General features: G+C 48.3%; 1 protein-coding gene and 1 long non-coding RNA gene across 4 annotated transcripts; one reads left to right on the forward strand and one right to left on the reverse strand.

Annotated features, from left to right (window-relative positions):
- Positions 1–11,071: 11,071 nt before the first annotated feature.
- On the reverse strand, positions 11,072–102,205 carry LOC125740425 (cadherin-24). 3 transcript variants are annotated; one of them, XM_049011512.1, is made up of 14 exons: positions 101,936–102,205; positions 67,456–69,056; positions 56,601–56,895; positions 55,381–55,500; positions 52,297–52,464; positions 31,182–31,363; positions 21,671–21,927; positions 20,836–20,972; positions 20,094–20,215; positions 19,263–19,380; positions 16,828–17,136; positions 16,307–16,511; positions 15,867–16,221; positions 11,072–15,413 (listed from the first exon to the last, which is right to left on the reverse strand). In XM_049011512.1, exons 2-14 carry the CDS (start codon positions 68,893–68,895, stop codon positions 14,502–14,504), a joined length of 4,620 nt encoding a protein of 1,539 aa, XP_048867469.1. In that variant the 5' UTR covers positions 68,896–69,056; positions 101,936–102,205; the 3' UTR covers positions 11,072–14,501. The 3 variants fall into 3 exon arrangements, with proteins under 3 accessions (XP_048867469.1, XP_048867470.1, XP_048867471.1); XM_049011513.1 differs by lacking the exon at positions 101,936–102,205 and adding an exon at positions 101,119–101,307; XM_049011514.1 differs by lacking the exon at positions 11,072–15,413 and adding an exon at positions 15,423–15,700.
- Positions 22,765–27,526, forward strand: LOC125740530 (uncharacterized). Its single transcript, XR_007397648.1, has 3 exons — positions 22,765–23,031; positions 23,309–23,418; positions 27,477–27,526. It is a non-coding gene; the product is annotated as an uncharacterized LOC125740530 (long non-coding RNA).
- Positions 102,206–111,872: the final 9,667 nt, after the last annotated feature.

Here is a 111,872-nt window from a genome sequence, read left to right on the forward strand (position 1 = left end):
AACTGATAGTGTCTTACACAAATGTGGACCTGTGAAATCTCACCGAAAGTGATGTGACTAACTTATTCTCTACAAATAAACGCCAAAAAACATTGCGAACTGTTAATGATGATAAATAGGCGGTTTAAATAAGACCATGATTAATGGCCATGAAGGGAGCTCCCTCTCTGACCGTACCGCTGGCATTCTGCACCCAAGAGCGTCTGCTTGGGACAGATGGGAGCTCCGGTTCTGCCCCCCAAAGCATATCCCTGTGCCCCAGCAGGCCGCTCGTCCACCGGCAGGCAGCGCCGGCAGCGCGGCTCCTCTGACCGCGCAGCGCTTCCTCCTGCTGGCCGCCGGCCCGCACCTTCCTGAGTGGCTACGACTAGAGATAACGTTATACCGCATTCATGACATTTACAGTAAAGAGTCCTGTTAGTTTTCTGCCTGGTTAATTTCTTAAGATCAGTTTAAATTTATCCTGAAGACCCAAATCCTTTTCTCCCTCCTTTCAAACGAAACATAGGATTGAAAGAAGCGCGTTTGCACCTGGTACACAGTATAGGCCCACTTTATTCAATTATATTTATTAAAAGCTTTAAAAACTGAAAAGACAGTGATTATGTGACGAGCGTTTAAACATTTGTATGCTATATGTAAAGCTTGCAGCCGCTCGGATTAAAACGAACCTAATTATACATATATCATAATATATCATAATACTCAATTATGAGTACCCGGGTTCTCGTTTGCGGATTATTTCCACGATTTTCAAAATACAATTTGACTTCTGTTAAAGTTTCTTCGACTGCTTACCTCTTCTAATCCTGCATAGTCTTGCGGGTCTTTTACTGTTTTTTATTATTAATTTAGCTTTCATTAATTATTTTGTTTTTCGTGAAGTAGCCTACTTGTATAAAAGTAAAAAAATAAACTAAATGTTGTTTAAGAATAGTTAATTTGCTCATAATTATTTTAATTGGCTAATGGTTTACAATCAATTAGGGAACCAAATTACGCTTTAATCTAAATTGAATACTAATTTGTACTAATGTTATTCGAGTTGTAGAAATGAGCCGGATCGAATTAGGGGAAAGGAAATTAAATTTTAATAAGCAAAACAAAATCTTTTTCACGTTTCTTGATGGATCTGGGAAATGCAAAAGCTAACTGACACCGTATCTAGAGAGGTATTTTGAAATGGAATTCTGTATGCTGCGTGCAAGTCAATGAGGTCGACTGCAGAGAACAAAGAAATGCAGTTTATGGACGATAAAGGTCAGTGAAATTGCGTGCCCTGCCGTCTTCCGTCGTTTTCACACCTCCGTGTTTGCCAGCTGTGCCCGCAGCTGACACTTCAGCGACACCCCGTGGCGCATGAGGGATTTGGCTTCTCATACCTGCTACAGCGAGATGCGCTAAGTCTGCGGTCTTAGTATCTCATAGCATTGTTCACACAGAAATATCGCTTAAAAACAAGTGCGATCATTAACTCACTTACAGCAGTTCAGTGATCTAAAACTAAAATGACTTGAACGAATCTTTAATGCAATTATGCATTCTAATTTGTTTTCACGATAAACTGATCTTTTTCCAACAAGGAAAAATAAGTCTTTCTCGCTGCTTGTCTATTAAACCACGTCATCTGCTTTACCCCCGCTTTGAATGAAATGAGGTACACAGATTTGCCCCACCATATGTGGACACACACTGATGGCTCACGTCACTCCAACCGTGTTACTGAGGTCGTGGACTGTAATGAACGCGGTGGGACAAACCTGGATTCTGCTGCCTCCATCCTGTAGCCCATGGTACTACAACCACAAGTCTACCAGATACAGGCAAAGGCTCTAGCTTCCTCACGACAAAAAGATAAATTATATAGCATAGCAAACCCCTTTTAATGTCGCACATAATCACACACACAGGGCAAATCTGGACACGAAGTGGTCAGGGTTAGACCCCATGAAACACACAACATATACAAACACATACTGGCAGGGTTGGACCGGCCATCTGGCAAACTGGGAATTTTCCCAGTGGGCCGTTGGGAAAGTGGGTTGGCAGGGAGACCCCGTACCCAGTCAGCAACATGTATATTGTGGCTATATGTAACTTATAGGTTTCTATAACAATTCAGCTTGGGCCGGGCCACATTTGGTTCAGGGTGACCGGCCTGGTGACCTCTGTCTTTAGGGTACTTCACTAGGAAATGCGGGTACATGTGGTGACACTAAAACAACTATAATATTGTTTGTTTAAATTGGCTATATATATTCACGATATATAATGTCATTATTAAACAGTCAAGTGGGTCTTTGATAACATCAGTCACGGTCAATAGCTCATACACGCGCACACACACACACACACACACATATGTATATCCCTGTGTTTGTGTGTGAGTGTGTGTGTGCCCTGACATTTCTAAAATCTGCTCTAGACATCATTATTGGTGGCCCATAGAGTCAGCTCTGTATATTTAATGCTTTAAACAGTTTATATTATTTCCACTAGGAGATATTGCAATGAAAATCGGAATGTAAGTAATTCCTATATCCAACAAAACGATGTTCATCTCAGTAACGATGGGAAAAATGACACAGTTTGTTTGATTCGATTCACCTAAATGATTCGTTCTGGGGTGCATTTATTTCCCAAAAGTGAAGAAACTTGGCAAATAACGAAAAAAATAACGAGTGATGTAGGTAAAGAACGAGTGAGATCCGCAAGTGTTTCCCAAAATCTTCGTTATTCCAGAATTAACGAACAAAGCTTATGTAGTACTTTGTTGGCTCCTCCCCATCCACTGCATAAAAAAAGTTCTGTCGATAACAGGAACATCGATTTCATGTACTTCAGTGGTGAAATATGGTATATGACTGTCACACCGGGGTGGCATGGTGGTGCAGTGGTTAGCACTATTGCCTCACACCTCTGGGACCCGGGTTCGAGTCTCCGCCTGGGTTACATGTGTGTGGAGTTTGCATGTTCTCCCGATGTCGTTGTGGGGTTTCCTCCGGGTACTCCGGTTTCCCCCCACAGTCCAAAGACATGCTGAGGCTAATTGGAGTTGCTAAATTGCCCGTAGGAGTGCATGTGTGAGTGAATGGTGTGTGAGTGTGTCCTGCGATGGGCTGGCCCCCCATCCTCGGTTGTTCCCAGGATTGCCTCCGGTATAGGCTCCAGACCCCCCGCGACCCAGTAGGATAAGCGGTTTGGAAAATGGATGGATGGATGGACTGTCACACCAGAATATAGAAATGCAAGAAAAACTAATTAGAATATCAATAAAACACACCAAAGCACCCAAAATTACGATCAAAATAAACTAACCGATTTTTTGAAAATATAAGAATGGGTTCAAAATGTGATGTTGCTTCCTTGTAAAAAAATGCAACTGTGAGCAACCCTTCTCAAAAAAAGCTTTAAAACAACTTATTGAGAAGGTGCCCAAAAATATATTTTAATAAAACAGTTACTGCAATGTTGTGCAGTATATTACACGCAACAAGAACATCACGGCAGCATTCGGGGGAAATCTTAGAGCTCCCAAGGACTTGTGTAGGCACTAGAATCACATCCTCCACATGCCCAAAGCACGCTCTACAGCAGTGAGTGTTCTTTGGTGTGTGGTGTTATACCTCCCCTCAGCCACGGTTTGGGGATAAACACTGGAGTCAGTAGATATTTGCTAAGAGGATGCCGGCTGTCTCCCAATAACCAGCCACCACAAAAAACACCATCGTTTGCCATCTGACACACTCCAAAGCTGGACCAGATATAAGCATCATGTGTAACTCCCAGGCCACTTGGCAATAATATCTGTAAAATGCCATTGATGGTTGCACATCACCTGGACATTTAGGCCTAGTGCCAAGAACCCTTTTCGACATGTGCAGATGGGAACCAAGAGGCTGCGAGTATGAATTTAGTTGAGCGTTCCATCCACTGCACTTACAATGCCACGTATAGTATGTCTGATATGGCATGAAAACCAATTTTAGTTTCATGCAAGGCCTCCCCTTCTGCTGGATATTATATGTAGTTGTGTGCATGGTGCTACTGAAATGCGATCACTGCATGCACATATGCAGGACACAGCAGCCTCGCTGAGGCCATGTGCATCACTAATGGTCCGCATGAACCCACCAGTGGTATAGAAGCAGAGATCTGTCAGGAGCTGCACGATGCACTGAGGGCAAAATTCCAGTGTGTTCCTCTTTTTGATTTATCCTGCACCAGACAAAGGAGGCTCATTAATTCATCCCAGGCCAGCCTGTAATTTTCTAAAAATTATTACTGAGAAATTAGATAAAAAATGAGAGGGTCTACGGGGTACATTGCCACCCACAAAAGAGCATTTAGACAAGCGACTTGTTTTCCTGGACAGTGCTGTCTCAAACTCTCTTCGGTTGGCTAGCACAATTCTCTTCCATTGCTGATCATGAGAGGGGATTCAACTTCTCAGTTCAAAGGATGTGACCGAATACATAGCAAGTTTGATTAGTTAGTTCATTATTTAGCCAAGGTGGTTCACGCCCTGTACTCCGGTTTTCCCCCACAGTCCAAAAACATGCTGAGGCTAATTGGAGTTACTAAAATTGGCCGTAGGTGTGCATGTGTGAGTGGATGGTGTGTGAGTGTGCCCTGCGATGGGCTGGCCCCCCATCCTGGGTTGTTCTCTGCCTCGTGCCCATTTCTTCCGGGATAGGCCTCGGACCCCCCCCGCAACCCAGTAGGATAAGCGGTTTGGAAAATGGATGGATGGATGGATTCACGCCCTGTAAGATGTTCACTTGGAATGACAGTAAGAAGAATTTAACTCATTTCAATTAAAAGCAATTCAATGCAATCATACAACGCAGGAATGTGATTTAATCTATAAAAACACAAATAATTACATAATAGATTTACTTTCATGATGGTAGATGTACAGTATATATTGACCATATATATATATATATACTTCTTTGTACGTATTACTGAGTGAAGTGATCTTCCATGTATGACCCGCTGCCTTACCTCTGGTTGCCTGGCGATTGGAAGAAGACTCGGCATCGGCATTGGCTTGTCATCTTCCTTGCTCTCCAGTTATTTCCCAGATCTTATGATTGGGACAATGTGACTTGGCCCATCTCTGGCACTTAACCATCTCTCTATTTGACTCTCCCTGCCGGCCCCTGGAGGTTTGGGCTCCCCCTTTGAGTCTGGTCCCTCCCAAGGTTTCTTCCTTCTTGGGAGTTTTTCCTTGCCACTGTCGCCTCTGACTTACTCACTGGGGGCTTTGGGTGCGGATGCTGTAAAGCGCTTTGAGACGATGTAATGTTGTGATAATGCACTATACAAAAATAAATTTGTTGTTGTTGTTGTTGTTGAAGTGAGCTTTATATTTGCATGATCGTAAGATAATAGTGTAACTGTTTTAGCCTATATTCTAACGATATGCATTTGGTTTACATCAGCCATCAAAGTCCTTTTCCATCTGCATACATCTATTGCTTTTGCATATTTAACTGTTTATGTGTGGTACCGTTTGTGAGGAATCTGCAGTAGCTTTCCTTGTGAGTGTCGCTGGGTTTCCAGTTGGACGGGGTTGTGACAGGGTTACCTGTTTGACTGCGGGAAGCGTTCTTCCACCATGGTACACAAAATTGCACTTAAATTATTCATGCTATACGCGACACTTGTGGCATTCATTCATTCTGAATAACAGTGACACGTACAGACTTTTCAGGCAGGTGCTCCATCAGGGGGACATGGCCGATTGGTACTTTTTGCTGCCATAAATATTCGTAATTGGAACGGGGTAAGGGGTGAGATTCCGTGTACGCTGTTTATGTTAACATGCTGTGTAATTCATATTGAAATATTAAGCGGTATTGTTACAGCTGCACCTACACTATATACACGTAGGCCTATATGAATTTATGTGAAATGAATTTTATTTTAATTCTACTTCCTTATATTCAAATTCGAATTGCGATTCTGCACCCTGTTTTCAACCAATTTTATGAATTTGATTTTCAAGGTCATTCTCAAGTCAGTTCTGAATGGTGCGCAACCCTATGTTGTACTCAAATGGAATATAGGTGTTACAACAACGAACCCCATTTGCGTTAATTTATAGTCTACGTTATAGTTTTATATTACAATACTAAACTCCTATTATATCATCAGCATTATTACGTTGTCCAAAAAAGGAACGCCGTTGTGTTTTTGTCATCCGTGTTGAATGACCTCTGTGTTTCGTTAACAGGACAGCAGGCAAAAGTTCAAATACAAAACGAAACCGAAAAACGACGAGTGGGTAAGAGCGCTGGTGAATCTGCGAACAAAATGATTCGAGAAACACTTGTGTTCCGATGTGTCAAAAATAGCCTATTATTTAGGATAGATAGTGCTAAGGAGAGAGAAAAATTATATTTGTTATTGAATTATAATCCAAGTCTCTCAACATTGTACTAAGGCTATCCATATTTGTTAAAAATGCACACCTAGCACATCACACACGCTAAAGAATCCAAACGCTAATTAACCAACCTTAAAATAATTTTCAATCGTGAAAAAGTTGCATCTCTAAAATCCAGTTGCAGCATCCGGGAAGTCACTGCACATGTAGACTATATACTACACCAGCAGATGGTGTATTTCAGTCATGACCGAGGTACGGCTCTCTGGTTCAGTAGCCTATCTAGGTCTCTCTTCACCGACTGGTTCCTTCCTTCAAGTCTCTCGTTCGGAACTAAACTAGAGACTCTCGGTCGTTCGTTCACTGTATGTATATACGTTCAATCCCATGTTTGGTTTCCAACCAATCACATGCTCGGTTATAGCACACCCTTACATGTCTGACTGCCTCTCATAGGCCACAGTCGAGGAGGGAAGCAGCACTGACATCATATTTATGAGGACAAGTGGAAGAACGAAAAGAATGAATCTTTGCACGTAAGTGGAATGTGAGTGTATGGTTCGTGTGAGGGACTTGTTTCCTGCAAACAAATCATTCGCGAATGGCACACCATGATGGCTCAGTAATTACAAATTTAATGATTAAGATATACAAAATCTCTGGGTGTCTCATGTGACCAGCTCAGCGATTTGACACTAACAGTGCTGAATTACAGTAAGCAGTGTCCACATTTGACAGCAATGGCAACATGGAAAGAAATACATCTTTCATAGTCTCAAAGCTAGTATTTCAGTGTAATGCTTAAATACGATGGGTCACTAAAGAGGATTGACTCCAAGAAAAATTGTAAATAGATGAATCTTCGGTCTGGGTTACAGACTAGTACCTGTTCAGCCCTGCTGGATATTCCAATGCAGAAGAGGATAGAATCTGACACTCAGGAAGGAAGACATGACCCTCGGCTACCGCTAAACCCTGGTGTTCATTCCCGTTACATCTCCCATATATTTATTTGACAGCCATTCTGCTGAAACCCCTGGCAGGAATTGCTTTGCAGGACAGCAGTGACCTTACAGGTGATCATGAATAGACGGGGCGATTCTAGGATTTGACACTTGAAGGAATACGTGCAATCCCCCGCCCAGCTCAAATGATTAAATTTGCTGAGAGGAGGGGGTTTCCCATGATAAAGTCAGCAGTACTGGGGATATTAAATGTCGGCTACAGTAAAATCCGTGACAAATCAATAAATGGTTTTGGAAAGACTATTTTTCAGGGAGGCCGAAGCCCTAAATAGGGTCTATAACCGCCTATGTGGCCCTTTTGAATGTAAGCAATGCCTCTGTTCTAAGCGCCCTGTTTTCGATGACCAACGATCACGCAGAATTTACCTCTCCCACAGTGAAAATTTGTAGAAGCCCTCCACGATTGCAAAAATGGACCGAGGTGGACCAGCGACACAAAAATACTGGTTGGCCGTGAACCCCTGTTTGAGCACCTACCCCTAGAAACGTCAATACTGACATGCAGTCACCACCAGTGACCTCAGATCCAAAGACAACAGTCAGACAACAGGAGTGACCTGTCACTTTAAAGGGGCTTAAATTCAGCCGTGCTCTAAATGCCCATTACAGATCTGGAGAGAAAGGCTGCAGGCGAAATTGCAGTCGTCCATGCATAGCATGCGTGCTTGTATAGTGAGATTCACAGGGAAAAGGACAGGAGAAAATTCATATGAGACCACACAACAAGAACGTGAGATTTTTAACAGCATCTAATCGAATTCAAATAAACTCCTTAACAAAGGCATCCATCATGGTGGAATACGACCAATTGGATGTTGCTGTGAACATTTACCACTAGATGGAAGTATTTACCAAACTAATATTGCATCATAAATTTAGAATACACTTCATTCATCCCTTCATACTTGTGAAAGCAAGCCTGGGGGGGGGGGGTCACAGTACAGGGTCAGTGCCCCTAAAAGTGGGGGGTAAAGGGCCTTCCACAGGCATCCAACTGCAGCACCAGATTGCAGGCCCAGGGATTCGAAACAGTGACCTTCTGATCACAGGGGCACGTCCTAACCCTCATACGTTTGCGATTGTTATAACCATCAATAACTGAATTTGAATGAATCGTTTTCCTCCTTGTACAGAACTTTACTATAGTAGTTTTTATTCATTTTATTAGTTTTTATCCATTTCACATATATATTTTTTTCTCCATATAGTTTATTGAGTTACCGTATTATCGAGGATATTATTTTATTATATCAAATATTTCATTTATTATGATTCCACACAGAAGATAAATTTATAATGAGAAACTTGCCATGAATTACTGATTCTGCGGTAGATTAAGTTCCTTCTCTCGGGAAGAGACACAACATGATTTCTTTGCGATGCCCAAAGGTGCAGACTGCAGCAGCAGCAGCAGAGTCGTCATCTCCGGAATGCGAGAGCAGACGTTAAATCCGTCCCGGATTTAAGCGACCAGCCGCCCGCGATTAGTGGAGACGGCCGCTTTCCCCCTGTCTCTGTGGGGGCCATCTGCTCTCCATTTTCACCTGTTCTTTTTCATCTCCTCATTTACATTAGACGCTTAGCTGACACGTTCATCAAAATCGTTGTTTTCTTTTTTTACCCATTTATGGTATTATTTTATCTATTTATCCGGGGGGATATACTGGAACAGATTGATGATATCATGTTCAAGCGGGGTTACAGCAGAGAACATCAAGGGACTTAAACTGGCAATTTTCAGGTTACAAATCTGTCGTTAATCACCTTAGCCATGCTCTTAACCACTACACTATCACTAGGCATTTATAGCATTTAATATTTCTTTTTGCATTTTCTGAGCATAAATTTGGCTACTCTAAATATTTAAAATAACTATTAACATAAAATCCATATTTTTGGCTTTCCATACATTTTCCATTATCCTCATAACTTTCGGCTCCTGGCTACAAAATACTGCAGCCATCAAGCCCTCGGCTCCTCTCAGCCTTCTTACTCTCCCCATCGCTTCTTTGCATCACTTCGAAGATCCCTTGTTGACGCGAACCGCTAATGAAGATTTAATTTTCAGCGTCAAGTATATGCCGGAAATCAGGATGGAGCCCAGGAGAAAGGCAGCAGTCCCGGGGAAATTGAGGGGCATACGGCGGGAAGGAAACCCACAGTGGTACAGAAGGAATGAATGAAAATTAAAAAGCGAGTGAAGACCGGTCGGCTCACGTGGACCCGCACGTGCGCTGTCGTGGAAACTTGTGGTCGTTGTCGTTACGCGCGGTAGCCGGCAAGGGGGTTTAAGTGTCAGTCGTGATCTTAGGAAATCAAGCATTTCAGCCAAAACTGAGGCATCCCTCTGTGCCACCGCGGCTTCCCGCAGCACTGGGTAAAAATAGCGGCGTCCGCTAGGCTTGGCGGGTACAGGCTGCCGCTCCCGCCGCTTCCCTGCTTGCGCAATTTGCTGTAACCGCCTGCCTGCCTGCCTTTCAGTGCACGCTTGCGGAGCTCGTTAATTAAAGCCGTTCCACTTTCATTAGTATTCTCTCAGCTGGCTGTAGCTTCTGTGGTTCTGGTATGTTGGTACCATAAAGCTGTGGGTTCAAGACCTCTATGTTCAAGCATTGCAGAAGGGCAACGTGGTTAATATTGTCCTGTACAGGAATTTCACATCCTTCCTGGGAATTGCATTTACATGAGTGTTGCCTTCCAGCCAGGCGTGTGGCTGCTGTGTTCCTGGGGGGGGGGGGGTACTGGGTTCCAGTACTCCCATACACCCAACAGTAATGCTGTTCATTTCCTGCATTCCATTTAATCGGCCCACCTGCTTCCAGCAGGCAATAAGCTTCTCCTGTGTGAAGGAAACATCTCTCACATGGATCATATCTTTTAAATCCAAAAAATGATGCATGTTAAGACATTTCTGTTTAGACTTTATTTACTAAGTACCTCCCACCCCAAACCGGGTTAAGTGCATTAATGTATCATCCCTTAAACATCACCAAAGCAACATCACAGGCAAGGAGGAACTGCACAGCTGGCCTGTGATGTGGGGGCGGACTTGTTTTCATCGCCATTTGAGAATGCTGCAAACCCATTTCGAGGTTTACACACCGGCAATCTCAAAGCTAGCTCTGGCCCCTTCGGATGAACATGGTTTATGGGCCCGCCCCCCCCCCCATCTCACATCATCAACCCCGCCCCCACCGGGTGCAATTAATTCAACACAGCAGTGCCTGCTGGTAAGCCAGATATTCATCAAGTGGATAAATAATGAATTAATCCGGCTCTAAAATGAGCCGAAAGTGCTGTAGTTTTGTTTGCCTCCATTTATGGACTTGAGTGTTTGCGTCTAATCCAAGAAAACATGCACACACATGGACATCTAGTAAAGACACTGCACACTTACCAAACTCGTCCTAATGCACACAGATGACCCTGTTATCCTCCAGGTCCTTGTGCCTGACAGATATCTGTGCGACTGACTGTGTGCATGTTTGATATGCCAGCTATCTGTGTGTCTAGTTCACTGTACTAGAACAATCATAGTTCAACCAACCTAATTTTCCTGACATCCCAAAATCTAACGGTAAAGAGAAACCTGTTACCTCTGCTCGTGAAGTGTTTTGTACATCATCGTGCAAAAAGTCAGCGGACAGAAAGGGAGCATTAATGTCAATGTGTCTTTAATTTGTTTCATCACGCGGCCCGCGCCTGCATCTCTGCAGTGGTCACATTCTCTGGGGACGCGTTTTGCACTAATACACAGACCAACAGTGACCCACAAATGGCATCTGGTGAACCAATGGGATTTTTACCACCACGGCAAGCCAACTCCGCCCCCCCCCACCCCCAAGCTCTATCTAGGAATGCATCCACTGTAAGAAATGACAATGTCTCAGGCCTGGGGGGTGGGGGCTTGAGGGAGACCGCTCCCCAGAACAAATCATCTTTAATCAAACTTTAATCAAAAAAAGAGGAAACGAAAAACAGTGAACTGCTTGACGGAGCGGCGAGATTCTCCAGATCGAGTCCTTGGGATCCGCCTAGGTGCTTGTGCACCGGTACAGTGGTCACGGTCAGGATATGGTCAGGTCACACGCAGGGGCACAGTGCAGCCCAGGGAACAGTGCTATCCCGGGCCTGGGTCTCAAACCGTGGTGTGACCCGGTTGGCGTGAGCAGAGATATGCCCATAGATTCACAATGTCCATGAGGTGGACCAGGCTGAAGATGTTCTATCTACACACAACTTGTTGAACACAGGTGTAAAAGTGGTTCTTTTACAGATAAGCTAAGACACTGACCTAAACAAAATCTCTCTTGACATCTAAAACAAAATTCTTCTTTCCGGTACATGATGCTCAACTATATTGCCTGCGATTACTGACTGGGAAAGTCCAGTGGTTCACACAGTCCAGAGCTCAGTACCAGCCACCAACCTCAATGCTTGGCTCTAGGTTTCATCAGGATGGAGAAACTCTGAATCAGTCCAGATTCGGTACGCTCCAATTTGGTCAAGACCCCAGAAGTTCTTTTCTTGTCAATGACAAAAGTTACCTTCACCTTACAAATAATAAAAAAAAAAACTTGTTTTCTTCCAGATTGGACATGAAAGATATTTACATTTGTAATGTGCATATATACACACAAATCATCATTTAAAAATAAAATTCTTCATCATCGTTACCACCTTCATCGACATTCCAAATAGCGGACTCCTCTGGATACGAGACCATGGCATGATTCCATTTAGGTTGGAAGACCTGCTGAGAACATGGTCTTCAGACAGCCACAAAAAAAGGTAGATGTACACTGTTATATTGTTATAACAGATCGCATTTTTGAACCATGTTATTTCACACAGGGGGACTTAATAACTGTTCCATCGAATCACACCCAGAAAATCGCTCCTCCTGTCCACCAAAAATGACACAAATCAATATGAAAGCTTTGGTAAATCAAATAACTGCTATTACCATGACTTTCACCCATTTTCCACCCATGGAGATGCAGTACGTAATCGAAGGACTCCGTAATTGAGCTGTCTGCTGCAATCTTCTTAATCAGTGAAAACTGGCATTTATGATGACTGAAATTCCCCACTGATCTTCTCCAAACCTTACTCCAGCCACCGCCTGATTGATTGATCAGTTTGTATGTCTGCCATGACGTGGAACATAGCCTCTCGGGCTGCTGTACCCATCTCTGAGTGAGGGTACGTATGCTTTGATATGTGTATTTGTGTGGGTCAAATGTCCTGCTCATTTTTAGCATTTCATGCAAAGGACATGTGAGGATCATCCAAGCGACTGCTAAGGTGATGTAAACCAGAGATACTAAGCATATTGGAAACAGGTGCTCCCAGGCAGTTGGGCTTCCTGAGTTAATTAAGCAATTAACATTCCATTATGCTTATTATAATGCTACCATAGCTAGAAGAGGAGACCTCAGCAACTCTGATTGAGGGCCGGTTCTTGGTCCACGTTTGGCAAGAGCTTCAGGGATGAAGACTGCTCAACCTGCTAGTGTTTCACGGTAACTGGTTGTCATGAGAGACGTCATCAGCATGAGTTGAGTTGATGGAGAATGGAAGTACCTTCTGCTTGACTGTGATGCACGTGTGTGGAATTGAGATGGCGAAGACGATGTGTAGTGGGTTAGGAATCCATATCCAGTTGTGGGTGTCAAGTCCCATGACTGGAACAATAATCATACCACTGTTTGGCTCTTGAATGAGGCCCTTAAACTCAATCACTCTCAAGGCCAGGCCAACTCTTCTCTCTCATCCTCACTTGTATGTCACATTTGACAAAAACTCCAGCTAAATAAATATAAAGTAATGAGATGCTTTGCAAATTAGACCAGCAACAGTTGAATGCAAATGTTAATCTATGATTGTGAGCAGGCAGTTACAGCAGAGTCTGTATAGGGCTTCATAAAAAAGGGGGATTCTGTGGTCATGTTGCAGTACATAAATATCTTATTACAGCTCAAAATGAATTTTGCGAGTGAAGTGGTGTGGCGTAAAGAAGAAAGGCCTTGGTCTATTGGGCAGTGGAAAAAAAGTAAAAGGAGTCATGCTTCAGCCAGGACTTAATGAGCAGAAGAGTAGAAGCCAGTGTTTGCATCCCACAGGGAAGGTTTCTGGCTGTTCTTTTATGGCATGGAATGTGTTTCATGGTTTAGGTCTAACCCTTCGTGCTTTCAAGGTGAATGCCAAATTCAAGGTCATCCCGAACGATCAACATTAACATATGGTGAAGCATATCTATCCTGACAGAAGTGGAGCCTTCCAGAAACACAAAGGGCCCTGCAACAAGGCACGACTGGTGGCAGGATGATTTTATGACCATGAAGACGGCAAAAAAACCACATCGGAGTTAGCGGCTCTCTATCCATTCCGGAGATTCGGCAGCAGCACCTGTCACGACGTTCCAAACCGGCATCAACAAAGCACAGAATCACAGGAAATTTCATAGAAGACCGTTGCAGTTTCCTTCCACTTTAGTGCCAGACCCGAGGCGTAACGAAGCTGCTCCAGTGTTTCCTGGGCCCTGACGCCCGATTACGACGCTTTATGTTTGATTTATTCGAGCGGTTACCTGTAAAGCTCTAGGACAGAAACCGATATTCAGAAATGAAACCTTCACTTACAAAGATGTCCGCCAGATACATGATTAACCCCCTTTGTCAAACAGGACGTGTGGAAGGAACAGCTCCTTCTGTTCTGCTCGTTTGCTTACCCCTCCTGCCTTCTTTTCTCTCTCTAACTCTCACGAGTGCCTCTCGCGTCTCTGACCTGGGATTTTGTTTTGCCGGATCCGCGTATCTGAGGGCTGGTTTGGAATGATAAGCATAGGGGAGTGAATAGCACTCATATGGCTGCCGCTCTGAACAGTAAATAGGGGATGTTCGGTGTTCTCTCTGTAGGGCTTTTGATCACTTATTGCTTTAAATTATACCAATCACATCCTCCATTTCCCCTTCTCGTATTCACCTCTTCATTTTTGTGCCTTGCTGTTCCTCCATGTCCTTCCTGCCCTCCCTCTCTCTCTCATTTCTCGACCACGCACCCTCCTCTCTGCCCATTTCTCATTGCCCCTCGCTCCTCGAACCTCCAGCCTTCTGTCCCCTTTCTCCCTCCTCCTTCCTGCCCAGTTCTTCATCTTCCGGCTCCCTCTCTTCCTCTCTCTCTTGCTCCCTCTCCCGGAAGAGCTCAGCCAGCCTCTGGAAGGGAGGCCCCCACTCCTCCAAAGCTCCGCCCCACTCGGGCTCCGGCTCCTTTTCCTCCTCCTCGCTCTCCAAGGAGCTGAGCGAGCCTGCCTGGGAGCCCTCCCCCTCCAGACCGTACACTTGCACCGAGTCATAGGGCGGCTGCCCGGGGTCAAAGGTCACCTGAGCTAAGCGCAGCTTCAGGAACTCACCCACCCTAACCGCCAGGGAGCTGGACCCTCCCACCCCCACCTCCGTGCCCCACCCACCTCTGTAAGCCATCTGCCCCACCATGCCCCTGTTTTGCCCTGGGACTGGCAGCAACTGAGGTATCATATCCTTCCTCCCAAGGACGTAGCCTGCCATGTTGCGCCAGTCTGGTATGTATCCTACCCCTTCGCGGAGTATCCCAGGAGCAGTTCCGCCCAGAGGCACACTCCCTTCCATAGGGGGCCTGGCCACCACGAAACTGTTTCCTGTCTCCAGCCCACCCTTGCCCAGACTGCTGGGGTAGTCCCTGTGTAGCTCCCCCTGCAGGATGCTTCCAGAACTGCGGCTTAAGCCATCGCTGCAGTCCTTTCCGTTGGAGGGGGTGGAGGCGAGGGAGTCGGGGGTGCCCGGAGGCCCGGTGCCGACCTGCTTCGGGGACGGGCTGGCCTGCCTGGCGCGGTGGCCCGTCAGCACACCTGTGTCACATGCCCAGGCACCAGACAGCCTCTTTGAGGCCACTGCCGCTAAGCCGGACCGAGTCACAACCAGAGTCTGGTCCGTGGGGAGGGATTCAGACTGGACCTGCAGGGGGAGGGGCAGGACCGGGGTCAACTTGGGTCAAACTCAGCTGGCGGGTGTTAAATGGGATGGCGAGGCACCATTGCAGTGTACAGAAAAGCGGACAGTGGAAAGACAGACGGAGTTCAAACAGAAGGAGGTCTGTTGGTCTGTGTGGACACCAGGGAGAAAGTAAAGATGGAAGCAGAGATGCAGAAGGAAGAGAACAGGTACGAGAGAACAGGTGAGATAAAGGTGAACAGACGGCGAGGACGCGTGCTGACTGGACACTAGAATGAGCTCATGAAGCACTGCAATGGACGTGGAGGAGAGAGGAGGGCAGAGAGAGGCAGAATGGTTACATCTCCTCATCACCTTTCCCTCCGTCTCCATTAGAGGCCTGTCAGGCGGTTAAACAGTAGGAGGGGGCCGGTTCAGGGGGGCAGGCTGGAAAAGCCGGGGATCGGGGATCCTCACCCAGTCCAGATTCTGGCTGCGGTTCTGCTGGGGGGCACAGGGGTCCCTCACAGAGCCCTCGCCTGCCCTGTCCTTTCCGTCGGCCTCGCGATCCTGCGCGCCGCCCATGACTCCTTGGTTCTGGATGACCAGGGAGTGGTCCAGCGGGCCAGTGGGGTAGCGGCACGCCAGTTCGGTGAGGCCCAGGCCCGTCTCGAAGACGCTGCGGGAGTGGCGCAGGGCGGGCAGCGTGTGGCTGCTGTAGCAGAGGCGTCCGTACACTGGGGCAGCACCACTGGGGTACTGTGACTCCAGGCCCGCCTTCGAGGCCCAGCGGTACCCTGGGGCCTTGTCCTGGGCCTGCTGGGTGTAACGTCTGCAGAGACAGAGGGGATGATCAAACTCCCCCGCAAGCCGATAAAAAAGGAGGGATTTCCTGAAAAATCCCCAAGCACACTCACATGTTCCTGCTGTCCAGCGTGCGATATCCCCGGCACGAGCTGTGGGGGGCGCTCTGCAGCGCGGCGATGTCGAAGGCCGCTGTGTCGGCCTCCCCGCCGCCCTCGTCGTCGTACGTGATGATGTTCTCTCGCACATCGTCCTCCTCCAGGGGCGACAGTGAGTCACGCTTCTGCTTGCGCAGGGACAGCGAGAGTGCGCTGACCGCTACAAGATACGGAGAGAGGAGAAGAAAGGGCGAGATTATTGGGGGGAGAGCAGGAACACTGAACACGCGTCTCCACTGAGGAGAGTAATGAACCCGAATTTAGCTTGCATTTAAATGTTTCTGAATTTTAAACTTTATTTTTCTTTCTTTTTTTTTTTTAATAAGGTTACAACCTTACGATAAATAAATTAGAACCATATTCCCTGAAGAAAGGCATTGGGTTGAATAAAAATTATTTTCCCGCCTGAAGCTGAACCATTAATATTAATTTTTGCAGAGCGGAAATGTGCAGACATGCAGAAAGGCAAGCCTTACCCAGTAGTGTAGCAACGCAGGCGAGGATGGCCAGCAGGGCGGCGGTACTGAGCCCAGGTGATGAAGAGGAGGACGCCATTGGCAGACACACTGTCTCTCTCTCCCACTCACCCTCTGTCTGACCTTCTTTCTCACCAGCCTTGGCACCCCCCCTCAGGCAAGGGCAAATGGACACGGTGACTGTCCCAGTACTGGTCAGACCCGAGAAACTGTCTTTCAGGACCAGGGGCACTTGCAGCGTGAATGGGGAAGATGACGAGCGAGACAGGGGCATCAGTGGGGAGAGGAGCACGAGGCTGGCAGTGGGGCCTAAAAGACAAAGGGCAAGTTTGAGAGAAAATTGCTTTCAAAGGATTAAAAGAGAACATCCACAAGAGCTGAAGTTTTATCAATATGTTAATGTGCCCCTATACAATAATCCATCCATCCATCTTCCATGACTGCTCATACAGTTCAGGGTCACTGTGAGCCAGGACCCCCTCTCAGGAAACACATCGCAAGAGGCAGGACAGGAAGACAGAGCACACACATTACGGGTGAACAAAACACCAGTTCACCCAGGGGCAATTCTAGGGTTTTTTTAAGGTGGGCGGCAGTACGGGGGGGGCAACCTTATCTCAAATTAATAATATGTTTTGATTTTAGTGAGTGACAGTTGAGGGAGCCCTCTGGGGACCAATCAGCTTTTAGCTTGTGGCCCCGCCCCTGTACAAACACCTCTGAGTTCACCTAACAACTCTGGGAGAACAGGCAAACTCCATGGGATCCTATGAAGACCAGTGGAGTGTTTCCCAAAAGCAGAGCGGCTAACTATGTTAGAAACTTACATAGTTGGAACCATGCAACTGAATGGGTCCAGCTATGCGAGTTGGTAACAGGACTTTTTGGGAAACTCAGCTCAGAGCATCACACCACAAAACTCTCTAGAATAATAGAGAGTCTTCGGCACTATGCAGAGGGCCAAGGTGGGTCCTGCAAAGACTGGAGCGGCTTCAGCACCACAGAACTCTCTGGAATAACAGAGAGCCTTCAGCAGCACGGAGAGAGCCGAGGACGATCCGGCGAAGATTGGAGTGGCTTCAATAGCACGGAACTCTCCAGCATAGCGGAGCATCTTCACCATCACAGCAGTGGAGCTCCTCTTTTCATTTCTGTAGTGTTGCTCGGAGACGTCTGCCCTGGAGGTCCTGACATTTTGACTGGTGCCGGTAAGTTGTCATTCGTTGCTGCCACATTTTTAGCAATAAAGGAAAGTTAACGCTCTGGGGTCGAGTGGGTCGTCGACGATACAGCGTACTTTTCGCATCTATTTCAGTTTATATCTCGCTGAAATCTTAATTGTAGAATCATGAAAATCCTACTAAATCGGACTAAATCCGTAATCTGTCTTCTTTTCAAAACGCCAATTATCGGAAGTATTAACGTTTTTAAAATTAGATTAAATTGGCAAAAAGGTAAACCATGTCACCTTTATTTGTTTTACCTGCATGGGGGGCGTGTAGCGCCGCCCTCACCTGAAGATCGCTATTTGCATTCTGAATAGCCGCATTTCCGCGTATTCAAATCGCATTCGCGTGGTAATTAGATGAACAACGCAACAGTGAAACGTGATCCAGATACATCCCCATCAGCGCCATAAAGGGGGGGGGGGGTGTGTGGGCAGGTGTGAATGGCTCATACACATGAAAGTTGCTACATATTCAATGAAAGGTCGTCAGAAATAGTGACATGAGTTAGGTTTTTCTTATTTATTTATCCAACTGAATGTTGCAACTACACTTTACATTTAGTCATCTTCATGTAGCCAAGACTGTGGTGATCAGATATCTGGGATCAAAACAAACTGCCACCATTTTCTACTATGTACTTTTATAATGTTTCTGCAGGTGTTCCAAACTGCATTTTGCAATGTCTATACTCTGATGTCAAATTACAAACGTCACATAAATCTGACATATCTACAATATACATCAAAATAAAGATGAGTGTAATGGTAAAACAAATATATAAAAAAAAATTATTTGCCATGCATTTAGTTTGTGATATTTGAAGAAACGTGTGACCATGCCCCAGTCAGTGAAAGTGTGTTCCCTACCCCTAGACCCCAGAGGGTTAAGCAGCACATCCTGCCTCTGAGGAAGACCTGAGAAACAGTGCGTCTCACAGTAGCTTTCGCAAACCTTCCCAACCGCCGACCCCCCTACTCCGCCCCGCAGGTGGGCTTCTTCAGATCCTGACTGTCTCAGGGTTTGCATCAGTCTATGTTTCCTGCCAATTTGTCCAGTCTGAAGGTGATTACCGCCAGCTTAGGCTTTGTGTTGAGAAAATATTCCTCTTCTGTGACCCCCGAGGTCCGGTCGTAAGGAAAATGATGAGATAGGCTGATGCAGGGGCGGGCACAAGCACACACACGGGAGGAGATGAAAGGCACGTACCACCACTCTCCCTGACGGAAAAGTTCAGGGCTGCGCCGGACTCAGGAGCGATGCTAAAGTGAACAGCGGTGTCGTTCCCTCCTTTGTCTTTATCGATCGCGCGTAGTACCTGAACCACCTGAGAGTAAACAAAAAAAGGGGGGGGGGGGAGAGAAGACAGAGAAGGGCAGGAACAAAGTCATTCAAAAGACAGAAAGATGCTAGCAAGAAATGTGAAGCACAGAAGATAAGAACCCCTTTGTATGATGCCCCGGTACCAAACCCTGAGGAACCTCGGCCCTGTATCCTCATACAGCTATAGTGAAGCCTAGCCAAGAATCGATAATAATATAATTAATACACTTGATGAAAAAGGGGAAAATGCAATTCCTGATAAAGTAACACCGTTCGAAGATTGAATTTTATCTCTCTGAGCTATTCTTTAATTTCCAGGCAGATTTAGGTCTTCAGCAAATGAATAAAATGTTGCTCAGGATCTCAGTGTTCAGCAGAAGCGGTTCGTAAGTTTTACGGGGCAGGCAGGCGTGTCAGAGAGTCGCTGTGAATCACGCGTTTTTATTCCATCGCCGTTAGAGAAGAAGCTGACGCGCCACAGAAAGTTGAGGACACCTGAAGATGGCTTCCTGTGTAATATTATATGACAAATGAACCTACAAGCAACATAAAAGCTTCATCAACTGCTCATCAACTGCTAAATGTGTAAGCAGGTAATAGGCTAAAGGGGCTGATGTGGTATATGAGGTACACAGAGTGGGCAGCAAGCATGCAGGCACACACAAGCCTGTGGACACAAAACAGAGCGCAGGGCACCGGGCGCCGGTCCTCGCTGACCTGGCCCACAGCGGCGGAGTCGCACAGCGCCGTGGTGTACTGTCGGTCCAGCTCGGGGGCGTTGTCGTTCACGTCCAAGGTCTCTATGGCAACTACCACCCTGGATACCTGGGTGGGGCTGTCTGGGATGAGCAACAACAGCCGTGTCACAGGGGCAAAACCTCAGCAAGGACCGAGGTCTCCCATGTAATCGGGATTCCCGATGCAGGACTGAAGGCCTCACACCCGTGTCCTACGCAGACTGGCAGAAACATGACCTTTTAATTAAATGCACATAAAGTATTATAGAGAATATTATTTTGCAAAATACTGTCATATCATAACTATGAGTTTTACTAACACTACAAAATTACTGGTATGAAAATACTGTACTACTACTAAACTTGTACTAATTCTGTGTATCGTACTACCCCTAAACCTGTGCTAATTCAGAAGTGCTGTACTATCACTATACCTGCACTCTGAAGTATGGCCCTACTACTAAATGTGTACTAATATGAGTAGTATATGAGTATTGCATTAACACGATACCTGCACTAATTCTGAGTACTGTGCTATCACTAAACCAGTATCAATTCTAAGTATGGTACTATTACTAAACCTGTACTAATTTTAAAGTACTGTTTTGCCACTACTGTCCTACTACTACAAGTGGTAGCAGATCCCTCACACATGGGGCTGAAAATTCAGGGCAGAGCGACAGGGCGAGAGGCATCATGCTGCTGCCGAGGTGACCTCTGACCTCTCTGCGTGGCGATGATGGTGATGTTATGCCATTGCTCGTGCTCCCGGTCCAGCTCCATCGCCGTGGTGATGAGTCCGCTGTCGGGGGCGATGCGGAACAGGGCCTCAGGGTCCGACTGGGGGTCGATAGAATACCTAATAAAAATGGAAGGACACGGTTATTATTATCATCATCATTATTATTGCTCTTGTTCTGTGGACAATGTTTTTACCCGAAGCCACTCAAGGAACTGTGCATCGCTCACCGCTTTCTCAGGCTGATATTTCACCGAAGCGATTCAAAGAGGCATTTTAAAGCACACACTAGGCAACCCAATGATCATTCACATTCAGAGTTTCCCCCCGTTCCAGCTGAACACCATTGTTCACAATAATAACATCGCCCTGAATGCACCTACGGCTTACTCGCTTCCTGCCTCCCTGTTTGTATTATTGGCTGTCTGCATTGTCACTGGCCAATGGCCACACTTTCATTCTTTATAAAGTGACAAAAACAAAATAATTCCACCTGCATGGGAGGTCAAGGGTGGGGGTGCGGGGAGGGGAGGGGGGGATACCAACACTAATAGAGAAAAAAATATAGAAATCAGAGACTGGGAGCAGAACAGAAGATGCAATATTCAGCTCCTCTTCAGGACAAAAGAAATCTATCAGGGAACTGAAAGCAAACTGCAGCCAAACTGTCATTGTCACCAAACTGCACATCCATCAGCTTGTCAACTGTGCGAGACCCAAACAGGCCTGTCTGGTTTCTGCAAGAAGAATCAGCACCACCCAAAACCCTCCTATACCTCCACCACTAAGCCCCGCCCCGGTGAAGGACCACACTACACCTGATGTTGCTGCTCAGCCCTGTGTCAGGATCCACAGCGCTGACCCGGCCCACGGTGCAAGAGGACGGGCAATTTTCTGACACATCCAGGCGGTAGCGGGTCCGAGAGAAGCGGGGAGGCTCATCGGCATCCAGCACCACCACTCTCACTGACGCCCGGTCCTTGAAGGGCCCCCGCCGTAGGAAGCGGGGATCCACGGTAGGGTTTAGCACCTCCACAGAGAAGGAGTAGGAGCTGCGGCTCTCGTAGTCCACGGCCTGAGAGTGGGAGGAGGAGGGAGCGGTAAGTGGGTCTCATACACACTGGCTAAGGAGAAGAGAGAACCAAAATGTGAGTGCCTGCATATACGGGGTTATATGGTTATACATCCACCAATATCCATCTTGCAATTACTTGGACAGTGTAGCAGGCCGCTGGAATCTATTCCAGGCAGCACTGGGAACAAGTATATATATATATATATATATATATATATATTCTGAACATATGGTGCATTCGGAAGGTATGTTCGGAAGGTTGCTGGTTCAAATCCCATCCTCAACAGAATAGTCACACCTCCTTTGGACACATGAGCAAGGAGCTAAATCCCGCCCCCCAAAAAAAAAAATTAAATAAAAAATGCTTCAGAAATGCCAGATAAATGGCCTATGATCTCACCCCAAGATTTGCTCTCAACTTTCAAAGGGCAGCAAAATGGAATACGTGAAAATCTACACAATTCCAATGTACTTGTGCAAATGGTAAAAAAAAACCATCAATTCATTATGTGTCCAGCTAAAGATGCCTGAGAAACTCCCAACATTGTACAGCTCATATACATCTAACATAAAAGTGCCCACAGCTTGTTCTGTGTTTCAAAACCATTATTGTTATATCACGGGAAAAATACTACCAAGCTAATAATATTGAGGTGTGCAGACAGGAACCTACACAGGATCCTCGGAATTATGGTTTTTCCACACAAAAACATTTTCAAGCAAAAACAGAACGTCATAGAAACACCTGTATATTCTACAAGATGTAATGTAGGCCTACTTATGGGGAGAGTGGCAGATTGGAGTGGAGATTGCATTCGCAACGTCTGCTGAGTTTCATTAGAAAATTCCAGTCATCCTAAACAGGATGACAGCGGACAAAGGCGGATGTCAGCTGCAGGAATCTGTTGATCCCGCACCGAGTCGGATCTGTCCTCCCGGCTGCCAGAAGCAGCGACTTAAACAGACGCCAGTGATCACAAGGGCGTCTGTGCGGGCTGTCAGCCGGCTGTTCGAGGGACACCGCGTCATGGCTCCTTCGCGCCTTCCTCTATCGGTACAGCGGCAAATAGAAAAACAACAAAACGGCTAAATAAATAAAGTTAGGTTAGTGACTTTATTTGAAAGACGTCCACAAAAAAAATTACAAAAGCAAGAAAAAGTACAAACCGATTTAACATTGTTAAACTGAAAACAATATCCATAACACGTATAGGAAATATTTATTTAATGTAACTTTAATTACCGTAACCTTAATAAGCTCCGCTAGCTGCGACACAAAATCAAAGTTAACCTGGTTTTGAAACAGAACAATGGGAAATCCTTATTTCAGCACTTGACCAGTTTAAATATTAACCACATTAACGATATTAATAATAAACAGGAGGAAAGCGACCGTCACCGACTCCTAAGGCAGTCAGTCTTTCCTGAGAGGGCGAGGTGTGCGGACGACCGGACGCCCCGAAGTGGAGGGTCCCTGACGCGGGTAGGCGGGTAGGTATGGGAATAAATTAATGTTTTATTGGGCTCTGAATATTTCAGAGTTCCTTAAACAACATGATTTTAGAACTTCCCCTTGCCTCTTTATATGTTAAAACTGTTAAACAGCCCGTCCTCAGACTACTTTAGGAGGTTGGTTACAGTACAATCGACCGCGAGTCATTGTGCACTATGTATATATATATATACCTTTTTAATGGCTTCATATTTTCTCAGTACCAATATCATCATTATTTGCTGTCTGCTGCTTCATTTTACTCTTAGCTATCATTCATCCCTCTCCCAGCCGTTTATCGCGGGGTGACATGTGTGTGTGTTTGTGTGTGTGTATATATATAATGTGTGGGAAAAAATGACAAAATTCATATGGGGAAAATGCAGCAAACGTTGATTTACCATAAATGACGCAATACTAATAAACGTAAGCCGATCTGAGAGAGAGACAGTGACAGAGAGAGAGAGAGAGAGAGAGAGAGAGAGTGAAAAAGGAGAGAGATACAGCTTTATAGACAGAACGAGGCAGAAAGGTTCCTTCTAACAGGATCCCATTAGAGGCAGAGAGAGACAATCTGTCTGCGGAGCAGAAATGTCACTTACACTGCCGGCACACACTCATCAGCCTCTCTCTCCATGCCTGCCCCTGGGTCACCCCCCCCCCAGAGGATTACACACATCCACAGGCACTCACCGGTGCCTCACTCTTCACCTTCCCATTCTCGCTCCCCCCAAACCCCCCTCCCCGTGAGTCACCCCCGCTGCGAGGCACGAAGCCGCTGTCGCGTTATAAGCCCTGCATGCGCTCCTGCGTTAATTTCCTGTTATTGACACAAGGGTTCTAAAATATGGACAAAAGAGCGGATTTTACGCTTCTAGTGTGGTCGTCTGGTGAATGCTCTGTGGTAATTTGTATAAAATTACCCCTTTCAGAGAAATCCGGCAAATAACCTAAAATCTGAAACCTCAACCTGATTACTTAATAAAACTGTATTTATAACTGAGGGTGCATAAAAATGTTGCACGTAAGCTGTTTTCCATAAAACACTGAAATGAATGAGGAGTATCTGGGGAAAAAAATGGCCTCGAGAAGAAGGTGAATCGCCTAGGTCACAGTGCAAGAAGGTTACCTTGCCCCCCAACCCCCCCACAGAGCTGACAGCCATGGCCTGAACTGCCCAGGCCTCTCAGCACTCTGGGAATGCCATTTCCACAGGAGGCGGACTTGCAGACAGCTTTCCCTGGCTCTTTGGGTACTGTGCAACGTGATCCAAGCAGCACTCCACCTTGCCAACTGACGTGTCGCTGTGGACAGGTTTCATCGCGCCGTGAGGTCCTTCCAAGGGCCACCCCTCTCTGCTGGCTGTGTGTGACATCATGTCACTCTGATCTTAGAGTGCTGCTCCCCCCAGAGGGCCCCAATGGTCATTATCACCAGCCTAGAGACGGCCTTACACAGAGCTCATCTCTCCAAACATGGATAGGTCCTGTCATAACAGTGATGGGTGCCAGCTGAAACATTCTCTAGAGTTAATTGGCCAATTTAGCTTCGTGACAAACAATGGGCTTCGGAAGAGCGAGTTCAGCTCCAAATTCATTGTCTGATATTTCCCCTGGTGCTCACGGTACTACTTGACAAATCTCTGTGGGCTGTGGTCTTGCATTTCAATTTGGGCCGGCCCTACCTGGTACATCGGCCGGCTCCCCTACACCCCCTCCAATCCGCTCCTACATCCCGAGACTGACCATACCAGGCGTTCCTGCATCAGCTCGTCTCAATATGCGTTCCCCAAATCACATTCCTCCTAAAATGGAACCTGTTGATATTTATGAGTCTGTAATTTCAAAGTGTGTCCCCTTGCCCCTTCTGGAATAATAATAAAAAGACGATTGCTTAAGCAGAGTGATTGCCTTCGTCTGACTTGCAGACAGGGCAACCTTTTCTGCCGACGACCTCGGCAAGGGTCCGAACCTCAGGGCCGGGCTTGTACCGCGAATCAAAAAAAATAATTACCAGTCTGGGCTGAGCGAGACGAGGGAAGGGGCAGGTCACAAAAACCCCCCAATGTTGAGGCGACCTTGTAGAGGAAAAGTACGTCGTCATCCTGAGCTCACGGTGCAGCTTGATCCGGCGTGACCAACAGAACTGCTCCCTCCTGGACTTTCATAGCACTTATATCTGCTCGTCTCCTCCCGCAGGTCCAAAATGGCTGGGATGTGAGAGTTTGACTCCGTAAAACAGCCCGATTACTTTCATCGGTCCAATTGGCTAATATGTGGGTTTTAGCCGTTTTGAATGTAAATACGGACGCTCCGGCCGTTCTGGATCATCGTTTTATAAACACTGCAGATAGCAGTAAGCATTCCCCCGCAGCCCCAGCGGTCCGCATCCTGTTTAAAAGCTAATGCATGCGTTTCGGTTTCCCAGGTTACCGCTCGCACAGCTGAGCCCCCACGGTCGGCGTGGTTAAATGAGCCTTTTTGCCGAATCCTCGGACTCAGCGGCGCTTGACGCTAGACGCCCGAGGGGGGGGGGGGGGGGGGATGCAATCCAACTCTGAGGTGGATGGTGCAATGAGACATGGTTTATTAGACCTCACAGTGCAGCATGTGACTGGGAGTTCTTGTGGGTCGGGCCACGGGCTCAGGCACACCTCAGGGGTCTCTGCACACCCGACGCTTTATAAACATTTGCATGCTTCCATATGGCGCCGAGATTTAATGTATGAACAAATCCAAAGTCGGCGAGAAGAGTAATCTGTCTCTCCATCGCCCCAGAGAGAACAGCACCCCGCATCCCCTTCAAGATGTTTGTAAACACTACAACCGATGATGGAAAACAAGCAGCCAGACAGTGGCCTGGGGTCCCCGGAGGGAGACCAAGAGGGGCGGGCCAGCGGAGAGGGAAACGTGATGCAGCCGATTAGGTAATGTCAGACACGTAACCTGAAGGTCGTCGGGTCACATCTGGAAAGGACCCCCTGGTGTTTAACCCGTTCGGCTCCAGCGCCACGCACAGCTGTGTAAATGGATCAGACACGGAGTGGCACTGAGGTGGATGACATGGAGGCGCGGACAGAGGAGAGCAGTAATCAGAACCCCGTGGTGGGGGGTTCACTAGAGCTTCCTTCTTCGCCTTCCCACTCATGTGCTCGACCCATTTCCCCCCCCCTCCTCCCCCGGCTCCCATAAATGATCCCTGGTACGAGCCGCGAAACGAGCAAATGCAGGCACGGAGGTCACAATTAAAGCAGCGTGGTTGCATTCTGTCACTCTGCTGGCATGCGACACCGTGTTCATTTTCTCTTATTGACACCACAGTTCAAAAATATGGATGAAAGCGCTGATTTTAATATACGATAAATAAACTCTGCATGGTGGTTGTTTGCGGTGCTTTTCTGGGACAATATCCAACAGTTTGTTGTACTGGTGCCTTTTTAAGGATTCTTTTCAGTTCTTTTCCATCTTTTAAAACTTTTTGAGTGTTTTATGTAGGACGCTTGTAATAGCATAGACCTTTCTTGGGACTCTGTCATATACAAAGTCTTTTTAGTTCTTAGTGAAAGTGCACTGACGCAGCATCCCGAGCACAGGGAGGTCTTAGCATACTGAAACCTTTCACTTTCCAAAAAAATCTGTTTTTTTCTTGCTTGACATAAAACACTGGATCGAAAATATTGGCCAGGAAGAAAACAATATGATTACTTCCTGAGCTCAACAAGCGGCAGTAAAAGACTGCGCCTGGAGAGGAGAGCAGAGCTGATAGTCTAAAACGTCCAGCCTCACACTGATTAGTTCATTACCGGGACGCTACGTAAATATTGTATAAGCTGTATATAACCCGGCTGGAATGTAACCCTGAGCAGAATATAGCCTCCGATGAGCTAAAAAACCCCAGAGAGGTTAAAGCCAGGAGTGCCGGGAACAGAGCTAATCCCACAGATCTTTGCACCTGACCGCGATGACATCACCAGCCCCTTGCTGAGAATGCTCCGATGCCCCCTTTTTTTTTTTCAAAAAAAAAAAACGTGATTAATGGCTTTGTGGTTTCATTCCAGCTTCGACAAAGCCCCCACCGCCTGCAGCCTAAAGCTCATCACATTATCCCATCCATAATAAGGCCTGGGAAGCAAAAGCACTGCCTGCGCTGCCTGAGGGCCACCACTGGGTGGCAGCATCACAGAGGCCTGTGGATCAGCAGCAGTAGCATAGCAGCTAGCCGTCAGAGATGAGGCAGAGGTGAGTATAATACGAACTGCACTGACTACTAGTGGCTAATACCGTGACCTTTAACCTGTAGGCAGGACAAAGGGTGCCCAGGGATGTGAAAAGGCTCTTGGTACCAGTGCTAATTAATAGCACAACCTCAAGAGAGCTGTATGCCATAGGAAGTGTATACCTGAGGAGCCACACACCCCCCCACCACCAGCGAGTCCCAAATCGACAGAGCGTCGTGAAACACCATGTCTCTTCCTCCCTGGTGTCATGGCCAACCACCCCCCCCCCTCCCACTCTGTTACTTATTTAAAATGGCCCAGATAGTCACACTGCATCCATTAGTCAAGAACAGGTGGTGAGTGTAGGGATGAGGGGGGGTTCTGGACACAAAGAGCGGAGAGCTGGGTCTGTGCTCAGCAGAGGCTTCACCACCCCCCCCCCCACCAAAACCACTAACATCACCAGCACCTCCACCCACCCGCACATCGGAGCCGTGTGGTCAGAGACGACTTGACAGCATCATGGGAGAGATAAGATTAGCCGACCTGCTAGGGCGCTTCTCTCTCCGGGTGAGCGGAGTCGATTACTGGCTGCTCGGTCGCACAGCCCGGCTGCCCCCACCAAAAACCCTCCACCTGTCACCCAAACAGCAATGACAGGGGCTCCTCTCTGTGCCTAGAGCTGCCCCCCCCCCCCCCCCCCAGCCTGTGAACGTCAGGTGAGGCCGCTGCTCCCCCTTCCAGAGGTCTGGAGCTTTTCTCCGCCTCACATGCGGCCCATTATGTCTGAGTGGAAATTTCGGAGGCAACTCGGAAATCTAGCGTCAGAATTAATCTTTTTTCTTTTTTTTTTGGCGTGTAGAAAGTGCAGCCTTCGGTTACGAAAGTGCTAATAGGCTTGTGGAGGGGATTTACACTGACAACGAGCACTTTCACTGCAAATATGTCTATTCTCCCGCCGCCATGCCGCCTGTCTTTAAATGCTTTTTTATTTCTGAACTAATCAGTCCAATGAGAAGAACACCGAGCCTCTGAGACATCAGAGTGCATCGCAGCATAAAGAAATACCACACAGCGATTTCTAAAATGTACATATTCATAAAATGCAGAAACAAAGGCAGAAGTTTGCTGCTAATTTCCAGTTTTTATTTCAATTCCATTAGAGCGACGTCTTTTGTGTCTTCAGTTAGTTGCTCCAGGGTTCCCTGCACGTGAAATCCGTCAGCCCCCCCCCCCCCCAACCCAGAAGCGTACCGCATATGACATCCACGTAGGCTCTGCACCGCGCGATAATTGCGGACAAACGTGGGTACCGTAGAGGGGTCCCCAGCAGCAAGGCGCTGTGGTACATCCATACGGGCGCTCAGATAATGGTCCTTGCCGTTTTTTTTTTTGTTATTGTGAAATGTTTGCTTTTGTGAAACTGCATTGGATTTAAATTTTTAATTAGGGACGAGTGTTCTTTTGAGCTAATGTGGTCATGTACACGGCATACCAACAAAGCAGACACGGTGTGCGGCTCATTCATTTGGGGGAAATTTTCGTTTGTTTTCCTTCCAACTCATTCGGTGCATTTTGTCCGTCCTCCCCATTATCTCTCTCTTTCTCTCCCTCCTCCCCCTCTCCCGCACTCTTTCTCTCTCTCAAACTGATGCTCTCTCGCTTAATTCCTGATTCAACTTCATATGACATTCATGGGCAGGACATAAACAAGTGCAAATTATGCTAATACATAATGTAGATCGTATGTATAATTGACGTACAAGAGACAAATACTAAATAACAAATAAACACTTCGCTCTCCGTGACTTTATCACTATCCCTCACTCCCTCAGTCTGGCCATTTCTGATTCTCCCCTCAGAGCCCAAGTCCTGCTCTAACCCCCCCCCCCCCCCTACATCACAGCCTCCTCCATCAATCCCTCACCTTGGCAGTGCCTTCTTTGCCTTCAGCCAAATCTTGTTTAAACACTCTTCACCACCCTGGCTGGGCTGTCAGGGCAAAGGGGATGGCATGTGGACGGGCAGGTGCACACACACACCCCCCCCCCCCCCCCCACACACACACACACACACAGCAGAAGCGGCTGGTACAGAGAGGTGCAGCAGGTAGCACCTCCTCTATTTTTGAGATTAAATGATCAAATAAACAAGTCACCGCAAAAATTTCATTGCCATTTACAAGCACATTTTCTCTCGTTTTCGGAGAAATTCGCTATTGTAATGTTGCATAATGTTTTATCTTCTTAGCTGCTCAATATTTTTAGCCGGCAGTCTCCACTGCTGCACAGACATGCAGATCCTCCTGCAGACTGGCTGGACGAGCCTCAGACAGTCTATCCCCCACCACCCCCATCTCCCAAACTCCATCCCGCCTGCAAATGCCAACTGGGCTCGCAAGGGATAAATTAATCTTTTTTTTTTCCTGACAGGATTCAGGACTCTTTTTTTTTTTTTACAGCTTCAGGGGTTGCATCTTTTTCGTGTTTTCTCAAAAAAGGTCGGGCGCCTGCTTATTTTGGCCTGCTGTCCTCTGTCGTTACCACGCTGCATCCTCTTTAGGCTGTATGCGACGCCGGCATGCTAAACAACCCATGATGGAGGGGGCATCAGCTCTAAGCAACAGTCACATTAAAGGTGTTACTCGGATGCTGGGGGAAAAAGGGGGGGGGGCTTTCGTTTTACATCTGTCACGAGAGGCGTACTTCAGGAGTTTTCCACAGACGCGTGTAAAAAATTCCCAGCTCCACCCGCCGCCTCGTCGAAATCAGCGTTTACCCCGTGGCGTGGTGACTTTCTCCCATGAGACGTCTGACAGCCTCTGATATGTGTCTCCCCAGCATAACCATGGCGAATACCTATCAGTTCCCCCCTCCCACCTAGTCTACCTCCCACAGACCCTCTGGGTACCCCCCCCCCCCTTCCTGCTCCGAGTGAGTCCTCCATCTCTGAACCTCGAAATTCCGCCCGCACCTTGGGAGCGCCTGTCTACGAGAGACAGAAAGCGAGGTTGAAACACACCCACCCCCCCCCCCCCCCCTTACCCCACCAATACCTCTGAGGGGTCGTCTGTTGTCTTTTCATTTCTAACTGATTTACTCTGAACACCGTGATGCCTGTGTACATTTCTGAGCAAACGCTATTGACTGTTATTATTAATTTTCTGAATTTAATTTTTTTGTCCAAATTACAGGCTCACAATTTTAGACTGTATCTATTTATACAGTGGGATATTTACTGCTGAAATCCAGGTTAAGGTCCTCCTCAAGGGCACCACGGAACACTTCTTGATTTATGTTGTGAATCTATGTGTAAATCTATTATCTTGCAGATTCTGTTGATTATAAATATAGTAGTGCCCTACCCTTTTTATATAAAGACAACTGGGTTGAAATTCCACTCCCCTTTTCCAGTTATCCATGTTCCAGTTGCCCTTCTTTTGCATCTCATTTCCTATTATTAGCACACACACACACACACACACACACACACACACACACACACACAGAGTCATATTCAGTCACATATAAACACAGGGCGTCTCACCTTGTTCAGGAGGATCACAGCCTCTTGGTCCTGCCCGGTGATGTTGAAGGTGTCCCCCGTCTCTCCTTCTAAGATGGTATATTCTAGCTTGGCATTGTCCCCGAGGTCAGCATCTGTTGCTGAGATGCGGCCCACTTCGGCACCCGGGATGGCCAGCTCAGACACCGAAAATGCCCATATACCTGACAGAGAGAGAGGGAGAGAGAGAGACACACATCAGTGACACCCCCACAGAAAACCATGAGAACATCAGCTCTCTGGTCTTCTCTATTCTCCAACCCGGATAAAAAATCCTCAGTTCATTGGCCAATCAATCACTAAGTCAATCTCCAGCCTCGAAACAAATTGCCGGAAATTAGCATCACGACTGGAACCCATAGCAACCCACTGGTTCCAGCCTCGGTCACCCGAAAGGCAGCCCACTCCTTGGCAGCCCCACATGTTGATGGCCCCATCTGACGGAGGTCCCAAACTGCACATTGGCAATGGCCTTTCTCAGGCCACCCGTTGTGTCACTCCTCCTCAGCAGGGGGCAATATGCAATTAGCGGTTCGCATTTCCAGTATGCATTAACCAAACCGACAGTCACCATCAAAGCTATTTGTTGGGAAAACAAGCCAAAATGTGATTAACTTATTTGACAAGTCACTTTTGGACTGGTTATGTGAACATGTGTGTGATGTGAACGTGGGTGTGTGATGTGAATGTGTGTGTAATGTCAACATATGCGTGATGTGAATGTGTGTGATGTCAACATACATGTGATGTGAATGTGTGCGTAATGTCAACATATGCGCGATGTGAACTTCTCTGTGATGTGGATGTGTGTGATGTCAACAAACGCATGATGTGAATATGCATGTCATGTGAACTTCTCTGTGATGTGAATGTGTACTTGATGTCAACATATGCGTGATGTGAATGTGAACTCTGTGATGTGAATGTGTGCGTGATGTAAACATACGCGTGATGTGAATGTGCATGTGATGTGAACTTGTCCGTGATGTGAATGTGTGTAATGTGAGTGAAGCTTTACAACACCCCTGGAGGTCTGGCTGGAAGGTGGATTAACGAGTGTGAATTCAGAGACGGCGAACAGTGGAGGTAAAACCAGGGGGTGGGCAGCTTATTACAGGTTTACCAAAGCTAGAGCTCTGCAGTGTGATGCTGCCATGACACAGAGATGGACTGAAGGACAGATTAATGGGGGGGGGGCACGTTTGTGTGCGGGGCGGAGGGGGGAAGTAGTCATCATGCGAGACAGATCAATTTGTCAGTCTGTTGTGAAAGGTTTTTATGTAATTACTGCTCTGATCATGACATTAATTAATCTGTGTAGGACTGCAGCTATGCGACTGGAAACACCCTCAACCTGACGCCGCTTTAACAGTGATCCTGATGCTGTTTTAACACAGTGATCCTAACACTTTTTATCACAGTCATGCAGATGCCTTTTTAACAGAATCATCCTGACGCTGTTTCCTCACAGTCACCCTGACGCCATTTTATCAGTCACTCTGACTCCATTTAAACATAGTCACCATGATGGCATTTTAACACGGTCATCCTGATGCTGTTCTGACACAGTCACCAAGACACCATTTTAACACATTCACCCTGACTCCATTCATACATAGTCACCCCGATGCTGTTCTGACACAGTCACCCTGGTGCCAGTTTAATCCTTCCTACATAAACGCTGTTTCTCACAGTCATCATGATGCTTTTTTAACACAGTTACCCTGACGCTGTTTTAACATATCCACCCTGATGCTGATTTAACGGTTACCCCGACTCCGTTTTGACACAATCACCCAGATGCTGTTTTGACACAGTTATGCTGTTTTAACATATCCACCCTGATGTTGTTTTGACACAGTTACCCTGACATCGTTTTGACACAATCACCCAGATGCTGTTTTGACACAGTTACCCTGACTCCGTTTTGACAAAATCAACCTGATGCTGTTTTGACACAGTTACCCTGACTCCGTTTTGACACAATCAACCTGATGCTGTTTTGACACAGTTACCCTGACTCCGTTTTGAGACAATCACCCTGCTGCTGTTTTGACACAGTTACCCTAATGCTTTTTTAACACAGTTACCCTGATACTGTTTTAACACAGTTACACTGATGCTGTTTTGATACAATCACCCTGCTGCTGTTTTAACACAGTTATGCTGTTTTAACATAAACACCCTGAAGTTGTTTTGACACAGTTACCCTGACATCGTTTTGAGACAATCGCCCAGGTGCTGTTTTAACACAGTCATGCTGATGACATTTAAACTGTCACCCTGATGCTATTCAGACATACCCTGATACACAAATTAATTTGCGTAAAAGACTTTCAGTTATCGTTGTGCACTTTTTAAAAAACTTCAAATTCATGCTCATCAAAATAAAAAGTCACCAAATAATTACTAATTTCATAGAGATCCCATTCAAAACAAATTGTGCTATTAGATATCTAAATGTAGGAAGGATTAAATTATGTATGAAGAATATTATTGTTTTACTTTGTTCATTATCCTAAACTGTCATTCATTCATCACACTGTAACATGAAGGCTTCGCTCTCTGGGGTGTCCGCCTCCCCCCTCCATGCCCCGATGCCTTCTGCGATGCGGGGTGCAGCTGGTGTGTGCGCATTCAATTCACACCCCCACCAGGGGTCACTCTGAGTCACGGCGCCTGGACTCAAGGACGGAGAGAATGGCTCCAATTAAGCTGCCTGGCATGGCAGAACTCCCGGAGACTTCCAACGGAGGACGGAGCTCGGTTTTGATCGGCTGACTGAGCTGCCAGACATGGTCTGTGCCACAGCAGGGCTTGCCTGCTGATGCCCTCGCTGGTGCCCCCTAACTCTACCATTTACAGTTTTTCACCAAACAGACGTGTCTCAGTACTTGGCAGATAAACACCAGCACAGACCTGGCAGATAAACTCCAGCACAGACCTGGCAGTTACACACCAGCACAGAACTGACAGATACACACCAGCACAGAACTGGCAGATAAACACCAGCACAGACCTGGCAGATAAACACCAGCACAGAACTGACAGATAAACACCAGCACAGACCTGGCAGATAAACACCAGCACAGAACTGGCAGATAAACACCAGCACAGACCTGGCAGATAAACACCAGCACAGACCTGGCAGATAAACACCAGCACAGACCTGGCAGATAAACACCAGCACAGACCTGGCAGATAAACACCAGCACAGACCTGGCAGATAAACACCAGCACAGAACTGGCAGATAAACACCAGCACAGAACTGGCAGATAAACACCAGCACAGAACTGGCAGATAAAAACCAGCACAGACCTGGCAGTTACACACCAGAACAGACCTGGCAGATAAACACCAGCACAGACCTGGCAGTTACACACCAGCACAGACCTGGCAGATAAACACCAGCACAGACCTGGCAGATAAACACCAGCACAGAACTGGCAGATAAACACCAGCACAGACCAGGCAGTTACACACCGGCACAGACCTGGCAGATAAACACCAGCACAGAACTGGCAGATAAACACCAGCACAGACCTGGCAGATAAACACCAGCACAGACCTGGCAGATAAACACCAGCACAGACCTGGCAGATAAACACCAGCACAGAACTGACAGATAAACACCAGCACAGACCTGGCAGATACACACCAGCACAGACCTGGCAGATAAACACCAGCACAGACCTGGCAGATAAACACCAGCACAGAACTGGCAGATAAACACCAGCATAGACCTGGCAGATACACACCAGCACAGACCTGGCAGATAAACACCAGCAAAGACCTGGCAGATAAACACCAGACATAACTGACATACATCAATGCAGCCATGAGAGAAGTACACGCATCAACACATCAGTGCAGACGTGTCTAAGCCACACACGTCAAAACAGATTTAACTCATGCACACTAACACTGACCTAACAGAAACACATCAAGGCAGAAACACACCAATACGAAAGGTACAAGAAACATAAACAGATAACCAGTGTAGAAGGGATGGAAACTCACAGAAGGATACATATGATGGAGAAACATAGTGCAGATGGGATGGAGACTCACAGCAAGACAGATAAGTGGAGAAACATGGTGTAGATTTGATGGAGACACACTCACCAGAAGGCAGATATGATGGAGACTCACTCACAGGAGGGTAAGTGTGATGGACACTCACTCACAGGAGGGTAAATGTGATGGAGACTCACAAGAGGGTAGACGTGATGAAGGCTCACAGGAATGTAGATAAGATGGAGACTCAGTCACAGGAGGGTAAATGTGATGAAGATTCACTCACAGCAGGGTAGATGTGATGGAGATCTACAATTGGGTAGCTGTGATGAAGAAACATAGTATAGATGTGATCGAGACTCGCAGGAGGGTCGGTGTAATGGATAAACTTGGTGTAGATGTGGTAGAGTCTCACAGTGGGGTAGAAATGATGGAGAAACAGTGCATAGATGTGATGGAAACACCCAGCAGGGTGGATGTGACAGTCAAGCATCTGCAGCATGTAAAGACAGCGCAGTGAAACCATAGCGACAGTGAAGTGACATCAAAGCGCTGCTCTCCCTGTATGTTAATGACTCATTGGGCCGAGATAATAACTCGTACAAACTGACATAATTAAGCCATTCATGTGATACAAGTCATGCTCGCAGCGCGCCGGCTTGTACACACAAGAGGAGGCGAGATACGGAAATCAGAGTCCCGCCTCCTCCTTCCCCACTCAGCGCCGGAAGGAGGCCCAGCTTTCAGACGCAAGCAGAGCGACGAATTTGCGGCTGCTTATTTTCAGAAAGCTGAGCTATTTTTTTTTTGCCAACAGTGGCACTAATGCCAGGCGGGCCCTGGGCCCAAAGCCCGGCTCACAGTGAGCTGATCGCTTAGTGTCTGCTGTAGCATGGCTAAATTAAAAAAAAACCAAGCCCTGAATATCTTTAAAATAAGCGGAAGAGTCGGAAGCCGGGATTCCGTATGCACAGAATTTAAGTTGGGGATCACTGACATTAAATATAAATGACACAAAACACGTGTGCAGCTGAAAGTGCAGCCGTGCCTCCGATCTCCACTGGAGTCGACTTTACAGATTATTCACGGTTTGTAATAATTTTACGTGGTGCATGGTGGGATAAAGGCAATGGATGACTACAAGGAATTTCTCATTCGAACCGGAGCAAAACATATGAAGGGGGAGACAGCAGAGGCAGAGAGAGAGAGGATGGGGACAGGGGTGCAGGGGGGGATGTGAGTGTGATAAGGTGGCCTCCCGTGTCCTTAGCTACAATGCAGCAATCACGCTTTCAGAAGCAGAACAAGGGCGAGGGGCATGGAGCGTACCAAGATGGAGTGTAGGGTGGGGGGGGGCTTATCTCCGGTCCCTTTCTTTGCTCTTCTTTACAGGGGGAAGCTGTTGAGTTGGAGGGTCATTAAAATCAGCCTTTCCTGGCTGGAGAGGGCCGTCCTGAATGAGCAGGCCATTAAAACCCGCAGCAGCTCGCTCTTAAGCGTGCATCGAGAAGCTGGCGCCGTGGCGAAGGCCTAATTCACAGCCCGCACGTGGCATGTCAGCACCGCTTAATGTGATACTTAAACTCCACGGCCCGCCGCACCCCGCGGCACGTTTAGGCGGCACTGATTGGCAGAGTGATTTTGGGAGCGCTTGGCGGGGGCGTACGCAGGATGGGTACAGGGCGCCCAGCGTAGCGCAGGGTCGGGGTTCGAAGACACGACCTGGGACCTTAACCACATAAATGCGCATGCATAGGGAAGACAGATCCCCCCCTATAACTGAAACTGTGTATCAGCAAACTTTATTGTCTTGTCATACATAACAAAACAATTCACCTTCCCTGGGGAGTACTTAAGACAAACCACCGCCCACAGTAGCTCTGCCCCACAGAAACAGAAGTCACTAGAGATCAGGAGTTCAATTCTGCTGCCCCCCCCCCCCCCCCCCCCGTCATACAATTTATTTGCCTGAACTGCCTTTGTCTTTTATTTATTTAGGTTTTTTTTTTTTTTTTTTTTACATATGAAGGCTTCTTTATGTGAGGAGCAAATATAAACAGAATTGCAATTCAGGGAAATGGGGAGTTTAGAGCAGAATACGACTGAGTTTTGACAGTAAGGAGATCGAGAGATGAAGAATAGAAAAAGTAAGGGAGAGAGAGAAAGAGAGAGAGAGACGTCTGAAAGCAATATCTCCAGCAGCGATTTTACTGTCCATTGAAGCAGAAATGGCTGAACCTTACATGAAATATTAATATAGGAAAGGAAGGAGGTGAAAATAATGGAGCACAAAGATAATCATTTTGACTCTTACTATTTTGTTAATTGAATTTTTTTTGATTATCCTAATTACAATTATATTCATAATTATGAGTGTATCTTCATTGTTTTTGTTATTACTGCCATTGTGGGAAGGGATTGAAACTACATTGGCTGAAGCAGGCTGTGAAATCAACAGCTCTTTTGCCAGAGCATCTGAAATGCAGGACCGTCAAAAGACCTCTTAACATCACGATGCCCCGAGTGGGAAAGGGCAGGGAGTTAGCTCTGTTCGTTAGATACCTCATTAGGAAATGTGATTTTTAGAAATTGGTCGGGGGAATTGAGAGGGGAATGCATTTTTGTGCTTCACATGGCAGCAAAGCCAGAGAGAATATAAATTATACTGCCCATTTATTTAGCATCCTTCTCTACTGGAGATGCCGGGAGTAAGGTGTCACACAGATGACTGGGCACAGAGGCGCAGACGCAGAAAAGCAGCCGTGATTTCTGAGAGACTGGAGGCAGCTCACACCTCTGGCCACCCGCGCGGTCAGAGTCCGAGTGCGTCCGTCCCCAGCAAACCACTCTGAGCCCATGTTTGTCAATGAGGCACGGGGACACAATCTCATTTTCTTCCTGTGTTTCACCATGTGGTAGGGGAAAAAAAAATGTAAAATCCCATTTGGTTGTGTGAAATGGTACCGGCCCACCTGAGTGGCTGTTCTCACCAAGTCAGGTGTAAAATGGTAGAATGTCACTCAGCGCCTGCCTTAGCGGACTCACAGATGTGAGTGCTGGAGTTCTCACCGCTGGGATCCAGTGAATACAGCGGGATGCAAAGCATGAGAGACAGGCCCCTCCCAAGAGTGTCTGAGCCAATGGGGAATGAGGGGATGGGCGGAACTCCACTGACCACTCCCACCAGCACCAAGTGCCAGAATATAGCATCATTCCCTAGTTTCTGCTCAGCAGAGCATGGCAAAGCGAAAGTGGCTTCCTAGGGAACACACACAAAAACCCCGCCGGCGCCGTAACTGACCCCCCCCCCCCCCAAAAAAAAACCACCTCTCCACTGTGCCTATTCAGTGTCTTGCCAATGGACAAAATAAAACTCACATCGCTGTCATGTCCACATCACACATCAGCATGCATCAGCATTGTGTACAGTCAGCTCAATGAATTTTCAGGATGTCACAGGCTCACAGGGATGGCCTTATAAACACACCAGAATGGTGATGCTATCACATAGTGCAACAGACATTCCCATAGCTAATGTTGATCATAGTCCTGCTGACTAAACTGCATGTGTAATAAATGGAGCATCACTTCACTGAGAAATCACAAGAAATGGGAGACATTTCGGAAATTATCTGGCACCAGGAGAACAACTGTAATTTGATTAATGTGGGGGTAGGCATGTGGCCTATTTAGGAACAAGGAGTGTGAGCAGTTTGGGGTGGGGTCTATTTAAGAGGAATACGAACAGTATGGGTGGGGACTATTTAGGGAATAGGAACACAAGCAATAGAGTTGGGGTCTATAAAGGACGAGGAACATGAGCAGTTGGGTGCGGTCTATTTAGGGAAGAGGAGCGTGAGCATTTGGGGTTGGGTCTACTTAGGGAAGAGGAACATGACTATAAGAGGTGGGGTCTATTTAGAGAACAGGAACATGAGCAGTAGGAGTGGGGTCTATTTAGGAAAGAGGACCGTGAACAGTAGGGGTGGAGTCTATTTAGAGAAGAGGAACGTGAGCAGTAGGGGTGGGGTCTATTTAGCGAAGAGGAACGTAAGAATTTGGGGTGGGGTCTATTTAGGGAAGAGGAACATGAGTATAAGAGGTAGGGTCTATTTAGGGAAGATGAACATGAGCAGTAGGGGTGGGGTCTATTTAGAAAAGAAGAACATGAGCAGTAGGGGTGGGGTCTATTTAGGGAACAGGAACATGAGCATAAGAGGTGGGGTCTAATTTGGGAAGAGGAACATGAGCATAAGAGGTAGGGTCTATTTAGGGAAGAAGAACATGAGCAGTAGGGGTGGGGTCTATTTAGGGAAGAGGAACATGAGCATAAGAGGTGGGGTCTATTTTGGGAAGAGGAACATGAGCATAAGAGGTGGGGTCTATTTTGGGAAGAGGAACATGAGCAGTAGGAACAGGGTCCATTTAGGAAAGAGGAACGTGAGCAGTAAGGGTGGGGTCTATTTAGGGAAGAGGAATGTGAACAGTAGGGGTGGGGTCTATTTAGGGAACAGGAACATGAGCATAAGAGGTAGGGTCTATTTAGGGAAGAAGAACATGAGCAGTAGGGGTGGGGTCTATTTAGGGAAGAGGAACATGAGCATAAGAGGTGGGGTCTATTTTGGGAAGAGGAACATGAGCATAAGAGGTGGGGTCTATTTCGGGAAGATGAACACGAGCAGTAGGAACAGGGTCCATTTAGGAAAGAGAAACGTGAGCAGTAGGGGTGGGGTCTATTTAGGGAAGAGGAATGTGAACAGTAGGGGTGGGGTCTATTTAGGAAAGAGGAACATGAGCAGTAGGAGAGTAAGCAGAGGAACTTGGCATGGATTTCGTCAGGGAAATGTTTGAAGGCGCCATTAATGCAGCTGTTGTGCGTCTGTGCTGGTGTGACGACCTGCGACAACACTGCAGCCCTGATGAAGATAAACTGCCTGTGCTTCTCCAAGTGTCACACCGTCTCTGGAGCAAAACCTCATGGCTGGTGTCTCAGGTCGCCAGAGGATGATTTTATTACCACGTTTCAGATGTCCTGTTAGCAACCGCATCCTCTGACCAGTATAACGGGGGAGTGGGGAATATTCAAGTAATATTCAGTAAAACAAGGGAAGAGTTCGCTCAAGGGTAAGATTAAGGAGAATGAGGTGCCACCAAAATAGCGAAAACTAGGCCTACTTAATGTGTGTAAATAAGACTGCCGGTGATTCCTAAGCTGAACTAATGGTAATTACTGTGAAATGATTTGCATGACTAATTAGGGGGAATTGCAATGTGGTGGTTTACGACACAGATTTAATAATGCAGATCGCTTGCATCTGTTGCTTATGTCTGCATAATACAGTTGGACTTGGGTGCAGAACCACACGGCAGTACGTCTGCACCCATATGCTCCACAGGGTGTGGTTGGGAGTGTGGATGTGTAACCCTACACACACTACAAATCCTGGATTGTATGTGGTCTTTCTCGAATTGTACTTCCCAGTTTACGGCTTTTAACAACAAATATATAGTGAAGAGAACAGAAAACCCCATTAAAGTAGAGTACACACCAGTATGCTACAGTAATTAGCAGCCTTTTGCTAACAGAAGGGTATTACTCACACAGTCCCGCGATTTGAGTCATTCATCTTGCAGCGCCATAGAGAAACATCTTGTTACCCTCCCACCATGAATGAAAAATGGCACATTATAATAAGCCCAAGGATTCGGTCGAAATACACAATGACGCCGCAGAATTCATTCAGTGTGGGAAGCAGGATGGGACATTTTGGGAAATGTTACAAGCAATGGCGTTCCATTAATAAAAATGATTCAGTTACATTAGCAAGTACAGCGTGTAACAGTGCGATATCCATCTGTCCCCAGCGCCGAGCCTTAGCCATTACCGGTAAAATGAAGCAGGCTTTTCATGTTATGGACAGCTTGATTAAATTCGCCAGCACTTACGTTGGACCATAAGCAATTGCTGAATTAATGTTCAGTTAATTGGTCGACAGAACTCGGACTGGAGACACGCGCTCCAGAAATATTATTTTTAAACAGCAGTTTAGTTTTAATTACCGCAGTATGAATGAGCCTTTGATAAATCCCATTAGTTCTTCATTTCAGATACGCCCACCGGTCTTTCTCCTCAGTTGAGTCCACTATAATTGTGCAAGCAGTAATACAATTTGCTTACAGTAAATCGTGAATGAACACGCAGAGTAAGAAAAATCTATTCTTTCACTTGTGAACTAATTGTACTATAGGTAAACAATACACGAAAAAAACATCCGTCATCGGATTTGACGCAAAGCTAGCCATCTAACCACTGGTGAATCTGCTTCTAAAAATGTAAACTGTTTACTTTGAGATTAATTAAAGAAAAAATACGATCAATGTTAATATGGGAGACTTGTTTTTACGCGCCAGTCACGGTAACGGGATATATGGAAACGGCACTTTCATTTCGAGCCGGCAGCCGAAACTGGGGGCGAGGGAGGGGGCAAATCGCAGGATCCCAAAGCAAACAGCGAGACTGGCTTTGAGAGCCGCAAACCGACGTCCAGAGTCAGGTTTCCTGCAAGTGGATTTCATTACTGCACGCTCATTCTGTCACTGCCCATGTGTTGCTTCGTCGAAATGATGAAGTGTAATTACTGCAAGCCAGCTGGGGCGGGGGGAGCGAGCGCCGTTTTTTAAAAAGTAAAAGCTCGTTTGAGGATCGATACAGCATTACCTTTGTGAGTTACCGGTCGGCTTGCTTTCGGGGTGGAAATTAACACTAGAACTGCCAAATCTACGCAAATTTGCGTAAATTCCCTGGGCCTAACACCTACTAGCATCCCTGCTGAGAGTTTCTTGGGCCATTGTCCTCCTGCTTTTGTTGTGCAAACACACCCATTACCTGTGAGGCCTGGCACATTTGCATTTTTTTACTCAGAGCAGCTAAAATCCAAGGCAGGCTAAACCTCTGTGTGTGACATGGAAACCTTCACAAAAGTCTGCCATATCTATACCAAATATCCCACATGCTGACTGACCTGCAAATATGAAAGACACACATTCACAAAATATATGGAAGCACAAGTCTGTTTTATTTATAAAAAGAATTGAGTGTTTCAAACTTTGCAGTGTTTGCAGACCCAGTGACCATCATCCCTGCATTTGGCGCAAGTGAATTTGTAACACTTTGCACTGGTAAACCTGCTGCGGTTTCTGTTGCAGTTCTCCTGTACCTGACACTGAGTTGTCCATACAAGTCCTGGCACAGCAGCAGCCTTCCTCTGTCCCCATAGCCTTTTGTGGCATAAATTGGCAATGGAGTTCCTTGGCTAGATGACTCAAAAATAATCTTCTTTTGCCTTCCCACCCTGTACATGCCTTGTACAGAACGTAGGAATTTGCCACCACCAGGTCCAGCATGTTGTAAAATACAGCTACTGGCCACCTGCATGTTGCTGCTCTTACGGAATACATGCGCGCCATTTGGTCCAACACATTTACACCACACTATAACAGCAGAGAGAGAGAGAGTCATGAGTGTATTTGCTTTTTTTCTACCTTCTTTCTATATAGGCCTGTATAGTACATATCAGAAAACATTGTAGCACTGATGTAAAATTATACACACATTCACATACCTTCATGTGGTTATAGTCTGTTATCGTGTTGGGTTTCCTCTTTCTGCCTTCACAGATCGCCACATCTTGGTCCAAGGAACTCAGAACACACACAATCTTGTTTTTTTAGGTGCATAAATTGTCAAGGAGACACTGCCACTTCTAAGCACTGACGCGGAGAATTCCTCTTGCTGTGCAGTGTCCTTTGAAATTGGAGGAAGTTCATACCAAACTTTATTCCCTGTGCTCAGTAGTGTTGTTTTGCGCTGAAGCAGTCTGTGTGACAGTGCCAGTGAGGTGAAGAAATTGTCCGTTGTGACATTTCTCCCGTCATCCAGAAATGGCTCCATCAGACTCATGACCATGTTCTCTGCCAGCCTCTCCCTTTTCTGGTGACTGGGGTCCTTTCCCAAGTTAGGGGACACGTTGCAGACGTATTTGGTCTCCAAATCCGTGGCCATCCAGAACTTGATCCCAAATTTGTCCGGCTTGGATGCGATATACCAAGTGACATGGAATGGATCCACATCTACTCCACGTTGTCTTTCCACCGGTGTCCCTCAGGGCTCGGTTCTTGGCCCTCTCCTATTCTCCCTCTACACTAAATCTCTTGGCGAAGTTATATCCTCACATGGCTTCTCCTACCACTGCTATGCCGATGACACTCAACTCATCCTCTCCTTCCCTCCCTCAGACACTCATGTCTCCACTAAGATCTCTACATGCTTGGCAGACATCTCATCTTGGATGACCACTCACCAGCTAAAACTCAAAACTAGTAAAACTGAGTTGCTTTACATCCCGGCTGACTCATCCCCCCTCCAGGACCTTGCGATCTCCTTTGACAACTCCCTGATCCGTCCTTCGGTTTCTGCTAGAAACCTTGGAGTTACCATAGATGATCGGTTGTCATTTTCCTCACATATCACCAGTCTTTCTCGCTCTTGTCGGTTTCTCCTCTTTAACATCAGGAGGATACGTCCATTTCTTTCCACCCAGGCTACCCAGATACTCGTCCAGTCCCTCGTCATCTCACGCCTTGACTACTGCAACTCGCTTCTAGCGGGTTTACCACTGAGCGCCATCCGTCCCCTCCAACTGATTCAGAATGCAGCTGCTCGTCTTGTTTTCATCCTTCCCAAGTTCTCCCACACCACTCCTTTGCTGCGCTCCCTCCACTGGCTTCCTGTAGCTGCACGCATCAGATTCAAAACACTGATGCTCGCATACAAAGCCAAAAATTCTCTGGCACCATCCTACCTAAAGGACCTCATCACACCCCGCTCTGCACCACGATCTCTCCGATCCTCCAGCACTGCTCGACTGGTCCCACCTCCCCTCAAGGCACAAGGAAGACACGCATCTCGGTTCTTCTCTGTCCTGGCACCTAATTGATGGAATGAACTCCCCCTAGATGTCCGAACAGCTGAATCCTTGAATGTCTTCAAGCGACGACTCAAAACTTTTCTTTTTCAGAAATACCTGACGTAGAACTTCTATATTCTTACTCGACTCTTTTTCTGGTGTGTGTTTTAAAAAAATAAAATAAAATAAAAATTCTGCACTACTCAATGGCGTTCTCAGAGATAGTATTCGTAGCTGGGGTCCTTATTGAGCTAGCATCGGAAATTCATTGCAGAGTCTCAAAGCACTTATGTAAGTCGCTCTGGCTAAGGGCGTCTGCCAAATCCTGTAAATGTAAATGTAAATATACTGCATGGACAATGAACCTTGGTCGAGAACAGCTGTACATCTATGTTCATGTGTTCTCCTGGAGTGAAACTTTCAGCACAGTTCTTGGTGAAGGCTGGCAGAGAACGTGGTCATGAGTCTGATGGAGTCATTTCTGGATGACGGGAGAAATGTCACAATGGACAATTTCTTCACCTCACTGTCACTGTCACACAGACTGCTTCACTTTACTGGGCATGGTGAATAACGTTTGCCGTGAACTTCCTCCATTGGCAAAGGACACTGCACAGGGAGAGGAATTCTCCACGTCAGTGTTTAGAATGGCGCGCATGTATTCAGTACGAGCAGCAACAAGCAAGTGGCCAGTAGCTGTGTTTTACAACATGCTGGACTTGGTGGCGGTGAATGCCTACGTTCTGTACAAAGCATCTACAGGGTGGAAAGGAAAAAGAAGATTGTTTCCGATTCTTCTAGCCAAGGAACTCCATTGCCAAATACAGGGATGATGGTCACTGGGTTTTCAAACGCTGCAAACACAGACTTTGAAAGATAGACAGACTGTGTGGGACAGTAACCACTGAGACAAAAGGCAGAAAGATGACGAAGAGATGAACCTGGAACTGAGGCACGGATACATCAATTTTTACATGAACAGCCAAACATGCAAAGCTGGAGAGATCACACAAAAACAAAATTCACTTTTGGTGTTATAATTCAGTGATGGCCAATGAAAATGAAATGACATTTTATTCTGTATGTGTATGAGCATGTCAAAAACCATGGACCATGACTTCACTCAGCTTATGACATTTATATACAAACATGCATTGGAGACTGAAGTGTTAGCATGTTTTCATTTTATTCATTTCATTCTATTAGCAACTTTTCATTCTATTTTCACTCAATTTGTTTTATAAATAACACAGACTTGTGTTTCCATATATTTTGTGAATGTGCGTCTTTCATATTTGCAGGTCAGTCAGCGTGTGGGATATTTGGTATAGATATGGCAGACTTTTGTGAAGGTTTCCATGTCACACACAGAGGTTTAGCCTGCCTTGGATTTGAGCTACTCTGAGTAAAAAATGCAAATGCGCCAGGCCTCACAGGTAATGGGTGTGTTTGCACAACAAAAGCAGGAGGAGGATGGGGCTGAAGACCTGCGAAAATCACAGCAGGGGTGACAAACACCTTGGGACTCTCAGCAGAGAATAAAAACTCGGTAAATCTAGTGTTAAAGGGTGGAGTTAAGATTACCAAGCCTCGCAACCACCCGATAAACCCCACTCCGGAACAATTCATCGACACGGTTTCCGTAGCGTTAAATCCTGTAGTCTCACCTTAACTGATAAAATTTTACAACCGCCCAACTGCATTAAAAACAGATTCCATTAAAACAGTATTATGAAAAGAACTAATTTGTCAAACTTTTGTCTGTAATTCTGAGGCATTACTGTAGCATAGACTTCAACAAGCTTTTGCAGTGACTCAATTATTAATATCTCCGCTTCCCAGTAGGCTGTGAGTGAATAAAATGGGCTTTTGCAGGTAACTGGGCAGGGCTACTCATGACAGATGTATTAATGGCTTCAGCAAATGAAGAAGATTAAAACCCAAAAAGGACATGTAAGGCGCATGCAATATAATTTAATATATTTTAAAGTAAAAAATAAACGCATGCTGAATGAAATAATCATTTCTTGGAATTTTAATAAAGACATTTTTGAAACTCAGTGACTGGTAATAAGGAAAAAAAACACAATTAGATAAGCTTTAGACTTTTCATTTTTGTATCGTTCGTCTACCTCCCCTACTATTTAACACCGAAAACGTCCTTTTCAGCGTCATAGTCAGAATGAACGTCATTAGAAAGAGACGGAGACAAACAGAACGAGTGTGATGTGAAAGAGCGCCGTGCTGGGGAGCTACTGGCCTGGTTGCCCATTTAGAACCTAAACGTTGGATCGAAAGTTTAAAAGCCACTGAACACAAGGCACAGTTGTTGAGTTTCTTTTTGCATATGCTGCGCTCAGAGGTATCAAGAAAGTTGTGCCGTATTATTGAAAGAGCCCCTTGGCTTGCAGATGGGTAAATTGCCTTTGTGGAGCTGGGAAAATCTACCGGCACAGGAGTGGAACATTTAGGGCATAAGCCGGTTTGGATTTATTCTCCCATTCATTTTCAGTAATGGATCATCTGAGTAGGGTCACTGGGGTCCAGGCCCCAGGAAGTGTGGGGTGTGGAACAGGGCGCAGGCTGGATTGGACGGTTGTGCAGTGGGGAGTGTTCACTCACACAAAAGCACAGGTACACGATTAGGCTGAGTCAGTGACATGCTGGGGAGAAAGGGTAAACTGCACACCTGTTGGGATGCAGTGGGACTCAAACCCATGAACCATCGGCACAACTTAGGCTGAAACCCCGCCCCCACTCATGAGCACATAATCCATGAAATGAAATCAGTCGACATCATAAAACCACAACCATTCATATGGCTTAATTAGCCATGCAGAAGTTAGAAATAAAGTAACTGAAAACGTAATAATAAACAGTCAGCTTTTAAATAATTTGAATATAAAACTTAATAATACAGAACCGTCTTGATGCAAGCGCTGTGGCCGACAGAAACGATGGTAAGAATGTGCAGACAAATGGAACACAAAAAAAAACGGAGTGAATCGCATTAAGGGGAACGAGGACGGAAATCCATTCGTCATTTAATGCCGTGAGCCAAAGTGAGTGTGATTCTGAGGTGCAAAAAGCTTCCCATTAGCGGAGCCCTTCCTCTGGGCGCAGAGCTCTCGGCGTGGCGAGCTTGGGGGTGACGTCAGGCACAGCGTTTACATGTGTGTGTGTGGTGGTGGGAGTGATTGACGGCGACCTTTCTTGTAGGGTCCGGTGGCGACTTTGTCCGGTGGTGTTTGTTAGAATGAAGAAAAAAAAAAATCAAAGCTGTTTATTTCATCTAAGGTGACACACAGTGGCAAAAGCTTTTAACTTTTCTCCTGTGGACTGAAATATAGCCGTAACAGAAAGCCACCCACCCATCCCCAGACTCCACCCCTTAGGCTCCACCCCCAGGCTACACCCCTCAAATTCCCACAATCTTTAATCTCCATCTCACCCCAGGCTTATTGGCTTCGAATAAGACGGATCTGTCTGCCATCTAGAAGGCGTGAACGTCACCCTCCGGGCCTCGACCACAGAGCCGTTTGTGGGGTAGGGGCGCCGGTGGGCATCTGTCAATGATGAGACGGTACCAGGCTGAATCAGAACTCAACTACAGTATGGTGTGCGGTACACCGCAGCAGCAACGCATTCTGGTACTAGGATTTGCCAGGATCTGTACTTTCATTAACGCTTCTTAACGGGGTGCCTATTTAGCATAAACTGAAGACTTTTTTAAATTACCCATAATCACTGTTGCGCGGGTCTTATCACATTGCTAATCACCGCTCAGTAATCATACGTGTTGTATATATGGACTCTGTTCCTAGACAAACAGCGCGGTCTTTAAGCAGGAGTGTCCGCAATTTATTCGGCTCCCCACACATGCAGCCCTGACGACGGACCTGTACAGCTGCTTTTTATTAAAATGGAAAACCATAAGCTGGCCTTTGTGACCCAGGGGTGTTAAAGACATTACAGGCGGAGAGAGAGCGAGCGGAGAGAGAGTGAGCGGAGGGCTGTGGATCCAGCCCGCTGTGGCTGGACGCTCGTTCGGCACCATGGACAGCGGTCAGCCTCTTCCGGGACACGCCGCTGTTCTTCATCTTCCCGGTTGCCCCAGGGGCATTACAGACAAGGCGGAAAAACCCAGGTGTAGCTGACTGCATCACTACTCAGGCGTGCAGAAAATACAGAAATAAAGTGTCTCTTCTTCTCTCTTTTTAAGGGGGATTTTCTTGTTTTTCCCCATAAGAGAGATAAGGAAACTCCCAGGTCTGTAAGCCATGCCCATGCCTGTAAGCTACGGACATGCTTGTGAGCCATGCTTCTCTATATGAAGCACGCCCCTGCCTATGATCTAGGCCCCGGCTTATACATCATGTCCCCTACTTGTGAGCCATGCCACTTTTTATAAGCCATGCTCTTGCTTGTAAATCCCAATGGTGCTTGAGACACAACCCAGCTTGTAAATCAGACCTCTGCTTGAGAGCCACGCCCCATTTATAAGAACCACGCCCCCACCTGTGAGCCACTCCCCTGCTTGTAAACCAGACCTCTGCTTGAGAGCCACGCCCCTTGTATATGAACCACGCCCCCATCTGTGAGCCACTCCCCTGCTTGTAAATCAGACCTCTGCTTGAGAGCCACACCCCTTTTATATGAACCAAGCCCCCACCTGTGAGCCACTCCCCTGCTTGCAAACCAGACCTCTGCTTGAGAGCCACGCCCCTTGTATATGAACCACGCCCCCATCTGTGAGCCACTCCCCTGCTTGTAAATCAGACCTCTGCTTGAGAGCCACACCCCTTTTATATGAACCAAGCCCCCACCTGTGAGCCACTCCCCTGCTTGTAAACCAGACCTCTGCTTGAGAGCCACACCCCTTTTATATGAACCACGCCCCCACCTGTGAGCCACTCCCCTGCTTGTAAACAGACCTCTGCTTGAGAGCCACGCCCCTTTTATATGAACCACGCCTCCACCTGTGAGCCACTCCCCTGCTTGTAAACCAGACCTCTGCTTGAGAGCCACGCCCCTTTTATATGAACCAAGCCCCCACCTGTGAGCCACTCCCCTGCTTGTAAATCAGCATCATCATGCAACATCCCCATATATCACTCCTCGGCCGCTGCACCATACCCCCACACTCCCATCTCTGTGCCTGACTTGGGGCCACTGCCCCCCCTCTATGCCACACCGCTTCCTTTGAAATATACAAACAGGACGGCAAAGTGCTGTATGCCCTAATGAAAGGTTTTAGGGCTGGGTTCTTTTTCGTTTAAGAAATGATTTACTGTTCCATTCATAGTCTTTATGTTTTAAAAATAAGTCATATTTCAGCTGCAGTGTTGGTGTTCCTGCCAGGCTGGGATTCCGGCACTTGAATCGCCTGACCAATCCAGTGGCCCGCTCTGGCATGCGAGGGGTGTGGCAAGGTGCCAGATCGCTGAAGAAACTCATCAGCGCCAAGCGGCTTGGCTGAGTGACACCCCACACCTCGCGCAGACCCAGCGGACAGCCCGCGGGGGGAGGGGGCAGGTTCAAGGCTAATTGCACATATTGGCTTTCCAAACCAAGCGTGTCGCTGTCAGTTTCAGAGATCGTTTATGCATAATTGACAACTGGAGCCTTGGGGACTGAGGAATGGGTGGTGGGGGGGAGGGGCGGGGGGTCCACACTAGTGCATTGTCACATGATGTCATGCAAATAGGAGCCAAAAGTATTACTGATCAGTCGAATAGTGTCCCTGTCGGTTTATTCCCCGGTTCCACAGGCTGTGCTTCTAATATAACCTTTCCTACAGTATGCGGGATTGCAGGGATTGGAACCTATTCTGGAAAATACAGCTGCAAGGCGGGAAGTAACCAAGGATGGGGCGCCAACCCATCGCAGGGCACACTCACACATGCACCATTCATACACGCATGCACACCTATAGTCAAAATGGTAACTCCGATTAGTCTCAGCATGTTTTTGGACCGTGGGGGAAAACCGGAGTACCCGGAGGAAACGTTGCAATGACACAGGGGGAGCATGCAAACATTGCACTGGGGTGGAGACTCGAACCCTGATCTCCAGAGGTGTGAGGCGTCCGTGCTAATCACTGCATGACCCTGAACCAGGCCTTTACATCCTTTCCCATTCCGCCATCTCGCCACGCTCCCCGACCATCACTGACTGCTTTTTACATCTCCGGGGCCTACGTTCAAACCCAAGCCCCGATCTCACGGCGGCCGGGCCGCCACCCGCCGGCACGCTGACTCAGACTCCCCGCCACACGATCCTCAGAACGCACCTATCATTCAGATCCACGACAGCCGAACGTGAGTCACGGCTTCATACGATTCGATCCGAGGGACGAGGAGCGGCACAGAGCGGTGGGCAGAACATCCTGAAATAACACCTGGAAAGGCGTAACGGCAGCAGGCGAGAGAAATACCATTTTCTATAAAACACACAAAGGAAGAATATCACAACTGTAAATTGCCCTGCTTTGCCTGTGAGAGTTTATGGCGTCAGTCATAAACTGCCGCAACCTGCTCTTATGAAATCTATATTGCGTCGTTATAACTGTTTTGACATTCGAAACCACAAAGTAAATTTCGGGAGATAAAAACTAGTTCCATTAAATGACGAGAAAGGTCAAACCTTCCTCTGTACTCACAGAGTTCGCTGTAGTCGCTTGTCTGCTAATAACGGCTTATAATCACAGCGGTATCCAGCAGCATATACCGATACTTGTACATATCACAGAGCTTCTTTGCCAACCAGTCGAAAGGATGCGTGAACAAGAGGCCATCCTTTACTTCGTGACGGTGTTCACGACATTTACAACATCAAGACCGCGAGGACTTGTTCTAGTGTTTGGTTTTCAACGCTGGCCAGACGCAGCCATTTGCCTGTCTCGTGGGGAGTAGCGGATTGAGATCTTAACTGCGACGGCCACTTTTCCTGGGGGCCTAATTGCACAGTGCTGTCCGATAAGAATGCCCGACACCCACGTGGGGGCTGTGGAGAGCCTCAGAGATGCAGCGATCGCTGTGTAATAGCGAAACCTGTCTTACGTTTGCCTTTGTGAACGTCGGGGTCGTCCGCATGCATGCCAGGAGCTTGAAGCAGCACCGTTCGCTCTAACATCTCCACTCGACACACTTCGGCTCCTCCCTGCTTTTACTCCTCCACTTCCTCTTAAGACAAATGGCCGTGTTTATCATTCTGACTGCCCCCCCCCTTCTCCATCCCACCCCCCTACATTCCTGTCACTCCCGTTCTCTCCTATTCAAAGGGCAAATTATATAATAGGCCGAGCAAGATTACTCCCTGGGCTTCCAGGCAGCCCCTGAATGCCCCACGGGAAAATAAATGAGTAAAATTTATTATGGAACAGTCGCTGAATCCGTCCACGGCCCCCAAACCCCCCCCCCCCCCCCCCCCGCCGGGCCATGTAGTTGAACAAAAACACACAGATCTGACAAGCGGACCCGTTAAGGCCGTCATCCAGCACATTCATCAGCTGCCGCTGACACACAGATACCGAGCGGATGTCGTGGCTTTTAAAAATTCATACAGCGCGTCATGGATATTTGCGGGCCCACGCAGAGCACCCCCCCCCCAGTGCCCACGCCCCCCCCCACCCATTCCCCCAGTGCCTGTCATCAAGCAAGACTCTAAACCTGTAATCAAACAGCCAAGAGATGCCAAATCCAGCCCCTTTCACTCCTGATGTGGAACTTTTACAGTTCCTCTGACTCCCAGGGGGAACGGTGGTGGGGAGGGAGCTGATTTTGTTTGTGTTTTAGGCTCGGCAAACGATGTGTGTAATGGATCGGAATGGGGATGAATGAAGCCGAGATGCCAGCGAGTGCAGCGTTTTGGGCCAAAGGAGAGGAACAGGCAGGTGGGACCTGATTGTAAGGTAAACACTTCAGGAGGAGAAAGGAGTTTAATCGGAAGCAGCAGAGGCAGCGATGAATGAGATAAATTAAGAGTCATTAGCAGTTTGTGTGCAGTAGGCAATAAGGCAGCTGTGTGTGTGTGTGTGTGAGACAGTTAGAGGTGTCAGTGGTGTTAATGGGGGTGTGCGAGTCAGGGAGGGGTGAGCGAGGCGGACACTGACTCTGCGTGAAGCGGGGTGGGTTGTCGTTGACGTCGCTCAGCCGCACGGTGACCGTAGTGGTGCCGGACAGACCCCCGAGATGACCGCCCATGTCCTTGGCCTGCAGAACCACCAGGTACTGATCCTGCCTCTCCCGGTCCAAATCCGGCACTGCTGTACGGAGGATACCTGGGCAGGAGGATGTTACGGTACAAATGAACAGGAGATGTGACACTGTGTGTCCACGCCTGTCCCAGGCAGCACAGGGCACATGGGACAGGCTGGGAGGGATGCCAGCCCATAGCAGGGCGGGCACAGACACACACCTGCACACAAACACACACACACATATACATGCACATGTAGGGTATACCTATCCTTATGGGGCCTGCTCATTCACTTCTATGGGAAAAATGCTAACGCTAACTATGACAACCTTAACCCCCACCCTGCCCTAACCATAACCATAAGTAACCAAGCAAAATACAAGAGTTTTTGCATTTTTAGTTTTTTCATAGGCTTGAGAGAGAGATAGAGGAAACTGGTCCCCATAAGGGAAAAAACGGATATTTATCACATTATGGGGACACTGTGTGCCCATAAGGATAGGTATACCCGCTCTCTCTCACACACACACACACACACACACACCATCACAACGACTGGTGCAAAACAGAATACAATCGCATATCCTTCTAAACCTGCAAAACGTACCGACAGGCATGAAATGCAAGTTCAAAAATATGGTGAGAATATTTCATCCAGAGAATATAAATGCTTAATTAATAATGGATTAAATCAATTCTTCTTGTCTTTTATAAATACATCCAACTTTCCAGCAGAGAGGGTATTGTTCTTTACTTATTAATAGTTTTCTTCCTATCGTTCATCTTCCGTAAGCGCTGACCCGACGCAGGAGGGCCGTGGGCCTGGAGGCTGTTCCAGGAAACACAGGCAGGCTGGACAGGGATCCCAGATACCGCAGGGCACGGGCGATTCACAGCCATTCCTGGAGCAAACCTACCCCACACACAGAGCTGGGAACGGGGGTCAAACTGCTGGGGGTGTGAAGCTGGAGTGCCAGCCGCTAATCCCCCCAAAGCTTCAGAACCACAGTTTTTGTCCACATACATCTTTCTTCGGAGTGAACCTGCCCCAGATCTTCCATCCCTGCCAACAGACCTGGAGGTTCACTTGTGTAGGAGAGCTTAGAGAGGGAGGGGTAAAGCAGCCAGCACAAACCAGCTGTCCCCCCCCAGAGGACTCGAGCTCCTCACCCCGCAGCCAGCGGGGGGCGACGTCACACAGGCAGAGCGTTACTTTGTCTCAAAATGTGACATCTTCTATATATATAGAAACAACAGAAAAGCCTATTTTTTTATTCGATGATTATCTAAATTCACCCAACTCCAAAACATTTTGACACAGGAAAATCTCACATGGCATTGGTCAGTACATCACAAGGACTATCAATAAATGGATTTCATATTCTACATCATAATACGTGATTATATAAAAATTCTGCAGTGGACTATCCCCTGCCTTGTGCCCTCTGCTTCCTGGGATTGATTTGAGGCTTACTGTGACTCTACACTGGAAAAGCGATATAGAAAATGGATGGATAGATTATACAGAATTATTAGACTCTGTCAATAAATACTGGGCACTGTGAATTGAATTACACTGAACAACAGTGTACTAAGTCCTTAATAAATATTTCCTCATGCATTGATGGATATTATTACCTTTAAAGGTAAATGTAAAAATATACCCCCCCTTAGACGCAGTATATCCTCTTTATTTTGCGCAATATTTTTTAGGCGTTGAAGTGCTTTGGCAGGGTAAATGGTTTGCCATGCCAATAAAGGCGGTTGAAAAGAAAATTGAATTAAACTAGTCAACTGGGATAGAGGGGGGGGGGCTGGAGGACAGTAGCCTGTAACCCTATACACACACAGCTACTTAAATCCCCTGACTTTGTGCAGGTGACCTATCACCCTGGGGAGCCAGCCCCCTCCCCCCACCACCAAAAAAACCCACCCCTTGCCAAAGGACAATGCAGTCAGTTCCCAGCTAGAAAATTAAACTGCCAACCCAGTAGCCAGAGTTGCTCAGTACAGGGGTTTAACCTGGCAATTAATTAACTTGCAAAGAAAGCAACCAGAACAGCTTATTAATATTAATACTCCACAGTAATATTAGAATGTAGCTGACTAATTACATTATATGGATATGAAGTATGGGGGTCACAGTCTGAGACTTCTCTTAATGGGAAAAAATACATTAGGAATCTCACATGCAGAGATGCTGACAAGAAGTGTCCCGCACACACACCTGGCGGAATCCGGCTGAGATGCACTATAACCTAAAATATATATTGTTTTATTTAGTAGCTTTTATCCAAAGCGATGCACATTTTCGGGAGAGCAGGGTCAGCCGGTCCCTGGAGAAATTAGGGTTTAAGGGCCCTCGCTCAGGGCCCTAATAGTGAAGTTTACTCAGCCAACACTGGGATTTGAACCGACGACCTTCTGATCACAGCCATGCTGCCCCCCTGCAGAGAATTAGCTCTGAGATGATTTTAGATCTTTATGTATTTAGCAGACGCCTTTATCCAAAATATACAGAGATAAACACAAAGAGATAAACTGGGATTTATCCACAGAGCACGGATACCAGCTGGAGGAGCTGAGAATGGCCATGCCTGCAGAAAGAGTCCATGTGACCCTACACCACACAGCCAGAAGGGGGTGCCGAGCCTAACAGTTGATTCATTGTCAGCGACACGTCCACATCGTGTTCGCGCAGACGTTCAGCTTCCTGGGAAATATAACGGGCGCGCGGTTTCCATGCTACGATGGCGTGCATCTCCAGGGAGGTGGTAAGGACATGGGTATCCGTGTCGGACCTGCGCGGAAACTCAAGACGTGATCGAATTACAGGAGCGAGTCATGAAATGCGGAGCGACAGAGAGGCAGGGATGAAAAACGGAGAGGTGGAAATTGCGATTAAAAAGCCGACATGCCGGGGACGGCGGGAATTGGGGGCAGGGTGGGAACTCTGGGAGGGAAATTAAACTTGCAGAGAGGTGAATTTAAAACTGACCGGTTTGGGGGTCCACAGAAAAATACTGCTGTCCCTGGGTCAGTGTGTACACCAGCTTGGCGCTGTTTCCGTAGGTGGGGTCGTCCGCGTCTGTCGCGGTAACCTGGATTATGGACGTACCTGGTGGAGACAAGGAGAGAGAGAGAGAGCGAGAGAGAGAAGGTTAATAGGGGTTTGAATTCTACAGTAAATTAACACTAAATGGGAGTGCATTAACCCCGGTGTGCAGGAGGCTGGGTTTACAGAGTTTATGATCGACACGAAAGTGCTCTATGGGCCCAAGAGAGTGCAGACGGGCTAAGCGGTTCGCAGAGCTGAAAGGAAATCGCCGGCGAGGTTAACAGGGAAGTGTGTACTCCGCTGCTTGCCAGGCCAGCTACATGTTCAAAGCGCGAGATCCAAACCGCTGCAATAACCCGTGGCAACTTCTCCGCTCAAAAATACACGTGGTGCCGAGGGCTTCCCTGTGGTCCTGCTATTTCGCTCCTATCCACTTCATCTCTCTCACTGCAATGTAAAAATAATTTGTCCTTTTCTCTCTCGCTCCCTGCCTGCCTGTGTATTTCATTATCCCCCATATTCTCTCTCTCATTCTTTCTCTATTTGTCATGGGCTCCCTCCCACTGTGCTCTCCTTCTCTAATAACTCCCCTCTGTCCTAAAACGCTTCTCTAAGGCACTATCGGCGCCCTGAACAAATCAAAGACTATCAGCTTTATTTAAAAATTAACACAGATAAAAAAGAGATATGGAATCAGAAAAAAGAACTACGTTTCCCATGGGCCACTGCCTGACAAGCTCTCGGGGAAGAGGGGAATTGTGGGAGCAGCTGTTGCTGTTTTTGACATCAAAGCGTTGACAGTGTCACAGAGCAAGGGAGCAGGGGGAACGAGGCTGGGTAAGGAAGACTGCTGCCCAAAGCTGACCCTAAGCACTGATCCGTCAAAGAAAAAGAAAAAAAAGAAGAGAGATGGAACATTACTCAGACAGAAAATGCGGGGAAAACAGACAAAGTAGACTCAAACGTAAAATCTGAAGAATTTAAATAGGCCGACGACAGCATTAAATACATACACATATTTAATGCAGCACATGTATTTTTCTTGCTTTGATAATTTTATGAATATATACGAGCTTCTCTGGAAGCGCTGAAAAAGACATGTTTGCAAGAACTGAGACCACATGAGGCTTAGGCTCATTAACGTTCTTCGCATGCAGTACCTATGTTGGCCATCTCGGGTACGGTGGCGCTGTAGGGGCCGTCCTGAAAGACGGGCGGGTTGTCGTTGATGTCCTGCACCCGGATGATGAACTGGGAGGAGGGCTCTAGGGCGCGGTCCGTCTGGCGGTCGGTTGCCGTGGCGATGAGCCGGTACTCATCCTTCTCCTCCCTGTCCAGTGGCTTGGTGACATGGATGTTCCCGGTCTTCTCGTCGATCACGAACACGGAGCCCGCACCCTCCCCCCGCAGTATGTATTTGGTACGGCCGTCACCCCTGTCCATGTCCGTGTGCAGCTGGCCAAAACAAAACAAAAAAAGGCATGAGATTGGGATATGCATTTAAGTTTTAATCAAAAATACTGAATGCGCATTATAATCAGGATACAGACCCCCCCCCCCCCCCAAAAAAAAAATAAAAAATTAAAAACAAACAAATAAGTTCAGCCCACGCTGGCCCAGCACGCACTGGAGGTGACCCACCTGAACTTTATGTCAGAATTCAGCTCTGAACTTACAACAACTTTATTTTGACCTGTGGAGTTTCATATGGTAAATAAAAACACAAAGACAGGCTGACATTTGTGACATCAAACAAAGGTTGCCTGTTCTTATCAGGCGACGTTAAGCCAAGAGATTGCCTGACATTAACCTAACACGTATCTGACGTAGGCCTACCCTCGCTTTGGGCTGGGGCGCGCCGCAGAATTTCACTTTAATCCCGAGGGCACTTTCTCCCAGAAGGCACCATTAAAAAAAACAAGCCTTCCTTAGGTGCAAACAAAATATATCGCAGACTTCCCTCGTACAATCTGGCAACCCTCCAACCTGCCAATCCATCCGTAAGGCAAGAAATATTTTTCACAATACTGGTGAGACAGTAGACAGCGTGGCTGCACGTCTCACAACAGCCGGTGCTGGGGGGGAGGGGGGGGCGGTGGATCAGGTGTGGTGGTTGATGGGGCGGAGGCGGCGGGGGAGGGGGTCTCATCTCTGCACTGCATCACCGGGCAAAGAGGAATCAATTTCGGTGCATTATCGGGTCTGGAACTTTCATCCGATGTGCTCTCAAGCAGGGCGCCCGATGGGGAGAGATTTTTCCACTGCTGTCCCTACGCTGCGCTGGGCCCCCTCCGGAACAGACGTGGAATATTAACACTCCTTTTTGTTACAGCTCAGGTCAGGGAGGTGGGGAGGGGGTGATTGGGCGGGGGGGCTGGCTGGCTTGCAGGAAACATGACAGGAGGTGACACACGGTAAAAACAAGGTAAGAACAAGGCGGGTACAACCCAGAACCTTCACATGCACAGCAGATTTGCTACTGCATGTACCAGGCCACAAAACACAGCTTATTTCATTTAAGCAGCTTAGACGCAATTACAAAAAAAACGGTCCCTGATATTCAGAGAACGTCACCTTGAATTTCAAGAAACAGATTCAATGTAACACCAGACTTATCCAGTACACTATATATCTATGACCTAGATCCATATTCCCATTAAGCCCAGAAGGGTACAACAAATCTACTAATTCTAGCTCTATAACAGTCTGAAGCTTAACAATCTATGTGCCTGAATAAACAGGCAAAAAAAGTGCCTGTCAGACTCCCCTCATGATTAAAATCTGCTGGGTGGTTCAACGGATCTTAAACTGGATTTAGCACAGTGTGACATTTCAAATTCACAGCCAAAGACTACGTTTGATGGATGGAAGCAAAACACTCGGAAGAATTTTTACACATATTTTTGTTTTATAATTTAAAATTGGTCACAGCCCAAGCAGATCCTTTTCTCCCGTGATTCGGCACGTGCGCCAAGGCATCGTGATCCTCAGTCTTGGGGACGATTCAGAGGAAGCCATAGATCTGGAGGCAAACACAGAAACTCAGGTGTCTTGACCTCTTTTTCAGCGCTTGACGCCCCCAAACCCCCCATCCTACTGCTATCATTGCCAGATGCTGTGCTAATGCAATCCCCAGGAGGAAACACTGTCATGGTTACGGAGCAGGGTCTTTGTCAGCGCGAGGCCAACTTTGGTACTGTCCTTCATCCCATGTGCAGCATGGGATGTCCAGGGTTGCCAGGGGTGATGACGCGACCCGCACCGTGTGTCTGAGGGGCTGTCGGCCTTTGATGGGATCGGCTGGCAAAGGCCACGGTGCTCGAACGACCGGCTTAATAACGATGGCCCGTAATGATGCCTTTTAATGATGCCAGCCGCCTCGTTACCGCAGTAACGATCTGAGGAGAGGATGCGAAGAAGGACCAGCTTTGTGGCTGAGAGGTGGGCTGGGGGGGGGGGGGGACTCTGCAATGCTTCTCGATTTTCTCCTGCTTGCGGCTCTATCGGAACGTTCTTCATCTCGATGTTATACAAGCAGGGCGCTACACATGCAGCACCCGCTCCAGGAACAAAGGCCCAGCAAGCTCTAATGAGACCCCGCATATGCGTTGGCTCTAAGCTTTCATCACACCCCCATGCAAAACCTATATAGGTTCAGCGGAAGAACCCTAAACGTACTGAAGAAAGTGTACCATACGTTATGTAGTACACAGGAAGAATCAGCTACGAGGCCTCTTCATAATTCATCTTCCATAATCTGTGACCCAATGTAGCACTGGGGGCCTAGAACCTATCTCAGGATATACATGGCATATAGCGAGAGACACCCTGAATTGGATGCTAGTCTATCACAGGGTGTACAATCAGAAATACCATGCAAACTCTACAGAGAAAGACATAAGTGGGATTCAAACCCACAACCACCTGTTACATGCAAACTCGACACAGAAAAATAATGGTGGGATTCAAATCACTGACCATCCATTATATGGAAACCTCACATAAAAAGGGGATGGGATTCAAACCCACAACCACTTGTTACCTGGAAATGGCGCACAGAAAGGTGAAAGTGCGATCCAAATCCACAAGCGCTTGTCCCATGCAAACTCCACACAGAAAGATGGAGGTAGATTTCAAGCCAACAACCATCTATTACATGCAAAAATCATGGAAGATAAGTTGCATAAATGTATGCAGTGTACAATGTATTCTGCTGTGGAGAGCTGGGCTTCCACCGTAAAGCATGAGTTATCATTCACTTAACCCCAAATTACCTGTTTTTAATAAAATTACAAGCTGTTAATTTGCAGTAATTAAACCATGCATTAGCAGTGCCCGAGATTAGTGAATGTGACATGCTCCTCTTAATGCTGCACAGGGTAACACATAATATGAGGGCTTGCGTTAAACGGCACCGTGTGCACTGGAGTTCCCTCAATTGTGTCGAATCTGCAGCATTTAGGGGATCACAGATTTATCACATGTTAAGGTGAGTGCGTCAGTGGAGTCAAGAGCAGCGGATATTAGAGGTAAATGCAGAAACACTGCAGTGCTTCACCATGGCCTCGGACACCACATTCCACTGCAGAACATAGCGCAGTAGACCGCTACTTATGTACGTCATCAATACGCGCTCATCCAGTGCAGAGTCACAGTGAGTCTGGAGCCTGTTAGACGAAGCAGAGGCAGGAGACCAGAGCCACCCGGAAACTGGTGGCAATCCATCACGGGGCACACAAACACAGCCTTCAAACTGCAGGCAATTTAGAGATGTCAACTCTCCGAGACTCACAGAGAGAGAGAGCTGGAGAACCGGAAGAGGAACACCACAGTGCCACTGATCCACCGCCCCACACTATGAAGCACAATTGCTGTCATCTGCAGGACATTCTGCTAGACCTTCAGACCCCCTATCTTTTTTCATCCTCCCCGGAAAAAAAAAATCTAGGGCCATTTAGCAATCTGTCCCATGTTTCTGTGTACATTCAGGGTTGCCACTCTCACACACTCACACATCTGTTACCCACTATATTATTCCTTTAGAAACCTAAAATTAGCTACAAAAAAAGTGTTTGGGTAGTTTGAAAACCCTACTTACTATTTACAAGGCAATAAACTTATTTCATACATGTGAGTGTATGTGCATTTGTGTGCAGACTTAATTGAAAATCTCACTCCAACCCTGCAGATTTCGTACCCCCCTTTGGGGAAACTTGGGGAAGAAATGGTTCTTTTTTGTGTCTTAGTCAAATCCTGGAATCTCCCCTGGTCCATGTTATATTGCTTATTTTAATGTTTTTATATGATAAGGACCGCCCGGCCTTCTCCAGCCTGTTTTCTTGACATTTGACTATAGATCCACTGACCCTGTGTGTTTTTAAGTAGCATCTGTGCCGCTTGGGTTGGGAACGTTACATATCGAACCTGAGATTCTTGCTGTGCTCGGTCTGCGATTCAGCCTCTAAATCACCTGAATACCACACACTCATACACTCAATTCCACATTTTGGGGCGACACCATAAATCACAAAGCGGGGGGAAAAAAATACATTTGGCGTCGGCCTGAGAATCTCTTCCATGATTCGCATTTCATATACTCGGTGAGACCATCGATCATAAATCAAGGGGGGGGGTGGCGTATTTCGCCAGCGCTCTAGCCTAAATGAAGGACGGAGCCAGCAGCTTTTCGGGCATGTCGTCTGACTTCTTAACCGCCGCTCCTGAGTGGCTGATTCACCACGGGGGCGGGGAGACTCCATGTGGGGTCTATTTGGGCTCTCCTGTTTAACTTCTCCCCCTCCCAAAGGCCACTGTTGGTCTGGGCCCCCAGGTTCTGCATGGTCCTTCCTTACCCCCCACACATTCCTGGTAATGACACTACTGCCCCCAGCCCCATGATAATTTTGGCTCAGGCTATAAAATTTGGTCCACCACCAACACTGCCCCCCACCTGACAGGAATAACACAAGATTGGAAGACCAACACCTTGCGGGCTTTGGAGATTGGTGTGACGAACGTCTGCCATCAAGTGGGGAGCCATGGGCCCTGACCAAGCTGAGTCCCGTGGGACAGCAGCCGCGGCATCACAGCGGGTTAGCGTGGGGGGAGGGGGGTTATATGCATTTAAAGGAATCCCATTTGGGGCACGGTGACAATGTGCTGGGAGGGTATTCATTCGTGTGGAGGATCACGGAGTGTGGATGATGGACTCATGGTGGGGGGGGGGGGGGGGGGGGGTAAGTCACCTGTCAGAAGGGGGGAGAGGGAGGAAGGGAGGGAGTTGGGGAAGTTAAGGGCAACGTTTGAAGCCTGGGGACACGGATCATATGCAATGTGATTATAACTCCAGCAGCAGGAGAACCACTCCACACAGTCACCAGCCCTGAGGCTCCCTCAGAACCCTCACAGAAAAGCCAAAACCACACTACCTGCACCAGGCCGCAGGTAACCCACTAGCCTGTGCCACAGACCCCCGCAGAATCGTAGAAAAAACAAATTTAATTCCGTAAAGCCGAAAGGGATCTAATACAAAAACCACAATCTGGACTGGGTTCTACTGCAACACGATGCATCAGAGCCATTATGAAGACCTGATCCAATTTGACTGGATCAGAGCTAATTACAACTGCAATGGAAACTCCCTGCAATACTAATCTCTGCAGTGCAGTCGATGTGTCTGCCTGTACCACAGTTGCTCGGTAACCGGCATCTGCCTGTATCAATGCCACAATCCATTGGGTAACCAGCATCTGCCTGTATTTGTATAGAATTCTGCTCAGTAACCAACATCTGCCTGTATTTGTATAGAAGTCTGCTCAGTAACCAACATCTGCCTGTATCTGTAGGACAATCTGCTAGGTATCCAGCATCTGCCTGTATCTGTGCCAAAATCTGCTCAGTAACCAACATCTACCTGTACAGTATGTGTACTACAGTCTGCTAGGTAACCAGCATCTGCCTGTATCTGTGCCAAAATCTGCTCAGTAACCAACATCTACCTGTACAGTATGTGTACTACAGTCTGCTAGGTAACCAGCATCTGCCTGTATCTGTGCCAAAATCTGCTCAGTAACCAACATCTACCTGTATGTGTACTACAATCTGCTAGGTAACCAGCATCTGCCTGTATCTGTACCACAATCTGCTAGGTAACCACCATCTGCCTGTATGTGTACTACAGTCTGCTTGGTAACCAGCATCTGCCTGTGTCTGTACCACAATCTGCTAGGTAACCAGCATCTGCCTGTATGTGTACCACAATCTGCTAGGTAACCAGCATCTGCCTGTATCTGTATCACAATCTGCTAGGTAACCAGCATCTGCCTGTATCTGTACCCATTTCCAGGTGCCCCTTTGTAGCCTCTTGAAGAACCACACCACCCAAAAATCGATGCATGTCACAAGTCATAAGTTTGGCGACCTCCTCGACCCACACTGAGTCCACCGCCATGGCCTGCAAAGTCCAGCTGCATTTACCAATCACACCGTGCCCCTTGCCCACTAGAGGTGAATCTTCGTTTTTTCTCTCTGCTGACCCTCAGCAACTGGGATCTGATGCCATCGGATCCCTTGAGCTCAAATCCCAAAGCCCCACTAGTCACAGAGAAGCCCGCTAACATTCATTATTCATTTTTACCATTAGTCATTATCATGATGAACTGTTTCATATTTGCTCTTATTATGCAAAGTCATTATTATGCATTATTTATGAGACCACAGCTCTGCCCCAAAAATGTAAATCCTTGTTGTTGATTATCACACAGCGTGATGTGTGAAGTGGGGGGTCTGCTGGCATTTCCCCTCGCTGCCACTGTCACAGACGAGCGGCGTGGCCCTTTAAGAACCGCGGCCTTGGCGGTGGGAAAGGGCAGAGCTGGCTTCACCGTCGGCAGGACGTTTGAAAGGGCAAGGGGGGGTTTGGCTGCTTCACTGTGTCAGGGGGGATACTGTGTACCCACAGCTCTCATGTGGAATGCTTCAGCTCCCTGTGGAATCTGGGTGGGTGGGAAACGCTAGCCACCACCAAAGTTTTAAATATTGAGGGAGCCTGCAAGAGCCCAGCTCCACCTCCTTATGTCCAAACTGGATCATGCCGGAGCCCAGCTCCACCTCCTTATGTCCAAACTGGATCATGCCGGAGCCCAGCTCCACCTCCTTATGTCCAAAATGGACCATGCCGGAGCCCAGCTCCACCTCCTTATGTCCAAACTGGATCATGCCGGAGCCCAGCTCCACCTCCTTATGTCCAAACTGGATCATGCCGGAGCCCAGCTCCACCTCCTTATGTCCAAACTGGATCATGCCGGAGCCCAGCTCCACCTCCTTATGTCCAAACTGGATCATGCCGGAGTCCAGCTCCACCTCCTTATGTCCAAACTGGATCATGCCGGAGCCCAGCTCCACCTCCTTATGTCCAAACTGGATCATGCCGGAGCCCAGCTCCACCTCCTTATGTCCAAACTGGATCATGCCGGAGCCCAGCTCCACCTCCTTATGTCCAAACTGGACCATGCCGGAGCCCAGCTCCACCTCCTTATGTCCAAACTGGACCATGCCGGAGCCGAGCTCCACCTCCTTATGTCCAAACTGGACCATGCCGGAGCCCAGCTCCACCTCCTTATGTCCAAACTGGACCATGCCGGAGCCCAGCTCCACCTCCTTATGTCCAAACTGGACCATGCCGGAGCCCAGCTCCACCTCCTTATGTCCAAACTGGATCATGCCGGAGCCCAGCTCCACCTCCATATGTCCAAACAGGACCATGCCGGAGTCCAGCTCCACCTCCTTATGTCCAAACTGGACCATGCCGGAGTCCAGCTCCACCTCCTTATGTCCAAACTGGACCATGCCGGAGCCCAGCTCCACCTCCATATGTCCAAACTGGACCATGCCGGAGCCCAGCTCCATCTCCATATGTCCAAACTGGACCATGCCGGAGTCCAGCTCCACCTCCTTATGTCCAAACTGGACCATGCCGGAGTCCAGCTCCACCTCCTTATGTCCAAATTGGACCATGCCGGAGCCCAGCTCCACCTCCTTATGTCCAAATTGGACCATGCCGGAGCCCAGCTCCACCTCCTTATGTCCAAATTGGACCATGCCGGAGCCCAGCTCCACCTCCTTATGTCCAAATTGGACCATGCCGGAGTCCAGCTCCACCTCCTTATGTCCAAACTGGACCATGCCGGAGCCCAGCTCCACCTCCTTATGTCCAAATTGGACCATGCCGGAGCCCAGCTCCACCTCCTTATGTCCAAACTGGACCATGCCGGAGTCCAGCTCCACCTCCATATGTCCAAATCATACTGTGCTGAAGTAAAAAAAATTTAGTAAAAAATTCAAAGTGAACAGATTAATAAAACAGTTTTGCGCTAAAATTACATTCTTTTCTTCAGCTTCAGCAAATTTCTCTGATACCTCTGAATAGACATTCAGTCCCATGTTTTTGGATTTCGAATTATTTTGCTTAAATTTCTGCTGGCAAAACTTCACTTTAGCTAGACTCTGCTAACGGTTTGATGTGTGTAAGAAGCAATTAATGAATAACTGTACAGGGAGATTACAAATGAATAAGAAGTTTACTTGTAGTAATTGTAGTTTGATGCATTTCTAAGTTTCATTTACATGTTATGTTAAAAAACATTATTACTTAAAGTGTTACTTAACCACACGATGTGTGCAATACCCATTTATACCTTTACCTTTGGATTGACAGGAATTGAATGTAATATGGGGGGCCACTGTGGGGCATTTTACACAGGTTGTTTTCTCTTCGCATTTAGAAGGGGGGTATTTTACGTTGTTATCCACGGAAGGGGGGGGGGGTTTATGGTCGCGTGCGCGGTGACCGCAGATGAGGCCTGAGCACAGACTTTAGGTACGTGTGACTGCTGGGTTCATCAACCACCCAAAATGACTACATACAAGAGGTGGCATGGGGGGGCATGGAGAGAGCTTTGGTGGGGGGTGGGTTGCTCTCTATATATATCGCTCAGCTATTCAGCTCCCACACTAAACACAAAAGCATTGAATTTCCTTTCCTCGGGGGTTTGTAATAAAATGGCATTTGACCAAACGCTCCCTCTTGTTCACTCTCTCCCCCATCCTCCTGCTCTCTCTCTCTCTCTCTCTCTCTCTCTCTCTCTCTCTCTCTCCCCACTTCCAGAGTAATATTGACGGCTTTGCTTGGTCGGTCCCAGGCCTCTCACGCTAGGCCTATCCTCTTCCTCTCTCTGTTACCGGCTCCCCTTGTTCTGATTCCCATCTGTATGGCACCCACATATATCCCACATCTCCCCCCCCCCCCTCCCACCCACTCCCACCGTCCCCAGCAACTAAGCTGTTCGTGCTGTTTATAACACTCTCCACCGCGAGACAGGAAGAGCCACTCTGTTGCGGAAACAGAACCATTTGAGAAACCCCGCAATCAGGCCTGAGAATCCCTGCCTCAGCAGGTGTGGGCTACTCTGCTGTCTGCCGTACGCTGCCTCCTGCCAAGCATTGTTGTCTTTTGGTTATTTTTCACCCGGCACTTGCTCTCATCTTTTCCCGTGACCCCTTTATTTTAATCTCCATCTTGTCAGCCGTTTCCTCGCTCTTTCTTTGACGTGCCTCCTCTCCCCCTCTCTCCTCCTCGTATTTGATTTTCCCCCCATTCGCTTTCTCTGATTGCGATATGTATCTGCTCTTCTCTTGCTCTATTCTCCTCGTCTGTCTGTCTCCCTTTGTCGTTCTCTCTCTCTCCCTCTCTCTCTCTCCACTCTGTCACCCCCCCCCCCCCCCCAGCAACAATGTTTTGAAGACTGTTCTGTGGGTGTGTGTGTATATCTACGTGTTTCAGCATGTACGCAAACATACGTGTGCGCCCGTCTCCCTGTGACAGGATACTGGGACTTCCCCAAGACCCTGTCATCCTGTCTCGAGGCTTCAGAGTAACCCCCACCCCCTCCCCACTCCCTGCACCCCGTGCCAATCAAGTTTTGGCAAAACACCCAGTCAGAACCTCTGTCAGGGACATCTGTCGCCTGTTCACCTGTTACGCGAGCACAGAGGCGTTAAAACAGCAGCAGCGACCCGCGACCGAGTCGACGGGGTCACTGGAGCCACACGGCGTCCGTCTGGAGCGGACCGGGCCCTGCCGTGATGGAACCCAGGTGACCCAGTTGGCGTAGCGTGAAGTATCTTGACGCCGCTCGCAAAGACGTCACCTCCAGCCTGTCTCTGAGACGGGAAGCAGGGACCCTGGGCCCGGCAGTGTAGCCCCCACCCCAGCTCTCTCGCTCCCTGCCGACTGCCGTAGCTGGCTCTGCCGTGAGCCGTCTGGCCAAACGCTCTCTAGGCAAGGTCACCGTGCTGCCCTCTACGTGCGCTGAGTACCAGTAGGTGTGAGGTTACTGCTGGCGTGATCTCTGACAGGTTTATATGGCTGCTGGCTCGATCCCCCAGCCTTCAGTCAGTCCCCTCTCCCCATCACTTTCCCACCGGCACCCCCCGGGGCTCATGCCTGAGAGCGTGGCCCGAGGCTGGGGTACACGCAACACTTTTTTTTCTTTCCATGCTCTCTGTCGCAGGATCCGTCCACGCTAATCCTCCACTGCGTGAGGGTGCACTCCTGCTACCTAAGGTACAGCCCGAGGTCAGGCCTTTTACCCAGAAATGGATGTGTTTTTGAAAACACTGGGTATATTTTCCATTAATGTGGAACAATTACATTAGCGCAGCAGTGGATCTGTGCTGGGCAAAAGATGTCAGGCTAAGCAAATATAGGGTTTAAGGTTTTATTTACAGCAGCCCCCCCACCCAGTATGAGTATTACTAAGAAATACAACATAGATCAAAATATATCAGTATAAATATTTCTTAAAGCACTACACTTAAAAATAGAATTTCCTTTGTACTGTAGCCTGCAGGTGGGCTTGGAGCTGACGCCGCATTAATAATTAGGAGTAATTAGTCAGCAGTGACAGATTGTGGTCACATGACCACTTCCCATATTTATAAAGAGGAATTACTCACTCGTCCAATGAGCACAGGTTCAGGGCCGCTGTACTCCTCGATTACGAAGAACTGATTCCAGATCCAGCTACGTCTGCTCCGTGACCGGGTCTCCTCCACCTCCTGGCTCCTTGCCTCAGACTCCGCCTCCTGGAACACCAAGCCGCCCTCATCGTCGCCGGGCCCAGAATCAGATGGGACCCCGCTGTGTGCCTTCTCCCCATAGACCGACTGGTCTGGGATGGGATCCGGTCGGAGTTTTAGGATGTGGCTGATGTCTGGTAGTACCCCTTGGTTTGTGAATTCTGCAGTAGAGGCTGCTTCTTGTCCGTCTGTGTGAACGTCACTAGTGCTGCTTCTCTGACTCAGATATTTCTCTGCTCTTGGTTCCGAAGATAATCCTGACTGAAGAGTGGCTCCCATATGGAATAGGTTGGACTTGCCATCTTGGATAATGGAATCTAAGTTTTCAATAAACGGGCTTCTCTCGTTATCAGGAACCCCCCGGGTTTGGCCCATTAGCGTGGTGCGAACAGTAAAATGCTTGTCATGCCATGCTGCCCCAGCGTCGACACCCTTATCGAGATTCGCAACTAGGCTAGGTGGGCGTGCAGTTTGATCTCTCACACTGGGCAAACCTGGAGAGGCAGGTCTTTCTTGAGCTTTCCCTGAAGAAACGCTGGCTGCTAATTGGCTGCGATTTGTACCAACCAGATCCAGCTTCCTGCTCCTCAGGATCCTTCCAAAAGGGACCACACCCTCGACGCTCCCTTTCTGCAGCTGTGTGATTGAAATCGGCTCCGAGTTCACTTTCAGCCCAGGTTTCTGAGGACCGCGGGTCGGTGGCAGGTTTGATATCCTGGCTGAATTCAACAAAACTCCTCTTCCCTGAGCTACCTGAACCTCTGGATCTGCTTTCGGCCTCGATTTAACGAGTGGCTTGAGCCTGGTTTTATTGGATAGAAGACTAAGGTCCACTCTGCGATGTAACACATGGCTTTTCTCTACTCTCTCTTCTTTGGTTTTTAACTCGGGACTTTTTGTGTTGTTCGTTTCTTTTGAGCTCAAATTAGATCCAACTTCCATGGACACGGCGGCGGTTAAATTAGGGTTACAAACCAGCCTCCCCTCCCATTTCGAAACAGATTTAGACGTATCTGTATGAGTCTGGATTTCTTTTCCACCTGACACTGGAGTCACGGAGTTGCTCTGAGTTGTTCTTGGATGAGAAGCCAACTTAGTATCAACGCCAAGATCATGCGGAAGGAAACCCATGAGCTTCGCCAGTGGAGGCGTCGTCTTGTCAAAACCTGAATCCCACTGACTAACTGCCAACTTTTCTCCAATGGCTGCAGTATAAGCACCCAACCCTCTTCTCCTGATCACCTTGGCGGAGACCTCTCCCCTAAGGACCGCCCACACGCAGAGGGAAGCCAATAGGAGCATGACTCGGTTTCCCATGACGACTGGCAGGGGCTTTCGTTTGAAAAGTTAGTTAAAATGACAGATGTGGTGAGACTCACAATCAAGGCAAAATATTTGTTTTCTTGATTTCTTCATTCTCCCGTCCTGTCTTGTTGTTCCTCGCTTCTCCGTTACTCCCCCACCGGGGACTGAACAGCCTGCGAGAACAGAAGAAAAACACAATTAGTACAACTTTCACTGCAAATCCTTAATTAAATGAGCAGCAATGGTGCAAGATATGCAGGGAGATCCTGAGACATTCATCAACAGATTGGACCACAAAATCCAATGAGGGGCTGCCGGATCCAACAGCAGTAATTTTTCATTTGAATCCCAGAGTAAGTCATGCCATCAGTGGTAACTTCTGTAGGAAAGTTTCTCCTCTGCTTTCATCCTCATAGTGTTCCTGGTTTTGGGGTATGGAACTGTGCCGAGTCAGTCAGTTGGACCCTTATTGTGGGTGTCTTGTGTGGATTCAACTGGAAGCTCACAGGAACTGTAGTGTTTGCGTGCGTCTGTAGTATATAGGTTGACTGTAAGTGGGCTATGGTGGACAACCACATCCAGCAGGTAACTAGCCCGTAGCTGGTGTTGAGTGTGTTGAGTTTAGCACCCCAGAAATGTTTAAAGGTTTTGATTCTTCAGTGCCCACCATGTCGAGCCTTGTCCAGCTTCTCAGTACACCAGCATCACGTAGACATTCATATATGTGTTCTAGAAGGCCGTCTAGGCCCTACTGTGGACCAGTGACTGGTGTGGGGATGTTCTGTCTGAGGAGGTGTCATGCAAAGACCTGAGAGCTGCTGCAGCGACAGTGTAGCAGAGAGAAAAACTTGACTCACTCAAGCGTGCCGAAGGCCTGAATACTCCCGGTGGACGTCCTCTCTCTCTCTCTCACTATCTCAGTTCCCTGACCCTTTGCTCTGCCTCTGCCAACTGCATCACCTATCCCCATCTCTCTCTCACCTGTCCCTGTTACTCTCTCACCTGTCAATGTCTCTCTGGCTTGTCCTCATCTCTCACCAACCCCTGTCTCCCTCACCAGCCTGTCTCACTAACCAGCTCACCTGTCATCGTCTCTCTCACTTGTTCCCATCTCTCTCACAAGCCCCCATTCCTCTTGCCGGCCTCCCTCTCTCCTGTCTGCCCCCATCCCATCACATGACCTTGTCTCTCTCGCCTGTCCCCACCTCTCTTGCCTGCATCTATCTCTCTGGCTTGTCATCATCTCTCTTATTTATCCACATCTCTCTCGCCAGCCTCCCTCTTTCACCTGCCCCATTTCTTTCTCCTGTCCCCATCTCTGTTGTCAGCCTATGTCTCTCACCTATCTATGTCTTTTTCTCATATCCTTGCCTCTCTCTTTAGTCCCCGCCTGTCTCTCTCTCCTGTCCGTGCCTCCCTCCTTAGTCCCTATCTCTTTCGCCTGTTCCTTGCCTCTCTCTTGCCAGCCCGTCTCTCTCTCCTGTCCGTGCCTCTCTCTTCAGTCCCTATCTCTCTCGCCTGTTTCTTCCCTGTAGTCTCAACCTCCTTCTTTTTTTCTCATATCTATTCTCTCCTCTTCAAGCACTTGTACTGGCAATATTGTTGTATTTTTAAAATGGGTCCTCAACTGTCCTCCACTCCTTCTGCTCTACCACTTAGCTAAAGGGACTGGATGGGGGGGGGGGGGGGGGTAAACGGCTTTGCTCCCCCTGTTACCTTGACCCCCTCCTGTGCAACACTCTTTGAACAACAATTTGGCAATCAATTTGGACACTCTCCCAACACAAGATGGGTAATCAGTTGAGGGGATGTTAGGGAACCCAACTAAACCCACGGCTGTTGAGTCTCAGTTGACCAAAAACCTACATGGCAGGAGTTCTTCTGTTGTGCCACAGTTTGATTCGCATTGATGTTACACAAATTCAAATGTGCTGAAAACATTTCAACCTTCTACACTGTCATTCGGCTGTTTGCCCCCCCAGAGGAGATTCTAGGATATTTTTTGAGGGGGGGCATAGGAAGGGAAATAATTTAAACAGGGAGGCCTTATGATTAGCCAATGACACTTTTTTATTCAATTAGTGACAGGGGAGGGGGCACTATGAGGGCCAATCAGGTTTTAGTTGGGGTCAGTGCCCCTGTGGCCCCGCCCCTCTATATATCCCTGACCCCCATGAAATGAAACAGTTACTTCTGTACTGTTCTGTTTGTCTTGCTGGTGTTTAGGATACATTTCTTGTACCTGACAGCAAGCTCTTCAGTGTCCAGACACTCTCAGAAATTACCAAGGTAATTTCCTCCAAGTAGAATCTTAAGAACGTGAGTCAACGAGAAGAGAATAACACCCACGAGTATAATGGTGAGCGTGGGTGTAGGCAAAGTGATGTGGAAGAGAGCAGCCTTTAGGGTGGATGCTGAGGATCTGTGTCCAATCAACTGCCATTCCAACTGAAGGAATGAGCATCTCCATGACGGAAACCAAACATTTTCACGTTTTGTCTGCAGTGAGTTGACAGATGCTGAAAGTTTCTTACTGAACTGATTAATTGGAGGCATAAATATCTTAATTAATTTTTGTCTTCCTGGCTGGGACCCAAACGATTTGGTTCGTTAGCATTTGAGGCCGATCTCCGCCATCGATCTAAGAGCCCAAAGCGTTGAGGGCTGTCACCCAACCTAACGAGACTGAAAATTTTAATTACGCTCACTCATCCCTCACTTCTCTACTTTTCCATTCTTCCTTCCTTGCGGACGTGCTATTTCCCACTACCGTACGAAACTTTCTTTTTACTTCTTTGCATTCTGTCTTCACCCTCTCAAAAGCGTAAACGATGCCTTCGGAGTGAAGGGCAAATCAGCAAAAATCAACGCAGGGGGAGGGAATTGTTTTAAGGACCGCGGGAGGGAGTGGAAGAGCAGGAAGTTGGCGCAGGCAGCCAGAATCTCCCGCAGTGCTCGACTCCATAAAAAAATAAAACTGAATGCCGTCTCCCAAATCTAAGATTTCATACACAGCAATGTGGAACTAAAAATGCAAAATTGAGGCATTTGAAATTTAGTGACTGGACTGTGACTTTGGGCTTTATCAATTCCCCACCCTAAAAATAGCCTAGTTTTATAAAGGTATAAATATTTCTGAAATTTCCTGCTCTTTACACATTTGCATGTTTGTCTTCGCCACATAATCTTCACTGTCTCCTCCATCATCTCACGCGTTTAACTGATGCGAGGCGAAGATCTGGTTGGAGACCGAGCAGCTACTGGAATCCCGCCAGCGAATCCCCTGGTTTTGGATAATGAGCAAAGTGGCTTGTGATACATTGTGGGTTTTTATAACACAGCGGCATCTAAATTTAGTAAATAAGTCTTACTGTTCCAGCCTTATAGTTTAAAAAAAAAAAAAAACTTTATTTTCTAGGAAATCTACAGCATATTTATAATACTTATTGCTGGGATGGGATTTTAGAGATTGATATTACGATATCTAGGGGAAAAAAAAAAATCACATATGATTTCGGTAACCTAAATATGTATTAATTGCAGTTAACTAATCTTCGCAGCTTGTGCCTGTACATAGCAAACAGAAACAGAAGATGCTTTACAATCGGCAGCCTTTTCTCGGATTTGTAGCCTCCGTGGGGACCTGAGGCCGGCGGCTAACTAGAAGACCAAATTTTCCACTTTTCACGATGGCAGCATAAAACCAGCAAGCCGTACCAGGGCCTTCTTTTTGGAACATGTCCATTTAAACGTTGAGTGGCAATTCTCAGCACATTATTAGCATAATGCTAATAGCCCCTTACATGTTCAAGCATTTAATAATTAGTTAAACGTATACCCGCGACAAGTCGTGCGGTAATTTAGCGCTGCGCTATTCCATGCTACCGTCTCGAGGGAAAGGCATTACTGTGTTACGATACAAGGTGGTCTGATCTCTGTCCTCGCAAGCGCACGCACACTTCTCTCCTGCTCGCTCGCACCTTGTGCTCGAGCACTCCGGAAAACACCCCTTCATTTGCATACACAAGCTAACCTCCCCAACCTCCACTCTGCAGCTAACCTCCGAAGCCGGCGGGTCCTCATCTGATCAAAGACTGCCTGCGATCAGACACAGGGGTGTTTATGCAAAGGCCCAAGTGCATTGACGTCGGAATGAAACAGCCAGAGGTAACTCTTGCCATTTTCTTCCCCTGTCTATGTTTCAAGGGCATTCGAGCAGCGGGTGAAACCTGCCCAACAAGATGCTAATACCTCATAATAAAACCGTACATGAACCGCGGAGGCCAGCCCTGACGTTTGCTAACATTTCAAAGGATTTTAGCCGAGACATTTAGACACAAACTTTGTGGTAATAGCTGAAAGAGAACCTTTCTGTTGACTTTTCCTCAGTTATATGATATTTATTGCTTATACTTAAACATCCCAAACAGCCCTAACCTTCCCAAGATCATGCCCCTCCCACCTCTGTGAGCACACGCTGGGCTGACCTCTCCCATCACCCAAACCACGCAGGGTAACTTCTTTAGAGTCGGGCCTAAATCGAGTTACCTGGCTGCTCATCTCGTAAAGCTATCAAGCTCGGGCGAACAGGCGATTTGGAACAGCCGATTTGGAACAGCCAATCAAATTAAGAGGGACGTCTTTGGGATTCGCGGGGAAAAATATGGCCGCCTCAGCAGAAACCGGCGCCCTCCTCAGGGGCTGCCGATAACGAGAAAAAGTTCCGCGGGGTAATTACCCGCATGTCTCGTCTCACCAGGTCGGCCGATGAACTTTGGCGGAGGGACTGTTCTGCATTTATTTAGCCGTCTGTCAGACACAGCATAGCAGTGCTGTGTTTTCCGGCGGACTGAGATCCATCTGATGAGATATTATTTCCTTAATTGCACTGTAAGTATCACTTCCTGGACATTTCATGCGGGCGGCTTCTTAGCATTCAGGTTGCTGCTAGTCTTGTGTGAAGCAGCACAACGTACTTGTGTTATCCTGACGCATCATCAGTATCGATGTTGTCGTAACTAATTCGCCCTTTTCACAGGCAGACTTATAGGGCTGCTGGACACTGCTCATTTTTTCATGACCTCCCCCTTCAGCAAAGCACGCCGCCCCCCCCCAGCCCATTTCATTTATTAACAGCTGCTTCTATCCAAAGTGACTTGGATAGGGACAGAACAGGGCCCGCCAACCCATAGAGCACTCAGCTAACATGACTCAGCTAACCTTGGGATTTGAACCCATGACCTTCCGATCACAGACACGGCATCCAAACCTGCTGAGCCACACCGTTCCCCCGCAACACCTGCAGGAGTGTAGCTAGTGCCTCAAGCGCAACTGAATTTCAAACGGGGCATTAAGGGAGACGTGCTCTGCTCAAGGGCAGAGGAGGAGTGTCAGATCCAGAGTGCGGGTGCTTAAAATCCTGCAGCGATGTTAGCTCTGAGAGGGCGGGAGTCCTGATCCACATTCCTCACAAGCAGGGCCACTTACACCTCCCCTAGGCGACCTCACCCAATCCGTCAGCTTGTTCTATTCCACCTCGACCCTTCTGCTAATAAAGGGTATGATGATTGGTTAATTGCCTTTACACACAGATAATTACTTGAATCAGGCTTAATTCGAACATGTGAAATATAATCTATTCCCTGTTTTAGACGATGCCTCTCTACTTTACTGGTTATAGGTTCTTACTTCTTTACTGGCCACCAGTTCTCTGCTCTAATCACTGTACTAGTTCCCTATTGCACAGTGGACACAGGTGCTTGGTTACACCTGTTTGACTGAGCAGGGATCCTTTATACCAGACGTAGGTAATTCCAGGCTCTGTGGACTGGAGGGAATACTGGTTTCCATCCCCCAGAGCTCTTAATTAGAGTTCATTAGCTGTTGGCTGAATAAATTTGCACAATTTATCTGCACGCGAGTTAGCACGGTTTTAAAAAGATCTTTATTAATCTTTATACTGTTAGACACACTCCTCAACCATAAATACTAATAAAAATATACAGCTTTTGTTAAGACCATTTTAATCTGATTTAAACGTGACAATTAATTTAGCTGACAGCTCAATCAAGGCTGATTTATTTCAGTGCTCATCAGGAACAAAACGTAGCACAGCCTGTGGCCCACAAGGGCAACAACTAAGCATGTCTGCTCTACACACTAGTTCTCTGTTCCATTAGTCACTGGTTCTCTGTTTTACTGGTCTGAGATCCTCCGTTTCACTGGCCACGGGGTGCCTGTTCCATTGGTCACTGGTTCTGTTTTACTGGCCTGAGATCCTCCTTTTCACTGGCCACGGGGTGCCTGTTCCATTGGTCACTGGTTCTCTGTTTTACTGGCCTGAGATCCTCCTTTTCACTGGCCACGGGGTGCCTGTTCCATTGGTCACTGGTTATCTGTTTTACTGGTCTGAGATCCTCCTTTTCACTGGCCACGGGGTGCCTGTTCCATTGGTCACTGGTTCTGTTTTACTGGCCTGAGATCCTCCTTTTCACTGGCCACGGGGTGCCTGTTCCATTGGTCACTGGTTCTCTGTTTTACTGGCCTGAGATCCTCCTTTTCACTGGCCACGGGGTGCCCATCCCATTGGTCACTGGTTCTCTGTTTTACATATCTGAGATCCTCAGTTTCACTGGTCATGGAGTGTCTGTTCTATTAGTCACTGGTTCACTGTTCTTTTAGGCTCAGCTCCTCCATTTCCTCAGTCACCTGGTCTCTGATCCCCTGATCTAAGGACTTTCCTTTCCATTTGTCACTAGCTCTCTGTTCTCCTGGTCTTAGACCCTGTTCATATCTGGTATTAACATGCATCCCGGGAGATCCGATCACAAATGCGTCCATTCACACCCGGCCTTAACATGTCTCCGAATGCATCTCCATCGACTGCTTGTAACCGGATGCATTGTTGTTTACAATGCAGTTTACTACACAGTGGGCCACTGCACTGACAGAGGTTCTGACATAAATCATATGTGAAATACCGCTTGTGCATTTAATGCGAGTGTACGTTCTTCCGCTCACACGGGGACGTCGGCTGAATAGGCGGTCCTTCAATGCGTCCCCCTCCAAATGTGATTTGAGCGATCGGATCCGGTTTGGGTGCATTCACACCTGTATTTAGCGCTGTGATCGGATCACCCAAGACACATGTTAATGCCAGATGTGAACTGGGCCTTAGATCCTCTGTTTCACTGGTCACAGGGTCTCTGATCCCCATATCGAAGGTCTTTTGTTGATCTGACACACTGCTGTGGGACAGTATGTAATAAATCATGATTGGCATCCCCAGGCCCAGTGAGGCATCGGTGAGCAGACAGGTGCCGGTGTTGGGCATCAGCAGGGCAATTCCCACTGCTCCGATGGGAAGCACAGGAAAAATACCACATGGCAAGGAAGAACAGGCCCTCGTACTGATGCACGGCGCCACCCAGGGGCCACTGGGGGCAGTTGACCAATGGGAGAGGCTTGTAGGGGGTGCTTGTCTTAACACGCAGAGCATGTGCGTCCCCTGTGTGCCGGGGCTCTTACAGTAATCACCCATAAAGCGTAGAACACAAGGCGCTTTTAACGTCTCACATCCCCCCTGTTAATTCAAAGGCGCGTGGTTATTAGGAAGAAAGCGTGGTGGAATCGAGGCCACAGGCTCGGGGAAGGGGAGGGAATCAACAGTCTCCAAACAGAGCGCAGCGCTGCCACACGCGCGGAAAACGCCGCAGATGAAAGTGCAAGTGTGAGAACCGCTCTTTTTTGGGCTGCCTCTCTCCCTCTATCTCCAGGGCCTTTTGCTGCTCTCCTTCTCTCATTCGGCCCGTTCATTCTTTGGCTCCCTCCCCCTCTCTCTCTCTCTCTCTCTCTGTCTGCCTCCCAGGGCATTAGGTATTCGGATATGTCTCTCTCTCTCCCTCATGCAGGGAAACTTATCACTCCATCTTTCGCTTCCCTGCTATATCTCTCTAATCTCCCTTTATCTTCCAGCGCTGAGTGAAGTGAGAATTATTTCTTGCACTCCTTCATCAATCTCTCCCTGTACTAACCCCCCTACCCCTCACATTCTCATTTCAACCCCCCCCCCCCACGCCCCCCCGTGCAGCACTGATGAGTGTGCAGTCAGTCAGAATCAACCCTTGAGGCTGACAGCGCCCCCCCCCCCCCCTCCACACCCGCCCTAGACCCACCCCCACCCCCATGGATCTACAGGGTAACCTTATCGTGTCAAAGTGGAGAAGTGATGGCAGAGGTGGAGTGAGACCAACAGGGGGCGCCATGCTGGGCCTGCCCACCGGCTACATTAACACCGTGTTCAGGAAGCGACAGAAGCGATTACTGGGTGCGCACACACACTCACACACACACACGCACACACAAACACATGTGCGATGGAGACCGGCAGCGTACCGCCGATGCGCCAAGCGAAGGCGCGCAGGAGGGGAGGAGGGCGGGACATTAAGATAAAAGAAAGAAAATGACATTAATTCATGGAGAGGGATTGAGAGACAGAGACAGAGATTACAGGAGGGGGATAAACAGATAAGGATGAGTGTGTGTGCAGGGGGGGGAGCGAGAGTTAAGAAAATGGACAGATGAGTAGAGAGATTGGGAGGAGATAAGGAGGTAATCCTATTCTCAGAGAGAGAGGCAGATAGAGGAAAAAGGGCGTGTTGGTTTGTTGTTGGATTTGCAGCTTAGATGCCCATGGCAGCATGGCCTGGTTCAGGCAAGATACGAGGCCCTAGCAGGTCCTCCTCCTGCCGGCTAAGCTAATGTATTCCGCACGTATGCTGTGACACGCAGCGCCGCCATCCATTTTTAAAGCTAATGCTAACTCGCTGTCACAGCGGCGGGCTACTGCCAGGCTCACGGCGCAATAAATAAGACGGACCGGGAGTGCGGAACAACAACGAAAAAAAAAGTAGTGCGACTTACAACCGCTAACATATCATCCACCCATCCGCCTTCCAACCACCTGTCAGGGACGGGGTCGTGGCGGGGGGGGGGGGGGGGGGGGCGGAGAAACACCCCAGATGGGACGCCAGCCAATCACAGAGGGCAGGCGCACATATACAGTCGCGATGGGCAATTCGGAATTACCAGAAGACTGTTGTTTCAGACAGTCCAGACCAGATTGTTTCTGGATTCGGGAAGGAAAGCAGGAGGGGGCTCAACACAAGGAGAACATGCAAACTCCATAAGCGCCCAGAAGGGGACGCTAATCAAAGCCACAGCCTCGGGGTGAGGCCACAGCGTGACAGTTACTGTGTTGCCCCGGCACTAATATATGGAAAATTAAAATATGGCCTGTATTGATGTGGGAATGTATATAGACATATAAAATATATAAAATGGAAATATAAAATGAATTTGTCCACAAACCTACCGTAAATATGCAATTTCTCTCCATAAAAATTAATACCCCCAGTGCATTACTGAATTAACACACCAGAGAAGCATGCTTAGACAAATACAGCAAGACTTGCAAGCATAATGACAAAAATAAAAAAATACTCTGTGTTCATGCACAAGATCTAAACGGAGTCATATAAAACGGCCATGATGAGGACCAGCGAGGGAGAGAGAGAAAGAGAGAGCGAGCGATAGGGAGCGAACGGGAATAGTGGCGTATCCAGTCTAACACATACAAACCCCCCCCCTACATTAATTCAATCTTCTGCTTTGAGCTTAAAGGCCGTTTTTTAAACCTTGATCATGTTTTGGAAAAAAAAAACATTTCTAAGAAACACTGTAATCCGTCTGCCTGCATTTGAACCTGAACACCCTGCGAGACAAAAGACATGGGAGGGGGGGTTGCAGTGGGGTAGGATGGGGCGGGGGGGAGAATTACACAGGATTGCATCTCGTTTTAAACCCTCCCCGTCCGTCGCATTAGTCCTAACAAATTCCTCTTTAATTAAAAATCTAAATCCTCCACACTTTAAAGCCCCCTGTTTTAATAATTAACAGACTGTGATCTTCCCTCTCTCCCACCCTCCCCTAAACAATTAAAACTTCAACCATTTCAAATCAAAACCTATAAATTAAATGCACAAATGAACAATTATGTCAAACAGGGGCTGGAGCCTGCCACTCTGTTAGCTAACAGGTATTTACGCCACTCTGTTAGCTAACAGGTATTTACGCTACTCTGTTAGCTAACAGGTATTTACGCCACTCTGTTAGCTAACAGGTATTTACGCCACTCTGTTAGCTAACAGGTATTTACGCCACTCTGTTAGCTAACAGGTATTTACGCCACTCTGTTAGCTAACAGGTATTTACGCCACTCTGTTAGCTAACAGGTATTTACGCCACTCTGTTAGCTAACAGGTATTTACGCCACTCTGTTAGCTAACAGGTATTTACGCCACTCTGTTAGCTAACAGGTATTTATCCGATCCAAACTGGAAGTGTTTGCCATCGGGACACTCTCTGTCTGGTCGTTTTATTATTTCCGAATAGGAATGAGGCAAACGCTTTGGGTTTTGAGAAAATGGAAATGGAGTCTTATAAATGCTTTATGTCCTTTCTTCCTTGAATCCCCCCCCCCCCCCCCAACCTCCCCAGTTTTGGCGCAATGTTACACTGCATCCCAATAAATGCAGATGGGACTGCGGAGATGGATTCTGGAGCCTGATCAGAAACATGGGTGATTGACAGTTTTGGCTGCCTATCCTGAGGAGCTGCAGCTGGATGACTGACAGGGTCGATGGCCTATCCTGAGATATCACTGTTGGATGATTGACAGGTTCAACGGCCTATCCCGAGCTGTCGCCGTTGCATCATTGACAGGGTCGGCAGCCTATCCCGAGGTGCCACCGTTAAATGATTGATAGGGTCGATGGCCTATCCAGAGGATCCACAGGGCCGCTGGGAAGCACCCGGTCCTAAGGCCATTAACTCCGTTTTGCCTTGGAGACTAACTGAAATGGCCACCAACGGCAGAAGGTACCAGACTGCCCCAACTCCCCTAACTCCCCCAGCCTCCTGCCCCGATACCATCCCCAAAAATGCTCTTAGCACGAGAATCAGCATGTCAAAACGCGGCAGGAAGACGGAGGCAGCGTCCTGCGTGACACCTGCACCTGAAGTCCAGTGAAAACCCTCCCTGGGTCACTCGCTGTCTCGTGGTCCTGGGGGGACGTGCCGCTGTATACCTGTATATGGACAGTATGATAATCAAGTCCTCCTGACCCGACTTGAGCACCACGTGACGGGTGAGGCGTGAATGACAGCTCTGTTCATCCCAGCCTGAGAAACAGCCCCACACCGTCTCCCTCCCCAGCATTATTCCAGCCCAAGGACCCCAGCAGCAGGAGCGATAATACATTAGCCTCTGCAGCACTTAAACAACACACATTAAAACTAGCTCATCCATATTCATCCCCTGCCTCTCCAGGGCCCTGCTTTCGAAATGTATTTGTCTGTAGCTCTCGTTTCTCTTTTCTGCACATCCCTCTCTCCCCCAGCCTCCTTAATACCACAGGATTTTCTCGTTCCTAAAAGGCCTTTTTGCTTTTTTCCCCTCTTCTCCTCCTTCTCTCTCCTCTTCCTCCTCTCCCCTGCTCCGATTTCTGGGACCGCCTCCGCAGGAACGCACAGCGGCAGGGGGAAGCGTGTGCACCCCCGCTCCCCCCCCCACCACCTCAAGGGTCCGAGGCAATGTACCGCCTGCTCCCTGCTGGGGGAGAATTTAAATCGTGCTGCTTGGACGTTTAGTGACATCTCAGTGAACTGCACAACCTGTGCACCGCACGGGAAATTGCACATTCAGGGATTTTATAAACATGTCACCGCCTAGCAAATACCTTCACCCAAAGTGACATCATAATTTTATCCACTGCAAGTTTTATCAGTTTTACTCTAAGTTTACTCATAGATGAGATGGGTCAGACACCTTAGTCAAAGTCACTGCAGTAAGAGAATTCCTGTGGCTGGAACCAGTCACGGATGTTTTTAATCACCATCCTTGCCGAATCACCCGCCCACTTATCCATCCATCCATCCATCCATCCATCATCCAGCCCGTTTCATCCTCCTGTTGTCTGAATTGCAGTCAGTCCGTATGAGTCATATAACTGATGTTGTATTGAAGGTTTGGTAGCTACAGAACAGTAACCTTTCCAAAACCAATAAAGTGTGAATCAGTTCACAGCATGGAGCACAGAACCGGGGAGCGGGGGGGTAACTTATGGAGTAACATAAAAAAATGTTGTGATGAACAATTACTTACAAATATTTTAATGCAAGCTAATAAAAGAGTAAAAATAACACTATTACTGGTCATACATCAGTAACATAGGTCTGCTTCAGTGAATATGCCCCCCTCCCACTCCTGCTTTGAAATATAGTCTCCCCCCCTCCATTCAGATGCGTTCCATGGTCCATAGTTTATGGCACAGAGAGCTGACGGTCTGGTTGAGGACAGCCGGTGCTGCACTGGGCTTTGGTGCTGATGCTTATATTTCCACTTGTTCTGAAGGTGTTCTGCCACCTAGGGAATCCCGTCCGCATCACTAAGTCGATACGGACGTCTACGGAAAGCCATTGCTCAGGTTCACCTTCAAGGACAAACCGCTTCACTGTAACTAATGGCATTTCCCTACACATTGCTAAATGACCCAACAGCTATTACCAAAAAAAAAAATAAAAAATCCAGCAATCTGCCAGACCGGATGGATCCGACTCATGTCGTCTCCTCTGCCTCCCCAGTGCGAGACTGTAGGACTCACGGCCACGAGCCAACCACCTGCTGGAAAAAAACGCACTGCCTGAGGCAGGACGGGGGGGGGGGGGGTTAGGGGGGGCGTGGCCAGTCCAGTAGCTGAATGTCGCAGTCAGCTGACGCACGAGGACACAGAGGAGATGAAGAGAGGCTGGAAAGGCCCAAAAACAGACGATTACAATTACAACTCCGATATAATGAGGAATGTGTCCTGTCCAGGAAGCTGCCGCCTTGTGTACAAGCAGTTAGAGGGTGCATGGATATGAGAACTACCATTACATAAGTGGCAAGACGACAATAAATACAATTAAAAGATTAAAGCGCTATCATTTACGATGCTGTCGTTTCACTTCTCAGCCGGCCACGCGAAGCAGCTCCTCTCCTGCCTCATAATTATGCGCCTGTCATTTTTCGGAAAGCAAAGGAGAAAGTCTCCATTTTTAATGGTAATTATACAGATGATCTTCAGCTGCTTGCTTTGATTTTTTTTAATAGCTATATTTTTTTAATCACCATTCTTGGGTGAATATTCCAGAAGGAAAACCACTATTTCTGGGGGTCCAATAGTGGCAGGGATCTGTCTAAGTGCCACCTGATGACGGCCCGGTCTCAGTTCTGGCCCGACGACGGCCCGGTCTCAGTTCAGGCCCGACGACGGCCCGGTCTCAGTTCAGGCCCGACGACGGCCCGGTCTCAGTTCTGGCCCGACGACGGCCCGGTCTCAGTTCAGGCCCGACGACGGCCCGGTCTCAGTTCTGTCCGGGCCTAGCGGTGGTCAATGTTGTGGACCTGATTTCAAATCTGTATTTTATATAGATTTTTCTGGGAGAAAGTTATTCATATACATACTTACAGGATTAATAAAACACTCTGCAATGGTCTAACCCTAATCCTGATCCTGCCCAAGGTGTCTCCTGCCTATCCCTATCCCCAACCCTTACTGGGGGGGGCTCCCGACCGACTATGACTCCATATTGGACAACAACACACATGGACTATTACCGAAAGCCACTGCACTCGTGACATGCATGGGTAAGTTTGATATGCCTCTTTATACAAGTTAATAAGTCTCATGTAAATCACCATGAAGAATCTTTGCTGGATTCTCTTCCGGATTCTGCTCAAAACAACAGATCTGCATCTGGATTAAGTACCAAATTAATATTCTTCATACATCATCACTGAGTTGTTGTCAGCTGGACCTTATCATCGTCCCATCTTCAACCTGATCCTCGAACCCGGTTCTAGCAGAACAACCCAGATATATCCAGATGTCAGCAGGGTCCCGGTGCCGTGATACACCCGTCACCTGTGGTCTCGAGCTGCTGACGGTCGTCGCACATTTGCCCACCTTTTTTATTCAAGATTCCGGAAGCACACTGATTCCGTCACGGCACATCCTTCTGCCTGCTCAGAGGAGACCGGAAAACAAAGGGCTTGGAGCCAATTAGGTCAAAAGACGATTCCTCAGGCGATAAATCACAGGGATGTTCCTTTGATGACTTTCCAGCCACCACTAGGCAAACGGGATTTTTAATTAGGGTCTCGGAAGTGTGGGAGATCGTGCCGCAACCAGAAGGAAAAGCGGCCCGACACCTACCGGGACCGTCGTCTGTTTCGCCAGGTCCGAAGGTGGACCTCTTCAGAACGACTGTTCGTACTGATCCACCTGTAGCTCCAAGTACCCAGTTTGTCTCCATTACAGCAAATTGGCTCCAGATGTCCCCGATACAGGGTGACATTAAACACTCCTCACAGATCTGAGGGGCCCATATTTCCTCTTTTGCGACTGAAACCTTTACAGATGTGAGTTTAGTCTGACTTGGGAATGCAGCTCTAAATGGGCTTCAGTTCATGCCGATTGATGATTCTGGTATTTCTCTTATTCTACCACAAGTGCATTTGTCAAAGTCCAAATATATTGTCTAAGCATGCTTCCGGAAGTCTCCATTTTCCCTTAACGGTTATTGTATTTCCTGAGCTTGGATTATTCACCGTGTCTCCCTCCCAAAAAAAATCGTTTTAATTGATGGGATTTTTTTTTTCAATTTCCGTCAAAAGTTCTTCCCTTTATCCGTGACCCATTGTAACTTGGCCTGACGTCGATTCATTAATCACATCGTTTGTGTCGTGTTCCTCCAGATGTCTCCCATTAATCTACTGCAGCTTAAATGTGCCTCTGATCTCTCACCCGGCCCGTGCGGATCAGTGAGCCGGGGGGCGGGGCATCCCTGCTAACATCCTTTTAAATTTGCCACTAATAAGACAGCAGTCAATATCTCTCTCTCTTTTCCTGCCCTCTTGTCCTCGGTCTCCCCTCCACCGCCGGGGGACACTTTGAGGAGACCAAGGTGAATGTCCAAAATATGAAGCTGAGTGAAGAGAAGAGGCAGGAGGAAAAGCCTGAGAACATTGTGTAGGACATGGGACTTTTCCCTCTCAACCCCCAGAAAGACTTCGTAGCATTTCAAACTCGGGACGAGCAGTGATCCGAGGACGATATAATTTATCGGGAATTACAAACTGAAAGCTTGAATTTCAAGGAATCTCTCCTGAATCACCGTCACTCCCCCCCCCACCATCTCTCCCCCCGCCCCCCCCATCTCTCCATACACTCATCGAGCAGGTTTATATGTCAAGGGTTTGGGCTGATATCAGTCCCTAAACAATGGCCTTAGGCTGCACTGTAGTGGGAGATTGTTACCCTCTGAAGTGAGTCGATAAGGGGCTCTTCCACGCACGCTGCGTGCCTGTAATATTTGCAGGAGCTGTGCTGTGGAGTATGCTATAGTCCAGTTCACCCAGGACTGCTAAATCCAGTCATATTAAATAAAGTAATAGAGTATAGCTGTCTGAAATTCCTGATATTCAATGAGCAATTTTCTTTAATGCATCTTATTCAGACGAGTGGCACTGTGAAAAATAATTGCTTTTCTGGCATCGGCAATTATCCCAGGGGTGGGAGGCTGGGATCTGATTGGAGCTTCGGGAACAAAAGGAGAGAGAATTGGAGGAAAGGGGTGAATAATGAAATCTGAAAGAATATACCCCGTTTAATTTAAATTCAAATGAATGGGAATGTTGCTAGTTTCTTTCCCTCCCCAGCTCTGTTTGGGGAAACACCACATAAGTAACTTTCGCATGCAGATTGAAATTCCCCAGAGAGGTGGAGAGAAGCCGACTGTCGGCGGAATAATAATCCGTCTCGAGCGGGGAATCAGGCGGGCCAGCAGTACAATCAAAAGAGAAATTACGAGGGGGGGGTTCGCATAAAATGAGGGATGGGAAAACGCGGCAAAACATGGCGATAAATCGCCCGGCGGTGGGTCTGGTTAAGACGTGACGGCAGGCGGAGGTTAATGGAGACGGGACTGGAGCGCCGAACGTTAGCCGTTCATCACGGTGGGCTGCGGTGACGCCCGCTCCTTGTTATTATTTGTTTGCCGTGAAATAAGCCGCCACGACAGGCATCGTGCGGCGGGGAGCACGCCGGCCCGCGTCGGGGTCCATTTTCCCGTTCTGATGCCAATTAGGAGGTAATAATCCGTGGCGTTCATGCAAAGTCATTTCTCCGAATGAAGAAATACAATCCCCCAACTACAATGGAGCGTTTATGAAAGCCTGGCACGCCAAATGGCCATTTCTGGGCATGTTTCATTTTGGGGGGGGGGGGGGAATAAAACTTAAATATTATATCGACTGATTCTAATTGACCGATTAAGAGGAAATTGAAAGTGGTTGCAGAGAGCACCTGCGGCAGAAGGGGATCTGCCCAGCCTGTGTGGTGCAGCTGGGGGGGGGGCTGGCATAGCAGCTGGACACCTGGGGAGGCTGACACATCTGGCCAGGTGTGAGACACAGCTGGAACTCACGACGCCCAAAGCCACAAGCTACTGTGACCCAGGGACCCCCCCAGTTCCCGAAACCAAAGCCTCTGACTACATACACAGCTAGCAGACAGAGCACAGTCACAACTTAAACTCATTTTGGTCCTCAATCCTTCCTCTTCTCCCCTCACTCTGGGTCAAATGCTAAACCTACTTACCCTAAATACCCCTCAAGCTTTAAAAAAAAACTGATTAAAAAAAAATATCTCAACAAATACTGCTATGAAGCAAAAAAAAATACAACACGAAAAGCCAGCCTAGACCTTGTCTGGGGATTGTAAACCTTTGTTCCTTGGGCTGCTTTTATTCCTCTTTCTAGCCGACTGTCTGGACTCCCGGACTGCAGCTCCTGCTCTGATTACCTGGGCAAACATGCACCCGGTTCATTATTTCCTTTCTCTCTCACCTTGGGGATTCCGCCGTCGTTAATGCACGTTTACATCCATTCATGGATAACACAGCCTTTGGCCTCTGCGATCTCAAACCCTTAAACGCTTAAAAAACTGAGCTGTTTATAGGACTTTTATTATTTTATTCTACCCTGCTTCTTATCGGGCTGTAAAGTGATGTTTGACATGTGGGAAGTGATGTCTGGCTTTATTTAACTCCCCTCAAATTTTTTTTAAACATCTCCTCGCTGTTGCGTGTTTGTCTGCTAGTCACAGCTGTCAGACTGGCATTGATTAGGTTTGCTGCCAAGGATTAGCAGTTAATTTGACAAGCGAGGATACCTCAGGCTGCGAGCGAACAGAGGCAAGCCGGCGGCTCCAACCAAACGACAGTAAACATTTAAAATGTCGCACCCAGAAAAAAATTATGCCTGTATTAAAAGGCAAGTTTTAAAAGTTTAGAACAATGCTTCCCAATGCAGTCTTCGGATCCCACAGTCAGTCCATGTTTTTTCTCCCTCTGAGCTCCCTGCCACAGTTCACATTTTTGCTCCCTCCCAGACAGTTCACATTTTTGCTCCCCCCAGCTGCCTGAGTGGGAGCAAAAACATGGACTAACTATGGGTCCCCGAGGACAAGATTGGGAAACACTGGTTTAGAATCCTAAAAAAAATACGGTGCACTGCAGGAAGGCTGGTGACCTTTGCTAACACAATCTCACAATGGAGCGGATTTTACCTCCTACAGAGACAGTTTCACCAGTTTGCCTGATGCAGTAACAATTTTAAATGAAAATACTGAAAACGGGAAATTCAGACAAGCTTAAAATTGATTCTGACTCGGACCGATGCAGTTCTTAGACCACCGGGGCACTTTGCAAAGACAGAATATGACATGGCATCCGCGTAGTCGGCCATCATTAACGCAGTGGGATGGGTCGCAAGTGGTAGAAGAGGAGGAGAGGGAGACGGAGGGAGGGAACATGGACTACCCAGAATCGGAGGTGGTAGCGGAACAGATTTATAGGCAAATCCCTATATAAGAGCAGACAATAACAGAATGGCTGACAATACCTCAGAGTGGGAGAGAGAGAGTGACAAAAAGAGAGGGAAGGAACGAGGGATGGGCAAGTCAGGCATTTAACAGGATGACTCTGAGGAAAAGTGACAGAGATGGAAGGCCAGAGAAAGGGGACCGTTGGGAAACTCCGACGGGAGCAGCGGAGAAGTGTGTGGTCTCCGAGCAATAGCGGAGAAAGAGATGAAACACACGGGAATGAGGGGGAATGGGAGACAGGGATGAGGGGGAAGTGCGAACAGACTGCGGGTGGGATGAGATGAAGATATGGGGGGGGGGGCAGGAGAGCTGGCAGCCGAAACAAAGAGGAACAGGGACTGAGGAGAAGTGGGGGGGGGGGGTGACAAAGACAGAGATGTTATCACGGAACGGCCCGATCTGTGTCACACGTCCCGAATTGGAAATCTCCGCTTCAATCTCCCCTCCGCTCGCCAGCGTGCCGATAACGAGACGCTCCTGATTCCATTAGGAGCGGGAGCGCTCCTTTCCAGCGCTTTCCGTGGGGACTCCGCCTGCCAGGAGACCTTATCTGGCTACATCGCGTTCCTTACCCGCAGCGCCGCCTATCAGACCGTGTATCTGCGCGGCCTGGCCTTATCCGCGGCGGCGAGCACCGGGCCGCCGTGTCCTGCTACAACAGCTGCCTCCTCCTCCTCTGCTTCCATCGCCCTCGCCTCCTCGTTGGCGTCCTTCATTTCAGGCTGCGTATCCGACAGATCGGCCACCGGGCCTGGGAGCTGAGCCCCCACATGGGGCCCCACCTTGCTACAGTGACCCCCCTCCCCCATAAGGCCCCAGCTTTAATACAACCTACTCCCACAACTACAATCCCGAGAAGCTCCTAGGACCTCATTTATTATGGCGGAAAGCGACACAGGTCAGAACATCCTGAACCAGGAGCCTCGATCCGCACGTGGGAAATTCAACAAACGTCAAAATGCACCGGCACTCCGTTCCATGCCTTATGGAATTACTAAGCCATTGATTAGACCGAACAGAGGTGATTCTAGGATATTTTTTATGTGGCCGCCCATAATTCATACAGAGGGGCCAACCTTATCATTAGCCAATGATAGTTTTGAATCAGTGAGTGACAGGCAAGGGGGCACTCCAAGGGCCAATCAGCTTTCAGCTGGGGCCAGTGTCCCTGCGGCCCCACCCCTGTGTATACCTCTGAGTCCGAAGTGAAGGATTGTGTATCGGTTGACACAATCCTTGCTCATTAACAGAAGACTGACAGCTCAGGTTCCTGGCAGGTCGTACCCTTGAGGAACTAGACGGTGCCGTGAGAATCTGAAGGTTACGTGCGCATCTTTGATTAAACGGCATATGCTGCGCGACCTAAATTACATTACAGGACAGGGGGAGGGGGGCAGGTTAGGGTACGTCCCCCTCCTGTGGAGCATTACATTCAGAAAAGCGGCTACCCATAATGCTTCAGGTAAAAGAAACAGCACAGTAAAAAAGCATAAAGAAGCAACCAATCATAGCTGAGCTTGGGGTCAGAGTGCAGGTCTAATTAATTAATCAGGCAGTCATTAGTTTATGTGCTGCAGAGAATATTTCCAAGTCAGAAAATGTGCCAGAAAGAGCAAAAAAAAAAAAGGAAAAAGTTGAGTGGGTGAGTGGGGGGGGGGTGTTGGTATCTTCCTCTGTGTGTCCAGGAGTGTGAGTGTCTGTGTGTGTGTGCAGTCCGCCTCGAAAGGAAGGGCCGCCAGCACCCACCAGTGCCTGCCGTCCCAATAAGGTTGGGGTGAATCAGAATTTCACGTACACCGGCATGACGAAAGAGAGGGATGACTGGAAAAGAGAGGAAGAGATGGAGACGTTCAAGCGGATGGGTGAACAGAGGGGAAGAAGGGGACTTCAGCTGGGGGGGGGAGGGGTCAATCTTTGCTTTTTAATAGTGAGCCCTCACAAGACCGTGGAGAATGTCTGATTGGAGGCAAGGAGGGAAAAGAGACGGAGCAGCTACAAACATGCCAGGAAATGTTACAGGAACTGGAGAGAGGATAACAGGAAATATGAAGTGTTACCAGAAGGCAACAGAGTCAAAGAGACAGAAGAGAGGGTTACAGAGGATAACAGGAAGACGAGAGAGGATAACAGGAAATATGAAGTGTTACCAGAAGGCAACAGAGTCAAAGAGACAGAAGAGAGGGTTACAGAGGATAACAGGAAGACGAGAGAGGATAACAGGAAATATGAAGTGTTACCAGAAGGCAACAGAGTCAAAGAGACAGAAGAGAGGGTTACAGAGGATAACAGGAAGACGAGAGAGGATAACAGGAAATATGAAGTGTTACCAGAAGGCAACAGAGTCAAAGAGACAGAAGAGAGGGTTACAGAGGATAACAGGAAGACGAGAGAGGATAACAGGAAATATGAAGTGTTACCAGAAGGCAACAGAGTCAAAGAGACAGAAGAGAGGGTTACAGAGGATAACAGGAAGACGAGAGAGGATAACAGGAAATATGAAGTGTTACCAGAAGGCAACAGAGTCAAAGAGACAGAAGAGAGGGTTACAGAGGATAACAGGAAGACGAGAGAGGATAACAGGAAATATGAAGTGTTACCAGAAGGCAACAGAGTCAAAGAGACAGAAGAGAGGGTTACAGAGGATAACAGGAAGACGAGAGAGGATAACAGGAAATATGAAGTGTTACCAGAAGGCAACAGAGTCAAAGAGACAGAAGACAGGGTTACAGAGGATAACAGGAAGACGAGAGAGGATAACAGGAAATATGAAGTGTTACCAGAAGGCAACAGAGTCAAAGAGACAGAAGAGAGGGTTACAGAGGATAACAGGAAGACGAGAGAGGATAACAGGAAATATGAAGTGTTACCAGAAGGCAACAGAGTCAAAGAGACAGAAGAGAGGGTTACAGAGGATAACAGGAAATATGAAGTGTTACCAGAAGGCAACAGAGTCAAAGAGACAGAAGACAGGGTTACAGAGGATAACAGGAAGACGAGAGAGGATAACAGGAAATATGAAGTGTTACCAGAAGGCAACAGAGTCAAAGAGACAGAAGAGAGGGTTACAGAGGATAACAGGAAGATGAGAGAAGATAACAGGAAATATAAAGTGTTATTGGAAGGTAATACATCTAAAAGAAAGGAAGAGAGACCTACAGTGAAGGAAACAACGATATTAAAAAAGAAGAGGGTTACCAGAACAACAGAAGCTGATGAAAGGAAGGCGGGGCTACCAGAAGGGATGAGAGGGAAACAGGAACATAAAAGCGCGTAACGCCCTAACCCAGCCAACGCCTCCCACTCCCACTACACTGACGACCACTTTCATCCAATGCGGCCGCTGAGCAGCATCATAATTAAATTTACAAAATAATTAACTTTTAATTAATCGAGTTTCTGGCACGTCTGTGTGCAGGTGACCGCAGTGAATGAAAGGAAATCGCCGCGGCGTGTAATGATTGAATAAAATAATCACTTGTGCGCCGAACGAACGTGGGCAAACAGCACGACTGAGCGATTAAGGACAAACGAAATGAATATTGCTCACGGATTCAGAGTGACAGGAGCACGGTGTGATAGAATAGTGTCACGCGGGCTGAGCGACGGGAGACCGTTACCCAAACAGGGCTCAGAAACGCCTGGAAATGCCTGGTGGGGAGGGGTGGACTGCTAAGGGCGGAGCCATGATTTGCTGCACAGATGCCCTGGCGAGACACCGAAGGGGGCCATGGGGCGGAGTCAGCTCCAGCAGGATGGTAACACCCATCCAGGTGACTGAAGAGCAGCTGGCGAGTGCCGGGAAGGCGGAGCCAAAGTACAGGGCCCCGTAGCGGAAAGAGACCTGGCGTGCGGAGCCTCAAACACCCCTGAAATGCCGCTCACTCCCCGAACACGAAGAGACTTGCAAGAATCGCCACAAATGAGCCTTTTCACGGCCACGCCAAGGGCTTAATCACCCCGAGCAGCTGCGCCTCTCGCTCTGACGTGCCCCCGACCGATGCCGTGGCCAGAAACACGCTCCGAAAAACCGGGAGCAATTAGCGGTGGGGCACGCAAGTGACGCCAAAAGGAGCACTTGTTCCGTCCCTTTCAGGCAGCGCCACTTGGGACGACGAGACGAAAGAGCTGTCAGGTGGGCCGAGAGCGTCGGGGTGGGGAGCAGGCTGTGGGGGAGATCAAAAGCAAGGGATGGACTGACTGGGGAGTGGAGGATCAGGGTGAGAGGCCGGGGGGCGGGGAGACAGGGAATGGGAGAGTGACAGAGAACATGCCAGAACGTGGGACCAGAGTGGGCGGTCTGTGAGGTGTGAGGGGGGGGATCACCTTGTTTTATCTCCTTTTACATAACCGAAAGGCTTAGGCAACAGTGAGAAACTCCTGATATGCTAATGCAGCCGGTCTGATCTGGAATTTGAATTTAAATTGAAGAGAGAGATGGCAGGAAAAAGAGGGCAGGATACAAGGAAGATAAGGGCAAAGCGTACTGGACAGAGCAACGGGGGCGGTGGGGGGGGGGGGGGGGGCGGGGAAAACAGGAAGGCGAGAGGAGAGTGCCAGGCGTGTGAAAGAGAGACTCACGAGCAAGACGTTTTAATTAGAGCCAATTTGTCACCCATACATAATGCATGTGAGCAGGCCTGGGGGGCCGAGACTGACCGCGGACAGGCACCCCCCCCCCCCCAAAGCCGCGCCAGCTGTCACACCTTCACTCCTTTGTTCATTTATTCATGTAGTCCTTCTTTCGGTCATTCGTTCATTGACTCCTTGCCCCCCAGTGTCTGGCTGGAGGTACTGACGACCTCACACAGTTTACCATTGGCTCGCCCGTTCCTCCCCCGCCGCATCGCCCAATCGCAGTCACTCCCTGTCGCTTCCGAGGCTGATCACTCCTGCACGTCACACGGGCTTTTAGTAGCCGAGCCATAAACTCAGCTCTCAGGGGTGGATACAAACGGCGTAATGTGGCCCGGACCCCCGTTCATCACCAGTCTGCATCTTTACACCGACGTGTGTGCGAGCATGCTGACGAACACAGGGCCGATCCGCGGCTCCGCTCCTCCCAGTCTCATACCACGGCATCAGTAAATCCTCTCGCATTCAAGCTACTGTACCTGCAGCCTGAATGCTCCTCAAACTGGAAAATGGACCCAGATTAATGCACGGCCTGGTACATGTGCTGATCTAAGCTCTCACACTGAAGGGGCTCCCAGCTTGAGCGCTTCTCAAACTCTGAAAATGACCTTCATCAACGTATTACCAGAGGCGCCTTAATCGGCCGTGGGTGGGTGGGAGTCGACTAGGGGCCCCTGTCTGAGGCCCCTTTGTAGCAGAGGCTGCTGGGAAAGCCTGTGCATTATAGCGGCCCTTCATGTTACTTGGTGCGTGTGCGCGTATGTGTGGGTCAGACATAAATTACTTTGTGGGGACCAAATAAATAATAACAAAAAGTTAAAACAATAAAAACTTTTATTTTGACGTTGTGGACACCATTTCTTTAGTCTCCACAAAGAAAAAAAATCAATTTTATAAAAAGCTGTGACTGCAATCAAAAAAACCTAAAAATGCCTAAAATCCTGTCACGAATCGCCACCTTATCGTGGTGGAGGGGTTTGCATGCCCCTATGATCCTATGAGCTCTATATTGTTGGAGGCAAATCCACTGGTAGGGTCTCCCAAGGCAACCTGGTCCTGGATGAGATGCCAGACTAAGCGCCTGGGGGCTGGGCCTCCACCCATGGGACTCAACCCCATAGTCAGAAGGGATAACATGGGATTCCTCCCCCCGTGGACCCATCACCTGCAAGGCGGGCCGTGGGGGTCAGGTGCAGTGTAGATTGGGCCCTCAAAGGACTGATTGTCGGTTACCAAAACTGGTTCTCAGTACGTGGATCTATTCCACTCTGGAGTTGCCCATGGTGAGAGGCACTGGAAAGGTGTGGGCCTACTTATAGCCCCCCTGGTTTGGTGTCAGTGTTGGAATTTAGCCTTGTCGCCTCCCTTCGACTTCAAATAAGGGAAAGGGCTCTGACTATTGTCTGTGCGTTCATGCCAAACACCAGCTCAATGTGTCTGACCTTCTTGGAGACCTTGGAGGGGGTGCTGGAAGTCATATCTTTTGGGGATTTTTATGCTGGGGGATTTAACGCTCAGTGGGTAATGACAGTGAAACCTGGAAGGGTGTAACTGGGAGGAATGGCCTGCCCAAAAGGAATGCGAGTGTTGATCAGTTATTGGACTTCTGTGCTAACCACAGTCTGTCCATAACAAACGCCATGTCTGAGGGTGTTCATAAGTGCACTTGGTACCAGAGCACCCCAGGCCGCAGGTCGATGATCGATTTTGTAAATGTGCCATCCGATCAGCATCCGTATGTTTTGGACACTCGGGTGAAGAGAAGAGTTGAGGTGTCAACTGATCGCCACCTGGTGGTGAGATACCGAAAGGACGTGGTATACCCAAACGTATAGTGCAGGTATGCTGGGAGGGTCTGGCAGAGGTCCCTGTCTGACAGATCTTTAACTCACACCTGTGGCAGAACTTCTTTTCCCTCCTGAGGGAGTCAGGGGACATGGAGCCTGAATAGGCCATGTTCCAGGGCTACATCGCTGAGGCAACAGTGCAGAGCTGTGATTGTAAGGTAGTTGGTGCTTGTCGTGGCGGCAATTCCCAGACCCGGCGGAGGACACCAGTGGTAAAGGGAGCTGTCAGGCTGAAGGAGGAGTCGAAGCCGCTGACGAGCACCAGCAGGTTAAGCGAAAAGCCGCTTTAGCGGTTGCTGACCCAAAATCTTGGATGCGGGAGGTATTTGGTGAGGCCATGGAGAAAGACTTTTGGATGGCCTTGAAAAAGTTCTGCCAAATCGTCTGGCAACTCGGGGGGGGGGGGGGGGGGGGGAGCAGGGCTTTACTCATATTGTTTACAATAGGAATGGAGAATTGTTGACATGAACTTGGGATATAGTCAGGCGGCAGAAGCAATATTTTGAGGATCTCCTGAATTCCACTGATGCTCCTTCCTTGGAGAAAGCTGGAAGACTTGGACTTGCCCATCTCTAGGGCTGAGGTCACAGAAGTCAAAAAACTCTTCGCTGGTAAGGATCTGGAGATGGATGAGATTCGCCCTCTTGTTTCGTTCCTGAAAGCTATTGATGTTGTTGGACTGTCTTGACTGACATGCCTCTTCAATATTGCATGGACGTTAGGGACAGTGCCTTTGGATTGGCAGACTGTGGTGGTGGTCCCAAACTTTAAGATGGGACACATCCTCCGGTCCCCTAACTACAGGGCAATCACACTCCTCAGCCTTCCTGGGGTACTAGGGAAGAGGGTCCTTGGTCGAACCTTGGATTCCAGGAGGAACAATGCGGGTTCCGTGGAAACTCATGGGAGTTAGCCTAACCAGTCTACATGTGTTTTGTGGACTTGGAAAAGGCATATGATTGTGTCCCTCGTGGGCCTTGTGAGGGGGGGGGGGTGCTTCAGGAGTATGGGGTCTGTTGTGGCGGGCCATCAGGTCCTTGTACAAATGGAGAGAGAGCTTGGTTCGCACCACCAGCAGTAAGTCAGACTCATTTCTGATGGGTGTTGGACTCTACTAGGGCTGTCCTTTGCCACTGATTCTGTTCATAATTTTTATGGATAGAATGTCTAGGCACAGCCTAGGGGTGGAGCGGGTCTGGTTTGGGGGCCTCAGCATCTTGGGGGCCTCAAGCATCTTTGCTTTTTGTTGATGACGCGGTTCTGTTGGCATCATCGGCCAGCAGCCTGCAGCATGCACTGGGGCAGTTTGCAGCTGAGTGTGAGGTGGCCGGGATGAGGATCAGCATCCCCGAGTCTGAGGCTATAGTTCTCGACCGGAAAAGGGTGGATTGCCCTCCCCTGGTGGGGGATGAGCTGCTGTCCCAAGTGGAGGAGTTTAATTATCTCGGGGTCTTGTTCACAAGTGAGGGAAGAATGGAGCGGGAGATCGATAGGCAGACTGGTGCAGCGTCGGCAGTAATGCGGACCCTGTACTCTTCTGTTGTGGTGAAAAGGGAGCCGAGTAGGAAGGTGAAGCTTTAGATTTACCAGTCGATCTATGTTTCTACCCTCACCTATGGTCGTGAGCTCTGGGTAATGAGTGAAAGAATGAGATCATGGATACAAGCTGCAGGAATGAGCTTCCTCTGTAGGGTGTCTGGGCTCAGCCTTGGAGATTTGGAGGGTGAGGAGCTCGGACATTCGGGAGGGGCTCAGGGTAGAGCTGCTGCTCCTTTGCATTGAAAGGAGCCAGTTGAGGTGATTCTCTATTTATCTAGGATGGTTCCTGGATGGTTCCCTGTTGAGGTGTTCGGTCATTCCCAACTGGGAGGAGGCCCCGGGGCAGAATGGAATGGATGGAATGGTCCTGTATTGTGTTTGGTTACTTATGGTTAAGGTTAGGGCTGGGTAGGGATTAAGGTCTAAATGATTAGATTTTGGTTTTTCCCTTACAAATGTATGGACGGTCCCCACAAAGATGGGAGTACAGGTCTGTATGTATGTGTGTCAGTGTGTGTGTATGTGAGCGTATGTGTGAATGTGTGCGAGTATCTGTGGGTGCAGCATATGTCAGGTCTCCCAGCCTACCTCAGTCTCCAGTTCCAGATATCCATACATCTCCAGGAAATGAAGAGGAAGGAGGCATTTGGGAAGCAGAAACTCAATGGGGGTGTGTTTGTGTGTTTGGGGGGGGGGGGGTTAACAAACTCCCATGGTGCCGAGAGGCTGACACCGCAGCGTGCAGTTTATACGCGTGCAGGGAAGACAGTTTGTTGGCGAGCGAGACGAGATGTTCGAGGTAGCTGAGGAATCGGACTAGCTGGCTGTTCAGCTTGGTACCCCCTGCCCCCTCACCCCAGCACGTGGGTGGAGTTGCACGCACACACACACGTGGCAAACGCGCCTCTATTTTAATTTTTTCCTGCTGACACCCAGAGCTGCACGTCTGACCTGCCAGCCATGGTGTGCTCCATATAACCAGGCCGCACCCAAAACTCTCAAAAATCTCCATCATCATCATCATCATCACAGCCAGCCACACCCCATCTCTGGGACCACCTCTGAGAAACCTTCATCTGATTGAACAAGACACCTGTTCATCACACTCGTAATTTACATATAACGTTAAACACCACACTCTCCATTTCCATGGTGGCTGATCCATTTGATGGGGGTTGAGGAGGATCTCCCAATCCACACTGATCTCCTGTCACGGTTAAGCTCAATAACAGAACCAGCGCCCCCCACTGCGGCCTCTACCATCTCAGCAACAATTTCTCTCCAGCCACCAGGCCTGGTACAGATACCACCCAACAAAATAAGTATTTGCCCTCGGACACAAGCGTCCTTAGAAGTGCTGCCTTTACTTCTTAAATTTCTGCTGACATTTACATCCAAGCGGACTAGAGCTTACGTTTTTTTTTTTGTTAAGCGGTTTAATCGAAGTCACTCGGTAAGGGGGAATCGGCGTCTGTGGGATTTAACACCATATCTGTCTGATCTGCTCCTTGAGCACGCCAATCACCCTGTAACAGTGTACATGATCGACTCCACCAGGCTGGCATCCATAATCAGACTCTAGAGCAAACGAGAACAGACACAGAAAAGGGGGTTCTCTGAATACAAGATGCCAGACGGTTTCGGGTTCAAACCCCCAGATCAATCATTGTTCTTTAAAAATAAACTTATAAAGTATACAATAATATTAAAAATATTATAGCTTTAAGCTGTGACTGGTCAGATCTCAGAGGGTCCACAGTTCCAGTTGAAAGGGGTGTTTCATGTATTATAATTGAAAATGGAGGCACCTTGGTTTGTCCTGCAGGTCTGAATGTGATTCAGGTCACGCTCCCTGAACCAGCTGAGAGGATCTGGAAGACCAGCCAGTACCCACAGTACCAGTCTCGCCCACCACAGTACCAGTCTCACCCACCACAGTACCAGTCTCGCCCACCACAGTACCAGTCTCGCCCACCACAGTACCAGTCTCACCCACCACAGTACCAGTCTCGCTCACCACAGTACCAGTCTCGCCCACCACAGTACCAGTCTCCCGGGCGGAGGAACAGACCCCCTTCCACATCGCCGAATAAAAGATTCAGGGGAATGCACCAGAAGGCTTGGCCATCCCGGTCTCTCAGTGGTGGGTTTCATTAATTTTTTTTTGCCTGTAATTAAACGAGCTTTAACGATCAGCATGTTCCAAGAACACCAACGCCATCATTTCTATTCTTCTGCTCGTTCAAATGAGTCTCGTCTCAATTGAAATACCTTCGCCGCATCACCAGGCCCGTAATGAGAAATGAGGGAAAATCTAAACATTTTCGCTCTTTGAACATTTTTTTAGCTAGGCTGTTTCATTAATTATGTAGATTTTTTTTAAATTAAAGCTTCAAAAAGCAATTGGAATTTTGAATGTGCCTTTCAAAATTGCTCATCTCTTTAAAAAAACAAAACAAAACAAAAGAGGACTACAAAACGTTTCTCTTTTAAACATGAAACAGAGAGAACACAGCCAAATGAGAAAAAAAAAGATTTACAAACTGGCATCCTGACCAATTACCACAGAAATGAATAGATATTCTTGAACTAGAGTTCCATCAAACGTCTGAATGACTTTAGATAGATAGGGAGGCACCGGCCGGCGCACTGGAGGGCGTCTGTTTCCCATGGGAACCCTGCAGATGAATAGGGATGAAAGGTGAGATGGAAAGTCGAGTCTCAAGGAGGAGCGTGAAGATCTCTAGGATAAGCACAAAGATCTATGAGGTGCAATGGACTTATGAAGAGGAACACTTGGGTACCAAGGAGGTGCTGAATAAAGAACAACTGAAGGCTTTTTCTGGGTAAAATGTATGAGATACAGGAATGAGCATACACAGTCAGCCCGTAGCCATTAAGGGAAGGGTATGGGTAATATGTAGCCCAGTAGGGTTAGGGATCTGTATCCACATCCTGAAGGTTGTGGGTTTGAATCCCATGACCAGGAGAGTTTGTAAGGCCTTTGACCCCAACTGCTCCTGGATGATCTCACACCTCAAGCATTCCTCACTTGTGTGTCACTTGGGACAAAAGAATACTGCATGTCTCTCTATTGGCCAGTGGTGGGGGGGGTGGGGAGGCTCCTGCCCATCACTGTGCACTAGAGAGTCACCAGCTCAGCCCAACATCAGAGAACCCAGCGGAATGCCGTGTCGAAGTGGGGAGACGGCGCCCTCATCTGGAACAGGAATAACAGCAACTGAGGGGACACCAGGATACAGCACCCATCTGGAAACCCCACAACTGCAACAAGCACCCCCCCCACCACCACCACCCCGCCCCACCCAAACAGCAGCGTCAGCACCTCTGGAATGACAGCATTACTGATCTATTCCCCCCTTTCTATTTTTTAATCACAGTTATGTGAAAGAAATTGAAGTTCTATTAAAACGGAATTATCTGGCCAGCAGGCTAGAGGGGGGGCTTCTAATTGCCCATTCATCAAAAAAATAAAATAAAGGAAGATCCTGAAGTGGACTCTGTTCATCAAGGAGTAAAATATCAAACATGAAAAGCAGGCCGACACCCATTAATCCCTCTATCAGAGTCGCACGGACAATGTGACGGCGCATAGACCTTCAGCGCGCTTCCCGGAAGCTCACGCAGGTTAGCGTCACGCCTCTTCCCACCTCCACGTTTACAGCACACCCTGTCTCACCAGCCCACATGGGGAGGGGGGGTAGTTGTTGATTGAAGTGGAAAGGGGGGGGGGCATTTTAACAGAGGTCTCTGGGTAAGCCTGTGCATGAAAGCACTGGTGCCTCTATTAGATGTGTGGATGGATGGACGGATGGATGGATCACCTTCCAGTACGCCTTCTTTTGCATTGCTGAATGACTGAGCAGCAAACCTTAATGACGGTGGTCCAAGACAGAGCCTATGTCCCTGTACACGCCACAGACCTTAAGAAGAGCTTGTGGACTGACTGTTGGCATCGGGACGGGCAGGAAACCGTGGTAACTCCGTGGCGGCGCTACAGGGCCCCGGTGACGGCGGATAAACAGACCGGCGACGGCGGATAAACAGACCGGCGACGGGTCTGTCACCTCGGAGGAGCCGCCGGAGATTAATGAATCGCAGAGCCGCTAACGCGAGCTCGCTGCCGTCTGTCAGGCCTCCGCTTGCTCTTATTTTATTTCTTATTGTCTTATCGTCAGCAGCTGCTGATTTATTCAGAGGCAAACGCACAGTCAGACGCTGTTCTTGTTTGTTTTTCTGTTCTTTTATGTTTCGGGAGATTTCTGCCTCTCCCTTTGTCCACTAATGAGTTGTTTTCTGGTCGTTTCGCACATATTTCCCTCACGTGAGCGGCCTTCTCTGAAAATACGGCGCCTGCCTGCTCCTCTACCGGGTTGCCGTTTGTGGCAAACTTTCTCCGTTCGCTCGTTAAGAAGCCCCACCGAGCGTCAGCAGTGGGATGTTAGTATGCCAGTGCTACTTTGTTTGGTTAGAAGGTCCCCTGTGATATTTTGTGCACGCGTCCAGTTTTACTGTCTTGGATTCAGTCCAGCAATCTCTGGGCATCATCTCCATTAGCATAACCTCACCTTAGCCCCTGTCTCTCCTGCCACGGCGTCTCTGCAGGCGTACAGGTGCCCTAGCGGACGTCTTTGTGTATGGTGACCTTAAAGGGGCGCCGCGTGCCTTTTTAAAGGTAACCGGGCAGGAAACCAGGAGAGATTTACCATACCACACACACGCACGGAATCAACACTGGGGCGAGCACAGCACCCCATCCGCGGCACGACAGCGTCCACAGAAGGCGCTCACAGACCCGAACGCTCCGAGAGCCAGTCAGCCCTTGAGAGATGCCGTTCAGCGGGACGTGTCAAAACATCTCGGCCGTCTTCAATCTGCCAAGGATCCCTTGGGCCGAAAACAGCACAGCATGCATTTTTCAGTGCATTCATCCAGTCTGGTTTTCCTACCCGCCTCGTCCTATTGGCACCCATGCTCAGAAACAAGCAAACAAAAAAACATAATAAATGTTGCAGCATCTTAATAACAAAAACATAATTTCTATCTGGAAACAAGAACCAAGCATTGGAAAGGCATCCCTGTTTGGTCCTATAAAGTTTCACGGTATGTATGCTGTTCTGTGGTAGGTGGCCAATGCTTGGCACTACACACACACACACACATGCACATACACACACACCCGACAGCCCTGCAGCTCTCCTGTGGCTTCGTGCTGTTCTGTCACACCTCAGCCTTACGGGAAGGAGACTGGATGCTCATACAAAAAGACAGGGGAGATACAGTCTCTGTAGTATCTGTAAAACTCAGCTTTAAACTGGAGAGGAGTAATACTCTTATATTTCAGGGCTTTTTTTTATTTTTCAAGGGCAGCCGAGGAAGACATCCTTTACGACGCCTAACCTTCCACACAGCTTTTACACGCAGCGTCTGCTTCCCGGAGTTAAAATTACCCCGGTGTATCACGACGGGAAAGTTTGGCTGCCTGACAGAGGCGAGGGCGCAGCGTCCTCAAACATCAGCCTCCGAAAGGTGACAAACCCGGCACAGTCTGATCGATGGAGCCGGGCGCACACACGCAAATCTCGATTAAACACCTGCCCCTTTCCCTCTTTGCTTTAACCCAGGGCAGTGTTTAAGCGGTGAGTCTGAGTCATCTCTCCTCCGGTTTGCCCGTGCAGTCCCTACGCAGGCACAAGTCACCAAGTCCTTGTGTCTGCTCTATTGTTATCAACTCCCCGGTCCCTCTCTGGGAGGACAGATACACCTTCCCTCCCTTCCCGTGTCCCGCGATCACACTCGTTTTCACGCCCCAGCTGCGATCTGGAGTATGCTAGGTCTTCTCAGTGTATCACACGCATAAGCAACATCAACAGATTGTCGCCGGCGACACGGGGCATGCCTTATTAAATGCCCCATTTATTTTGCTTTCCACGCAGGCGGCATGCACACGCACACACCTTGACCGAGGACATAAACACGGCGAGGACGCCGAAGATCGCAGATAAATCACAGATACACACCATAAAAACACACAGGTATACGCATAGTAAAAGTCGTTTACATGCCAATGGCATGCAGCCTCTCTCTCTCTCTCTGTCACACATACACATACACACACAGGAGGATACAGACGCACATCAGTAACATACCGGAGAAAGGCAAGCTGTTAACAGCCACTGACACGACCCATGTCGTCATTGTCCGTCCTTCTCTTCCTTGCAAAACATTTACTCTCTCCGATCGCCCCCACAACCTTAAATCACTTAGATTAATGATCGCTTTACAACGCGATGAAGAGTTTGCCATCTCAAATGAGTACGCCTGACCCCCCTCCCACCCCCGCGCTAAATTACGTGTGTCAAGGCAGCAGGTAAAACACTTGCATTCATAAACCAAGCCGAGGAATGTCGGTACACCTCCGATACTCACCCTACCAGGAGTGAAATTAAGTAAATGCACTCCGTCTCTTCAAAACGAGTTTTGGAGATCTGCGATTATTTTTGCTCCTTCTCTTTAATGTTAAACTTCTCAAACAGATAGACACGCATACCGTACAGACACCATGCATTTATGTTATAATAGGGATTGTAGGTTCCCTACAATCGCAAACCCGCTTGCGTCCTCTATACTCCTTTACTTTGCGGGCTACATGTAACGTTCACTTTTCCGACGTTGCCCAAAAACTGGAGCGTCGGGGAGCAAAATACACACTTTGTGCAGTAACGTGCTTGGACTATTTGGGCATTTTCCTGGAAAATACACAATGCGAGGTTTGCTATGAATCGCGTCCGTGCGTTGCATGCTGCCAGCTGATATTTGGGATACTACTACGCCAAACAAACGCTCACAGGTCCGCGTCCCGAAATGAATCTCAGCGCAAAACGCAGCTGCCATACCCCGGTTATAAGCTTCCAAGTCGCGTCCCCGCCCACTTCCTATAATATTTTATGATTTTAAGCATCTTACCCTCAGACGCCTGGCATGGAGCACCACGACTTTGGGAGTTTCTCCTCCTGCTTGTGCCTGTCGGATCTGCACGAAGCGGAGTCTAATAAGAACAGGGGAGACGCTGTTATCTGGTCTCCCCCTCCCTCTTCCCCGTAATAAAACGACTGTCTTAAATTCCCTCGTCACGTTCTCTCAGTCTTTCTCTCTCCCTCTCTGAGCGCAACTCGATCCTCTCTCCGCTTTATTTTCGGCGCATATGCTCGCAGACACGCTTCCATAAGGCTTATTATTTCCCATCACCTCCACTGCCTCTTTAGCGCAAGAAGTGTTTTTACAACCTGCGCGTAAATTATAAGCCTTAAAGACGCTAATTCAGTCCAGTATTTCACTCTTTATGTTTCGTCGTGTGGAGCGTTTACGTCGCTCTGTACTGAATCTGTTTAATGCTTTAAAAATGTGATGCAAACATAAATAAGAAATAGCCCAGTAACCCAGGACCGCTGGCTATTTAAGTGCCACCATGAGAACATCAGTCAGTGTATAATCACGATCGTGATGTATAAAATCAACGCTTTGTTGGTTCACACTTCCCTTTTCTGCCGTTTCTTTTATCAACGTTTGGAAGTCAGTCCTTCACATATATGCTAAAATGTAAATTTTTGTACGGTAAAAGATGGCACGTCGTTGATTCCTTTGGCGCAGCCTGGCACACGTGGAAACGGTATGGAGCGATCGGCACTGCGCAGGACATTACGGCACGGCGAGGCAGGCATATTGTTTGACACAGCCTTATTAATGGCTTGCTTTTAGCCCGTAGAAACAGAATAAATCCCCCAGTGACCGTCCTTCCCACTCCCCTTGCTTGGCCATCCAAATAACGTTCAACATTAGTAAGCGACTCCTATAAACTTATGGGCTCCCACGCATGCGTCTCCGCGTTTCTCACCCGCCTGCTTTCGGGAGTCGCCTCACTCCCACGTTTTATGCGTTTGTACGCGTGAGTGTCCGGGCATCTATCCCGAATCTGTAAGCCATTATCTTTACAGCAATGTCTATACTCCGTCCAAATAAGTGTGGCTCTCGGTCGTATATCTCCGAGGTAGATCCCGTATTGACTGAACTCTGCTGGCGAGTGAGAGTTTGTGTATGATGGACAGCGCGGCTTTGCAAGTCTGTCAGCTGAGGAAGGAGTGGGGGTGCATTTACTCATGCCACGTTATTGCTTTTCATTTATTCATCTGCCTCTAGCTTTTATGTCAGCGTAGTCATGAATGGAGTGTGAATGATTAAGACAGAGGAGATTCAGAAAGCTGCAGTGGGAAACAAAAGGGTTTTTGTATGTCTGTACGTGTGCTCCAGACTGAGTCTGCACTTGCTGGGGAGAGAAAGGTCAAAATCTTACAAAGAGCAGACATACTGTGTTCCCTTCATGCTAAGCAATACCAGCGGGCTCCAATGTGACCGCTAGACACGGGGCGGATTCTAGAGGTCAGAGTTGAGGCCAAGAATGGAGCCGGGGTACATGTTTGGCTGGCCCCACTGCGGTCGTCTTCATCCTCCCGTTCCCTACGATGCGACCTGCCTTTGTCTCTCCCCTCCTTTGCTGGTTTAAATCGCTTTGCTGTTTTTGGTTTAAAACATCCCAGTAAGCTTGGCCACAACACGAAGGGGAGAGGGTGTGTGTATGAATAGTACGGAAGCCATGTCTGGAGACACCGGCGGCCTGACGCGGTAAACAGAAAGGATGCGGCACGCTCCTCTTTCCGCCGCGCAGCCCCTCCCTCCGGGTGTCCCGCCTCATCTCGGGGTATTAACCATGCTGGTCAGTAACGAGCCCTGTCTCAGCCCTGGGCAAAGACACCGGACACCTGGCATGGTCGCAGAAGTGAGTATTCCCGTCTCTGTTTGTGTGTTTAGCTCATGGACATCCCCCCCCTCGCCCCCCACCCCCGAACTGGAAGTCCACCTCAGCGCCTCCTGTCCATGTGAATCCATGTCAGCGTACCTGGGGGGCTTGTTCACACTGCCTCTCCTGCCCCCCCCCCCACACACACGCGCCCCCGCGCACAGGCCTGCCTCGCTCTCCTCCCTCCTCTTATCTCCCTCTCCAGCGCTCCCTTCTTCCTCTTTTTTTATCTCCCTCTGCTTTTTTCCTCCACCAGATGGCTGACCCATCTGCTCCGTCGTTCGCCGCCTTCCTCTCTCCCTCCCCTTCTCCTCCGTTCCCTGACGCTCCACGATTCTTGGAGTTGAAAATCCCGAATCCGGCTAAATCCGAGCCCGGCGGCGACTGCGTGGTCCCAGCGCGCCATGGCCGCCGTCCAGCGCCGCCGCTAAGTCCGGCCCCCGTCCTGGAGCGCCTCCGCTGTGCCACAGGGCCTGCGGGTACGCTCCCGTTTATCCGCGTTTTATTCTGCGAGTCGAGTGTCAGCCCCTCCGTGGGTGCTGTGCTAATGCGTCTTACATGCAAGCCGGCGCCTTTTTCGAGCCAACGTCTCGCCCAGGGGCAATTCGAGGATTTTTTTAAGGTTAGGGGCATAAGAGGGGCTATAATTCATATAGAGGAGGCAACTTTATTATTAGCCAATGAGATGTTTTCATTCAGTGAGTAACCGGGGATCGGGTGCTCTGGGGCCCAATCAGCTTTTAGCTGGGGCCAGTGCTTCTATGGCCCCACCCATATATAGGTCCTTTATCTGGCTGTCTCTGGGCCAATATGGTGCTGGGCAGGGGTGGGGGTGGGGGTGGGGGTCGGGCGGAATACGAAATCCTCAAAGGCTCGCTGATCCATATACTTCAAAGCAAGCAGAGCACCAGCGAGGAACCACCATAACGGTTGAGGGCACCAGAGATGGATCAATATGGCGAGATGCGGGCGACGGGGCTGCCTGAGCCGCTTCAGAATGGGACCGGGGCTTCAGGCGGAGGGGGACAGGAGTCATAGCAGAGGGCACAGATCTGAAGGGTGATGCACGTAGCTAATTGCTAGGCCAAAGAATTAAGGGCCTCGTCTCTGGGATGGCAAAATTGTGCTCCTGTACATACTGTGTAGCCGCTCCCCCCCCCCTCTCTCTATCTCTCTCTCTCTCCAGTCCCTACACAGGGGGAGGGGCCAGATGTAGAATCTTCATCACCATTTGAATCTTCAGCAGGGTTTCCCACCTTAAATTTGTGCTTTTACTGACAAACTGACAAAACTGTTTTTACCGACATGCCATTTTTTTCTTACTGACACCTTTTTTTTTAAGGTTTTACGGACAGTCAAATTCATTTACAGACAATGTAAATTTAATATGGACTGTCGGTAAATTTACAAATGGTTGGCAGGCCTGACTCCCAGGCAGGTCCATTCCGGAGGCCTGTATCCGGATGGGATGCAGAAGCGGGTCAGCAGGGTCCAGGAGGAGGGTTGGAGGAATGACACAGGTGCTCTGCCGAGGGGGAGGGGCCTGCTCTGTGCACCTCCTGCACCTCCCCCGAGGTTCCCGTTGGCCTACTGGCTGGGACACCTTTCAGGCTAGATATATCTGCTCATTAGCAGTGAAAATATAGAACTAAATCATCCAGATCAGGGCAAAAAAGATGGGACACATAAGACAGTGGCCAACACGGAAGGCGCACTGCATTCACAAGCGGAAATTAGCGTGTGTGTCTGTCTATAAATACATAGCTATGTCATTAGCATCGCCTCCCTTTTTATGTTCGATTGTGCGTATTCATGCTTATTCATGCACATGACTATTAATATCATCATAATTGTGGGCACATATTGTTTGACACCCCCTGTGGGTTTTGGATGTGATATGGGGGTGTGGGGGGTTCTGGGAAGCCATGGAAACAGCAACATTTTACAGACGCCCCTCTACTCATGAACGAGGTACGCTCCGAACGGCCGTTCGTAACTTGAAATGTTCGTAAGTCATGGGTATACGCAAGTACAAAGAACTAAAATGTTGAAAGTTCGTAAGTAGAGGGGCGTCTGTACTGATAACTGCAGGAACTCCATCCTTGTAAAAGCTCAACTTCAGCTGGGAGGACCAGCCCCATCCATCCATCCATCCATCCATCCATCCATCCATCTTCTATACCCGCTTGTCCTACGCAGGGTTGCGGGGGTCTGGAACCTACCCCGGAAACTATGGGCACAAGGCAGGCAACAACGCAGGATGGGGGGCCAAGTCATCGCAGGGCACAGACACCATTCACTCACACATTTATATTCAATAGACGATTTATCAACTCCGATTCACCTCAGTGTGTCTTTGGAGAAGAAGTCATGATGTCACACGGAGAACATGCAAATTCCAAGCACATGAGCGGACAGGCGGAGACGGGAACCCCAGGGTGGCACCGGCAACAAAAAAAACAAACAAAAAAAATCAGCAGCGTGTGGTTAAAACGGAGGGGGGGGGCAGGTCGAGAGAGAGAAAGTAGGGTGGCTGGGAGAGGAAACAGCAATGGAGTGTGGAAGCCAAAGAGAGCTGCTGCACGGGGGGGGGGGGGATAGGAAGGGTCTTACATGCCTGAGTTGGGTGACATTTTCAGGTGACAAGGAAATACACAAAAAAAATCTGAGCTGGCAGAAGAGAGGAGGAACCTAGAGGCCATTGTTGGAGACACTGTCGTTATGCTCAACAGGAAGTTATGCTCAACAGGAAGTCAGACTGCATGCAATTACCATTAATTAATCTCGTTTTTTTTTATACACCTGTTAATATTCCAGGCCTCTGGTTACGTTTTCCTCATTAGTTAACCATGCAGCGTTTAATGTGATGAAGGAAGCCACGTCAACTGTAAGAATCAGTTTAACGGGTAAAGCTCAGGCAGTGGATAAAGGTCTGCTGTTAGCGCCTAGCGTGATGCTAATACGGCTAGCGGGAGTCGAACCTCTGATGGGAAGTGATTTATCCAAACTTGTACCTGATGTTCAGGGTAGCTCTGCTGGATAACACGCCCCACCGGTGCAAGGCACGCTTCCTCAAGCGGTCTGAATCAGCCTGGATACGGCGATGAGCGACTAGAATAAAGTCCACGCAAACAAACAACATTCTGGAAGAAAGCGAGGACGATACTGGTTCAGATCCCAAGAGGCCTTTTGTTATAGGTCTCTTAAATAATGTCTGAATGTCCGGTAAAATATCCATCTCGGCGAATCGGGGAAAAAAAGTCACTTTGTATAAAAATGTCGACTAAGCAGCTAAATGTAACGTAAAGGATGTTGTAGGGCAAGTGGCCGGATGGGGGGGTTAGGGGCCTATAGGCTGAAATGGGTTGAGCCGGGGAACCAGCTGTAGGGGAGATGTATTCCCATTCCAGCTTGTGGTTAAATTCATCCACGATTGCCCTGCAAAGCTCTGCGATGAAGGAGAAACGATGGATGTCCCCTGTTCCCTCTCGGCCCCGTGCAGGAGAGGACGTGATGTAATTTCCCGGCCCTCCGTGTGACGCCTTTGCGCCCGGCCACACTCGCTCGCACGCCTTTTCTTAGCGCCGGTGTCCCAGCCCTGCCCGGCAACGACGCAGGGATCTGCAAGTGCATTCTTGGTAAGGAGCGTTACAGGGTGTTATAATTAATGCCGCTGTTCCGGCGTTCCGGTGGCAGCGGGACTGATCGGAGCCGGAGTGTGGAGCGGGAAGGTTGAGCGGGGTGGAGGGCTGCAGAGAGAGGCCCCGGCCTGCGGTGATCCGCGGGAGACGGAGCATTAATCTACAGGCGGGGCCAGTGTCTAGCCTGGGGGATTCTGGGGTTGTGGTGCATTGGGCCCAGGATGCTGAAGGCCAATGCAACAGTCCAGTTACAGAAAACCCAACTGCTGCACGGACACAATGTTATAACCAGTGGTGTACACAGGGGCGGGGCACTGGCCCCAGCTGAAACCTGATTGGCCTCTGGAGGGCCCACTCCTCTGTCAGTCACAGATTTAAAGTGCCTCTCCGTATTATGGAACCTCTTATGCTCCCCACCTTAAAAAACCCCCTAGAACTGCCCCTGTTTATAACATTCCAGATTGGCACGCTCTGTCCACCCGTATTGCCCCCCTCATATGGGCGTACAACCAAAAGAACGCGATCATCTTCCAGGCCAGGGTCAGACCGTCCCACTGGGGCTTTTCCCATTCTGGCGGCGTCCAGCCTGACCGCTCGCATTCGTGGTCGAGAGCCAGAGATGTAGATTAACCCTCGCTGGAAGGACAGGCTGCTCTTAGTGCCGAGGAAGCTCAAAGATGCTGGGTGCCGTGACCGCGCGACTCCCATCAGTCTGTCTGCCGCGGCTTTTTCTCCCTTCCTGATGTATTTATTAATATATCAGGCCCATCTGTTCGGAGGCAGTGGCGGGGGGGTGGAGGGGGAGGGGGTGCTCATTATTTAGCCCGAAAGGCAGAGTGCACATCGGCTTCCGATGCTGCTCAGAGATCAGCCTGACTTACATCTGCAGACCCGGACATGGGAAGACAAACTGGCCCAGTGATGCAAATAAAATGTCATGTGTCATTTGGTCACTTATGGGGGCGGGGGGCATCCTTGGGAAAAATGCCTCACGGCATCGACGACACGTTGTGAAAGTGTCCACCTTCACCCCACAACCCAAAATCGCCAAGTGGTCCTATTTTAAATTGTGCCTTCACTGACCAGCTACACAAGGAACTGGAGCTGGACTATTATCCTCCGACTGCAGGCCGGGTTTATGATATGGGCCTAGAGAGCGCCCAAGTCCAAACTCAAGGTGAGTTTGACCCAGTGCTCAGAAAGACGATGGGAAGCTACCGTGCACCTCATTGGCGGGCAGATCTTGAGACCTGAGGGGGCAGGACTGGCTGGGGGACAAACACGAGCCGCTGACATTTTACCCGCCGGCCTAAGCAGCGGGACATAAATAGGGGCCGAGTTGCACCTCCCCTGCTCTCTCCGCCCTCCACCAGACCACGGCAGAGTGAAGTCATTCCGGGGAAGAAGAGGAAATGAAAAGGGAAAGCAGACAAAGGCCCAGTAGTCTGGGAATGAGGCCAGGAGCAGATTCTGAGCTACGTTTCATTATTCGAGGAAGGAGGCGGGGATTGCGAGAGGCTGAGCTGAAGGATCCGGCACAGAAACGTCAGGAAAACAAACCCGACGAAACTAATGAATGAAAGGGGGGCGGAGCTACACCGTGTCCCCAAGTGACCTCCGCAACAGGGAGAGACCGGAAACATCCAGGATGCTGTAATGCAAATGACCAGGCCCGTAGCCAGGAATGAATTTCGAGGGAGGTTCGAACTCAAAATTTTACTACCTGGCTACATGCCGGGACAGGAGCAAACAAATTTTTTTTTTTGGGGGGGGGGGGGGGGGGGGGCAGCATGGCTCAAACCCATAACTTTACTACATGGCTACATGCCTGTGAATGACCATTAGGGCTGAACAAAGAGCAGCCATGTTATCATCTAAAGCAGTGTTTCCGAACCCAGGTCCCCCCAGGGCTGGTTTGGGAAACACCGATCTAATGAATTATAACTTTAAAAAATCATCTAGGATAATGCAATACCTAACAGGCGGCCTTCCTCGTGAAGAAGACTAGCACGGCCTTTTTCCCATTTATATAGCCCACAGCCGGCTGAAGTTCACAGTGATCATTGTGACCTTTTAATTAAAGGTCTACAAGTGTGGGAGAATTAAAGCAGCAGAACTTTGAAACGGGAAACGTTATGGGACGATCGGTTCAGCAGGCAGCCTTAGCAGTAGATAAGATTGTGTGGGCAAGTAATTAGGCACTAATTAAGGTGCTGGAGTATCAGGGCAAAGCCGTGTGAAATGTGAACATAAAATTGTCCACAACTGATTGGGTGTTAAGGTAAATTTGACAGCATTCACGGGTGGTAAAATTGATTATTTTTTTTTTGACAAAAAAAAACAAAAATTTTGGTAGGAAAAAAAATCTGAAAAACATGAAAGGCACGGCGTGCTCCTGGAACGGCACGGCAGAGCATCCAGCTGACAGGTACCTGCGAAATCACGGGCTTTTCATCGGCTAAACGGCAGTGCTCGCATGTTCGCAATCGCAACGCGTCAACTCGCCGTGAGAAAATAAGGGTGGATATCGGTTTAAAAAAAAAAAAAAAAAAAAGAACATCCAGGCTGGGGAAAATCAAAACGGCCGCACGTTCGGATGACGTGGCGAGGCATAAAATATGCTCTTTCTGGAGCCTCAAGGATCTTTTGTCTTGCGAATCTGACAGCTGTGCCTGAGGAGTTGTAATTTTAAACGTTTAACTCAATACATCATAATTCCATACGGCTGCCATGTTCCCAATATTGTCGGTTATAATGGAAAACGGATATATTTTGATAAATCTTATTCTGTGCGGTTTTGCTGTCAAGACAGACAGGTGAACGTGAGATGGGGTCTTAGTGCACGTCTCCTTAGAATAAGGTGTAGAACGTTGTTAAAATCCAGTTAAGACATTTCACCTGGTCCACTGACTTATTGAGTAGCACAGATGTCTCAATGGAAGGTTGATGGTTCAAATCTCACCTCCCTGGGCATGTGGACTGTTGCATGTTCTCATGTCAAGTGTGGTTCCTTCCTCAGGTCAAAGCCACAGGGCTAGAGTATGTCTGGTGCTGCCTGGGATACACACCACACCATGCCTGCCCCCCATGGATGGGTGGATGGATGGATGGAGAGACTACTCTGTTTTACCAACACAATAGGACAAAGATAAACAGTGTAGAGAATTTGAGAAGCTCACACTTCATAGATGCAGCATAGTGCACAAAATGCCAAGTAAAGCTTATATATTGATTCTGAAGTGATCCATCATCCATAACAGCCAGTCCTATCGAAGGACACAGAGGTCTGGAGCCTATGGACACAAGGGAATAACCCTGGATGGGGTGCACCCCCCCGTCACAGGATATAAACACCAGTCACACCTACAGACAATTTAGTAACTCCAATTCACATCAGCATGCTTTTTGGGGGAACACTGGAGAAACCAGGACAAGCCCACAACACAACATGGAAACTCCACATACACGGAATCATGGTGACTCGAACCCTGGTTTCTAGATTTGTGAGGCAACACAGCTGAACAACCGTGCCACTATGCCAGCCTTGCATTCTGTGGCCATCTCACAAACTCTCAACTAGACCCCCTTCAAGCTCAAGTCAAAATTAACGCCAAATTCTTCATGTTTTAGAAAAACCCTGAAAACAGAATCCTGGGCAGAGGTACCAAAGCGCATTGGAGACGCCAGGAGGACGAGGATCTCGGAAGCAGCGAGACCACCGACGGGCGAACAATTCAGAGCCCCAGCCATGAAACACCACGGTAATCTACAGCAGGGACCATAAAATGAGAGCCGGCGAGATCCTTACCGTGTCGGAGACGAGAGCCTCGGAAAAAGCGGAGCAGACAGGTGCTGAGGGCTCGTCCACATGACGCAAACCTTTCATCAGCATGAAGAACAGCAAAATTGAATTTGTTCAAAGGCAGGAAGATGAGGCGGGGAGAGGGTTCACCTTTCCAGTAAACTTTATTCCAAAGTGACGATCAAGGAGAACGTGTGGAGAAAGGAACAGAGCGGCGGGGGGCCCAAGGAAGGGAATCGGCGAATCAAGAGCATTCAAGGCCTGCTTACAGACCATCGTCACGGAACCAGCTGCCTAACTTCAACTGATGACATAACGGCGGCGGAATGGAATGTGCAGGATGTGTACTTAGCGGGACAAAATTTCAGTAACTGTGTACCTCTACTCGTACGCAAATGGCAAATAAAGGATTTATCTTATATTCCTCCAGGTGAGAGGATGATAAAACACAGTCTACTAAATCAAGAAGGAACAGGAGGCAGAAACGCCGGTTATGTCATTCACACAACTGAAACACAAGCCATGGATTTTACATGTTAAATTTGGAACCATGGATGAACAGACACCCATGGAAACAGCACTGCTGAACAGTGAACGATCACGCGG

Source organism: Brienomyrus brachyistius, chromosome 4, assembly GCF_023856365.1.
Source record: "Brienomyrus brachyistius isolate T26 chromosome 4, BBRACH_0.4, whole genome shotgun sequence".
Taxonomy (NCBI): Eukaryota; Metazoa; Chordata; class Actinopteri; order Osteoglossiformes; family Mormyridae; genus Brienomyrus; species Brienomyrus brachyistius.

Bases quoted from the DNA above. Each gene is read 5' to 3' on its own strand.
- LOC125740425 (XM_049011512.1), bottom strand. From the start codon at position 68,895: ATGGGAAACCGAGTCATGCTCCTATTGGCTTCCCTCTGCGTGTGGGCG. The intron at 21,928-31,181 runs GTGAGACGCCCT...TCCCACTCTCAG, and splicing joins CTGTGATCCTCCTGAACAAG to GCCGTGGACTACGAGAGCCG. The intron at 16,512-16,827 runs GTAAGGCTTGCC...CGTATCTTGTAG, and splicing joins CTGCGTTGCTACACTACTGG to CGGTCAGCGCACTCTCGCTG.